Here is a 108,012-nt window from a genome sequence, read left to right on the forward strand (position 1 = left end):
ATCGAAAGATAATCTTTCTCTCTCCATTGACTTCAATACATCATTTTTTCGAAATAAGGTCCCATGGAGGTCCACCGGAAGGGGAGGGACTTCACCACTCTATAAAATAATATCCAGGGGATGCATGCAGAGCTGTCATTGGCTGAGATAAGTCCGGCCGTGCGTCACAAGGTCACGACTCTATTCTCGAGACTTAGTCCCGCCCCCAGGAGATACGAGCGGAGGACTGAGGAGGGGAACCGAGGAGAGAAAGCAGCAGGCGGTTAGAGAAATGAGAACTCCTCTCCTCTGAGCGGTCATATTAAAGAGACGTTCATTAATGATGACAGGAGGCACAGCAGCACTCTAGAGGTTTCTCAATACTCTAATTTCCCCTCCTCGTTCCTCCGGTAGTGCCCCGGAAATGGATCTCAACGCGCCATGTTGAAGGACATCTCATTTCTCTAAATGCACATCGAGGACCGAGGATGTACATTTGTGAATAATGTTTGGTATTTTCTTATGATCCATTATTACCTGAAGGTTTTCTTCCCATACAGTATTTTGTTACACATGGGTTCATGTGTAAAAAGGGGGAGTGTGACGAAGGGAACTTCGTCACTATGGACTGACGGCTTCAGGCCGGGTAATACGGCACTTTATTAGCGTGATTGCACAGTATATGTTGTCTGTGGCTGATGATTGTGTGCACCTGGTGTCCTGTGTTGTCTCCTCCCCTCTCACCTGTGTCTTGTTGTGCTGATTAGAGTGGGTGTATTTAGGCTCTGTTTCTCTGTCTGTTGAGAGGGCTGGGTGTCTGTGTGAGATCCTTGTGGCTGCAGGATTTGTGAAAGGAGAACCGCAGGATTGAGGCGGTGAACTTTGTGCCCATGATTTTAATAAATGCCCAAGTCGGGTTATATTTTTGGACGTTCTGCCTCTGCCTCCTTGCTTGGTCTCGGCCACTCAACGGTCAGCGTCACAAATGGTGTCAGAAGTGGGATTCGACCAAGTAAGGAGGTGAAAATTACGAGAGGAAAGAAGAGGGACCAAAGAGAGGAACCGCGGCTGGGGGTGGCTATGCCTGGAACGGACCAGGGGGCCACGGCTGTTGAGGCAGCAGGAGACGAGAGACAAGCAGCAGGAGCAGCGTTTGCAGGCCGAGGAGGCGGACCCAGACCCACGAGGAGACAACGGCTTCACTGGCCCCGCTGGAGGTGGCGGCGTTGAAAGCGGGTGGCTGACTGGTTGTCCCGAAGCCGAGATGGTAAAGACACTGTGCTTCCTGGGGAGAGGGGGAAGGAAATGTGACGAAGGGAACTTCGTCACTATGGACTGACGGCTTCAGGCCGGGTAATAGGGCACTTTATTAGCGTGATTGCACAGTATATGTTGTCTGTGGCTGGTGATTGTGTGCACCTGGTGTCCTGTGTTGTCTCCTCCCCCCTCACCTGTGTCTTGTTGTGCTGATTAGAGTGTGTGTATTTAGGCTCTGTTTCTCTGTCTGTTGAGAGGGCTGGGTGTGTGTGTGAGATCCTTGTGGCTGCAGGATGTGGACAAGGAGAACCGCAGGATTGAGGTGGTGAACTTTGTGCCCATGATTTTAATAAATGCCCACGTCGGGTTATATTTTTGGACGTTGGTCTGGGCCGGTCAACGGTCAGCGTCACAGGGAGTGTGGGTTTAATGTGTTATATCAACATGACTGTCAAATTCACAGTCTACATTTTTCATTTAGGGACTGAAAGAAACCTGCCGCCCCAACTCGGATGTTCAATCTGACCATTGATTGACAGTTTTAGAATGAACCTGCTCCATATCTGGGGATAAGATACTGTTTGGTGAATGTTGACATGTTTCTAATATTGATTGAGTTATAACAGGTAACGCAGATGCAGAATCAGTGGCCAAGGGGCTACCGTGAGAGATGTAATTCCAGAATGGAATACTGAAGAAGTTGACCTGTGATGATGAAACAATTTTGTAATATTTCAACAGGTATTAAAGTAACTGATGTTTGAAATGTAGAAGGAACATATTACAGTTAAGCTAAAACATAGTAATGTAATGAGACAGAAATTAATTTAGACAACATCATGTAACTAGCCTGGTAAAGAATTAAAAGCCATAGACTTTATTGTTTAGGTCATTATGGGGATATACATTTCATCTAAATTCATAATAGAAAGACATTTGATGACAGTTTGTTGGAATTCTGTATTCATTTTCTCAGCTTGATAATATCTAAGCACTGACAGGTAGAAGCAGTATCACCAGGAAATCATTCACTTTGTCAGTATCATGATTTTGGTTGTTTTTGAGTCCGAAACATTAGCAGTTCATAATATATTTAGATTTTTAAATAGGATCTCAAGAATTTCATTTAAGAATAACACAGATGCTTGTCAGAAATTCAGAGCTATTGAAATATGTTATTTAGTTCACCTAAAGATGTTGGGGTTTTATTTTGTTGGCACAGGCCAAGTATTAAGATTCTGAGGCTGCACTGGCAGATAGGAGGTCTACAATTAATTTAGAAAACCTGTTCACAGACGGCTGTTGTTTTAAGACACCCCACCAACAGGCTCCAAGCGGCCTACGCAGTAGTGGGTCAAACAGCTGAGGGTCCAGGAGCCCTGAGCGTAGGCTTAAGGGATTGGTATCAGATTTCTCCACACAGGTTGCTGACACCAAAGGGGGACCCAGGAGACTCAGAGCCCCCGCCAGAGTGTGACTCCTGCCCCAATAAGCCTTAATGTGGAGAATAATTTGAGTCTTGGTAGAATAATAAAATCTGTCAAGAAATAAATAACACAATCAACAACAGGGAGGAAAAATGTATATGGAAACACAACTGTTTATTTACTTAAAATATTGGTATGAACTAACAGGACAGCAGTACTTCCCTACACATACATTCTAGCTTTAAATGCTTATTTTTTTTGCATTAAATTCTTTTATATATAAAAGTATCCAAACTAACAAAGACATCCTCTTTGACCCGTTCACGTGAAACTGACGCCCCCTTTTTCCCCTTCCCGTCCCACATCCCCATAAAAACGTAATAAAACATCCCAAAAAGCTTCCTCATCATGGCTCACATGCAGCCACTTCAAGTTCACACACCCTCTGTGACCTTTGACCTCTGACTAAACTATTATCCAATCAGAGGCCACAAACAGAACAACTTTGTCCCTCATTATAGCACAGCCCCACGGTTAATGTGTGTACATGAGCCTCAAAATTCAGTACAGGTAGAGTAAAAGGGCTGATAAAACGGCTGAATCATTGATTTAAAATGTCTCCTAAAAGTATTATTTAGGTTATATCCAAGTGGGAATACACCAACTGATGTTTACAAACCAGTGACTTGCTTTTAAGGCATTTATGACATTATTAGAGGATGTACATTATTACTAACAAGAGTATGGTAACCAGCAGTAATGAATCAACGCTTTAACTTTGACAAATTCCATAAATACAGGTAATGTGCATGATCTGATGATAATGGGGCGATAGCAAAATAACTTCAATGGGAAACAAAACACCTCCATGCATCATCTTATTAAAAACTTCAACCACAAAATGACCATTTATTAATGAAATATTAACCCTGTGTTAGCTAGAATTATCAACGAAAACTTTTTTCATGCATGACTCCACAGCGAAAGAAAATAATCAAAGAATGGAGAAAAGTCTTCATGAGTTAAAGGGGCCCTATTATGCTCACTTACAGGTTCATGTTTGTATGTTGTGCCTCTACTGTGACATGTTTCCATGCTTTAATGTTCAAAAAGCTCTTTCATTTTCTCATTCAGTCTATGCGGCACCTCTTATCACCTGAAACCAGAGCACAGTCTGCTCTGATTGGTTAGCGGTTGTGATTGGTGAACCATTTATAGATGTCCGTCCCTTAGACAATCACGTACAATGTGTTGGCGAACCAGCAAATAGAAGCGCTAGTGTAACATAGTGATGTCACTATGTTACTAAAGTAAACAAAGGAGTCCAATGGAGTCACCAAAAATGATACTACACACTACAGGAAAGGAAAACCACCAAAAGAAACTAGGGCCCCTTTAAAGCAAATAGTTTAACAACAACAAAAGTGAGGCTGTTATGCAGAAGTGCATTACATATAACAGTTTAGCAGTTATGTGTGTTTGGGTAGTAGTGAGCATAAGACTGGATAGATAGTTTTATACTGCACAATTTGCGAGTGTTTGTAGGCTGATGTTTCTAATGTCATTTAATTTTGTTAAAGCCGGCTTCAATTTACTTCAGAGAAATCGAGACATTTCTCCATATTAGATTGTTTTGTTGGAGGCATGCAAGGAAAACCATTTTTCAACAAGAATTCAAGGTAACACAGGGTGAGAGTCTGATATATAAAAAGTCATTTTGGGGGTGAAGTACTCCTTTAACTGGGCTGCTATGTACGGGCAAGATAAGCGAATCAATTGTTCTGGTTTCAAAATGTGAACATCTAAGCAAAATACAGAAAACAACTTGAATTCAGTTGAGTTTTTTTAAGTTGGCTTGTGTATGTTTGAGCTCATCCCTAATGTTTGAGAAGCCTGGGTCTAAAATCTTGTTTCCACAATCTGCTAATAATAATCTGTGCATATATGTAAATATGATTATATTGATATTGAGATCCAAAACCTTTATGTGCCCACAAAGAGTTTATTTTCCCACAAACTATATATTTTCCTGGGTATAGATCATTAGCTTTCTATCTTAAATGCACACCCCCAACAATAGTATTTATGCTCATGCCAATAATCGTTAGTTAAGAAAGATGTTTTAGGCTTCTCTATCTGGAATAAAACTCTTCATATACACAATATAAACAAATCTTTTGTGAAGTAAATATAAGCCAGACTGAGTGAAAAATGGTTAATTGTATAATTGACAGTAACCATTCTAACTCGAATGAATGGTGGTCCTGACCGACAGAAAACACACTATATGTAAAAGACAGAAAATAAAACACATTCAAAAGCCATGTACTAAAACCTCAGTGCCCAAAAACACAGAATTTGGCATCCATAACAAAAAAACAACGATAAACAGATGAGATATACGTTCAATATTATGTGACAAAAAGAGTAATGAAATACCACACCAGTAGCTGATTTGAGCTTTCTGTACTGCGTATGCCGCCATCTTCACAAATTCAGTCCATCGAGCGACCCAATATGTTTGTCTCCAGTCTTTTCTCTTTCATTATACACACCTGTCAGGTGAAGGAGCAGAATCAGCAAGTCAAAAGAAAAGACAGAAAAAAGGCCCGAAAGCAGAAACCGAGTATTAAATATGCCAGAGTAGCGAAGGCACACAATCAGAAAGATGAAAATACGACTTTCTCTCGGCTTTCCGATCCAGTTTGACCTGGCTCAATCCTGTTTGCTCCAGGCCTGACAAAGTGCTAGAACATGCGAGACAGAATTGTGTGTGGATGTGTGTGCGCATGTGTGTGGTCACCATTAAAACATATCAACATTTAAAAAGTTCCATATGTAAATATTTTAAAATACACAGGGTCACTCCCTCCCGCCGACTGCATTGATAACCGCTCCGTGGTAAGTGCATCTCAAAGCTAAGTCCCCCCAAAGCCCCCCCCCTGGCCGTACCTTCGGTATAAACGTGTTGGTTATAGGATAATATATTGACATGGATAATGGTTTTACAACAACAGTAAAGTCTTTTTTTAACTGCTATAAATACATTTCTTTGAGAGGTTTCACAACGATCAAACTGTATGCCACTGTTTGCACGCTGAAAGTGAATGACGCGCTCAGTTGTGTCATAAAAACACACACTCCGATTTCACAAACACGCATAGTCACAACTTGTTCGTACACATACAGGCACATGTACTTTGCAGGGCAGAGGCCAAGCACGCATATACACACATGCACACGCACGCACACATACACACCAAAGACATAAAGGCACAAGGTATTGCTAATGTTGAGGACTCTTTAAAACGTGATCTAACGAGACATATAATATAAATGACCCCTTACATCCCTTTTCTCCTCCTCGCAGTAAAAACTGCTTTTAGGAGAGAAAAAAAGAGATGCTTTTTCTTTCTAAATAACATGCAAAAAATGAACACCCCCACACACACAGGCACACACATGACCAGTAAACAAAACCTACAGATCTACAGTACCAACAGAGGTACACCATTTGGTATTTTAGCGCAGACGGACACGCTCACCGGTGTGTAAGACTTCCGAAACCGAGAGCCGATCATCACGTACAAATCTTAGAAAAAGCAGAAAGGGGAAGGGTCGTATAAAAGAAAAAGCGAGAACAAAGAAGAAGGGGGGGGGGGCGGGGGTGGAGGAAAGACATTGTCGGGCCAGCTGTCTGTAATCTGTCACCAACAATTTCATCTTGGTTGGCATATGACCATCCCACCAGAGAAACTCAGGAAATAGTAAGATACATCCAGCTCTCCTCGTGATTATTTTTCAAGTACTAAAACCGTTCCACTACTGTTTAGCCCGGTCTGACACCAACAGTGTTTAAGGGCAGACGGAGGTGAATAGTGGTTCACTGGACAGGAACGAGACCACCAGCAGGGGAGTCAGTGGGCTCCTGTGGGATCCAACATGGACCAATAATGCAGGACGAGTTGGAACAGGATGAACATGCGTTGTCAAAAAGCCATCGTTTCAGTGGAGCGATGTGCTCACTGGGCCCAGAGCTAGGAGTGGACAGATAAGTGCGCTGTTCTTCATCGCCACGGTTATGAATAGCAGCAGCTGGACGAGCAGCTCTCCAGACGCACACACACAGATGCATTTCTCAATCATGACTCCATCTACTCAACCTCCTCTGATGCGAGAAATCTACTGCAGATTCCTCCTCCTGACTTCCTGTGTATCTGCTCTGTTACCAGCCAATGAGATTGGCTTTGGCCTTCTCCGTCAGCTTTCGGACACGCCCCTTTGAGGATGTGCCAAATGTGATTGACGAGTCCTCAAACAGCAGCTGCCTCTGCTCCTCCTCTGAGTCCTCCTCCACGTACCAGGCGGACCGTCGCCCCTGGTTACGTGTGCGCATGGACCCCCCCGCCTCGTCCCCTTCCCCTTCCTCGTCCCCTTCCCCTTCCCCTTCCTCTTCCCCTTCCTCTCCCTGTGAAGACTCTCTCCGATTGGGTCGCTGAGTGGCCGCCTGCGAAGGAGGCGTGACCTCCTCGTTGGCTCTCCTGCTGCTCCTCCTCAGCATAGAGGGCTCAGGGGACCCGGTCCTCTCCTCAGGGGGCGGGGCTTCATCAGTTCTTAACGCTCTGGGCCGACCGCGCCGCCTAGGCGTTGACGGCATGCCAGAGTCCGACAGCACGGATGTTTCCTGAGCTGAAGACGCCCCGCCTTCATCCCCGGTTGATTGGTCAGGATCATCATTAGGGGTGGAGCTTCTGCGGTTCTTTCTCCTCCCCCCTTCCTCCGGGTCCTGCTTGCTCTTCCTGCCTTTCTTCTTGCCGGGAGGGCGGCCCCGGGGTCTGGAGGGGCTCTCTGGAGTCGTGACTTCTGGAGGACTCACTGGTGGCTCCACTCTGGATCTACGCCCCCGCCTCCCCACTCCCAGGGTCACATGACTACTGTGGCCATTCAGGTGGACTGTGCTCTGGGTTGGAGGGCCAGCAGGAGAGCCTTTATTTACAGGGCAAAATCAAATAAAAGAAGGCATGTGAGATTACATGTGTATCTTATGACTTTCATATTTAACCTAAGCACTACATGGTCACTTATCTTACCAGCTGTAAGTCGTATAGGAGTCCTGAGTTTCCTCCGGGTGCTTCCTCCTCTGCTATCCTCCGCTGCCGGAGAGGGCTTCTCAGGAGCCGGTGGCGTTGCTGACACGGAGGTGTGAGCCCTCAAGGAGCGAGTAGACTCTATATGCAAAAAAAAGTATATTGTCTAACATCTTACATGTGTTCAATTCTTGATAATAAACATTGTTTTTTTTGTCAAGAGTTGGAGGGGAAATGGATGGCCAACTCATGCCTGTACGGTAAATATGAAGCCAGCAGCTGGTTAGCTTAGAAAAACTTGCCTGGCTTTTTTAGAATGTAACAAATACTGCGTACCAGCACCCTTTACGCTTACTGTTTAACATAACATAACATCCGTCAAATTTGGACTCCACTTCCACTGCTATGCTGATGATACCCAAATATATCTCAGCACTACTCCATCCTCCCAGCTCCCCCCTCAGCCTCTTGTAAACTCCCTGCACGACATAAAAACCCGGATGTCGTCCAATTTCCTGAAACTCAACAGCAGGAAACCATGGTTGTGGCACCCAAGGCGCTGCTCCAGAAGGTTGGTGACTTCGTCCTTGAGGTTGACGGCTGCTCCATCTCCCCATCTCCTGAAGTCCGCAACCTGGTCATCTTTGACTCCACCCTTTCCTTCCACTCCCACATCAAGCAGTGGCGGCGCCAAAAAAAGACGGTACCACGGTTTAATACCGGGGCTCGGTACCCATCCCTACATCACTCCCACCCTAATCCACCTCCACTGCCTGCCGGTCAAGTCCCGCATAACCTACAAAGTCCTCCTCCTTACCTACAAGTCCCTCCATGCCTATGCCCCCCAGTACCTATCGGACCTCCTCCGCCCACATGCCCCACCCCGGAACCTGTGGTCTTCAGACTCTGGCCTGCTCACCACCGTCCGGACCAACCTGCGAACCTTCGGGGACCGAGTCTTCAGTGTGGCAGCCCCCACCCTCTGGAACGCTCTCCCTGCGGAGATCCGCAACATCCCCACGCTTGACGCCTTCAAAAGGGCCCTCAAGTCCCATCTGTTTGCTAAGGCCTTTGGCCTCTAATTTATTTGTTGTTTTGTCTGTCTGACTAATTGTCTTGACTGCCTTTTGTTTTGTTTGTTTGTTTTTACTGCTGTTTTTCCTTGTAAAGCGACCTTGGGTCCCATAAAAGGGCGCTATTTAAATCTTATAACAAATTCAAATCATGTATAAGAATAACACATAGTTGTCTTACAGGGCACTACTTGCCGGACTATTTATTTGCTATTTTCAAGAGTCTTGTTGTCACTGTTAGTTTGCCAGGCGACAGTAGCTATAGCAGAGAGTTGTACATCTGATTTTAGCAAGGAAGCAATGAAATGTATTTTCCAAAACGACTACATTTACGTGTCTTTAGGGATCTCACCTGCTGCGCTCTGAGTGCTGCTCGTGGCATTATGTGATGAAGATGAGGAGGGTGGAGAGTGTGTAGAATGGCGTGCCGCACTCCGTGTTCGTCCTGCTGCTGGACTGTCTGCCTTCCCGTTGACCAGCTGAGGGGGCTGTTTGGCGGGGACGATCTGTCTCAGAGAGGGAGGCCGTGAAGGGGGCGGCGACGGCTCCCTTCTCGCGGTCACCCTGGATGATACACGTCTCTTCCTCTCCGGACTAGAGGTAGGATGGAAGGAAAGAATAATTAAAAAAACAGATCTACACAAAGCAAGAGCCTCAAATGAGATGTCCCGTGTTCTACCTGGATGCCGTGCTGCTTGCTGGAGATTCACTCCTCCTCCTCCTGCGCTTCATTGCATGCCGTGTCTGTCTGTCCGTGGTGTGTCTCGTCTGTCTGTCGGTGCTCTGCCTGGTCATTTTATCTGTCAGACCATGGATGGCCTTGTAGTCGGCCAGGATGGAGCTGACGTGCTCCTCAAACAGAGCCGAGAGCCTCAGACTCATGCTGTAGATCTGGTGAATAAATAAAGGACAAGTTATTTAATTTATGTTTTCATGGTACATTTTGCTTAAAGCACTGGATGTAAGGATTGTGTGTGTGTTTGTGTGTGCGTGTCTCACCCGGGACTTCTTACTGGGCGTGTAAGCTTTGGAGTTGCTGAAAATGAGCCGGACGTCTTTGCAGAGCTTAATGGGAGATTGGTACTTTCCTTCTTTGAGCGTTTTGAGGACGGTGCTGAAGTCTATTGGCGAGTCAACGATTTGAAGGTAGTCCTGAGAACGAAAGAGAGAAGTTTGGATATTTCAATTACAGGTTTAAAAGACGAGAACCAAATAAGCCGGGGAGAAGAAGCGGGGGAAAGGAATTAGAGATCTGGGGTTTCACTTTGAAATGGGCCGGGGGAAAAGACTGAACCAAAAGCAAAACGGATTTCCAGATGCCGACTGAATAGCTAGATTCAAGGACCAAAAGAAGGTAATAGAAAATGCAAATGAACCCGAGCCCAATGGAAATGTACATTGAGCTAAACTGAGATCACATAAAGAAAAACAAAAAGAGCACGTACGGGGTATTCCTGTAGGTCCACAGGTTCTCTGAAGGGCTCCGAGTCTTCACACTGAAAGATGAGATCCAGCAGCTCCTTACAGCGGCCCTTCCACGCATGAGGGTCGTATGAAGGGGGGCGCGTTCGCAGTTGCCGCTGCGTAGGCCGACGACCCTGCAAAAAAAGAGAAAAGAAGATGAGTGAATAGAAGAGATTTCACTAGCAAATACAAGCAGACTAGGGACAACTACTAATGTAAACAATTGAGAACACACAATGTTGTCAGATGTTACCTTATGGTTTCTCGTGGATGTTCCAGGAGTATTGGCATCTTCATCCTCCTCCTCATCATCCTAGATAGATACAAAGAGGGAATGATACAAAGGTTACCTACAGCACATTGTAATCTCCCTCCAAGCTTCCAACTTGTCATTTCATTTGCGTGTAATCATGCAGATACACAAACGCACCTCGTCCTCGGAGTCAGAGAAGGTGGCCTTCTTCATAGTTTTATAATGGGGCATGATGTCTGTCATGCTTTGGTCCCTGAAGAAGAAAAAAAGTAGAAGTGTTAATATAGGTGTTAATACAAGCAACCACTGGACATATTGTTGTATTCACATTTGTATTTATGTTGTCTATTGTAATAACATCTGTCTATTCCTTCTTATATTTAATAGAAATATTTGGATTTGACTATAACTTCTTGTGTTTATATACAGCACATATTCCTTTTAATGGAGCAACTATCCCAAAACCACATCCGGCCACCCCAGGATGAGTTGAGTATACTCACTTAATGAAATGCAGGATGAGGTCAGAGACAAACTTGGCGGTGGTGACGATGAACGCTCCGGGCTCGTTGAATGCTTGAGCGTTGTGTTCGATGTAACGCACCTCCCACATCAGGGAAGACAGGCGTCTGCAAAGGAAACGCAAACATGTTGAGTGTGTATTTAGTTCTCTCCCGTACACACACACTGTTCATGTATCTTATTTGACTCAAGAACCAGATGATGTGAGGTACCTGTAGAAGCGGTTCACCAGCCTCTCTCTCATGGTGCTGAGATCAGTGACGTAAGCCACCACCGTGCAGTAGGTGGGGTAAGCTTGGAGGTCCACGGGGAAGGCGAATGGTGCTGCCACATCTGAGGGGGGGAGAATTAGTTAGTGGGTGAAAGATAAGAGAAAGCACAAGAACGTGAAGATGTTTACTGAAACAAATATGCTGTAAGAGACAAGCACTGACAGGCTTCGTCCAGCTTTTAAAGAGTAGGATTTAAGCATTTTAAAGGTAACTTAAACCAACATTTTACACTCTAGAAACATTTATCATCACATTTTTACTAATTAAATAAACGGTTACAAGAAAGGATTTTCCTTCATACACACTCAGTCACTGCTCATTTTGACTTAAATTATACGTTTTAAACATGCTTATTTAATACTTAGCTAGCTCTGGTCTGTTCTGTGGCCGGTGGGGGACACCACGAGACAACAAATATATTTTTTCATTTTTGGAGTGATTGTGTAATGAAATACAACTAAGCATTGTTCAAGGAGTAGACTTGAATTCAAGCGTTTTCCTTATCTTGTAAATATAACAGTTAACACTAAGCATCTTCCAAACATTCAAAACCTTGTGAGAATGCTTTTAGTAAACACTTAAAAAGGTGGATTTCTTATCTTTTTTATATATGGAATTGCAACTTACTACATAAATATCCCCAGGAAACTTAGGACTGCTTTTACTGTTATTTATTTGTAACTTTATAACATCTGTTTACATTCATCTATGGTACCTGTGCTAATGTTAGTAAGTTGACTTGTCTTAAGAGCAATACTGGCCTCACACATCTATCCCCTATTCTTAAGATGTTCCTACTTATTCTGAGCATTATTTCCTAAATATAGCTGGACCTAAAGAGTTATATAAAGCCTGTCCTGTAAACCGACTGCAGCACGGAGCGTAGGAGTAACAGGGAGAGATCAAGAAGGATTTATTGAGCTTCTCTTGTGTTTAATCCCCAGACTGTCACTAGAGGGAGCCCTCACACCAGTTTGAGAGGATTGCAGTAATACAATCCCTTTATATGGCATTACAGCATTTAAGAGGAATTCTAGCAGGCAGCTCAATTTGTGGCTCGACTTGTTAGCGGCTCGTTCCTTTTAACATACGAGCTGTGTTTCTGCTGATGAACTCAGAGCGGTGACTCATGTAGTGTGGAGTCATGCTGCCCTGCTTTACGAGAAGTGAGCCCTCGTGGCCTTGCTTCACATCCCTGCCTATGACATACGGGCTTTTTGTTTTCACAGGGGTTTAAAGGGACAGTACACCGCCGAAAAAACAAAACATATTTTTCATATGATTTTTATTATTCTAGATTGTTTTAGTGTTGGATAGTATGCCATAGAGATGTCTGAAATACATTTGAAAAAATTGTTAAAATGCGACGTGTAAACATTAATGACGTCTTCTTCAGCTGAGTTGTAAAGTTATCTATCTCAATAAATGCACCGGCACTGGCGCAGGGACACAGTTGTAGTTCATTGAAAAAAGAAAATAGGTCCTGCGTAAAATTGCTCACAATAACACCTTTTGATTATCTTGAGTAACCGGGTCCTGGTTTCTGAAAAGAGACACTAATGTCTATCAAATGTTTGTTTTTTTCACTCTGAGCAACACAAGACCAGAGACCCATTTACTTCCATTATTTTCAGAGAAGCCTGACATGTCTAGGGCTGATTTCACCAAGATTCAGCTACATACACAAAATCCAATCAATTAAAAGTTCAACAGGAGAGAGGACAATTATGTATTTTAGATTTTTCATCTCACCGAGTGTGCAGAGCTGGTCGATGGCTTTGATGATGCGTTCACACTCCTCTGCGCGCGTGTGGCAGCCCCACTCCCCCTCCAGAGGGACGTACAGCAGCTCCTTCTGCTCCTGTTCCACCAGCGGGACGCTCATGCCCAATTCTTCAGGGAACGTGGCTTCACAGGAAAGAAAAAGAAACCCCAAAAACCAACAACATCAGAGTTGTAAAATGTTGAATTAATAAAATAAATGACTATTGAATATTTTTTAAATGTGTGTTCACTGAAGTGTGGGAGTATTACAGTGACCTACCATCATCAGGGATGGGCTCCATGTCCCACGGACTCATCTTCTCTGTGTCTCCATTATCCCAGCTGGATGGGAAACAGTTGATATGATTTATTAACATAATCACATTGTAGGCTTTTTATTTGATAGATGACGTGTTGCCAGCACTGACGTCCCTCTGCCACAGCCGAAAGTGGGTGTCATTCTCTAACGAGGCTTTTCAAATATCGTGTGATCTTCAGCACTCCATGTTGATAAGGAAAACTAACACAAGCAGACAATATGCTCATTAATGTTTACAATTGGAATGTCACTGACAATGAAAATAGAGCGTTGCAAAACAAAGGGCAGTGTTAGATGGCCTGCTATTAATGTCAAATTCAATCCGTCATCGATTTCTTCAATGATTCAATCCATGAGGTGTTTGTGCAGAAAATCAGTGTTGTGTCAGCGTTGGCATCGCAAGGAGCTATCTCTCTACATTTGCTTGAAATATTTCCAAATACACACATTCCTGTTACATGTAAACCTTTTTAATGAAATTGGTTCTCACATTTTTCATTATTACAAATGGGATCTAAAGACTCATTCAATTCCAGGACACTTTTGCTGTTGCCAACTTGAGTGATTGATAAAGTCAAACTTAAAAAAAGAAATTGTTCTCAACCCTGTGCATTAATCTCCTTTCCATCCACATGTATTCTTTAACTTCCTCGTAACTGAGTGCTTGTTGATTATGCACCATACAGAGTACATTATATAGGGTTTGGTTCATGGTAGGGTAGCATATAACATTCATTTAACATATATATCAGGGGTGCCCAACCAGTCGATCGCGGGGAGATTCCCAGTCGATCGCGAGATGTGTCTAAAAATAGAACAACAATATTCTGTTTTATCGTTAATGTCCTATAACATAATCTTCCTGTACCAGAATAATGCACTTGAACGCATCAAAGCTTTGTGATTGGCCGGCGTGACCCCATGTGTCGGGGCATGGCTGGTGGGCACTATTTCGCTGACGTTGTCCGTGTCAACAGGAGTGACAGTCCGCACACACACAAGATCGCAATTATGGCAGAAGCAAAAAAGCCCAAAATATATAATTTTCACTCCGAGGGGGAGGATGATTATTTTTGTATCTATTCCAATTCAAAGTCCATCTGTCTCGTCTGCAATGCGGGCGTGGCTTTATCGAAGAAGGGTCATTTAGGAGCGGCATTTCAAAACAGTGCACAAACGCTACGAGACGGAATTCCCTCCTAATTCTGCCCTATGCTCATACTTGCCAACCTTGAGACCTCAGAAATCGGGAGCATTTCAAAACCATCGCGGGGGGAGGGGTGCTAGTGGATCGCCGGAGCTGTATTAGCTTAACATTAACATGCTTATTGTAGTTGTAAGTGCACTGTCTTGATGGAGCATATGTGTCGGCTGGACCTGTGTTATAGAGGAAAGGAGTGAGCAGAGGGGAGTTTTGTCGATTTTTGTTCTGTTTTTTGTGACTATCTTCCTCACCCTGTCAGACTTTCAGTTGCGCGCACTACTAAAGAGACCATGGAAACCAAACAATGGTGTAGCTGTATTAAAGTTCGAGTGGAAACAGTCGTGACGGAGTAAATCCGATTTTGTCAGAAATCGGGAGAAATATGACCCCGGGAGGAAACCGGGAGAGGGCAATGAAATCGGGAGTCTCCCGCGAAAATCGGGAGGGTTGGCAAGTATGCCTACGCTCCCAAAAGGTGAGGGGCCTGAAAGGACAGCTAAATGCACAGCAGCCCATTTTCACCAGGCCCAACAACAAGAGCAAGACTGCTACCAGAGCATCTTATCGTGTCAGTCACGTTCTTGCGAAACACATGAAGTCTTTCAAAGACGGCGAAGTTGTGAAAGAAGCTTTCCTGGAGACTGCAGACGCGCTTTTGGGGGACAGTAAAAATAACAGTAGCATTTCAACAGGTTTTTGATATAATAAAAACTCAAGTTAGATACCGTTATTAATCAGCTGTAAGTTTTAGTTTGTTTGAACTTATTCATTATAATTATTGTACAAAATAGTATAAGAATGTTTAAATTGATTATAGTCTATTGTCAATTCAGGTTAAGAAACTAGTGTTGCTTGCATCCTATTTTAAAAGGCATTTATTTTTATACTCTACTAAAATGCAACAAAAAAAGGGTTTGATTCTATTAATTTTGTCTTTTTTTATTGCACTTTGGCTGCAGATTCCTGTGTAGCTTCAGATCTGAGTTGTCTTATTAGTAAGCCTAATTTATACTTTTTTAGCAACACTATTTTTATATAATGGCACAAAATATATATTAATCGTACAAAGATCAGTTTTATACAAGTAGAAGTGTGTATTTACCTGGTAGTAGGCTGTCAGTAATGGCTACACCTCTCTATTTGGACTGGTAGATCTCGGCAGACTGGCAACTTTAAAAGTAGCTCTCGGTTCAAAAAAGGTTGGGCACCCCTGATATATATCATAATACATCAATGGAATTGGCTTGTTGTGCTAACCAGAGCACTTGTTGCTAGCTGCATCAGTATGGCTTAGGAATTCTTTGTTTTAGGAGGGAATCTCCTTGCTGATGCAAATAAATAGAATGATTACATACAATTCCATTTTGCAGTGCTTTCAACTGCAGCCTGAAACAGAGTAACATACCAGACGTTGTAGCACTGAAACAGGCTGTCAGGATACTGAGACTGGAAGGGCTCCTGGCTCTCAATGGTCCCAAACCACCAGGCATCGTCAATGACCGACCTAAACCTGTCCCCTACACACACACACACACACACACACACACACACACACACACACACACACACACACACACACACACACACACACACACACACACACACACACACACACACACACACACACACACACACACACACACACACACACACACACACACACACACACACACACACACACACACACACACACACACACACACACACACACCAAGTTTAGATGATCACAACAGAACACTGAGAAACTTGACCTAGAAACTACACAGGCAACATCTGGCTGACCTATACTCCACTGCCTCTTTCTGGCGTTGTCAAACTGTTGTCGCAGAATCAGGAAGTCGATGACATCAGGCATGTCGTGGTATCTGCAGCAAGACAAACACATCACATACACAATAAGTCAAGATCTGCAACAAAGCATTTTAAGAATAGATAAATAAGAATCATTAAGACAGTGTAAAATAGATGAGACAGACACTTTGTAGTAACGACTTACCATTCCCATAACAGCATTTACTTTATAATGTCAGTCAGGATTAATAAATAACATTTCTAATAGCTATTGTCTTGAGTTCATTAGGAATATAAATATGACATTCAAACCGAGCTCATAGATTACTATGGAGAATAGTTTCAGCAGCGCTGTGATGCTTCAGAAGCAAGCAACATTTTTCAAACACTAGTTCATCTTGTAACACCTGATCTTGACAATTTCTTCTAGCTTTTTAGACAGGGTGGGGTCTTACTTCATGGAGAAGGATCCTCCGGTCAGTCTGCCGCTGTCGGGGTCCAGGAAGGAAAGCTTCAGACAGCACAGAGTGGGCAGACCCACCTCATACTTAATGCCCACTATCTTCACCAACTCCTGCTCCTGTAGACCACAAGAAGATGAAAGAAGAAATGATGCAAATGAATACAAATCATTTCCTCTCAGGTAAAGAAATCACATCATTGGAACATAGTCCAAAGCACTTTACTGATAGAATCTCTTTAAGTAGTTGTGTAGTATGTATGCTTGAGGCTGAAGAGAATAATGCTTTATTGTCGCCATTTCTGTTTGTTCAAATAAAAGTAGAAGATACAGAAGAGAAACCTGCATTACAAACTACAGCAATATATTCTGAAGATGCACACTGCGCCCTGCAATGCATTATGGTCCGCCTCCTGCAAAGGAATTTCTATTTATGTCTCCACACATGGCAACAGAAATATACCAAATGTAACTGCAATCCCTTAAGCTGTTACTTTAATGTTTTTTTTTATAAATCTTTTTCATTTACAGGGATCAAAAGATGTTCTCTGCAGACATTTCTCTTTTAGTAGTATATTTTTAGTTTGGGAAAAAAGGGATTTAAGTTTAAAGGAAAGTAGTGAAGGAATAATATTGCTAAGTTGTTAGCACTCTAATACTTTGTGTGGATTTTACACCGTTGTAGCTTGCAACTGTGCTTCAATTCCTGCTATTTATTCCCATGGAGAATGTGTGTCATTCTATTTTTAGCTCCACTACCCTGACCTTTAAACATGTTAAGCCCTGAGCCTGTTTTTCAGGTCTCAGGCTCGAAAATGACATTCCCGGAACAAATGACCATATCTTCCCTTCTAAAATGGTTAAATGAATAATCTTTTTTCTCAAAGTAATGATAAACCTGTGAGTTGGATGTAGAAAAGTCAGAATCAATATAGATGTTTTTTATTTTAAAGAAAGTTCAGATTGAACATGGTAAATAACTGTAAATTATAGTGTCTGTCCAAAACATATGTTGTACCTATAGTGAAAACTAACCTTGGATGATGGGTTAGTAGACTAAAAGCTTTAGGAATCCAAAGTACAACATATAATAAGTACCTTGTATCAAGATTGATGCAAAACAAGTGATATTTGACCTTTTTAGACAGATTTAGCAAAGAAAAACCTCTTCTGGGGCCATTTGGGTGGATTTTCCTTATCCATGTCCATGTGACATCTCTTTCTGACCATTAGAGCCAATAGAATCGAAGGGGAATCTCCACGCACACACACATGGTAAAACAAAAAGGTGGGGGCTTCGCGCACTCAGTTTTGCTCCAGAGTGAAGCTGTCTCTAGGTCTGACATCTCAAAACCGAAAAGCAGATTTATTGCTCATGGATTAGAAATGGACAGAAATCATTCAAAGTGACACAGACGCATTGGATTAACCTATGGATTAACTTCAGCCTCGTTTTTATTGTTTTAATGCCATTGAAGACCACTTTTGACCAGACAACCACACAGGTGAGCCATTTTGCCGTTTTTAGCTAACTAGCTCCATATGTGTTGTTATTATCTCCAAGAGTTCGTATGATTGAGTGATAATGAGGATAACCATCGATTCTGTGTCCCCTCACGATGTGAAACGAAGGGTTGAGATCAAGCGGCAAACTCTGGGGAAGAGCCGGGACGCCAATACGGAAGTGCCACACACTGCAGTTCATATATTGGCCGATAGGGACTGGCTGCAGAAAGGAGCAATTTCCATAGACCCCCATGTTAAAATGCCCAACTTTACAGCAGAAAAAAACATGTTTCTATCCCTGGCTCCATACATTTTTATTATCGATATAGTTAGATTCCACCTTCATGATTATGGATCTGTGAGTGAATTGTTTTCTAACACGACCCTTTTATTTATATTAGGTCTTAAAGTTTTTGCATAAATTAGGGCGTGGTCACATTGAGTGACGGCTCTGTCAAGTGACTGCTGCTGCTAGCTTCTCGTGTCTCTGCTAGCTGCTCCGTGAAGCTACTGGGACTCTGCCTGCTCAGCTCATCCAGGGAAAACAACTTGACCCCGGCCGTGGTTGTTTGTTCTTCATGCTTATATATCGGACTATTGTGACTCGCTCTGCGGTTAAAACAGACGGTGCATGCATGCGGTAAGTGAAAATCGAGTACTTATTTATGTGTTAATGATTTTAATCGGCTACGTAATGAATGTTAAGGCTTGGTTTAGTGTGTAAGCGAGTGGTAGCTACATCAGTGCTAACGATGCTAATCGTAGCCTACAAGTTAAAAACATAGACTGTATAAAGGTTAAAACGAAATAGACAAGTGTTAAGCGTTAAGTGGGATAATACTGTTGAACAAACGGCTTCTGTTTGAGGTTGATAAAATAAGGTCATCCTTGTAACTTAGAGAGATATTTTATTATGTAGGTAGGAACTATATGCATCACTAAGGTTAATTTAAATTGGCTATGCTCAAGTATGTAGACCAGCTAACGTTGAAGTAGTGTATGTGAAATCAACCTCACAATAAGATGTGTGTATATTACAATTATTAATGTCATATTTCAAGATGATTACTTAGATATTACAATATGGTTGGTTGAGCTGGAGTTCATTATTGAGCTTACACGTTAACGTCACAGTCATCTGAAGAACGAACCCAAACCTTGTTGTTTTTATTAATTGCATTACCAAATGGGTATCAAATAAACAGTAAGCATTGGTAACACAACTTCCAAAGTTACAATAAAATAAAAAGGACCCTGACTCGGACAATACACAATCCAACATGTTCAACAGAAGAGAATCAGTTATATTGTTTGTATACATGGTACTTTATATTTATATATATATATATATATATATCTGCTTGTTTAAGGTGTCCAGGTGATGCAGACAGGCTGGACCAGAGAGTGAGAGACAGAACTGGACTCCTCACAGCAGTAAACTTCAGCACAGGTACAAAGACTCTTTATTTCATACTGTACAAAGAATCAAGAAACATATTGGTTTAAATAAATGAAGTATTGACTTTAATACACTCATATACATTCCATTAAACAATACTAAATACTAGATCACCTACACATCAGTTAAGTTGAGGGGTTTTTCCCATGCAAAAAGTTACATTTAGATGTTAACAAGCACTATGACTTTGTCAGCTTTCTAATTTAATGTATTGAAGGCAAAGATATTCAACACATAGTGAGAACTGCTACTATTTATCTCTCAATATTGTCTGTAAAAACGTGGTAAAAGTGATTCTTTCAGTGAGACAACAGAGCAAGCTTCTACAGTTGCACTACGTTTTGATAACAGTTAAATATTATTTTGATAATAACATATATTTCAATGTTGATGAACTTCATACTGTTCATTCATAATCTGATTGTCTTTGTAGCTCTGTTGAAATAAAAAAAAAAAACATTACAATTACAAAATAATTATATCTACAGCCCCTAAACACACAAACACACTGCTTTCATAAATAACACACTTGTTCTGCAATAATATGTTTTATGTTTCCTGTCATTTTTGTTAGGAAAGGACATGCCTGAAAGACGCGACTCAGCATCTCCTCTTTCTCCGAGGGTCAAGAAGAACATCCAAGAGGAACATTAAAAGCTGATGTTATGAGATTTTAAGACCAGTACAGGACATTCACTAAGAAACTACTTTTATTGTGAAAACACAGTCAGCTGATCGAATGCAGCTATTTCCACATCTACACTCCATCAGATGATTATTTCTATTTGCCTCACTTTATGAGCTTCACATCGCTTGTGCCTTGTACCGCAGAGTTTGCAACGTCACAAATAAATGGGGCCAATCTTCAGTCAGATGTGAATGTGTAATCTAACATTTTCAGTAAGAATAATGGACGAAAGGAGTGCAAATACAAATATAATTTATTGAAATGTGAACCAAAACTTCATCAAATGTTTTAAATAAAAAGCACATATGGACAGAAGGTGTAAACCTATTAAATGTATAAGTGAACACATTTAGTCAAATAAAGTGACAGACTAGGCCTGTGCAGTTGGTATCAGCTTTGCCCAGCATGGGCTCCTCCATCAGGCCTGGTCCTCCTCCATCAGGCCTGGTCCTCCTCGCAGAGGAAAGACCCTCGGTCCTCTCCAAACCAACAGACAGGACGTCCATCACACAGAGGTTTCTCCCTGAAGTCTCTGCAGCTCTCTGGACACCAGGCTGTCTCAATCCGTCCACACTGAATATGAGAGGGGGGAAATGAAAATAATAAATGCTTTAGACAATAAGAAATATAATGTTGAATGTTAAGTTGCTCAGTTTTTTTAGATTGTCAATACTATTACTGTATAATTAATATATCAGGTTAAGAGGCACATTCAAATAAAGATTGGTCTTTTGAATTGTTTCTCTAAAATCAAGGATCTAGAACTGGTACTTAGTTTTAATGATACAGTCTGGTTATTATGCTGTTTGGAGGAGGCATCACAGGTAAGAGCACTAACTAGCTAACATCACATGTATTAAACCTATAATTAAGTGATATCAAAATATAAATAACTAATGTCATGCAAACATATTAATATTTGCTTGATTCCAGTGTTGAATTTAGCACAATTGCATACAAACGTTAAGGGATTTTAAGATTCTGAAGTATTATGCTAAAAACTCAATAACTTAGATTATTATTTATAGTTTTGCTGAATAGTTTCATGTCCGCTTACCTTAGAAACGTAAAATGCCACGGCAGTGTGCAGATGGGGAGCATGTTAGCTTAGCTTGGTAGCTTCAGCTAGCTCTGGAACTTCCAGCTCGGTGGCAGCAGGTCACGCCTCCGCCTCTTTGCCCTTATTTGGAGCAGGCGGGAGTTGAACTCTGACGTCACTGTCGAGCCGTTAGTGGCCGACTCCGCCTACTAAGGGCTTCTTGGCAACTCTGCAGAATCCTATGGGTGACGTCACGGACCCTACGTCCATTTATATATACTGTCTATGGTTGAGATGTGCAGCAAAGATAAATAATAAGGTTTTGTGAGTGAATTTCGGTGCAGTCATCTGTTAGCATTTTTCGCTCGTTGCTAATTCAGAAGCTCAGCGTTAGCATTGTGGGGTTTTTAAAAAAATAGTTTTTTAAAATGATCAGTTAGATGAGTTTCTTCCCGTTACATGGATATAAAACATTCAGTTTATTAAATGAACATGCCCTCAGACACTGTTTTCTGCAAGATACAGACACTGTTTTCTGCAAGATATTGCAGGAGGCCCCCGTTACCAGGGTCTCTCGGGCTCTTACTTTGAAAACATCATCAAAAAAAAGACGTGTCTGAACATATTTATTTCATGTTTTTAATGATTTGCTATTAATTCAACTGTAGAAAATGTATTCCTATGTGTCAAGTGTACTGTATTGATTTCTGGCTCTTCTCTGATATTTTTAAATGGTTTTTCCTAGTGTATGGTGTGAGTGCACACATAAAGAGACAATATGAGTCTCTAGATACTTCAGGGTTTTTAATGTGACAATGTCAACCTGTTCCTTACCCAGATATTAGACTTTATTAGCAGAAAGGGTAATATGAACATGTACCAAGACCGAACCTCCAACAAACAGCCAAATATAAGGTCTCTGTTTTTATGTTTTTTTGTTTATTATGGGGATTATTTTACTTGTTATTGGTGGTGGAGCTGGAGCTTAGGGCAAATGTAGTGGTGGTTTAACCTGGCTACATTCACCTGCTCACTTTGGTTCACACACTTCCACTTGCACTCGCCATTGCACTCACACTTACTGGTATTGGAATGTATTGTAACTTTGCCTGTTTTGTGGAAGAACAAATGGTCAAACGCACGCAAGTAATGGAGGAGATTTGTATGTGCACTTCAATGTGTGTAGTCCCGTATTAAGCCCCTTACAGCTTTTTTCTTGGACTGCCTACAACCGTAATACACTGACTGGAGATATGGAGAGTATGGAGATAAATACTTTCGCGTTAAAGAAACATGTTGATAAATGAGTATTGCATCGTTTGTTTTTGACCCTTTTACTGATTGTTACTGTGTTACCTGACATGTATTTCCATCTTTATAACATGTGTAAGGCAAGGCAAGTTTATTTATATAGCACCTTTTAACACAAGGCAATTCAAAGTGCTTTACAAAAATGAAAGACATTAAGAAAATGGCATTTAAAAACAGTCCTTAAAAAGCAAAGATAATAAAATAAACATTAAAAGAAAAAATACATGGATAAAAGTTATTTTATCCATGTAACAGTGCAGTTTAAAAGTGGGGTAGGTAATTTTGGAGAAACCAGCTCGAGTGTGCTAGAATTTGAAAATACACAACGGAAAAAATCTGCCACTTCCTCACAGAGCCCCTCCTCCAACACACACGAACGCGCACATGACCAATGAGGGCACGAGATAAGTTTGTGCACAGATGGAAGGCTGACAGGCAGGTAGGCCATCCAGTTACTTTAGCCAGGCCGGCTCAGATGATTGGTCGTGCTTTTTACAGCGCCACGGCTTCCACAGATGACATTTTTTTTAGTGCTGTCAAAATTATCGCGTTAACGGCGGTAATTAATTTTTTGAATTAATTGCGTTAAAATATTTAACGCATTTAACGCATGTGCAGAATGGCCCGCCCCATACGTGCCACCAGTGGCAGCGCCAGGGTATGGCTGGGGTAGGCTACACCCATACCAATAAATGGCTTAGCCCCTCCATGAAAAATGATGTTAAAGTAAGCAAAATAAAGTCTGCCAACTCGCGGAGTAAATTGCACAAACAGCAGTTAGTAAGATTGATTTCAGTAGCCACGGTTTTGAAAACTTTTGTCACGTAGTGATCATCTTCTCAATAGAACATCTTTGATAACGGCGTGGTGTTGTTGCAGGAAGTCCCGACGGAGAATACTTTTGCTGTAGTACAGGGGTGCACATAACTGGTACACAGATTATGTGCGTAATGCGTACCGTCACTTGTGTCACACAGCGCATTTGCGTACCGACGTACTTGTGAAGCTTTTCCAGAAGACGGTTAGATCACCGGACGACAGAGTCGGTGCACACGGAGTGCACCGACTCTGTGCACACGGAGTGCACAGACAGGGAGCTGTTAACGTCGGTCTGTACAACGGACTTGTGCCAAAACTACGCCAACCGGCTGCGGAGGGAGACTCCCCCCTTCACTGGAGAACTGCGCTAAAACAGCTGATCACAACGTTCACACTCTGTGGTCACGAAGTACTCCACTAGCTGCCGCCGCCCCCCTCTCTGTCGACTTTCCTGAAGTACTCCACTAGCCGCCGCCGCCCCCCCCCTCTGTCGACTTTCCTGAAGTACTCCCCCGTTGATAGAAATCAACACGTAATGAATTAAGACCCCACGGTTTGATGATTGATAGGTATGTGGGTTGTCTTTCATTTTGGCACGCAGACATTTTTTATAATAAACATAGATACTGTATGTTAAATGGGTATATCTGCCTTCTTTCATTTATCTTTCCATTCCCACAACAATATACATAAATAAATGGCATATTTTGGACATAGTTCGAATGGTGATTAATCATGATTAATTAATTTTTAAGCTGTGATTAATCTGATTAAAAATTGTAATCGTTTGACAGCCCTAATTTTTTTATGTATTTTTTGTCAAAGCACTTAAGATATTCATTGCTATCGGGACGTTAAGAGCATTCCATGGAATATAACAAAAAGTGTATCTCGAGCCGGTTTCTCAAACTTACCTACCCCACCTTTAAGATATGAATAGTTCATATGAATGGATAGGTGACCAGCCATGTGGTCTATTATGTTTTGCTTCTTCAAACAATACTAAAGTTTAAAATAATCAGTTCCTTACCCGTAGCTCCATCTTTTGCCAGGGCTGCTTCTTAGGGTTGATGCTGTAAATCTTTTTTTGTCTGGCCATCTCCACGTAGGCCTCGTGGCCCTGTCTGAAGTAGTATAACTGCAAACAAACATACATCATTTTCATCGTGTCTTATTCATATTTCTGGACATTATGCACATTTTTTCTGGAATTGAGTATCTGCTTCGGATAGCAATGTCAATGTGCCCCTTTTTTTGTGTGTGTATGTAATGGCAGATGCAGCTTCGGGGGGACGCTAACTTCGGTGCAGACTATTCTTGTTGCTATGTTAAACATGAGCCAGTGTTTTGGTATTAGTAGACATGTGGTAAGGTTAGTGTAACAGAAGCAGGTGGCGTGTACCTCGTCTCCCATCTGGGGTATGTAAGGACATCTGCGGGGGACCGTGTCCGTGATCCAGGCGGAGGGAAGCCACTCCTCCAGAGTTAGCCCTTGCTCCTGGAGATCTGACCTCTGAATGACACACAAGGAAACACATATTCAGGTACAGATCTTTGATAGATTTGAGGTGGAATATTCAGCTTTTTCATTTGTGTGATTTATGAATTGCTTTTAAAATACTGTCTCATTGTATTAGTGCAAATGGATGATAGGTCCAAAAAAAAAGAATGATTTAATAAATGGAAAGCTACCATCTGAAACACACTGGATACAATGTTTTTTATTGAAGTTAAAGATCAGATTTTCCCAGAACAGCTGTTCAAATGCATTTGGGAAAACATGGGGCCCATTTTCCCAATTTACTAAGAGGATACATTTCCTCATCATTCCTGATTAAAGTTTTGCAACATTGGGATTGTCGTTGGGAGGAGGAAGTGCTGCAGTTTTTTTATTTATAATTAGTAGTAGTATTTGTGTCAGTTGTTTCCTTTAATTAGTTTATGGCCTTTGGTGTTCAGCAATATTTCAATTGTTGATTTTTATATTTACAGTGAAAATTGTTCCTCCTACATGTTTGTTCTGATATAACAATTGTATGCTATTGCAAAACCCACTAAACAAAGTTTAAAAAACAACAACTCTGAATAAGCCACAAGTAGAGAATAATGATTATAACTATTGACTAACCTTCCTCTTCTCCTTTGGCTGCTTCTTCTTTGGTACTTCGTCGTCTTTGTCGACCTTGTCCTTCTTTCTATCCTTCTTCCCGTCCCTCTTCTTCTCTCCGTCTTCCTCTGAGCTGCTGCTTTTCTTTTTCACTCTCACACTCTTCTTAGGCGGCTCAAGGTTGATCCCTGCGTCGGCTGTCCAGTCGGAGTAATCACTGGAGTAGTCACTGTGAACACATCAACAGAGAAGATGAAATGCACAGATGTATGTGATAGTGTTTCTGTTTCTATGTGGTGTGTGCATGTATCTGTAGGAGATATGATTCATGTGTTTGATAAACAGGACTGTGTCTTACCTTGAACTACTGTGGTCTTCCGGCCAGGGCTCTTTTTGTTGCTCCTCCTTCTCCTCATCGGAGGAATGCCCATTGATTTGATGAACATCCAGCTCTGCCTGGGAACCCATATTGTTTTATGTTAGAACCCCCAACAACAACAACAATAATTTCCTTAAACTACATGTGTCAAACTCAAGGCCCGGGGGCCAAATCAGGCCCTTGGTGGATTTAATTTCGGTCCACAGGATAATTTTTAATTCCTATTAGATCTGGCCCGCCGGTATATTGCAGGCACACCTTCACTCCATCCTGAGGATTTCCTCTGCTCAGAGCCTGACCCCAAACATTGATGAACTTGCACCCAAGATGAGATGCCAAGTATCTGGCTTGAACTAGCATCACAGTGCAGCACCCTGAGTTTACATGGATGTTTCCTTCTGCACTTTGTTTCTCACGACAACAGAGCATGTTTGGTTTTTTCTTTGAGGGAAATGGTTTTTTTGAAGCTGTTGTTGGCCTGTGGGAAAATGTAATCATAAGAAATGACTCAGATAGAGCCATAAGAAATGAATGCAACTGATTATTTAATATTTAATGTTGGCAATAATTTAAGCTTTGTTAGTTCCAGGTTTAATATGTGCAATAAGTTCATTTCAATACGTTTTGCAATAAACATTGAACCAGTCCGGCCCTCGACTAGTACCCATTTTTTTTATTTTGGCCCACTGTGTATTTGAGTTTGACACCCCTGGTATAGACTAAAGCGATGAAAACATTGGATTCTTTACCACTGGAAATTACCAAATCAACCAAAGAATCTATAAGCTTACATCTTGGAAGTTAGTGTAAGTCATCAGTGTAAGATTTAATTCATTCATACATGTAAACTCACGTTTACACACATAGAGATATCAGTTTTTATCTGAACTTTATAAAGAATTTTCTTTAAGAATGTTTTTTCTTTTTTTTCTATCTAACTACGTTTTACATTTAAATGTACTAGTATTCCATAATAGTTCTAAGTGCTAAAGTACCAAGGGGCATCTAAAGGTTAACATGCTAGCAAAGTCTGAACAGAGGGTTGTGGAGAAATCTGCTAATCTGAAATTGGGCTAGAAGTGTAAAATGACCAAATCAGAAGAGCCAACAAAATGAATCAAAATAAAGAAAAGATCTTACTGCCTGACTAAAAGTCCCTGCAATGGACCTGTATAACACAGATCTATTATTCAGAGTCACCTGTGTTTTAGAAAAGGGCTTACTACAGCTCCATGAAATATGAAACTGAATTCAAAAGAAAATAGTAACCATTTTTTTCTACCTCTGAGGCGCTGTCATCGTCATCAGCAGCCTCTGCGCTCTGTCGGCTCGTCTCCTCCATAGCGGCGCGCGTGTGGTATCCGTGGTTACCCTGGCTCTTCCTTCCCTCATCCACTGACTCTGATGTCGGATGAACCTGAAGAACAATTCAACAAGAATCTCTAAATAAATTAAAGAGTCATGAATGAAAAAAAGTGATATCAATATTGTGTTCCTGTACCAAAGTAATGTGTGTAAGTTCACTCACCCTGCTCTCCTTAGGGAGGGAGTGGATGGTGCGTCTCCTCCTTTCTGACTGATAAATATTGATCTCCTCCTCTCCTTTAGCCTCACGCCAGGTAATCTGCCTCCTACACAAGAAGCAGACACAAACACACGCCATGGCTTGCTTTAATATGATCACCTCCGGAAACTCTTCCTCTCTGTGAGCGTGTGTTACCTGACGGAGGCGTTCTCCAGCTCGGGCACCAGCACCCTGCGGCTCCAGGCCACCAGGTCTCCCTCTGTGGCCATCTGGCTGCGCGGGGCGTTGCTGTGCATCTGGCGCACGCCCTCGATCTGCCCGCTGCGCCGCAGACCCACGTTGGGCGGGGAGTGCACCTCTGTGGGAGAACCCACGGATCCTGAGGGGAGAGAGGAGAGAAAGACAGAGAACATAAAACAGAGCTTTCAATTTGTCAGCAGCATGTAAGGATTAAATTGTCAGGAACTCAAGATTGTTGATAAACGATTAATATGCCAATTAGTGTGAGCATCACTACACCAATTGTTTTATCGCTTAAGTGTCAGAATAATGTGAAGTATTTCCATTGCAAAATACATTCTGCCTCTTTCACCTATGACAAAGAAAGCCCTGGGAACCTGGAACCAACAAATATTTGATTTGTTTACTGGAAACTTTAACCATTAATAATTTAAAGAGATAGTTGCCAAATTGTGTTGATAGACAAATCAATGATTTACATTTTTAGCACTTTTGCAAATAATGAGTGTTGCAAATTCCATTTGAACAAATCAAACTCCAAATTTCCAAAAAAATGTGTTAATTTAATCAATTAAATATTATTCTAATTGTTTTGCTAGTTGTAGTTTTCACACAGTACATTATACAATTTGGTGTGAGTTTTATGATTTATTTATTATATATATTTTGTAGCTTTTTATTTTATTTTTAGTTCTAATTTTTTCTACCACTTTCTCTCCTGTAGTTACATGTTGGGGGAGGTACAATTATAGTTGGTAATGCTGACAGCATATATGAATATAACATTAAAAAAGATATATCTATAACTGGATTCAAATGGTGTTATATATATTTCTCAGCTTGTTTAAACCTGCTTTAAAGATGAAGTTAGCAACACACAAGGCCCCATTGTTTAGAAGTAATTTTGATAATGTCCTTGCTGCTCTACCCATACAGGTGGAAACAAAGGCTGCTTTTGAGACGCTGCCCACACTCCAGCAGAATGAGCTTCCTGTCATGATGCAGTCTTACCTCTGTTGGACCTGGTGTCATTGCCTCCCAGTCTCTGGTCCTGCTCCTGCTGCAGCCTCTGAATCATGGAATCCAGAGGACTGGGCCCTTCCGCCGCCTGCTCACTCACCACTTGGTTCAGGCCTGGAGTTAAGAGAGAAGAGAACCAGAAAGATAGATGAGACCATCAACCGCAAATGTCTCATAACAACTGGATGTACACATTTCCCCATTGCATTCATTTTTATTTCTAGTCGAGGCTATTTAATTGCCGACAGCAGGGCAGTATTCTGTAACTGGGAAACATGGAGAGTCATTTTGTCTCAAAATAAAATCATCTTTCCCCTCTTGCATCTTCACCTGCCTCCACGGTGCGCTTCAATGCATTTCATAAACAATTGCTCCCGTTTGCCTCCCCGCCAAGACTTTAAACTGTCTTATTATTCAGGTTTTAATTGCCAATTCGGTGTTGTTTCAGTTAAAGCGTCTCATTAAGCACATTTGAGAAGAGATCAAAACTCTTGTCAGGCTATAAGAGCGGTGTGATCTGCTAGACAAAAGAGCCTTTGATCAGCTGACAGAAGGCCCCCAGGTAAAGATGTGATCTGAGGGAAAGCGTAGAAGTACAACTGAGTTCTTGCCCTCAGATCACACTGAGAGGAGATACTCCCGAGGGTCTGATTTCTTCTTTAAGCCTCTGTACCTGAGGAAGTGACCCCCATCTGTGGGATGAGCTGCTCGCTCCTGCAGCCCTCCCTGCCTGGCACCAGCCGTTGGTATCTGGGGGGGTGGGGGTTTCCGTCCACATCCACCAGGAAGGGAGGGGGCATGAGGTGGGGCGCCTGCTGGGTCTGCTCGTCCAGCACGTAATTGTTGGCGTCTCTGATCAGCGGCCGGTAGTCGGTGTGGAAGAACATCTGGTCGGCAATCTGAAGCACGGGAGAATAAACATGGAGCATTCACTCAACAGGATTCTAATGAGGAGAGAAGTATTAATTATTTCATTTACAATTATGTTAGTAAATTACAGGTGTATGTATGTTTATAAATATGAAATAGGTTTACATTTGAAGCTTTTCTAGTGTAATTTAATTTATTTTAAACCTGGTGAGTTTTCCTCACTTTATGATTTGTGATTATTATCAATTAAAAAAATGATTTCAATGATTATGGTGTGACTTCTTTTAAGAAAGTCCTTACCCAACAACATATTCTGCCTCTTTTAATTGGAATAAAACACTAGTCCATATTGCTTTTTCAATCACATTTTGGATCTAGCATCAGGACATGATATACATTCATTATTACCATTTGATTTGATATCCCCCTGCTCCTAATGTATTCTTTATATGAGGCTCACCATCCCCCCCATGGGCTTTAACAGTGATGCCTAGATTCAACACAATGGGTATAACAGTGTTTTCTTTTATGTATTTATATATATTTATTTTCTTTGTCTTGAGAAAACCATGAGAAAAACTGTTGCCTGTATTTTTTTAATTTCTTTCTCAATTAGTTTTTATTTTGAATGTTTTGTATCTGCTTCTCTTATTGTTTCTCTGTTCACCTTTTGAAGTTTAGGAGACAGGTTGAAGGGAAAAGACAAAGCGAAAAGCCTGCTGCATTACCTTGTCATATCTGCTACTGGAGCCGAAGCCAAAGATGAGCAGGTGTCCGTGGGAGTCTGTCGCTGCGAAATGTTGCCCATCTGGACTACATTTGCAGTCAAACAGCGCTCCGTGCCCTTGGCCCTCGATCTACACACAGAGGGGGGGGGGAGAGATAGGGAGATAGGGAAATGGAGGCACACGGTAAATCATAGTAGGATTTTCAAGGGGAATTCCAAGCAACCTTAACAATGGTAAAAACAGGACACATTTGACTCAACATGTCAGTAATGTCAAAGCAGCGCCTGCAGAAACTGAAACTTCCTCGACATAAAAGAAAACTGGGGCCTTTAGTTTGTGCTGTAGGTACTTCTTCACTCTTATAAAAGCTTCATTCAATCACAGAAAGAGATCGTTTTATAAGAATGAGCATCTTTTCCCCCTTTTCAATCAAAAAAGGAAGTACTGATCTGAAACAACTTGTAATAGTTTTGCTGCAGACTGAGCAGTGAGAGTTGGTTTCAACACATCGTCATGTTCGTTACATGATGCAGTGAGAAGACAGGCAACTCGGCTTGAACTGGCTTCAATGCTCGGCTCCATTTACCAGTTTTTGCCCAAATATCATATTGAGTGTTGTGTGTACTGTGTAGGTTTTAAATGTTAAAATCAAATAAAAAATACTTTCATTAATGGTCAAAGTCCATATTTTTTTAACTGGATGAATTCTCCTTGCATACTTTATTTACTCTTTGGGAACATGGGACTACTCTCTTTTCCTTTAGCGGCCAAAGACAAAATATAGTATGACAAGAACAGAGGTGGGAAGTAACATAGTACATTTACTCTAGAACTGTACAATTTTGAGGTACTTGTACTTTACTGGAGTATTTCCATGTTATGCTACTTTACTTTGTACTTCTACTTCACTACAATTCAGAGGTACATGGTGTACTTTTACTCCACTACATGTATTTAATACCTTTAGTTACTTTACAGATCTGGATTAATGATGAAATATAATCAACTCTTAAATCAGACTTTAGTTCCACTTGGAGTAAATTCACAAGCTACCCTGCAGTATACAAAGTCATTCAAACTAGCTGCACCTCTACCAGCTTTGAGAACACTTTAATGATCAATCATTATAAGAATAATTCTTCTTTAAAGTGGACCTATTATGCTTTATTTGAAAAATATATTGTAGGGCCATGCCTATACAAAACATGTCTGTGAAGTTTTTTTTTCAAAATACCAAACAGATCACCCATTGTAGCCATGCCTCATACGGCTCATACCCCTGTTTTGAAGCCCTGTCATGCGGCTTTCACACCAGCGCTTTTCAGTTTCTAGCTCCGAGCGGGAGCTTTTCTGGTTCAGCTCCGGTTTCTCTTTTCAGCTCCCGCTCTGTACACACCGCCCACTGGCGCCCCAGAGCTGCCCTTGCTGCGTCATGACGTCACCGTTTACATCGCTGATTTGCCCCCCAAGGGCAGCTCACAACAACAACAACAACAACTGCGTCGGGTCGATGATCGTGTTGCTTTTAATCACACGAAGCCAGAATAAATTGAATAACGACTTCTCCAACCTTATACTTTGCTCCAGAGTGCCGTGGTTCATTGTTTATTAATGTGTTTCTGCAGCATGTACCGACCGCTGCAGTGCTGCTCTTCCACAGGAGTTTATTCTCCCGTTAGCTCCCGGTTAGCTCACACTGCAGCGGCCGCTCTAAAGTATTCACTGTCCGACTCACACAAGCAGCTGATGCATATCCCCAGTTCCCCTTAGCCTAAGTGAATGTGTGTCAGTCTGAATTGACGCTGTTTGGTATCACAACGCTGTTATGAAAGTTTCTCTGGTATAAAACGGGTGATGTTAGCATAGCAACCGAAGCTAAACTGACTACTTGCATCCGATAGCTGCAATAATACAAAACAACACGTCTGCCTCTCTCCACAATGATCGATAACAGTGAACGGATGGTCAAAGTAAGGTACAAATAAACAGAATCACACGAAGCCTGGTTAGTGTTGCCTGACTTTATAAAGTGTGTTTATAGGCACTACTGCTTGTAGGCAGGCATAACAGTCGACCCATGGGAGGTGGGTTTAGTTTCCTGCACGCCTCGACGTAAGAGAGACGTAAGCGACGTCACCTCTTAGCTCCAAAGCTCTTGCCTCTGGACCGACAATTTTTTGGAGCTGGAAATGAGGCGGATTCCGGAGCTAAGAGCCGGCGCAGCTCCGGTGTGAACTGGAAAACCCAGCGCTTTTCAGGCTCTAGCTCCGAGCCGGAGCTGAAAAGGTGCTGGTGTGAAAGGGGCATTAGAGAAACACAGATTTTGGGTCCTTAGCTTGAAAAAATAAAAGAAGAGGAGGCGGAGCTAATGCCTGATCAGAATTCTACCGGAGATAAAGTTAAATTCTGCTGTGATACAACGCCATCCTGTTTAAACCACGTCAAGGATTATTTCTGAAACAGTACAGAGCTCAAATGCTTTTTCTCTTGCAGGTTTATCACAAGGTGAGTTCTTTTTTCCCCCCCTGCTTTTTAAACATGTGCTCTACAGTACAGGTTAGCTCTGAGTGTTAGCGAGGCTCGCTAATGTAAACAAAGACGAGATTACGTCCAAAACACGTCAGGCATTGTTTCTGATAGCAACTTTCTGTGGGTCCGCTGCCGAGTTGACGTCAGTTCGGATGGAATCTGTATCCGCTCGCTGTACCCCTGTTTTTAAAAGATTTGGGTACGGAGGAAAAGAGAGAGGGTTTTATTTTCTGACACTGCGTGAGTTCTCCGACACACCGGGGACACATATTTAATCGTGATTACGATTATGGCTTGCAACGATTACGAAAACAACGTAATCGAAATAAAACGATTATTTTTTTTATTATTATTATTACTTTTTTTTTTTTTTTAATGTATTTCTTTTTTGTATGTTTATATGTTTTTCAGTTGAATTATAGTTAAAGTTCAGGGTAATCAACTGTTCAAAACATACTGCTAAAAAAAAAATTAATAATCGCAATTACAATTATTGACCCAAATAATCGAGATTATGATTTTTGCCATAATCGAGCAGCCCTAATTCTTCCTCATGTAAATGAAAACTAATTACAGTCAATTAAATAAACTCAACGGACGTTGTGCTGTATCTCATGGTGGCTAATTTTAGAGTCGGGTAGTTAACTCTTATGATTCCTTTCTACCTGTGCTGCTCTTACAATACATTAATTAACACTACATGTATTGATATTTAGCTTTCACCCTAATCCTATAATAATCCCTTATGTCCTCAACAGGGGCCGCTATATAGCAAACGTTTCATTATTAGTTTTAAATGTGTGCCATTTCCCATTACACTTTGTGTCATCAAACAACACAATCCACTATGATCAACACCAAGATTTGGCCGACTAAACAGCACACAGAGAGAGTCACTTGTTCCCGGACTGTGATTAATACCTCACTTGGTAACCATAGATACACAGGAAATACAGCAGTGTCTGCAATGATTAAACCCCTAGGTGAATATGTACACTGTGCTTCAGTGTGGTGTCAAGATTTAGCTCTACCCTGCACTCATGCCACACATAGTGTATTCAATGGAAGAGGAAATGCCAGCGTGGAAGTGAGAGAGGTACGAAAGCTAAGAGAAGAGAAAGTGAAAGCAATGATGGAGGAGGGTAACAGTGAGAGGGAAATAATGAGAGAAAGACTGACACTGAGAAAGGAAAGGAAAACAAATGTGTTGTGGGAAAAGGAGGTAAAGACTTATTTTGAAAGCTTATCCGTCTATGTTTTTGCTGACTGCATTAGAAAACCTCTGTTTCACATGTGAGGAGGACCAAATCAGGATGTCGTGACTTTAGTGTGAATTCAGTCAGAGATAACGCAGAGAGTGAGCGGCAATGAGACACACAGGGTGGCCGAGGGTCTCACCATGTTGAAATAAGAGCGGATCTTCACTCCTCTGGCCAGGTCCCACACAATGCAGTTCCCATCATGCCCCGCTGAGAACAGGATCCTGGGATCAAAGGGGTGTGGCTCCAGGACAAACACCTCATCCTCATGACCCTGTCATTAAAAAACATCTCGATTAAGAGTCACAAACAGCCTCAGTGGTTTTTCTCAAATCTTGTGGTTTTGTGCATTTTTACCTAGTTATAAATCAGGCATCCTTTATGTCTGGTTTTAAACACATTGTGATAGATGATGTGTCTGAAGTAAGAACAAGTCAAGTGTAAGTTACACTGACAAAGAACCATTACAATTACATTGGTCATTTCTATTCAAACTTATAGATTTTAGAATTCTCTATAAAAAGATTTAAAGGCCCAGGGTGATAAAATATATATTTGTTCAGTTCAAGAAAAGACAATATTTTCCTAATTCATGTTTAAGGCTTTTAAATAAGGCCTTATTTTCAATGTTAATGTAATTATTGGTTGGTAAGGAACTCTTATTTCCCATCTATTTCTATTGTTTATGTTCCGAGTAAGGTGAAAGCAAAATGACAGGAACAAATACAAACAAAAATGTAAATGCTGTATTACTTTTGTATTGCATTGTTCTATATGTTACATGCTCTGTGTTGGCATGTGCATGTGTTGAATCACCACATACCATGAGTACGTGCACGAGGCTCCCGGTGGTGGAGTTCCACACCTTCAGTGTCAGGTTGTTAGCTGCTGTGATCACGGTGCCGTCATGGCGATCCCATGCTACCATGGTAACCTTCAGCTTGGTCACTTTGTCTTCCAGCGGAGGAGGGTTGTACTTCCTGAAGAGAGGATGTGATACACGGATGTCATGTTTGAGCCAAAAGTGTTTTACTTTATAACTAAAATAAATACATAAAGGCGCAACTACACAACATATTTTGAAATGGTTGAAATGTTATAAAAATCAAGAAACAATTCCTCAACAGTCCATTCCTGCTAATAAAGTCATATTTTATCTTCAGTCCATTTATTTTACTAAATGAATGTTTAAGCTCCTTGTTCACAACATGTGCTGTTTCTGTTTGAATAGCGCATCAAGAACATTATAACATTTATTTGTAACCTAAATATTTAAGTTCATTCAACTCTCTCCCAGTGTGTTTTTCTTTTCATGATATCCAAGCTTCAATTCCAGTATTATAAATATATATTACATTTTTTTTAAGATAACCAGGTTATCTCTGAATCTGCAATTATTGCTGTTTGTTGGGTTAATCCAGACTCTAAGTACTTAAATAGCTCATCAGTGTCACCTCCAATAATTCACTTATGCGTGCTATAAATCAATATTCTGCCTGGGAGCAGTAATCAATCATTTTGACACATTAATGCAACAGCTGTGAAAGTGTTATTTTTTTCAACTTCATTATTTATATCATATATATTGTGTTAAAAAATATTGCAAGAAAAGCATTTTGCAGCTGGTAAAAAGGACAATAAATAAATGTTTTTACTTCCTAATGGTGCATAGTCTACAATGGGAGTATTCACACTCAATATGTCTGGGACTTGAGTATGCAGCATCATTGATTTTTGTCAAATTTAGAGTGACATCCCAACCCACGACTCTGAGCTGTGAGTACAGCAGTGCTGGTAAAAAGAAGAAGAAAAAAAGCCAGACTTTGACAGCCGAGCACACACAATCATACCCGGGTAATTTGGTCTGCATGTCCAGCAGAATGCTCCTCCACCCCTGAGGATGCAGCTGCCATATCCGCGCTGTACCGTCCCTGCTGCCGCTCACAAACCTACCACACACACACACACACACACACACACACATTAGGAAACACGGATTCATGAACTGTAAATAAAACACTTCTATAGAAGCGCTTTGCAACAAAATAAGCGCTTTTATCTATCTGCATGTACTAATTGTTCCCCCCCCCCCGTTTCTTCTACATCTCCTCCACCCCTCCTTCTCTGCTTAGACACTCCTTCGCTGCTGAGATTACAGCAACCCAGGGGAATTAGCTGAGCTTGTTTTTCTGCAAACTCCACACAGGCACAGGCAATTTAACACGCATGATATGTGCAAGTGTGTGTGTGTGTGTGTGGGTGGGGGGGGGGTGTAATAAAGTGTGTATCAGAGAGTAAGTAAAGGTGGTGTTTCTGCTGATGGCACCATTCACATAACAACACCCCCAGGTTCCATATCCACAAACAGCGGAGCACACACAAAAATGTACCTCACTTATTATGTGGCTAATACACACACGCGCGCACACACACACACACACACACACACACACACACACACACACACACACACACACACACACACACACACACACACACACACACACACACACACACACACACACACACACACACACACACACACCACACACACACACACACACACACACACACACACACACACACACACACACACACACAGTTTGAACCTACCTGTCACTGCAATGTGAGAACTGGATGCTGTCGACTTTGTCCTGGTTAAGGAAAATATAGGAGTCAAAACAACGCAATAAGCAACAAGCATTACCTCTGCTAGGTTTGCAAATCATGACAACTTCTTTGTGTATTACTAGCTATATCATAGACATCAATACTAAAGTAAAACTATTGGTGCTAAGATTTATTTTAATAAAAGAACATTTTTAAATAGACAATTCAACTAAATATGTCCTATGCCTTTGCAATACGTTTGGTGATCCTTTCCATCCCTATGTACAGAATAACCTAATGGATCATTTCTTTCATTCAAAGATTTTCTTTAACTCAAAGTCGTCTTACTAGCTCTCTCTCTAGCTGCATCTTACCATCTTCTTCAGTTGATGGAGTTTGCTTAGCTGTCATGGAGAACGTTGAAACACTCTCAAAGACAACCGAGGAAACTCCATCTGCTGAAGAAGTCCATGAAATACTGTAAACAGCTGGGATAAAAGCAAGTAAGTGGGCCTTGAGTTATTTATATTATAACTACTATTCCCAAGTTGGACTATAACCATGTTAATTGTCAATATCTAAGCACTGTACTGTGACATACTGTATAGTTAATAAAACACATTTTAATCAATACAAAGCATTATGTTGACTTACAGTATGGGACTCAAGTTCAGAGATCTTCTCTGGTTGGCCTAAGCCAAAGTAGTACACTCTGATGATGTGATCTGTGCTTCCTGTGGCCAGGAACATACCACCTGCACAAAAAACACAACGGGTCAGAATTAACAACACTCAATACCCGATACTTCCATTAAAACAATTATAATATACACTTCAAAGATCAAGCTATGGTGAAACAAACGCTTTTTCTTGTATTAGTGAGGGCAAACTTTGTGCAAAAAGAAACGTTGAAGTCATTCATCATTCATGGTCAATTTAACCTCAATAAGCAGAGTCATTCCACATTTATGGAAAAGCAGAAGGCCCATTTGTGTGTGGCTGTGTTGCTCTTCAGTTATTCTGCACATTTTTTCAGCTGCTGTTTGCCTTTAGGTGGTCTCAAAGCATGCATGAAAATCAAAAGTAGTTGCCGCCCACCTGCACTGAATGAGGAGCAGATCATCTGGACGCCAGGCCTGGAACGCTCCGTGAATTTACTGGGCCTCTGACTGCACACACACACAAGCAGATACAAAATGAAACGGACAGAAATGGAATGAAAAGAGTGTGTATGTTTTTAGTAGAACATGTTTTACAGGTGGGTATGTCAGCAGATGTTCGCTTCCTTCTTATGTTGTCTTGTACATAACTATATTTAATTTTCGGGATAACAAAAAAATCCCATTTAACTAGTGTTTTCATCATTTGTGTTTCTCACCAAAACTTCAGCGTGCGTGCATCCCACTGCCAGAAGCAGATGGTGCCGTCAGCTCCAGTGGAGGAGAGGTAGCGCTTTGAGCCGCAGCAGAGAGGGGAAAACTGCAAAGACAACCAATTAGGGGTTACAACTAAGTGTCATGGGCAGTCAACAGGAGATGCTAACACTGCAGCCAAAAAAAGAAAGGATAATTAACCCACAACTGTGTCGGGAGAGGAGAGCGATTAGCATACAACCTTAAAACACATAGCTACACAGATACATAGAATATCAAAGCAAAACTTAAAGCTCAATAGCAAATATTAAATTGATAGTAATCTTAGAAACAAATGAAGCTAATATTTATGTATTATTTGTATCATGTTTTCAGCAGGAACAAAGAGCATGAGGCTCTATGCCAAGGACAGAGCAGGGAAAGTGAAAACAGACAACATTAAATAACACCTGCATCATCCATAAACAACTGGAGCCATTATGCACATTCCTGTTTGTAAATGTGGATAATAGTCTGTCATGCCATCGTTTGCCCACACGTTAGAGTGTTCTCTTTATATAAGACTCATTATCAGGTTCATACTGTATTTGAATGTTGTGCCTCTCCTGTGACATGTTTCCATGCTTTAATGTTCAAAAGCTCTTTATTTTCCTCAAACTGCCTGTGCTGCAGCACCTCTTTCCACCCTCTGTCTGAAACCAGAGCCCAGTCTGCTCTGAATGGTTATCTGGCCGGCTCTGTTGTGATTGGTCAACCGCTTAGAGATGTCCCGCCACTTAGTCTGTCACATACAATGTGTTGGAGCGCTAGCCAATAGAAGCTTGAGTGTTACACAGTGATGTCATTATGTTACTGAAGTAAACAAAGGAATTCAATGGAGGCATTTCAGTAAGGGGGGGAGAGTGTGAGTACACAGGGATTATAGCCTTTGCAAACCATTTACATGCACAAAAACCTATATAACACACTACAGAAAAGGGATAACCCTAACAATCATAATAGGCAGGGGTGCACATAACTGGTACACAGATCTGAATTGCGTAATGTCACTTGTGTCACTACGCACCTTTGCGTACCTCAAAACAAAACATACATTTCGTCTACACGTGTTTCTTGTCAACACTCAATGGAGTAAACTACGAGACTTGTAAAAACCAACAAAGACATTAAGCAGCTACGTTGCCGTTTCGCTCCCTGCAAAAACTCTTCGGACTTTCTATGACTGATTGAACTGGAGCTGGGCGAGCCGCCTCCATAAAAGACGGACCTGTGAAGCTTACAGGAGGCAGAGGCTTAGATCACCTGACGACAGAGTTGTTCACCGTGTGCACAGACGGGGTTAACGTCGGTATGAACAACAGAATTGTGCCAAAACTCCGCCAACTGGCTGCAGTGGGAGACTCCCTGAGCACACTCTGTTCCCCGCGCACACACTGGAGAACTGCGCAAAATCAGCTGATCACAACGTTCACGCCCTGTGGTCAAGCTGCTGCTGTTTTATTTACAACAAAGTGGAGTGATACACACAGTTGCAAACTTCCTCAGGGTGTTATGGAAGAGTTTGAAAAAAGACAGAGGTGGAAGAAGTACTCAGATCTTGTGTAGGAATACTCTGTTACAGTAATAAATCCTGCACTCAAAATGTTACTCAAGTAAAATTAGAAAAGTATTATCAAAATATAGTGAAAGTTCCAAAAGTAAAAGTAGTCATTGTGCAGATTGGTCCATTTCAGAATAATATATATGATATGTTTTATAATGATTGATCATTAAAGTGTTATCAAAGCTGGTAAAGGTGCAGCTAGTTTTTTGTTTTTTTTATATATATTTTTTTCTATTGACATTTGGCAGCAAACAATTACACATTGTTTTTTCAAGACATAGTAATTGTACATATTAAGTTTGTTTGTCCGAAATGCCTTTTTCTTTTTTTTACACAAAGATAAAATAAAGACAGTAAAAAGTACGAACAATACGAACATTAGGGAGCGATCAGGAATTCACAGTAAAATCATACGTTTGTAAAAATAAAATCTGGCCTATGAGGTTTTATGAAATCAGTCCAGTTTCTCCATCGTGACACAAATAGTTCCAGTTTGTGATTGACAGATGATGTTATCCTCTCCATTTTGTAAATGTCCATTGTAATATCCATCCATGCGTTTAAAGTTGGGCTATCTGGTGATAACCACTTGTTTGTAAGAGATTTTTTACTCGCCACCAGCAACAGATTTAATAAATATTTGTCTTTTTTAGTCCATTCTTGAGGTATTAGTCCAAAGAACAAAGTCTTACTGTCCATGGGCACATGACATTTGAAAATATCTTTTAAGGCTTTATGTATGTCTCTCCAAAAGACCTCAATAACAGGGCAGGCCCAGAAAACCTGATAATGACTTGCATTTGAATTTCCACATGTTCTCCAGCAGTCTGTGGAGTTAGCACCATAGTGAGACTTCTGAGTGTTGTAAAATATCTTATCAGGCTTTTCCAACCAAACTCCCTCCAGTTATGTGAACTGCTACATTTCCACTGACATTTCCATATTGTTGTCCATTCCTCCTCAGATATGATAACCCCTCCTTCATACACTTTTTCACCAATGATTTTCAATGACTTATCCATGACCTTTACCTCATTTTCCATGACCAAAAAAAAATTACCACTGAAAATTGTTTATTTTAACATGGAACAGGAAAATAAGGTCTGCATATGAAACATGTTGTGCCTATCTAAAACAAATCAAATAGTAGGCTTACTAGCTTCTACACGCTAAAGCAACTGTAGTCAGGGATGCAAACTCATGAGGTATGAAAAAGGTGACAAGGATCCGAGCCCCCCGACCCCACGGAATATCGGCTTTAAAATGAGGAATAACAGGATGTTAGCAGTCAGAGCAACTAAAGCAGCAGGTAATAATAACAGAAACGCCAAAGAGTCACATCTAGTAGAAATATATAAAAGCATTTCTTTTAATTGTGTAGCAGTCAGTTTATAATTTTGGCAGCACTGTTGGGCATTTTGAAAATGTCTTTCTATCTGTATTAGCCACTGGTGTAAAGTAACTAAGTTCATAAACTCAACAAGTACTATACTTGGGTACAATTTTGAGATACTTGTACTTTATTTAAGTATTTCAATGTTTTGCTACTTTGTACTTCTACTCCTCTACAGTTCAGAGGTACATGGTGTACTTCTACTCCTCTACAGTTCAGAGGTACATGGTGTACTTTTCCTCCAGTACATGTATTTAATACCTTTAGTTACTTTACAGATGTGGATTAATGATGTGAAATATAATCAAGTGTTAAATCAGACTTGAGTTCCACCTGGAGTAAATCCACAAGCTACCCTGCAGTATACAAAGTCATTCAAACTAGCTGCACCTTTACCAGCTTTGAGAACACTTTCATGATCAATCATTAGAAAACATATCATATATATTATTCTGAAATGGACCAATCTGCAATGACTACTTTTACTGTCGCTACTTTAACTATATTTTGATGATAATACTTTTGTACTTTTACTTGAGTAATTTTGAATGCAGGACTTTTACTGTAACAGAGTATTCCTACACTCTGGTACTTCTACTTTTACTCAAGTACAAGATCTGAGTACTTCTACTTTTACTACAAGATCAGAGTACTCCCACTTCTACTAAAGTACAAGATCTGAGTACTTCTACTAAAGTACAAGATCTGAGTATTTCTACTAAAGTACAAGATCTGAGTACTTCTACTCGAGTACAAGATCTGAGTACTTTTACTTTTACTTATCTGAGTACTTCTACTTTAACTCAAGTACAAGATCTGAGTACTTCTACTTTTACTCAAGTACAAGATCTGAGTACTTCTACTTTTACTCAAGTACAACATCTGAGTACTATACTTTTATTAAGTACAAGAACTGAGTACTTCCACTTCTACTAAAGTACAAGATCTGAGTACTTCTACTAAAGTACAAGATCTGAGTATTTCTACTAAAGTACAAGATCTGAGTACTTCTACTCGAGTACAAGATCTGAGTACTTTTACTTATCTGAGTACTTCTACTTTAACTCAAGTACAAGATCTGAGTACTTCTACTTTTACTCAAGTACAAGATCTGAGTACTTCTACTTTTACTCAAGTACAAGACCTGAGTACTTCTACTTTTACTCAAGTACAAGATCTGAGTACTTCTACTTTTAAGAACAACATCTGAGTACTTCTACTAAAGTACAAGATCTGAGTACTTCTACTTTTACTCTAGCATAATATCTATACTTATACCACCTCCGTTTATAGCCTATGAAAAGAACTCTTAGAAAACGAAGGCTAAAGCTAACGTTAGCAGATAGTGACAATGTATGCTAGCTTGCTAGCTAGCTCAACGATTCCTTAAATGATATTGCGACGTTTCAGTTCACATCACGCTCTGCCGCTCTGAACACCCCGTTCTAACAGCTGTTCACCAGCGGTGCAGTCTGTGCCACAGTGCACAGTTAACGAACGCACCGTAGCTAATGTATCTGACCCTCATCCCGGAGCAGCAGAGTTCAGCCGACAGGCAGGAAGACTCCAGCACACATATATTAAAAAATAACACCATGCGCGTCATGATGGCACATAACAAATCGCGACCGCAGATTATTTCGGCGATTAGATAAAATGTAAATTATATTTGACGCAACTTTAGTTACATTTCCATGACTTTTCCAAAACTTTGGGAAAAATATTGTTTTCCATAACTTTTCCAGGGCCTGGAATTTGCATTTTTAATTTCCATGACTTTTACAGGTTTTCAATGACCGTACGAACCCTGCTCCTTCCTTTTTGGATTTCACATATGGTTGAGTGTATTTTAAGATTCAACAGCCCTTTTTACATACATGAAATAACTTTGCTATCTGTTTTTGAATCGTATTTTTTTTTTTAATAGTTCTATCACACCTGTACTTGACTCTGTTATAGTTTGAACCTTTTTGTTGGTGCAGCTAGTTTGAATGACTTTGTATACTGCAGGGTAGCTTGTGAATTTACTCCAGGTGGAACTAAAGTCGGATTTAAGACTTGATTATATTTCACATCATTCATCCACATCTGTAAAGTAACTAAAGGTATTAAAATACATGTAGCGGAGTAAAAGTACACCATGTACCTCTGAACTGTAGTGGAGTAGAAGTACAAAGTAGCATCAAAGTCAAGTAAAAATATCTCAACATTTTACTTAAGTACAGTACTTGAAGAAGTGTACTTAGTAACTTCCCACATCTGAAATCAGATATGACTTCAAGTCATGTGATCGTTTCTTAGTATTTGATCCTTGAACTTGGCCTCAGGAAATGCAAGGACTTCACAGTTTTGGCAACAAGTTTTGGAGAAAGCAAATCGGAGGCTTAAAAAGAGACAGGGAGGTGCATCTTCATCATCGTCATCTAGCATGCAAGAAGTGTAAATAGAGGACAGTGAAGGAGACAGTGAGGAGGACCACACTTTGTGTGGGGTGAGTACCAAACGCTGTCTCCTGGTAACTCACTAAAAGAGTGATGTGCACACCTGATAATAGGGCCGTTTTACATTTCAAACTAACTGCAGTAGAATTTCAGTTTGTCATAATCTAAATATTGTTTTAGTGGCTTTTCTCGTTGCAGGCATAATTCCTAGAATAACAACAGCTAGGGTACTACTTTAGTCTAAACTGAGCAGTTTGTTACAGACAGACATAAATGGTGGCAGGAATACAAAAATATTATAAGTGGCTTTTAAATTCTCTTTTCAGCTAAATAACTACACACGCACAAACATGAAGTGCTGAGTGTCCTCGTACCTGCAGAGAGGTGATGGAGGCTGCATGTCCCTCCAGGACGGCTAGAGGGGCGCAGGTCTGTAAGCACCACACCCTGATGGTCTTGTCACATGACCCGGCAGCGATCATGGTGTTCTCGTAGCTCACAGCCATGTCTGAGATCTCAGCGGCGTGTCCGCGCAACGTGGCCAGCAGACGCCCGTCATCTGTTCCCCAGATCTTCACCAGGCAGTCGTCTGAGCCCTGAGGAAGAGAAGAAGGCAATCAGACTCCAGTGAGGACTAGTATTTTAGTTTGAGAAGTGGCGTGTCTGCCCTCGGATTCACTTCTAGTAGGACTAATTGTCTCTAACATGACTAACATGTCAAGTTTTTAAATACTTTAAATAAATCTGGGCACGCTGCAGGCTTCAGACTGTCAGCAGACTGACACACGTGGAATGCAAACAGAAGAGGGAATGAGGGGCTTCAGAAAAAAGAGGTGATTAATCTTCCGTGAGTTAACAAGTGACAACGAACAGTTATAGGCACATGATTGTCAGCAGCTCAACTTCTGTTTGTGTATTTCCATCCACTTCTAATTTGAGTATTTAATATATGGTAGACATCGCCAAATGAGCATGTTACTGTGGTGTCTTGGGATATTTGGGTCGGATATAGTTTAGTTACCTATAAAGGATATTTGTTGTTGTTGCCTAAACAATTGTATTGATTTTCATTTATTTATTTTCCTTAATAATGTAGCTGTTCTTAATGCAATCCAGGAAATGTAAATGTAACCCTGGTTGGGATGTTAGGATAAAATAAGCCAATGTTTACATTTTCCCAAACCAATCTTATAATGTATTGTGAAATCAAGGAAATATCAATAAAAGTAGTTTCTATTTTTGCAAATGAACTCTTCATATTTTTTATTAATGGAAAATAATAAATACATTACCTTTAGTAATGCAAGAACAATTACAGAACGCAAATATAGTGCAAGTACAATAAGTTCCAAAATCCTTTTTGTTATTTTATTTTTTAAACTACACCGTGTTCATTATAGAACACATCATGTAAATGTGCTTTATTTATGAAATCAGGTCTCTGCAATCACGCAAATGTTTCCTCACACTCTACTTTGCATTTGGGTATTCACAATGATGTGGTCACAGTGTGCCGGTAGGCATAATTAATGACATCCAACTTGCTATTTACAGACAAGTAACAGGTCAAAGAAACACATTGATTCAGATAGCTCAACTTGTATTTTAAAGGGGCCATCTTTTTGATCTTTTTCAGCTTGTCATTTGTATGTTGTGCCTCTACTATGACATGTCTCCATGCTTTAATGTTCGAAAAGGTCTTTATTTTCCTCATACTGTCTGTACTGCAGCACCTCTTTTCACCCTCTGTCTGAAACCAGAGCCTAGTCTGCTCTGATTGGTTAGCTGGACGGCTCTGTTGTGATTGGTCAACTCCAAGTACAATCGCGGAATTTCTGGGGCGGGGGTAACTCCCTCTGGAGGGAACTTAAGGATCATAGCCTTTGCAAACCATTCAGATGCACACAAACACATATCTGAAACACTATAGGGAATTAAGACCCAGAAATGTACAATACGGCCTCTTTAATATTATACACTGTGGGATAGGCGTGTCTCTCTGTGTGTTCTAGCAGTAAGTAGAAGTAAAGTCCTCTCAGTAATATATTTATTGTCAGTATTAAGTGGAAGCAAGCTAAGAGAGGTACAATTTCTTTGGGAAAAAAGGCAATAATTATAAATAATCCATCATCCATAAAGTCAAGTGTATAATACATCTGGTAGCATAGAGGCAGCTTCTAGCACAGCCTTTAGTCTGGATTGAAAAAGCATGACCCTTAATGAAGACATTGATACAGCCTATAGGGACTTTAACTTCTGGCTGTAATCCAGATTGTAAGGGGTTAAAGAGATTGTGATCCAACATGGAGCCAGAGCCATCTGTGCCTTGATTAGGAACCAGTGTAAAGGTGTATAATGCACAGTGTGACAATATGTTATATCTTTATTTTTGAAAAAGATTAGTGGCTGGAAATAAATAAGAAACGTGTAAGGAAAGTGTTATAAATAGAACATTTTAAAAGTGTGATGGCACATTTTCTTAACTGAATGATCAAATATGCATTTCAGGTGTGATCACATTGAGTGAGTTAGAGAACATGCCAAGAACACATCCTTTTATATCTTCAGAGCTTTTGTTTCTACAATAACAGCAGCGGAATGGATCTTTTGGAGAAAATGTTAGATGAAAACTCCAACCCCCTTCTTTGAATAAATCATAATCAGCAGAGTCGGACTGAAGCTGTTATTTTATGTGATCAAAACAGGGAACACTCCCTTAGCGAGTTAGAAAAAAGATCTCAAGGACGAATTACCAGACGGACGAAAACCAGATCTGCCCAGGCCTGAATGCAGCAGCGTCAGAAAAAGACTTTCCTTGTTGCTGTAGATGTGAAGTTAAGCTAGTATGAACAATGCATATTAGCTGCTCCAATGCTGCAGGTCTCCCTTGAAAAAGAGATCTATGATCTCAATGGGACCAATCTGGTTAAATAAAGGTTTGAAATGAAATGAAAAATGTGTCCTTCCCAATGTCTGTGATAAGGAGCTTGCAGCCATTTCTAAAACGATATTACACAAATCAATGTGGCCAATCGATGGTTAGCTAAACCTTTATTTACTTATGCATTGATCGAGAAATCATCACAGTAAATGTTTACACTGGATATCAATCAATGTGTGTTCCGCTGCAGCACGGTGGAGAGGAAAAATACTTCCAGAAATAAGAAAAGATATAAATAAAAAGGATCTTGTGATGGAAGGAGACAGTGAGAGAGAAAAGGGAAAGGGGAAAAGTGAGAGAAACCAAGAGTGAATTTGAATTCTGGCACTTAGCCAACGCCTCAGAGGAAATATTTTCTCCAGTTATGATGAGAAATGGCAAGACGAGGGAGGGAGAGAGGAACAAAGGAGGGGCAGCGCAGGATGAGGGACTGGGGAGAGAAATAGAGAGTGTAAGAAAGAGAGACAACAGGAAACAGAGACATATCTACCCCCCCCTCCTCCACTCCGCTCCCTTCGTCTCACTGTCAGCAGCCAGCCATTTTTAGAGATGTAAGAAGAAATGGTGTACAGCAGCAGGCAGTGTTTGACTCAAGGATCCAAACAGAAAGCAACATTAAACTTACATTATCTCATTGTTCCTTCAATGTCTAACATTCTGCTGTAGCGCTAAACCGACCACATGGAAATAAAGAACACAGCACAAGGATACTAGTGGCACCGGGAGGGCAAAGGTCAACTTCCTCCTTTAAAGACTCCACAGGTTTTGTTTTGTGATTTTTCTTCCATTCAGGGTGAATTCGGCTAAAGCTGTGAGTCATTTGGTAAAAGCGTCCCACGGCTGTAAGGTAAACAGTAATTACCTCCTACCAGAACTGTAACAACAGCGAAAACACAGAGCCTTTGTCATACTGGTGAGAAAACACAGCTTGTAACACTCATACATACAGCATGAGGGGACTGAACGACCACTAGCGCACATTAAAGTAACCGATCCTTTAGAGCTCTTCAAAATGCACCTGGGCTGCACAGTTCATCTCAAAATGGCAAACTTAATTGATGCAATATCCACAACGCAGGAAGTGAAGTGTTTGTTAAATGAGGGCCTATAAAAGATATTTTACAGACTTAACTAAATATCCCTGTTTGGTACAATTACAATATGATCATTGACATTATTAATGACGCGAGTAATGTTTAAAAAATGATTATTCCCTCCAACATAAAGCAAGATATATTGATTTAAACGTGTATCCACACTGGTAGCAGGATGTATCAAAATGTAGGTATTTTTCATGATGAAAAATGATTTTGAAATCGAATCCACAAACTCAGATTACTATGCAGAAACAGATACAGCCGCCCTTTGAATTGTAAGAAAATGATAGTTGAGAAAGTATTTTGAACAGTCTCTGCTGATTTGAACCCCTCAACTCTCAGATTAAAACAGAGAAGAAATGACACTCGCCATTGTGTTCTTTATTCTTTTATAGGTCATAAAATACTGGCAACAGAGAGACATACAAATCTAAAATCAAGTTGATCTGCAAATAAATCCAAAATATAGTCTACGGTTGCATTTTTTGCAGATTTTAAGTTTATTTCTCCACAACTGTCAACCATCACTTTGCCTTTGGGACATTAGTTTTTTAAGAAGCAGAGAGTTGTCTTGCGGCTCTATGTTGTTTGAGCCAGAGGTTCTCTTCTTTCCATACCGTTCCCTAGGTTAGTGTTTTTCAAAGTGGGGGCCCCGACCAGGGATCGACCGATATGGCTTTTGCAAGGCCGATACCGATACCGATTATTAGTAATCAAGGAGACCGATAACCGATATTTGGAACCGATATACATTTGCAGTAAAATCAGAAAATCTAGTGTCAAAATGTAGAATAACACAAACTCCAACACAACTCAACACAACTTCTTTGAAATGCATTTAAGCATATATTATGTTTAATGAACTTTTAAACATCTTACAACTGGTTTCCTCTCTGTGCCCTTTTCTTTAGTGCAGCCATCTACTATGAGTTAGAGAGAGACAAGAATTGGGGCAGCAGGCTGACATGCTTAACTAACAATAATGCTTAATTTATTATATCAAACCAATGCCTGTCTGTCTAGCATAAAATCCCAATAAGCTGCTAGCAACTGCAAAACACTAGTGCTTGCTAATGTTTTGCAAACTATTAAAAGTGAGGCTATTACAGTAGACCTAACGTTAGACTAGTAGCCTCACTTCTAAACATTTGCTAAATACATTAGCTAATGAGCTTCACATATCAACCTGAAAAACTTCGAGGCTCCACTCGCAGCCCCCCCTCCGCACCACAGTTCCGCTGCGAGACGCTGCACGCTGACTGACTTCCCGCGTCCCTGTGTAACTGGGAAGCTGATAGAATTGGATCAATAGATCGTGCTGTTTTTGCAGCTTCAGCATAGGGGATTGGGATGTTTATTGAACTTCGGCTTTCAACTGATTTACCTTCGAAACACATGTGGCTCTGCCGCTCAGCGCTGCTGCTCGCCTCTGTCTGTGTCTGCGTTTTTCGCACCTGCCTGTAATCTGAGAAGGTCCCGCCTCGATGGCTGGCTCCCGCCCGGAAAATCTTGTTGATTGACACTTCAGTAATAGCCTATCAGATAGCGCTGTGGGCGGGACATTGCTCGTGTGACTGCAGACAGAGAAACGGCCGCATCAGAGCCAAAGTGTTATCGGCAATTTTATAAAAAAAAGGCTGATACCGATAATCGGTCAAATGAGGAATATCGGTCCCGATAATCGGCCTGGCCGATAATCGGTCGACCCCTAGTCCTAATAGTCGGACTATAAAAAAAAAACACTGGCGAGAAATAAAAAAAGGTTATAATTAGATGTATCAAGCGTCTGCTGGCAAACAGGTTTGTTCTCTGGCTGCAGTGCATTTATTTATCTCTTGAGCACACACACCAAAATGTATTATCAGCAAAACAAGGACACGCAGAAAACAAGGTCACTACCCAGAACGCCTTTTGGTTTGCTGAGAAGTAAATGTGCCCTTTTCAGAAATTAATTACTATTCTCTGGAGGTTTAAAAGCACTCATATGTTGATAAGAGTATTAAAAACTTGAAAAATATTCCTCTAAGGTACATTTAGAACAGATAAAAAATGTGCGATTAATTTGCGATTAATCGCGATTAACTATGGACAATCATGCGATTAATCGCGATTAAATATTTTAATTGACTGACAGCCCTAATTATTTTGCAAAGCACTGGAAGGTAGGACCACATGAAGAGACATTTTCCAAGTTTTAGATGAGTACATCATCTCAAATGGACTTGACTGGTCTCGTTGTGTGTGTGGGTGTGTGTTCAGATGGAATAACATGACTTTCAATAGGCTACCAAAACACTATAACACACGCTTTACAAGCAGCAAGAGGAAGCCAAGCTGAGTTCAACCAAGGCCCCAGGAAGTGAGCCGGGTGTTGAAACAAATGTTCATAGTGGCTAAATGGTGGTACTACAACTTCTGTGACCGTGAGTTCAACTTCCAACACACCATGAACACAACACGCACAGACAGCAGCCTTACCGTGAAGATGCGTCGTCCGGTCCTGTCGAAGGTGACGCAGTAAACGGACGAAAGATGTCCCAGAATCCTCTTGTGCATCTTCATGTGCAGGTACACCACCGTGGGCACTAGCTGCTTAAGTCTGTAGGAGCCGTTCAGTCGACGGCCGAAGTTTGTCTCCACTGGGAAACAGAAATGACACAGACACCAGTGAGGAATGTGCAGGAATACACATTGATTCTGAAGCAAAACATAATATCACCACTGCTAAATATAACATCAGCTAAAGGACCATGGCAGCTAATAAGATAGTACGGAAGATCTGACTCCTAGACTGAATACCAAAAGCATGACGAAGACTGAAAATTGTGTTTTGTTTTGCAAAGTGTTCTCTTTACCAATATTAGGTGGGCTCCCATAGATAATAGGTGGCTCCGGTGGTCTTCCACAGTGCAGAGCAGCCAGCGCAGAGCCCTTCCACACAACATGCTTGCAGCCTGGAGGAGGATGAACACAAACAGAGATGCATAAAGATATACAGACACACATTTTATACACATGGTTTCTGCAGGTTTCAACAAATTAAATGGAAGGATTTTGAAGACCATATAAAGTGAAATTGAATTCCCATTCTTTTTGGTCGTAATACTGGCACAAGAAGTCCTAGAATTACTTGAAGTAAATTGATTGATTTATCAAATTGGTTATATTATACAATAGTCATATTTAACAGCAATCTAAGTCTAAATCTAGCTACATCTAAGATCTTAAATGAAAGAAGCTGGTAGGGTAGAATGACAGTCACCATGGAGATAAAGAAGCACTTAATGAATGTGCTAAATTAGATTATGATACGAGTTAAACACCTTTATTTTGATTGCGGTTTTGTTCTCCCGCCAACCAGGACACATTCACTTTGACAACTCTCTTCATTGTTTGCAGTTACCATGACATTCAAGTCATATTTAACATTTATTTATTTATTCTAAATTTCAGACAATTTAATTTAAGACTTTTTAATGACACATGAAAACATGAAGACAGTATTTATTATGGATTGTCCATATTGTATTCATCTATTATATTTACATAAGTACAAGGGAACGAAATGTAGTGAAAAGAGGTTTGTTGTAAGGACATGCAGAGAGCTGTAGTTGTGTGTTTGCATATTAAAGTAAATATTTAGAATGTATGCACTCACTCTTGCTGGTGCGGAGGAGATTCTGCCGGCCGGCCCCCAGCAGGCTGGTGAGTCCCGGCACGCTGGCGGGGACCTCGGTCTCCAGGAGAGGACACACTCTGGAGCAGACCTGCAGCAGGTGTTCGGGACTGATGTGCCGGTATAGCTTCACCTGAACACACACACACACACACAATGTATACATCACTTCAGGGGACATTACATTGACTTACATGCATTTCCTGGAGACTTATCCTAACCTTAACCATAACCAGCACATGCCTAACCCTTACCCTTACCCTAATTCTAAACCTAACCAAGTCTTCACCCTAAAATTAATGATTCCCCTCATGGGTACCTCCAATTTGTCCCCATAAGGGAGGCGAGTCCCCACACGTGACTGTGTAAACAGATGTAGGTCCCCACAAGTATAGTAAGGCTAGGCCACACACACACACACACACACACACACACACACACACACACACACACACACACACACACACACACACACACACACACACACACACACACACACACACACACACACACACACACACACACACAGATTGAATAGCAAAACTGGAAACTGACTGAAATGTGTTCAATTGTTGCACAAATGTGATTCCAGACATCAAACAAGCTCTCTCAAAAAAGATGAACTATATTAGTACACCAAAAACAAAGGAATAACATAAAAGAAGCAGTTTTCAGTAGTCCTAATAGTCGGACTATAAAAAAAAAACACTGGCGAGAAATAAAAAAAGGTTATAATTAGATGTATCAAGCGTCTGCTGGCAAACAGGTTTGTTCTCTGGTTGCAGTGCATTTATTTTCTCTTGAGCACACACACCAAAATGTATTATCAGCAAAACAAGGACACGCAGAAAACAAGGTCACTACCCAGAACGCCTTTTGGTTTGCTGAGAAATGTAAGAGTAAATGTGCCCTTTTCAGAAATTAATTACTATTCTCTGGAGGTTTAAAAGCAATAAACTGAGTACGGCTAACAAGGACTACAACAATATGTTATTCAATTATGTTTTCTTTTCAGATTAAAACAAATTCCATAAACTAAATGAATGCTTGGATTGCCCACAGTATTGAGTATGTAAGTTGCTTTGGATAAAAGCGTCTAACAAGTAACATGTAATGTAGTTAGGATGCTTGTCTTTTAGAAGGATGTGTGTGCCGTTCACATGCAATGTAGTGCATCAGCAGGGGAGGGGGGTGTGGCATGCAACACTGCACTGATATAAACACAGTGGGTCTCTGATTGCACATGGCGACTCTCCTGCATGACCTACGTCTGAAGATACACACGCCTGAGTGACTGGAATAGCAGCGATACACCAGCGGAGTTAATTATGCAGCATGCAGCCGCACTGTGTTTCATTCAGGGTGTGTTCAGGGTTTCAGGGTGTGGGGTTATTTCAAATGTATCCATTTAAAATGAGCTTTGTTTCAGACACATCTCATTTAAATATCTGAACGGGGTCAAATAGGCCTGAAATCATACAATTACACTGACACACACATTTTACCTCCATTCCTTTATCTGACAGTAACACTTATTATCTGTGGCACACACACCTATACACACACAGAATTAATGACCCCTTAATTGCTTTCAACAGCCTTGCAGGTTCAAATACGTGATCAGTAATTCTAAGCACATATCGGCACACTACCAGGCAAATGCAGCGCTGTTAAACACACACACACACACACACACACACACACTGAAAAGATAACAATTTGCTCCATTTTACTTGCTTCTTAATGGTACTGCATAACACTCCCCTTGTCATAACAGCAATACCAGAAAGCACATGGCCCCCTTACACATGACAATCCCCACCTTACATTTGAATACACTGTTCTAAAATCAATAATGTATTCAAAACATAATTATCTTCAACATATGGTTCTCATAACTGAAAAATCCAATCATTGTTGAGATCCACTAGTTATTTGAGGTCAAAATTAAAATGACACATGTGTGTAAATATGGTTACAAATAATTACGGGTGCTATTTTAATTAAAAAATAGCTCAAATGTAATGTTTTCGGGATCAATTCCATATGCACAATTAAATAATCACATCTCTAATTAATCCGCCCTAATTAATTAGATGCAATTAATATCGTTAATTAATACGTTATCAATGAAGCCAACGTTGATTTCTCATTGTTGCCCAACCCCCTTCTGTACAGACCCAGACATATACACCTAACAGCCTCCGATCAAACACATCCAACCGTGATCCCCTATATAACACCATGTGTATATTCAGTCTAATAATTAAAAACCATCCGCAGTATGTTTTTGTTTTTTTCTAATAGAAGACAATTATGCACAATAGACAGGAGGCAGGCTGATCGGCAGGGAATGGGAGGGGGGGGGGGGCAGCAGAGCCAAGCAGGAAGAGAGGGGGAGAAAAAACACATGCAGGCAGAAAGACAGTCAATAATCTCTAAAACGTGTAAATGTACACCCGGGTGAATGTGCACTTCATGCGATATCGTCTCGCATATCCATGTGTCTGTGTATGAGAGAGAACGAATCGAGAAAATCCAGCAAATTAAATAGGTCATAAACCAATATTTTTATATTAATATTCAAATCAAACTTCAATTAAATAAAATAGCAAAACAAGTGGGGGTTCACACCTCACCACAATGGCGAAGAAATAAATATGTACGCGATGATTAATTCTCTCCACGCCCCCATGCGTAAACGGCGCTTTCAGACGAGCCCTGATTGTTTACATGACAATTAGCACTTCATAATAGAGCGATTATAAGGTATCCTCTCATCGTTACCTCTCATCTTCAACATAAACTCATCTCTTCTCCTCCATCCGAGTTTGCAACCACAAAAAATGCTCTCCAGAAAATGCCTCCACAACAGCCCTGCACAGAAGCCTCCTCTCAACTGGCTCGCTGTAACTCCAGCTTTGCTAAATATACTGTTTATATTCTCCTTCAAAAACTCCAGTTTTCTAACTCTTGCCCCCTGTGTATTTTCAAACCCATGCACACACATTATGCAGGACAAGAGCGCCTCCATCTCTCTCTGGCTTGTGGCGCAGGGAGTCCCTCCTCCGGATCCTGGCGCTCCTACACCACAACACTCATGACGTATCAACATTTCACACACATTTTTCCAACAACTATTACAACCTTTTGCACATGCATGGCACCCAACTCGCACACCACGGTGCACAGGAGGCTGGGACCCGAGCCCTTGGTGCCCCACATCGGCCCCAACTTGCAGCCAGCTAGCCCTGCAAAGTCCTTTACAGCTTTTTCTTTACCACCTGATTTAAAAATTGCGGGAAATTCAATTTTTATTTTGCTCTCTAAAAACTTTTCCCTCAGTTATAGAGCTCCCTTACCAAATTTCTGTACGTCCCGGGGTGCTCCTGCCCTGTCCAGTCCAGCCTTATGGGTAGCAGCTAAGATGGAAAAATAATGTCGTCGTTATCATTCAGGTTATAAATGTAGCAGGTGATTTTTTTAAAGAGTACATGATAAATCAGAGTGAAAGCAACATGACAAAGTACAGTGCAGAGAGAAGCATCTCTCTCGTAGTGCTGACTGCTTACCTCCTTCTCCTCCACCTCCCTTATCAGGGTCTGAAAATAGGATACAAATACAAAATTACACCCCATGACGATTTCGGACATATTATAAATTATCCTAAAATGCATAAACACCAACCTCGGCTGCTTTTTGACACGGTCCAGCTTCTAGAAATCGGGCTATTAGAAAGTACAGTTCTGGTATGGTTGGAGGGGGAGAAGAGGACGGGAGCTGCGTTAGAAGAGGGCACCGAGGAAATTGGGGGGATATTACAACAACCATGACACATTTTCCGTTCTCCTTTACTCACCAGAAGTCAACTGCGCGATGTGTGAACTGTCTGAAGCCATTTTGGTGTTGTTTGCCAGGGCAGCGCCAGAGCCTGTGTGCTGGGTCTAGGTGGCTGCCCTGTAGCTGTCACTGTTTATCCACCAGGAAGAGGCTCCATTCAGCTCCGCTCAAACCGAGTCCCGGCTGCGTCGAGTATATCTCCGCCGAGCAACAAATAGTGCGCGCTGAACGGTTTACCCCGCAAAACACCGTCTTCCTCCAGCAAAAAACCCAGCACAGGATATGTTCCAGGGTTGGGAATCCCTTAGGGTGAATTTTAGTGGCGGTTGGTCTGTTGTGCAGGCATGTTTGTTTAAATCCCCCTCCCCCTCAAAAGCAAAAGCGCAAGCCCTCTGCGGAAGAAGACGAGTGGTGTGTTTGTTTCACGCACGCCACTGTAGAGGGGAGGTAGAAATGGCAGCCTGATGTAGGAGAGGACATTGCTGCAGAATGGCTGTGACTTCGTAGCTAGATTACATTTATCACGGTTTAATAATTACATGCCTATATATTCATAGTTTACATTTTGTTGCGTGTTAATACAATGCAACTCTCGGTTCTATTTTTCTGTGTTCGTAGCTGCGGATGTAGAATGTGGCCACCGTGTTTGAGGGGGATTTCACAGCCGACTTCTTTAGTCAGGTTTTCTCAAATAATACAGATAGTTGTAGTAATTGTGTGTGTTCTCGTCGACTTCGTGTGTTATCACACTGTCGTTAATGTGTAACAAAATGTCTAGCTAACACACCCACTCTCTGGGAGCCGTTTGGTGGGGAAGTCGTCCATTTCTCTTCCAAATACTGCGAGGCAGTAAAATGGGGGAAGGGTTGGAGAAGAAGGGGGATGCATGCAGCTTAATGAATGAAACCTCGTGAGTTACAGGAATTTAATGGCAATGAGACATGTATGCCTGCTACATAATCAGGGAAGATTGTCAAGGAAATACATCACACAGCAACTTCCTCTATGGTTCACTGCAAGGTTATGAGAAAAAGGAACAACACTCAGGTGTTATTTCCTGTTAATAAATAGTATAAGACGTCCCGTACACCATTAGTAATTTTGTGTTAAGTATGTGTTTTATATCTTTATTAAATATGCTCTACATGCTTTAACAGCAGGTGGCCAAAAGTACACGCTATTCTCTAATTGACCTTTACTCTTTTTTTTTAATTTGAAAACATCAATGAAAGCATACATAATTAAATTACCGAATTCTAACTGCATTCTGTTCAAAATTCCCATAGACTCTCTTATAAATTGCGAAACAAAATGTACAGCAATCCAGGGAACCAACTAACTAATTCACAGTGAGAGATATTTACACACCCAAGTGGAACCAGACTATTTAAAAGTGACAAGGAATGTTATAGTTTATTTGTTCCCCTTATTTTTGTCTTTTCATAGTCTAAACTCTGTTTGGAATTAGGTGATTAAATTGTGTTATCTACCTAAATAAAGAATTATTCAAAGCACTTTTCTCATGTGTTATGTGTATTGTTTTAACTGAATAGCATTATCTAAAAAAAAAAGAGAGAGGCATAGCCACTGGTATAGAAACTCATCTCCTATTTATATAACACTTGTCTCACTTAAATCCCTGGCAGACACACCAGGGAACAGACAGTCTGTTGCTGGGAAGATGCTGATGATATGGAAACTTGAACAGATGACAAACTAATTCTCTGCTTCTGTTACTTTCTGAAAATGTGTTTTGTTTTTTATATCCAGTTGATACTTTATTTTGGTGCCAAATGTTTTCTTGGTAAGCTTTTTTACGAAACAAGCAAGCAGTAAGCCTATTCTGCCATTTCAGCATCCTATGGTGACCCTCCTGTGATAGAGTTAGGTCAGCTGCGTCTAATGTCATGTCAGGCTGAATTTTTTAACTTACTCCCCTGGATTTGGATAGAGTATAATCACAAGTACAGTTTGCTGTTTTACAGAACTGTTCTCCAGGCCAATAATAATAAAGGAATGGTGATTAATGACTGCTTACTCGCCTCTTGCAAGAAAGGAATTCAGAGGGAAAGTTCAACAGCTGTGAGAGCCAACTCATATTATTTTTTGTTCAAGCAAAGAGAGTAATCATTTAAGAAAATGTTTTTACATTGTGTACGAAATGTTAGACACCCAAAATAATGAGGATACATTCCCTATTTTAGAGATAGTCATACATAAAAAGAAACAGGACAGAGTGAGATAAGCAAATATTTGAAAAAGCATTGATAGAAATGCAAATGTTACCTTAAGTTGTTTTTCATTTAAAATGCGTCACAATAAAATCCAAAGCGTTATAACTAATTGAAGACCTTTTCAGATGTGTTTTTTTTATTACGATAGATGTTGATTGCATTGATGGAAGTAGAGTTGTATATTTATTAAAGGGAAGTCCGACAATATATAAGATATAAGTCTTGAGTATAGAATATAGTCCTGTGGAGTGAATGTCTGAAGAAGACTTAAAAAAGTTCTGCAGAATTCTAGGAAAGTCAAGAGCTAGGTCTACATATTTATGAAAGTCTTTTAAATCTTCGTATTAAAACATTATAGCAGGATATCTTTTTTTCTGACAAGTAGATGAGAAGAATGATTGAGCAAAGCAATACTCAAAAATGTATTCAGGATAGGAACATGTGATCCCTAATGCATTATTTCAGAACATAATACCAGGATAAATCAATAATCTGTAATAAATATGTAAAATACAAGACATGAACAAACTCTAATTTGAATACCAATTTTTTTTCATCAATTACGACATCAATGAGTTCAATGTTTGAAATATTTTACATTTTTCTTGGTTTAAAAAATGTCATAGTTTTGCTCCTTGAATTAGTGTGCTAAAAAGTTCACGTTAAAGAGCAACACATGGCATCAGTAAAAAAAACAAGTGGAATTTGATTTTAAGTGTCAACCACCTTAAGAATGGTTTATTTAACCACTAAACTAGACCACCCTGCAATCTGTACTTGACAGCCCTCAGGGCATGTTAAAGCACAAAGGCATGGAGGCCTTTGTCAGTCACTTTATGTCACCTGTCATCCGGACCCCTCAGGTGTTGTTGTTGTTGTGCTGGCTGCAGTGGCCACAAGGAGGCAACCTCACTCTGCAGCACCTGTCTGCACAGCGGGCCACAGAGGAGGAACAATGAGGAAATGTGATCATTTACAATTTCCTGTAACTAAGAACATTTTACTGATCATAAGTGACCAGACTTCTTCAACCCTTTTCACTTATTTCCTAATTTTGAACCAAACAATTCTCCTTATACTGTAACAAGTACTAGATATTTGATGACATTAGATTAAACTCATGAATCCAGGAAGCTAATCACTTTTAGTTATTGCTTCTATGAAATTCCATGAGCTTTAATGGTGGTCTGAGTGGTGTGATTACTGTGGTATCACACCACTCAGACACCGCCTGCCCAGCACTACATGTAGATGTTGTGTTAGAATTGTTAAAAAAATGTGTAAGGGTTTAGAATAATTTTAAATAATGGTTCAGGTTATCATTCATGATAAAACCATACCCTCTCTAGGTTTTATGAACCAGTCACTTCTGTGATCCTCAGCTTCACTGGAGGGACTTCAGCTTTTTCTTCCATCATTTAAGTTGAAATGAACCTTAACCTGTTAAGCCCCAAGGTCACGACACTGTGTCTCAGGGGATCTTAATATTTAAGAACCTATTAATGTGTTATACCAGATTAACGGGAATAATCTCAGCTAACTGACGATACAAACCATTTTTACCAAAACAAAACACAAGTCTCATAAGAAGCATCTAAATGACCCCTGAGTTAAAAATGCTAATGCACTTTGGCACAGAACTCAAGATAAAAGATACCCTTATTACTTATCGTAGCTGCACATACAAGATATCCGATTAAAGCTGAGGTTCCACAGATTATTTAGGTATAGTATCATCACAGAGTGATCCGAACTCGCGACAGGGGAAGCAAACGCAGACATCACAACATGTACCTTTACGTAGCTTTTACGGGAGATCGTCTCACTTTAGCTGTCAATCTGATCAAAAGACTGGTTCAATGGCATTAAAACGAGAAAAAACGTGGCTGAATCGGTTAATCCATAGGTTGATAATGTTTCTGTGGAATACTTTTTTTTATTTATAATCCATAATTCCATTTGTATGTAAAAATCGGAGAGTAAAAGTTAGCTGCTAATGGTAGCCACCAGAGTTATCACAGCTTGCGGTTTTGGCTATGCGTCAGTCTCACACACACACATTACCAAATAAGGAGTATGTGGGAGTTCCCCTCGATTCCATTGGTTCTGACGGTTAGAAAGAGATGTCAATCAGCAAAATTGAGCAAGGGGGGCCAGAGATAGGTCAAATCCATCCAAATGACCCCAGAAGTTTTTTTGTTGTTGCTAAATCTCTCTAAAAAGGTCAAATTTCACTTGTTTTGCATCAATCTTGATACAGGGTACTTACTATATGTTGTAGTTTGTATTCCTAAAGCTTTTAGTCTACCATCCCATCATTCAAGGGTGGTTTTCACTATAAGTACTTTTTTTAAACTGTGTTCAATCTGAATTTACTTTAAAATAAAAACATCTATATTGATTCTGACACTTCTACATCCAACTCACACGTGTAACCTTGCTTTGGGAAAAAAGATTATTAATTGAACCCTTTTAGAAGGGAAGATATGGTCATTTGTTCTGGGAATGTCATTTTCGAGCCTGATACCTGGAAAACAGGCTCGGGGCTTAACAGGTTGGGCACAAAGTGTTGTTAAAAAAAGCAGTTAATTTACGAAATGCCTACAATGTACCCACAATAATGAGCTTCAAATATATCGGGCTCCAGGATATCCAGGTCTATTTGAGAAGATGCTGAATATTTTAGTCTTTCTTGGGGTTTAGTGCAAAACTGTGTGTTATAGTGGCTTCTTAGAACTGAAATCTGTTCCAGAGAGGGAAAACATCGGGGAAATAATATATCACTGTCAGGTTATGTAGCTTCTGAGGATGTGTATAGCCGTACTCTTAAATTAAGTGGTTTGGTTTAAATGGTCATCCTAGTAAAAAAAACCTAACTGTCAAAATAAATGTTTTGTGTAATCTGCACACATTCCTAGCTGTTATACGTTCCAGTTAAAAAGGCTCCATATTGCTGACCAAGACTCCTGATAATACATTTTTGGATTGGTCTCTGCAGTATGTGTGATATTTAAACATCAATCCACACCTCTACATGATACATTTTTTTAATTGAATTGGTGCACATCATCGGCCCACTATCGTGAGTGACAGTTTGTCCCTAAATTAAGGGAGTGTACGGTTTCGTCAGTCCCGGCAAATGCTGACCTTTCACTTCCTGACACAGCAGTTGTATTTAACACAGCCACGTGCCCCTGTCAACCTCACACACACACACACACACACACACACACACACACACACACACACACACACACACACACACACACACACACACACACACACACACACACACACACACACACACACACACACACACACACACACACACACACACACACACACACACACACACACACACACACACAGCGTTGGCTTTGTGTCAGTTTAAAAAATCATTCTAACCATGAACAGAATGAAAATGTGCTGTGGCACACAGGTAGAACACATGCATACATGTGTTTGTCTTATGGATCTTTACACAGATTACCAGAGTGTTCCAAACTACAAAAGCCAGCATAGATGAAGGCAACCAACTACAGTATACTAGAAACTACAACAAAAAGATGGCATTGCGGTCCAACAAGAGAAAATATAAAGACAAAGAGACACAGAAAAACACAAAAACTGCCATGTGACATCAAATTTAAATTTTATTTTCAAAATAGTCTCCCAACAGGATGAAACTCAGAAGAGCCCAGAGGGTCCAAAGCCAATAGAGCCGTCTAGAACAGAAGCACCACTCATTATTGCTATGTCACTCTGCTGCAGGACAAGGCCATCAGGAGAGGGGCGAAAAAAAAGATAAAGAAAAGGAGGGGTGGGGGGGGTAAAACACAGAGACCTACAAACACATTCACTCTATCAGAAATACAAAAGGAGCTATGTGAAACATAGTGGAGGTGATTCTAAAAACTAACATTTCTTTTTTTTTTAAAGCTGCAGATGTTCTACGTAGGGATTATGGACATAGTTTCTTGTAGCTCTGTATCCAAAATAGATCCAAAAACCCTCACCTTGACCATCAGGGGGAGTGCCAATAATAATGATCCTTTGTAGAGTCTACAAATATAGGCAGAGCTGGTTTACAGATCATAACAGTCGTGTTTACAGCCCCCTTCAGGTAAGATGAAGAACATCAGCAGCCGTCTGATAAAAACACTTCATTCCGTTTCTGAGACAGCGATTCAGAACGCAATAGGGAGGAGAATCGAGCAAAAACATAGTGTAAGGTAAGGGGAGCTGAAAGGAGTGTGAACATTATGCTGCTGGTTGTCCATCTCTATACTAACAAGTCTAAAAAAAAAAATCAGCATGGTACAAAAATCGTCAGTAAAAAAAGATGCTTTGCTGCCATGTTATCAGAAGGGACGAGTCGGTGGATGCGTCCGTGTGTTTATGCCTTCTCCTCAGTCGCCTCCTCCGCTGCCTCAGATACCTGAAGAAGAGAGGAAAGAGTCACATGATGAAGGTGTGTCCAAGCCCTCGCCACAGGTAGGTTCCCATGGGGACTGGATTTAACTTGCCTCAATGGGCACCTCTCTCATGTCTGTAAACTCAGCCTGGCCCCCTATAAATGGCTTTCCATACTACAAACTGCATTGCCAGGAAAACGTATTGTTTCCTGAATAGCTTCAGTGTTTTTTTAAGTATCTTAAATACGTTTTGAATCAAAGTCCGTGTGAGTAGGAGGTCAGGGTTGAACGAGAAGAGGACTATTATCCAGGAGACCATTGTCTGTGACTTTTTTTTTACCCATCATAAATGACAAAATAACTAATTTTAAGCTAAACCAAGATATGTTGCTAAAGCTAGCCAAGTTGTTTTGTTGCAATTTTGTTTTGTTTTCTTACCCAACTTTAACCGCATGTTTCAAACGGTTACGTAATTCAGGAGGTACATTTCCCTAAATACATTATAGAGAATGCAGTTTAGCTGTATGGGAACTTAACATGTAGGAGACAGGGTTGCTAAGCTACATGTAAAGCTAGGGCCAGGAGGTGGCTGCCTATCGTAAGACTGGGAACAGGTTGAAGCAGCCTGGCTCTGTACTAACATTAAATTAAAAAGTTGACCTACAAGCATCTCTAAAGCTCACGTATTCAAAAATATATCTGGTTTGTTTAATGTGTACAAACACTAAAACAGAAGGCTAGCTTTTTCAACTGGTTTCCAGTCTTTATGCTAAGCTAATTTCCCTGGCTTCAAGTTTTGTAGCCCACAGCCAAGAGAGAAGCATCCATTAGGGCTGCAAGATATATTGTTTCAGCATCAACATTGCAATGTCTAAGCGCAATATAATATAAAATGAAATCTTGCACGACTCTCTTTTTCTGCGACTAATCTACAAGAGTAGTTTGTCTGATTTCTCAGTTTTAAGTTTTATTAGATCATGTATTACTACTGAGATAGCAAACCACCAATCACAATAATTCCTGATCAAACAACAAAAGTGCTGACCACAACCTTAACTTGAGCGAGAAACATGAGAAATATGTAAAAAAGGAAGATTTGTTTGCAAAAATAAGGCAACATCAGCTGTATGGAAATATTTCAGCTATACAAAATATGCAGTGCGGTATTTTAGTAGTAAGACATGGGCTTTGTTCCAAGAAGCAAGTTTATCAAGTTATCAGGATAACGCAACACCTTTATATCTGGCGCATTTACTGCTTGTTGTGGCAGGGAGTTTAGTTTTTATTTCCAACTTTAGTGTTCAAATCAATGTCTCAATAGTTGTTGGGACTGTTTCTCTTGTAGAAAGGAGTTCCAATGGCACCTCTTTAAAGTGATATCTGTTGATTATAGTGTGTAACTGGAACTTCTATCTGAAAAAACTGAATTATTCAATTTAATTCTGTGAGCACTGCAGCACAAACACATTTCCATTCACCTTCATTGTTTTTGGGTGTACATATAGATATTTTCAAACCTCAGGGTTATGAAAGGTAAATCTGGCCCCAAGCTGCTGGCTCAAATGATTTGCAGCGTTTTTACCCCGATAGCTTAGATTATTTGTTACTAAATTGCTGGGAAAAGCTACTCACTGAAACGCATAACTCCTTTAGTATATGCAGGTATCATCTCCTCTTATTTCTTCTGCCTCTTCTGGTAGAGCCGGCTGTCTATGAACACAGTGAGCCAATAATATTTCACATCACAGCTGTATGAGCGGCAAACCTTCCTGCTCGTATAAAAAGAAAGTCATCCTTGGCCTACTTCACTGCACACAGCAACGAAAATGTCGGACATACTTACTTCTTCACTATCCCACTCACTTCTGTCTCTTTCATTTGCTCCGTCAGACACGCCACAGCACTCAGAAAACACTCTTGTTGATGTAAATGTTTGCTCAATAACACACAATTTCTTGGTAAGTAATAAGTTAGTGTCCAAACACGCACTTCAAAGACGGAGTTAGAAACACTCGTGCATACCCTTAACTCTGACTGTCTCATTCTGCCCTCTCACTGACATCAAGGAGGGAGCCGTGCTTCTGATGAAAGACACACTGACGGACGGACGAGACACGTAGATCTGTATGTGTGTGTGGGTGTGTGTGTGTGTTTATGTAGTGAAGGAATATAGGTGCGGTTAATATGCATGTGCGTGTTCGTGTTTTTACACAAATTGACAACATAGGGGAATAAAGATAGTTAATTTTCTTGTCGGTCTCTGACTGAAACTTCTCTTTCTTCTATAACATTTTCTTTCCTATTTTCCCTCCTCATACCTCGTTGGTCTTGCGCTCTCCGTTCTGGGCCGGTCCGTCATCCCTCTTACCCTTAGCGCCGACTTTCTTTGCCTTTGAACCCTTATCGTCCGCAACTTTCTGCACGGAGGAAATGGAAAATAAGAAATTCTGGTATATATGGAGTAGTAGTAGTATGTTTTTTCTGCACTTAATAAACAATTTTATGAAAAGAATGCAGAAGAAAGTAAATAACAATAAGCAATTTAATAAAGGTGGAAAAATATTGATGAAAAGCTGTAGGATTAAGTTCAAGACTATTATACCTACCGTTTTTAACCATTTTACTGTACATTTACTATTGGCAAAAGACTACATCGTTTAGGTTATATCAACAAAAAAAATTAAAACATTTCATAACCTTCTATATACTTAGCAAACATCTCCAGTGTGACCAGGTAGTGAGGTTACTTTGCTAATACATAGGTAATTGTATTTAATATAATATGCTTGCATGTGAGGATTTCTGTGTGCGTGCTTTTGTGTTTTCCACACCTAGTGGCCTTGGTCACGCACATAGACCAGTAGTGAGGGGCAACCGAGGGCATCAGACTGTTGCAAATTCATGGGGATATAAATAAATCATTGTAGTTAGTGTGTGTTTGTGTGTACTTTACCTTCACAATGGCCTTCTTGGGCTTGGTCTCAGGCTTGGCTGGACCAGGTTTCTGTACATTTAGAAAAAGTCAGTCAGGACCGAATATTTTTAGTAATAAGATCTTCCATATATGAATCTATTTTATTATTATTATTATTATAACGTTTCATCTCTTGGCTACACTTACAGAGACATATCTGTGCTGTTTAAGCCACAAGAGCTGCTTAGTAAATCCAGTAGGACTAAAACAGAACACATGGAGGCGATACCATTGTAGATGTTATGAATATTAAAGTACCATATTCCTTACAAATGGGATCTGACAGAGTTCCCGTGCTAATATCTTCCTTTTCTCACAGGGAACTGACCTCAGACCACTGTACAACGACTATAACACATGAGATTTCAAATTCTGGTCACTCAGTGTGAGAACGTTTGCTGCAGAGCTTTTTCCAGGCCGCTGAGTGCAGACCATGTTACCCTGAAGCCACATCGCTGTGACACATTTAAATCATGTGAATCTTTCTCAAAATGTCTCTGTTTTTCTTTAGATATCACTTACAGTCTGCACATGAGAAGCAGCAGAAAGCGGGGCTTGACATTAAATTATTTAATGTCATGTTTCGTATTATAATGTAGAATTTTAATCATGCAGTCCAAATATAGACGGCAGCAGAGCTGGTTTACTGGCAAAAAAGTAGCATTTTATTAAATAAGCTGACTGCTGAAAACATTCAGAAGACAAGGAAATATCAGATCGAAAACATGCAAAAATGTACAGGTTTAAATAGGCACATCAAAAACTTAAAAGGAGTAGTTTGACAATTTTGGGAACACAACTCTTGGTTTACTTCTTCCAACCACTGTCATGTATGTCTGTTAAACAGGAAGCTACAGGCAATAGGTACATGGTAAGCTTAGCATAAAAACTGTGAGCAAAGTGACTTTTTGGTGTTTAAAGTTGTATGGCAAATACATTTTATTTTTTAGTACAGATTAACCAAATACAATGTGTCACTTGCTGAGCTTTTGAGGAACTAGTTATTGTCGTACATTTTGTGTACCTTTTTTCCAATCTTTATGCTAAGCTAAGCTTACTGGCTGCTAGCTGCATTGTCCGCACATTTCCCAAAATTGTCATCAATTCCTTTAAGGTACACATGCAAATGTACAAAGGCATGCAGAGGCTCAACACAGATGGGTTCAACATGCAAAGTACAACACAGATAAAAACGCATGGTCTGTTTAGCAAGGCTGCATGATCACAAATAAATAATAACCAAATGATTCCTTGATAAATATTATGATTACTATCATTAGTTTAACAAGGATTGAAGTGATTCTTTGATCAATTAACATTTTCCATGAATAGTTTTGGTAACTTCTTAGTCAACTTTGGGATGGAATATCACTTGTGTTACCTTTTAATCATGCAGCCCTACACTTCAACAAGGTGTTGCAACAGACCGGACCAAGAATGGACAAAGACAACAGAAAAAAAACAGCAGGCCTTGAGGAGCATGTATATGAAATTTGTTAAATTGCCTCCATCAAATCCATTAATTGGGTGAGGACTTTGCTCTGAGCCTTGGTAACATGTGACATTTACAAGGAGAGGAAGAAGAGAGGTGAAGACAGGAGGGAGGGGAGAACGAAACTTACCGATTGCAATCTCTCTGACCTTCTGGGGGGCTGCAGGAGGAAGGGATGATCAATGAGGGAAAGAGAGAAAGTGACAGAGAGAGAAAGATATCAGTTGTACCTTTGTGGGCTGATGTTGAGTGTCTGGTGATTTCTACAAGCGTCAATCATTAACCTGTTATGTGTCTATTTCCCCGCTCACACACACTCTTTCTCTTTGTACAAAAAACAACAACAACCAAAACACAGCACGCCAACACACGCCTCACAGCACCAGAACATGCCTGAAACATTTACCTCTTGCTTTGTGACTTTGGAGGCCTCCTTGCCCTCAGAAGTCTCTGGAATCTGTAGGAAATGCAATGAAGATTATATATTTGTAATTCCAAGTTTGTTTTATCATTTTTAATTCTTAAACAATAAACATCAGATATGGTACACTCGAGTTTTCTATCTTTTATAATCCATACATCTATCATAATTTTATTAGCAGAAATGCCAAAAATGTAGTAGTTTCACAATATTTCCTGGATCAAGAAAATAGTGTAAGGTTTTATTCATCATCAAAGTTATCGTACAACACTAGTTATATTTAACATAACACAGTTACAACTTCCTGTGCATAAAGTAAAACCAAATGAAATGTAATGTTAAAAAAAAAATCCATTATAGCTATAGAACACAACAACAACTATTTCGGAACTAATTTACTATAGGCAACCTATTAGAATAATTGATTAATGTATTGATTTCCTGAATTTATTTATAATTTTTCAAAAAAATACTGTGATGTTTAACATAAAGTAATCAAGCCCTAATTGTATTTGTACTCATTTGATTTTATGTGTGATCTCTATGCGGAATTACATTTTAAATGAGGCACCTTGCTTACATACCAGGCTCAGCTCCCCAGAGATGAATGGAGAGTAAACATTAATATTGACTTACAACACACCGTGCTGTCAGCATCATGAAGAACATCATATTATAAACATGGAATACACTCAGGCTGCGCTGCGGACAGGTGAGGACAGCCCCCCCTCCAATTCCACCGTTAAAAAAAATGAGCAAATGTTGGTGAAGCCTGCAGGTTGGTAATCGCATCATTTGCATGTGGGCGACCCTGGAGGCCCCCCATTCTCTGCCCTCAAAGGCGAATCGGTGCAGACAATGGCAGTTTTTTTTTAAATGGCAGAAAAGCGCATTTCCATGTATGCACTGATACAATGCACTGGAGCTCGTCGAGCACTGCTGTTTGGATAGTGTCACGGCCTCTTTTAACGCAGCGGCAATTGTCCCTGATCCCCTCTTTCTTTAGTCCTTTCTCTGCATCTGGATTTGGGTCTGTTCACTCCGGCTACCATTCATCCCGATAGGAGAGCCAACATGAGACAGGGAGGTGGTGATCTACACTGTTATATTACACATTCAGAATCAATCGATCTTAAATATGCTTGAAACGCGCCTATAAAAAATCATATAATATCCCGCACGTCTCCTTCGGGATTTACGCATCTATCCACCCGACAGGTCCGCCTGACATTCACCAGCGCGCGCAGCGGACAGGGAAGTGGCACATAACACGACCACAAGAACGGCCATTGAGATGGAGGCATGGACATTAATAGTGTAAATAGTCATAACAAGATCATAACAGCATAGGTCATTTACACACAAGCGTTAAAAACTATTGAAAAGGTTGCGGGCGAAAAAACTCTTCCTCAAACTTTGGCATCACCTCACCTGCCTCCATGTCGCCACTGAAATCGCGCACTGCAATTTTTCTCAAATGCAAGAGCAGGAAAACTACAGTGAAGTGAGCAGGAATACACAGCCGACACTCACCTTTCTCTTCGGCATTTTACGCGTGAATTATTCTCCAACAAGCACGGGGGAAAAAAGGTCAAACTCTAAGGTCCAGTAGAGGCGAATTTGAACTACCTCGGAATACAGGATCAATATCTAAGCACCTTCGATAATATGTTGATTATATGCACTCCCCAAAACTCTGAACCTCCCACAGCCATTGGGCAGAGGAGTCCAAATCCGCTCCTGCACTGACTCCTGATTGGCTCTTCTCGTGTCTATGTAAATAAGAGCCTTTCGGACATTGGTCGACTTTTATCAGAGGGTGTCTGTGATTGGCTGCGCGCTCATTGTGGAAAGTGAGGACAGGCCATTGACAGCGGGGTGGACTCTCGGTGGATCTGGGTAATGTAGGATGAGAGATGGAGACAGAATGATGTTAATAAAACACAAAGGGCCAGAAAAATAGGCACAATGGAACAATGTCGGCCATACAGGAGCTCCAGAAAATCGTAGCCCACGTTTTTGCACAACGAAAGCACATCACTGCAGAGGCACCTGTACCTGTATGATCGTGATTCCAGTCACACAATATAATGAATAAGGTCACTATAAATTCACAATTGCTGACAAATTAGACAATTAGACAGGTCTACATTGTGCAACAAGTGCATTTCATACGCAGCTCTGCTTCATCATTGTTGGTCTTTCTAGGACCAGCATTATCCAGCAAATTTGGAATAAAATTAACCTTAAATGAAGAACACTATAAAAGAGTCAAAGCTCTTAAACCAAGCTATTGTCTTAACAATGTGTTTTGCTACACATTACACTTGTCCCTCACAACACTTCAAAATGATAAATCTATTCAAAAAAGCGGAATATGTTATGTCTTTGAAACCAAACTCTCATGTGTAAATACTACAATACTGTTTTGTTTTTTATCTTGATACCAATTTTGACACATTATCCCAGGGCATCTGATGGCGAGTGACACAAGACACTGCTTTTAATGCTTATCAACGCATCATGGTTAATGTTCAGTCCACTAATAAGCCTACATGGATTGTATGAATTGTAACAAATATTGTAAATCACTTTCCTTTACGACTCAGTGGACAACACTTATAGGTATAGACATAAAAGCCAAGATTCTAACAGGCAACCCAGAAACAAGTGATGGTTACTAACTCCACCAAGGAGGTTATGTTTGTCTGTTTGTCAACAGGATTATGGATAAACTAATGACCTTATTTTCATGAAACTTGATAGAAGGGTGGAACATGGGCCAAGAAAGAACCCATTACATTTTGGAGGGGATCCGAATCGCTGGGAGGTTACAATATCTCAATTTTCATTGTCAGTAAATATACGTGTCACTTCTAATGGGACACTTCCAAACTATGTTTTTTAACTAATGTTACAGAACAAATTCCGATAGTCCGTTGCGCCACTTTGGTGTCCAGATAAAGTCTAAAACCTGGGCACACATGCAGATCTGTTTAAAATACATTATGTACCTGCTTACAGAGAAATGTTCACACTATTCACTGCGCGACCTTCCATGTAGTCACACACTTTTGGGAACTCCACATTGACAGTCCACATTCATTCTCATAGAAATGGAAGATTATTAAATTAAATCTCACAGATACTCACAACCAGACGGTTTTCAACCAGAAGCTATGAATTGGACTTTGGTCAGACCAAGTGCAAAGGGGTATTACTGTATGATTTGGAAGGTGCCCTCTGGTTTTAGCTGCATGGTCATCTTAGCTGACCAAGCTAAGATTGGCCCCTGAGTCCTAAAGGTAGGGTAGGAAACCCTATTTACCTATTTATTTATATTACCCTATTTTCCTATCCTCTATGTAGGAAAAGTGACTTTCCCAGCACTACTGTCTGTCGCTTGTGACTTTAGGGCAAAACCCCTAACATAATGCTAACCCTATAGTAGTGTGTTGCAGATGCACATTTATTTATCTTGTAGTCATACACAACTCAAGCACAGGTTACAAAATCTCTCTGAGACTGTAAAATGATATTTTCAAGAATAGGGAGGATTCAGAATGGCCCTAATAAAGGAAATAGAGTTGTGTTAACCCCCTGATGAAAACATTTGAAACCTTTTGATGCACAACATGAGTCAAAAATGACCGAAAAAGGCCTTCCTTATTATTCAGAGCCCATGGTGATGTATTTTGTTCAATTAATGTTCCAATGTAGGCTACTATCATATGTGACCAAGAACGATTTACAAAGCTGGAACAAGAGAATGCTTGGTCATTTTTGCAGACAATTGATGATTCAATTAGATACCTTAACAGTTTCCGATTCATTCTTATTCAAATGCCATCGATTACTCGACTAATAGTTTCAGCTCTATCTGAATGTCAAACAGGCCATTGTTTTCCACCTCGGTATGGTATTTTACAGTCTACAAAATCAGAAGATCAAGATACTTCTTGTCAATTAATAGATAACTGCTGCAACAACATTTTCTATTTTAAATCTAAAAGTTTAAAAACAATGCTCACTGTAACTAGAATATTTGAATTGAATCAATTAATAATATTTTTTTGGGCATTTGCATGGAAACTCAGGCAACTTTACAACTGTTATAATCTAGTAGCTCTACTTAAAATCAATGGATACCTTAAGCACACCATGTTAAACATAGAAGGCAAAAACATACTAAATCAACAAAGAAATTAACAAAAGATACCTCAACATTCCAGTTAAGCTATAGACACACGCACACACACGTCCACAGCTACAAATATCACAATAGACAAAGCTTTCCTGCCCAAACAAACAAAACCCTTCATGTTAGAAGTGAACACAGAACACACAGGAGCCACTGTCCCCAAAGATGCACACTGTCAGCTAAATGGAAGGGAAAACACAATGAGGAACATTTAAAACACATACATATATAAAAGAAAGGCACAAAATGAATCAAAACTCAAAATAAATAACCTCCAAAATGTTAAGGTTTGATTCATATTGACGACTTTTCTTTGGTAAAACTGACTTGTACTACTTATTTATGAATTACTTTTCTGTTCTTTCATGTACCCTTTTTTCAGTAATAAGAGGCATCATTTGCCTTTTTCCCAAACATGCTTTCATTTAGCATTGTATCACATTTGAGATTTGTCTTTAAAGCCTTGGGAACTGTGCACATCAAAGACATATTTACTTGAACAGGTGTACAACCATGCCAACAGCTCTGTGAGGCTACTAATTATGCACAGTGAGGCTTTGAGCTAAAGGCTAAGACCAGCATGCTAACAGGCTCACAATAACAAAGCTACAGGCTGATGACTAGCATGTATAATATAAACCATGTTTACCATCTTAGCTTAGCATTTTAGCTTGCTAACATTTGCTAATTATATATATATTATATATATGTATACACATAGCAGAGACCAATAGGAAAGCATTCGTTTAGCAGGTATTTGGTCATACACCAACGTAACAGACACACATTTTTACCTGATAATAACACTATGGGATAACTTGAGTAATTTCAAATCATACTGTGTGGAAATTAGTTTTCTACATCTTGTGACAATCATTTCAGTAGTGAGAAATATCGCTTAAAATTCAAAACGATAAACCTGCAGGTGGTGCTATGCGAAAAGTCAGAAAAACACAAATGACTGTTTCTTCCAATCCATCCCGTGGTTGTTATGACATCATATTGTGTACTGACTTAAAGCTAAGTTGTTTGCTTTGCTATACAAAATAAATATGTACATGTGTGCATGAGAGGAGCATTGTTCAATTTTATTTAGTTCAGCTATCCTACATTTTTACAACAATGATACTCGTTTGTTATCATATTGCAGTTAAAGTAATATTACACATTTCACTTTTTATTGGCCAAATGCCAAAAACAGTTTTTGGTGAAAATGTATTTTCAGTGATATCTCAGATCTTTTTTCTGGGTCAGTAAGTGGGTAAATAAAACATTTCATTACATTTATTTTTTATTTATTTTAAATAATGATTCAACTTTATTTAAATGTATTATTATTCAATTAAACTACAGCAATGCCCTATTGTTTAGCAATCTAAGTGACTGGCATTTAGGCAGTATTGATTGGTGTTGAAAGACAAAATAGAGAATTTGATCCCAATCCAAAGGTCCCAAGGGGTTGAATGTGAGGGTTTTAGATATTTTTTATTAAGATTGTTATCATTTTGACATAGGCTAATAATGGCCTTGTTTCAGACCATTAGATATGGGTTAAGTTTTGGTGCCTGGAGGCCACATCATCCCTATGCTTATCAAGCCATTCAGTGACTCCATGCAACTGCATTTGTTATGTTTTCTCACTGACTCATTCAGATTTTCACTTTAATTATTAATATATCCCTATGTATATTATAATATTAATAAGCTAATATATATAATAAGGAACACGAGACATAAAATCAGGGATAGAATGCCATAATTAATGAGAAATAAACAACACAAATTAGAAATAAATAAGAACTAAGATGTAATGGTGGAGATGAGATTCATTTGTAAAGATAAAAACCTAATGTCGTTCTGTTTTAGTCTATTTACCACTTTTAACCTCTGATTAACAAAATGTCTTTAGAGCTTTAAAGTTAAAGTCAGTTTTTAAGCAGTAATAGACAAAACATTGCATATCCTCCTGGGACCCGAGGAAAAAAGTGTCTTCCAATTTCCTTTTTTTTGTGATTTCCTACCTATTTAGGGTTAAAAAAATATCTTGCAATTTAGACTTTTTTTATTTTATTTTATTTTAAAAATGTTACAGTATGTCTGTAGAGGACATCGGGACCATATTAGTTTGAAAAGACAGCCAAAATTAACAGATGGACTATATAACGTATTATGGTTATAGAGTGATATTAATACAATAATACATTCACCTTTATTTAAAACATGAATAAGTAATTGATCTGAACATTGCTGTTTATTTGGTCAATACAAAACTAGCTTGTTTTTTGGTGAATCTTTCCAGATCTTCAAAGACTTTGTAGTCAATGTAGTGGAAAATTACCTCATTGACTCCAATCAGCACGGGCTGTAGGGTCATCTTGACTAGTTTTATGGATGTGGTCTCCATTTGACCATGCTCATAGAAACAAAGCTTGCATTCCTGAGGCAATTCTCATTTGTCATGGCTCCACTTAAAATAAAAACAACAATAAGACATACGTGCTACTCTTGGCCCACAGGGGGCCATGTCTTTCCAGCTCGTCCCTATCTGTCTCTATGTATCTATCTGTGCGCTCATGGAGCATCCTGCATCTTTCCCCCCCTTCTTCTTGACCCTCTTCTATCCCAGGTGTGAAAGCCTCATCTCTCTCATCATCTGAGAGCTCAACATCTTAATCTGAACTATCTGGTTCAGAAAATGTCTGCTTCAGTTCCGTCTCCTGCAACAATATTGAGTCATAAAGTCCATGAAGATGGTCCTGACGTCCACTAGAATGGACATTTATAAAAGGGCTGTTTAATTGCTTTCAGAACTAATTATATAGTTCCTCACATGTTAATAAACAAGAATATATATGATTTTCATGGTAAAAATGACAATTATTCAACAATATTTGACTTCTTCTCCTGCTTCTATACAATTTTGTTTTTCGTATGCCAGCCATTTTGGATGAAAAGAAAGAGGAACTTCCCAGCATGCAATTTTAACCAATGACATATCACTGGAAAGACCAGGATGTCCTCTGTACAGTACATCAGGAATTAGAATTGGTCCCAGGAGGATATCTAGGTCCATTTAAAAGCTGTTAGAGCATTCAAGCATAATAGTTATAATCAAAATGCTTGCGTTAGAACATCCATTATAATGTAATTAATTCGAAAATGAAGAACGTATAATGCTTAATCAGAGTATCTCTTTCTGTACAGACATGATGGACCTTGTCGTGTTTCACTCAGACTTGCAGCGTCATGATTTAGATGCCATCTTTCTTTTAACAGAATGTGAAGAAAGCCAGACCTGAATACTTCAGACAGGACTTGTCTGGCACCTTGTGGACAGTGTTTGTCATTATTATTGCAGCCCATGTGCCAGCATTATCATCGCCTGACAGAATTAGAGCAACAATGTCTTTGGTAACTATTTTTAGTCAGGAGTATTTTTTGGAGCAAATTGCTACTGCCTTTACTCCCTCGAAACACATTGTCACATTTCAGCACATTAATTAAATGTTTCATACTGGTATTTTATGACAGAAGAATTCCTGCAACAATACAATCACAGAAAACTGCAATTAGACATCTCGTAATGTCAAAAGTCTTTGATACCAGATCCAATCACAAATGTATTATATAATGTTCCTCATGGTCTTGGTGTTTTATGGGATTTTTTACAATTTAAATTTGTTCTGTTATCAAATCTGCTAGTGAAGTAGACACACAATGGTTGCATTTAGCACCCCATCTGTAAAAAAGGATATTCATGCGAAATTACATATGAGACATAATAGAGCCTGCAGATGGCCATTATATACTTCCATCATAATGTGTTAAGCTCTTGTACATGTACACAATGTATTAATTTATATTACAGATTAATGATTAACAACTTCACATGCAATAAGGAGCACACATTGATGCTTTCAGTTGATCTCATACGTTTGATCTCCTGAACATCCCCTGCCCCCCAACTCTCTAATAAAAATGAGGGTGGATGAGGGGGGCGGAGGGGCAACATGTAAGAGCAAAATACTTATAACCTGGATGACACCAAAAGATGTCTATTTATAATAACATTCCCCCCTCCACATATCTATCTCCCCTTGCCTCCTCCCACCTTCCTCCTACATTACGTCATCAGGACCGGTGCGTTCGCAGTGAATTTGGGGGATGCAGCTCTGCATGATACAAAGCATGCACTTGCAGGAAACACCGCAGAGCCTTTTGTATTCTCATCATCTAGTTTGGTCTAATATCTGTAAATAAAAGCGACACAAAAAACACTCGGCAGGTTAATAGGCGGGACTTACTTCCGGCTGTTTATCACGGTGTGCAGCGCAAGGCCAGCCAGTGCAGGATCAGATACCAAGGTAAGCTTGTTGACATCACAATCTGTGGCGTTATGAATGTGTGTGTTAATCTGCCCTGATCCGCGCATGCAAATCATTGCTGCTTTGTGTAGTTGTTTTATTGCTGCATTCAGTACTGCGTGTTGGAGCTGTTAGCTCTGCGGCTCTAATGCTACAACACGGAGCTTATTATTTTCACATTAATGTGGTTGCCTATCAGCACAATGGCTGTCATTTAAATGTATTTAAGTAGCACTTAAAGATGCATTACAGTCATTGTATTCTCAGCCTGCCATATGACATCATTGCTTTCCTGCTTTTCACCAGTATTACCCGTTCGTTTAATGTTGCTGCTGTTTAACTCCCAAAAAAACATTAGCAATATCGAGATATGGCTTGTTATTGAATATCGTGATCGAGCTTTAAAGTTTGAAGACACTGATACACTTCACTTCCATAATAATGGTCATAGTTATTGTATGTCCAATAATCACAAATTGGTGTAACATTCAGGGGTCAATAATGTTGGCCATTTAGCCTACTTCCTTGTCAACATACACAGCTCTTGGTAAACACCATTTCAGCTCTTGCATAAGAAGTAATTATTTTTTCTTACACTAGGGCTGACATTTTATTTTCCTTAAATCCTTAATCTATAAATGTTCTGAGAAACATCTAGTATTTCAATCTATACATCCCACAGGTTGCCAGTGACATCTTTAAATTACAACCAACCGTTCCAATCACATTCTAAATCTAATCTAATCTAAAGCTAGGCTAAATGAAATGCTTGCTGATACAATGGGCACTTGTAAATGTCTATAACTATGTATCCTGTAAATATAATGTATGATGTCCTTTATTGTTTTATGTTTCATGTGGAACCTATATGCTGCAGGTCTCCCTTGTAAAAGAGATCTATGATCTCAATGGGACCAATCTGGTTAAATAAAGGTTTGAAATGAAATGAAAAATGACATTGGTATTCATAATTCTATGTAATTCTATGTTCTGATTTGAGAGACGCTGGAACCAGCCATTTTAATGGTTACATGACAGTAGTTGTTGCATGTTTGTTGATCGACTAATCGATTATTTGCCTTAACCCTAATCGCCAATAATGTTCACATTATTGATAAAAAGCCTCAACTGTTAAAATGTAGGTCATTATCAATATTGCCAAATCTCTCACTGCCAAAAGTTGTGTGTTTCGCTTGTATGTTGACAAAGAGGTAAACAAAAATGATATTGCATCTGAACAAACTAGGTCTGCGCCTAGACCAATTTTAAATTGTTTGTCATCTAAGGACAAATATGGCCATTATATTGAGGAAGTGCTTTCGGTCGGCCATTGATGTTTGTAGTGATGTAGCTTTATGATTTCTCTTAAATGTAACTAAGGGACCTGGCACTGAGTTCTTCCATTTTCTATGTTTGTAAGTTGTCTCTTCACAAACCTGACTATGCTGAGCTGCTTGCTGCGAGGAGGCTGCAGTCCTCTCCTCTGCCTGTGGGCCCTGCTGCTGCCTCTGGTCTCCCTCCATAGCATGAACCAACATGGGCGCAGGAGCCACAGTGCCAAGGAGCGGCCCAAGTTGCTGCTTGTGTCCTTTGACGGCTTCCGATGGGATTACATCGACCGAGTCCCGACGCTTAACTTCCACAACATCATTGATAACGGCGTGATGGTGGAGCACGTGGAGAACGTTTACATCACCAAGACCTATCCCAACCACTACAGCTTGGTGACAGGGCTGTACGCTGAGACGCATGGCATTGTGGCCAACGAGATGTATGACCCTGTTCTCAACCGCTCCTTCTCCATGGAGACGGACAGTGTTTATGAGTCGCGGTGGTGGGAAGCAGCGGTGCCACTATGGGTCAGCATCCAGAAAGCTGGAGGTCGAAGCGGGGCGGCGATGTGGCCGGGGTCTGACGTCAAGATCCACGGCATGTTCCCCAATCGGTACCTCTTGTACAATGCCTCAGTGTCCTTTGAAACCAGAGTGGAGCGGCTTATCGAGTGGTTCTCTGCACCCAAAGAGGCAGCAGTGGATTTTGGAGTTCTGTACTGGGAGGAGCCGGATGAGAGCGGGCACAAACTCGGACCCGAGAGTCCCCTCATGGATGTAGTCATCGCCGGAATCGACGAGAAGCTCGGCTTCCTCATGAACGAGCTAAAGAAGGCCGGGCTGTATGAGAAAGTGAACCTGATCGTGACCAGCGACCACGGCATGACACAGCTGTCCTCTGATAAGATCATAGAATTGGATGAGTATGTGAGCAGAGACCTGTACACCTGGGTGGACAAGAGTCCGGTGGTGGCATTGCTTCCCAAAGAAGGTAATCCTTTAAACATCCGTCACATATACCACTGTAAAAAACTTTTGGAATGAAATTTTTGTTTGATGAGAAAAAATATAAATGTTTTTACAATACACAATTCAGCTACAGCTAGGTGACAGACTATGTCACCTGTTCTGGCTAAAGATAACGCAGCTTACAGAAACATTGTAGTGCATTACAATTTCGAGGTCCAACTACAAACATAATGTTGTCATCTGGGTTTCAGGGAAGCTTGACGAGATTTACGACAAGCTGGTGGATGTCAACCCTAACATGGTGGTTTACAAGAAGGAAGACATTCCCGAGCTCTTCCATTATCAACACAACGTCAGGATCATGCCGATCCTCATCGCGGCCAAGGAGGGCTGGACCGTGATGCAGAATAGGACCGGGCCCTTCATGCGTATGTATTCAAAACTCATATAAAGCTGTGTCAGGAGGGACACAACTCAGCTTGAGGCTGTACACATGGAAGAGGCGTTTTTGCAGTTGTTTCATAAAGCTGCTTCAGTCTGCTCTAATAATAGCTTCACAGGGGCATTGAACCGCAGTGACGCGTCCTAAAACCCGGATGTAAACTCCTTCCGATTCCTTCGTCAAAAACGCAATGCAATTTCTCCATAGGATTTTGGAAAATAGCTCGAAAATAAGGTCTGTGGTTGACACACATTTTAGAGAGGGATCACGTTTTGTTCAGCCAGATAATCTCCACATGTCAACCCTACTTTTATAATTTTTGAATCATAAATCTAGTCGCAAGAAGCAAAATGCTAACGTTATGCTATAAACAAACTAGTACAGCAGTAGGGTCGCACGACTTCAACGTCACGCCAACTTAAGATCGTTTCAACTGACTTGCACTGAAACTGCACTTTGAACACTTTAAATATATTATTAACATTTTAAACTGTATACCCCGGTTATCTAGGCCCTTTTTTTGTTTGTTTAATGTATACCACGTTTATCTAGGCCCGTTTTGTTTTATGTATACATGTCACACTGTGGGAAACGATATTTCTGGATGTATAACACATGTAGAATTTTTGACAATAAAGCTGACTTTGACTTTCGCGCGCTTGCATATTTTAACAAAGCTTTTCATTTGAGCCATACTGAATTTAACTAGAAGTCATGGCTGTCAATTACCAGTCTGATATCGTTTTACAAAGATGACAAGAAGAGTGTAGAGAGAGGAGAGAACCACTACAAGTCAGGACACGTAAAACAGTGCAGCCTACAGTAGATGAAGGTGTGCTTACCGGTGTTGTCAGGGCTAGCATGAGGGAGAAGGTTTATAGTGCCAGTGAGTAGTGATAGCAAGAGTACCGTTAACCTAGAGTTAATTTATTCACATTCGTGACATTAATTCCCATCAACAATCCATTTTATGTGTCACATGAAATCTTTATTACAAATATTACACACCAGAAAACACAGAAATATCCAATATACATTATAGGCTATAAACAATTAAAGGGATAATTGGGAAGGCATTACAAATGTAAATATGTTTTAAATAATAAAACAATCCCACCACCACAGGTATCTACAGGAGAAGAGGGAATTCTCTCCACAAAATGTGAATGCCCATGTAGAGAATGGAAATGCAGTCATGCGGCTGCATTAGCCATCTTTGCCATCCACAATTTCAGCTGCTCTGACACCCCCTGTCAGTGGAAGAAGCCAAAGGCAGCTAAACGTACGCATTCAGTGGAGGAGCTATTTCCTCCAACCAATAACTCATTCAACCCGCTGACAAGAGAGTCCACCTCCGAAGATCGTGACTGGCTGAGGGACAGACTCGGGGGCAGGTTCTCAGGAATTTCTTGGCTTCTCTCCCCTGAGCCAGAAGAGGAACACTACAGCTTGGAAACACTTACTGTTCCTGAAATTCTCAAATCTGTTGGGCATCAGGGACCTGAGGCAATTGTGGCAAGCATGGCATTGTCTGAGGAGCAACAGAGGGCAATTCAGGTGGCTACCACTGGTCAGCGAACCAACCCAAACTGGCATTTGTTCAGGAAAGGAAGGTTGACTGCCAGCAACTTTGGAGCTGTCCTGAGGTCAAAGCGTGTGACTACTTCCCTTATTGCCAGGGTGCTAGGGCAACAACAGGCCCTTGATGGTGTTTTGTCTGTACAGTGGGGGACTATGAATGAATGTGAGGGTGTCAGGGCAATCACCACTGCAACCCAGATGCAGGTCCATGAGTCAGGTTTGTGGCTCTCCCAATCAGGAGTGTTGGGAGCATCTCCAGATGGTCTGGTAGGGTCTTCCGCTGTGCTGGAGGTAAAGTGTCCCTACGGAGCCAGGGAAATGACAATTAGTGAAGCATTGCAAATCAAGGGCTTCTGTGTCAGTAAGGAGGGAGAAACATTCAGCCTGCGTGAGGAGCATCCTTACTGGCACCAAGTGCAAGGTCAGCTTCACCTCACTGCAAGAAAGAAGAAGAAATAAAAAAAATTGTGAATCGTTTTTAATTTACATTTACTCGCCTTTGCAATGTTGTGGTTGTTAGAGTGTTAGGCTTCCTGTCAGCTCGTCTGTTGGGAAGATATAAAATATTAGTTTCATGGAAGTCACACCGTCACATATGAGCATTAAGACATACAGTACATAGGCTAAAACAAAAACATCTAAAGATATAACCTTGCACTTTGATAAGTCTCGTGAACATTTTCACTATTTTGACATTTTATAGATCAAAATTGAACTAAAGAAATAAAGGTAGATTAATCCATATTGAAAATAGGTGTCAGCTGCTACACTAATTATAATAGTTATATTTCTTAATTAATTAAGATATTACTGTATTGATCCCAATTTGGGAAATGTTTGTGTTGCAGCAGCACAACAAGAAAAACAAAATATAAGTTATTATATATACAAAAGTATGTGAGGGATGGAATATTACATTGAATATAAATGTAAAATGTACATGTGATTTTACGTCCAAGAGAAGCTATGGAGCAGAGAGTTCTCTGCCAGCCAGAGGTGATTTGTTATTAGTTCAATATGTCAAACTGATTTCCCTGACTACAATCTTTAGTTATATGGTGAAACGTTATGCTGCTTGTACTAATTAGACTTATCATATAAGCCACACAGGTTTTAATAGGATGTATTCATTATCTTTACTTATGTTGCAGTCTTTTCAGCAGTGCCATCTCTAAAACGGCGATACAGTCACTACCCATCATTTAAATGTCACCGTGACATGGACAAAAATGTAACGTCAGCTTACCTCATAGCACGAATCCAGACTCTCCTTTGGAAAACATTGGCCGGGAAACGATAGAACGAGCACGTTTCATGCGAAGACCTGTGGCTGCAACCCGGAGCAAAGCAACAAACCATCGCGTAGCTAACTAGTAGCGCTAGCTTTAGCTAACGTTAGCCAACTAAACGAACTGCCGAGTAAAATTGGTTCTATAATTTGTAAAACTACGGTATTAAAAACGACAATTTCAAAAATACAGATTCTAATGGTCAGATATAGATATACAGATACTAAAGATACTACAGATACTAAAGATAGGCAGGTACTTGCTTTCAAGGGGGAAAACAAATTTAGCGGGAGTGTTTACGTGTTCGGTGTAATGATGTACAACGGCCTCGACAATTTCTGTAGTCCTATTCAGCCACTCGGTAACAACCATCGTTTTTCAGACACGTAAACTCTTCAAAAATCACCAGTGGGGTCACTGCTGATGTATTTAATGTCGTAGAACAAAACGTGATTTGTCTCTTAAATGTGTGTCAACCACAGACCTTATTTCGAGCTATTTTCCAAAACCCTATGGAGAAAATGCATTGCTTTTTGACGAAGGAACCGGAAGTGCTAAAAATGCTAACTTACTTCCGGGTTTGAGGATGCATCACTGCGGTTCTCTATACCAGCTGTAATTAACAAAGAAAGTCTGATTTATATTCCCTTAAAAAGATTTCAAACTGTGTATGTAGGTTTTCTTTCATTGTAGCTGCAGACTACACAAGCTAATTTTCCTCCTCTACTGTTAAAGGCTTGTTAATCAGTAAAATGACCCGGTGGAGTCAGTGGTTGGAAATAAAACCTGCTGACTCCTCAATGACAACATGGTGTGAGACAACTTAGCCAAATATGTTTAGTATGATAAAAAGCTGCACATTAAAAGTTGTTTGTATTGTATAGCCGTGTAATTTATGAGATTTAGATTGATAGGCCTGCATGCTAAAACGATCTAGCAGTTGCAACTTCTGCTTCTCATGGCATTACAGGGAAGTCACTTAGATACATTAATGTTTTCATAAATGCATGCACAAGTTAACCACTACTCGCCTATCAATGATCATTATCGATGTATGTGGACTGGATGTGCACTTCCTGTTTACTGTACTATAATATTACAGTTCTGCCCTGTGAATATACAATTTCTCAGTCATTAACTTCAATTAATGACTATGAATTCAAGTATGGGTTTAACATCCGGTGTATTAATGTATTCTCTATTAGGTGTTGCATTATTGTAAAGTGTGAGAATGTTGACAAGACAGCGTTTTTGCTGTAAACATTGCCTTAGTATTGGGGGGGGGGGGGGGGGTGCATTAAACTGAATCAGCACACTAAGGGAATCCTGTCTTTTGCTCAGGAATGTAATTGCCCTGATACATTTAGGGGAGCAGTAGTTAGCCAGTCTAAGCTTGCATCAAAGGTCTGTGTGCTTGTGTGTTTGGATTTCATTTTCAATTTGGCTTGTGCTCGCTGTGACTTGATTCAGCAGTAACCGTTCAGCTGGGGAAGCAGTGATGGTGGTAATTCATCTGAGAGAGGAGCACTGCCAGATTCCATAAATCTCTCTGCCTGTAAATCATGGGATGTGGAAACTGGAGCTCTACAGATGCACAAATAATGAACATCAAAGCATGGTGCCTCTTTATGCAATAATATATTTCTTGTGTTTCTATCACCAGTTGGAAATCACGGTTTTGACAACACCCTACGTAGCATGCAGCCTGTGTTCGTCGCCCGCGGACCGGCCTTTCGCCAGAATTACATCAAGACCTCCATGCGATCCGTTGACCTCTACCCTCTCATGTGCCACATCCTGTCCACCCCCCCTCTACCAAACAACGGATCCCTCTTAAACGTGCAGGACCTGCTGTACCCAGAGCCAACGGCAGTCACGCCCAGCCCCTCTCCCGGGGTCCACGAGCACTCCTACGCCCCTATCGTGGGTTCTTTTCTCGGTGTGGCAATGGTGCTGGGCTTTCTGTTTTTCTACATCAGACAAGTGACCCTCAAACAGCTGCCCTCTCTAAAACACAGAAGCAGGGAGATGTCCCAGCCTTTACTGCAAGAAGACTTGCACCTGTAGCGGGAGGAAGAGAAAAGATGGCAGGTGTAAAAGAAGAGGAGGTGTAGCTCCCCAAAGGTAGTCCGCTCTCTCCAGAAGCATCGCCTAACGCCTCCCTTATACCACTAAATGCCAACGTGCTGCTCTTTTTATTAGTCGGAGATCAAGGGAATATAATCTAATCTTGTTTAGAGGTACATCTCCCTCGTTTGAGTGGAAGGGGAATGTCTGGGGTGTGCTTCTGGTGCAGGCTTAATCAAGATAATAAACCTTTACATGGTCTTTCTAGTGGCTTTGCTTTGATTGTGAATTGTTACCTTATATCATCTTGTCATTTTCATTGTTATTTAATAAGTAAAGATTCAAAGCTAGAGAGAAATTGTAGCCTGTGATTCTGGCGAGTAAGAACGTTGTTGGCCAAAAGTGTGGCTTGGATAATGTTACGGTGTCAGTATGTTAAAACCTTGTCTGAAGGTAAAAGTGATTATAGCTGAGCGGCCACAGTGGAAAGCAGGGATAAAAAGCTTTCCACGGTAAAGAGGGGCAAGCAGTCTACCTGCCCAGACTCGGAGACAATCTTTACTCAATGGCATTCCTACTGTTGCACTTTAGCACAAGGGAAACCCAAGTAACTAGAAGGCAATCGGAGAGTGCCAAACTCCTCAAGTAAATAAAAGGTACAAAATAGTGAGTGTATCCAGTCCACCTCGTTATTCAAACTCTTGGGCAGTGTTAAAACATAACCTCCTTAACAAAGGCAGGGTTAAAAGGGATGATTTTCTCATTTTTTAGGTATCCTATACCACTGATCCAAATGTACTTTGTTTGAAGCATACTGACACCTTTACTTCCCGATAGTAACATAGTAGGAACAGCAGTAGATTGGGTTTATTCAGCATTTTCAAATCCATGCGAAACGGATGCGATTTATGCCACCAATTGTTCAACTAAGGGTCTAAGCACTGAATGAGAAGATACTTTCAGTGTTATTTTTTTAATGTTACTTGGAATCAGATGTTCCACTAGAGACTCACTCCATGTGCCAGGCTACTGATCATAAGTGTAGGATATCCCATGAGCCGATCACTTCACAAACTTGCTCTTTAGTAGTCCGTTGACTTTTGCCTTTTAACTTAACTGTGAACATCTGTCCGAGCTGTGTGTGCAATAGTCTTTTGTGTGAGTCTGCGGTTATTTTTGCGTATAGTTTGTGTTTGAAGGGCATTTTTCTGTGTAGATGACTGTGTACTTCCCTCCTGTTCATATGTCATAACCATGGCCATTTGTTGGTGAAATGTGAAGCGCAATTGCTATAGGTCAGTATTTCTTCATAGGGATTTTTAAGGGTTTTGTTGTTGCTAAGTTGAGAAGACTATTTGGGCATGACTTGCAGGAACTGTTCCCCCGATTTGCTCTATACAGGAAAGAAATGAAAAAGTATGAAGGGACAGTGTTTGACGCTTTCTAAGCCATGTATAATTTGCACTTCTTGTTCGCAATTGCTATTTAAAATGACTAAGTGAGGTGCCTCTTGCCAAAAAGCTTTTATAATTAGCACAATTATAAGTAGAGTCCAAATCTGCAAATATATTCTAAAGTTCTAATATTTTTTCAGCATCTTTTAAGAAACAATAATTGTGCCCAAAACTTTACAGACATCACTGTGATATAATACCTTTTACTAAATTAAAATTCATAAATTGAAAGGATTGATATGGAATTTGTTAATTTTATGATAATTGTCTAGGTTGTCTGCTAATTTCCGCCTGACTTGTTGATGGAGAAATGAAATATATCCAGAATATAATTGAATAGGTCATTTGAAATCGTTAGTAAATTATAAATATTTAATATGATTTACAAATTGCCATGTTGATGCAATGACAGTCTTCTGAAATTAAAAATAACTTATGTGAATCTGAGCCATTTCTTTTGTTTGTATTCTTTGTCAGTGTACAGTTAAAGTACGATGCCTTTAACCCTTTTCTTAGTCCAGACCAGCGCCATATAGACTGATAGTTACGACATCTCCGTTCACTCCAATGGACCACTTTTTTACAGCAATGGCGGATCGTGGAGCCTCTCAATCGTTCCCCGGAAGTTAGCACCAAGGCTAGCAGAGCTGTGGAGTTGCAGCACAATAGACCGTTCGTGACGGACTTTTAAAGGTAAGAAGAAGTTTAAAGATTTATATTGCGGATATTATCAGTACATCTGATTCAAATTAACATGTGTATTAAAGGATGTCAGTGGATTATCCCTACATTATTAGATTTAGGGAACGTTTACAGATAACAGATTAAGCTAGCATACCGAAGCAAGTTAGCAACACACGTTGAACAGCCTTTTAATTGTAAATTCCGTTCTCTTAATGTCATTTCGTCCAACATGTTGAATTAGAGAAGAGGGGCTTCTAAACGGGATTGTATGCGGGGGTGGAGGGAGTTAAATATTAGATAAATATAACTTTGGTGCGTGTAAGAGTGAGTGTTTTTAGCAGAGCCATATTTGTGTCCTTGTGATTATGTTGATTATTACCTGTCTGTATAATGTTGCAGCTCAGCTGATTTTGGATTGATGGCAAAGGGAGAGGGACTTAAGTGAGAGTGAAAACACAAGGTAAGTTTAATACTACTGTTTTATATAAGTAAGCATACTAATCATGTATTATATCACTGTATTATATAAGTAATCTTGTTAGTAACCTACTGTATGGCAGGTGGAGGGACAGTGATGTTACAGGTGGAGGAGCAAGACTGCAAACTCACAAGACAGAGAAATCAAAGTTTGTTCTCCAGAGAAGAGGTTGATTTCACTTCAATTTTTTATTTCATATTTTCTAAAGATGTGGAAATGGCAAAAAAATTAAACTTGAGAGCTGTAACCAAGACAACTGTAACAACATGAGTAGAGAGCCACCAAGGTTTTTCAAGTCCCTCTCTCTCTCCATTTTGCCAACCCAAACTTCCAGGTACATGACGGGACACCTTGCTTGTTTTTGTTGTTTTCGTGGCATCTGCAGGCAGTGGCAAGTCCTTCCGGCATATGCCACAGAGGCCGCTACTCTGTGGTAGCTGTGGCAACGGGAGTTGCCACAAGATGCCAGAGTAAGAGAAGGTTTACTGTAGCTGCCACTCACCTTCCGTGGAAAATGCAGCTATTTAAACCCGTATTTATCGTGTAAAATGTCGCTGTTTAGGCATGACTTTATCGAACTGATCTGTACACAGGACTGATGTGCGATCTCTATTTTTCAAAAAGATTTTCATCATTTCTATTCAATTTTACTTGAAGCATGGTTTGCTAAAATAAACAAACGTGCTATATTTATGATGAAATATTGGCGAGTGATGGTTGCAACGCCCTTGGCAATTGTCGCTTCTTGAGGGGAGTTTCCACTGCTTGCTACGATAAACCAGGTATATGACTAGTAAAGACAAATAATTAACAAATAAATATCTGTATGGACACAGCAACTTGTACACTGGTGTTATTAGACTTGGCTACAGACTTAGGGCAGCTGTAACTGATTGCAGTTGCCACTGCTAGTGAGATGCTAAGGTTAGTATGAAGGAAGTCCTTGATATATTTCCATTAGGCAAAGGACTTATATTTGCCCCCATGCCTTCAGCAGCAGCAGGCCATTCACTTTGATTTGATCCAGTTATGAAATGTCATCATTTCGACAATAAAGAAATGCTACATAAACGTTATCTTGCATGTTTTATCGAACTATCTCCGTTTCTAACTTTCAATATTTAAAAAGAGATCTCTCTCTCATCTGCGTGCGGGGGCGGGGCCTCACAGACATGCTGCTGCGCTGTGCACACAGTTCTGCCGGTAATGAATATTAGGATACATTTTGTGAGGAAACTTTTCCCCCAATAATTCCAATAAGTATTCCAAAATGTATTCAATTCAGGTTTACGAAAGCAACTGTATTCGGATTAGTTGTTTTTCAAATGTAACGCGAGCTGAATACAGTTAGGCTACTTGGTATTTGTATTCTGATTACGTAACGCCGTTACATGTATTCCGTTACAACCCAACCCTGTGTACAGATCATCAGTCCTGTGTACAGATCAGTTCGATAAAGTCATGCCAAAACAGCGACATTTTACACGATAAATACGGGTTTAAATAGCTGCATTTGCCACGGAAGGCGAGTGGCAGCTACCGTAAACGTTCTCTTACTCTGGCATCTTGTGGCAACTCCCGTTGAGCAGCGGCAGATGCCTCTGCAAGTTGTGGCACCTGTGGCATATGCCGGAAGGACTTGCCACTGCCTGCAGATGCCACGAAATGAGCCAGGCCCTACTGCCTCTGGCTGGGTGCTGGCAGGTGGAGGGCACTGATCCCTTCCCTTCTTCCCTCAATCTTTGAGACTAATGTAAGTAGAAGACATGGCACTGTACATTTTCGAACATTTAAAATATTATACCACTTAAAAATAAGAAATATTACTTTTGTTACTAAGAGTTCATACTTATTATACCTGTGTCACCTTTCACACTATCGCTGTTGTAGAGGCTAAGCCAACGCTTTAAGCCTCTGAGGATCCACTTGGTGGGTGTAATTGACGCACACAAGTTTTCTGCCGAATAAAGGTCAGAAACAAAGTTTCCAGTTTGAAACAGTCCATTTATTTCCATTTTACTGGTTTCCATTTACTTGCTTCTTTCCATATTCACCACACGATATTACTGTTTACACAATACCTTTGCTTTGCTTGTAATCCAGTGTTTGTGTGTGTGTTCTCCGTGTGTGTGCTCCTTGTGTGTGTGTTCAAAAACTGTATGGGCCTTCTGGCGGAACCTCTCCCCAACACACATAGGTTCCTACCTTTATACCCACAGTTAATTGGCTCCTACAGCTGTGATCATGAGCTATGGGCTTTGTAGATACGGGTCCCGGGGTGAATCGTGGTGCAGGGGCCCTTCTCTTTTTGACCACAGGGCGATGCACGAAGATGGTGGGTATAGCCTCTGCTCTCAGCCTAGTCTTGCCCTTTTTCTCTCTTGACAAACTGGTCTGTATCAACATGTGCCTGCGGAGTGACTTGAGGTTACTTCACACACAGAACAACTCAGTTTTGTCTGCCCACATACATATTCCATAGTGGTTGAATACACAGTATTAGGAAACACTTTATACTTACTGGACATGTTATACTCATTACATACTGTATATAAAATATGACCAAGAATGTGAGACAACTTTATATAAATTCATATCACATCTGTTACTGATGCCATTTGTCATACTCACAAATAATAAAGTTCCATAACTTCAGTTGGGAACAAAGACCACACCTTATCTCCCCAAGGCAATAGGTGTGCTATATAGGTCGTATAACCCTTTCTCCTGTCTGTTACTCCCTCTTTCAGCACAAGAACCAGAGGGGGATTCAATGGAGCCTGAATACCTGCACTGAGACCCTCACCCTGCACCCTGAGTCTCAACTCTGTGTTTTTCAAGCCTTTCCCTGTTTTTTTGTATTAAACAAAACATTAAGCTTTCCCAATGGTGTGGTTTTCGTTTGGTGAAAAAGTGCAAATGCAGTGTTTGTATATAATTACATCACATATTTTTTTGCTGTTGGTCGTGAAATTGCTCCTGCTGACTTGAGCCAGCCATTTTTTCCTCCGCTCTGTGTCAGTGGGGAAGCCGTACATTCGTACTCCTTTCTCGGAGCGATTGGAGCATCCCCAGGCAGCACAGCAAACCATGGTGGCGACTAGGAGGCAGCACAGCAAACCAGGACAACACGGAGGAAAAGGCACCGACAAACTGCATGATATGCTATTCAATGTTTATTGAATCCCATGTATTTGCAATGGATGTTCCTAAAGCAACACATTTAACATCATCATTATCATCATATGCTGCTGCTGCTAGTCCTTTGATAGTCACCTGTCCTTTCTGAAAGCCATAAAGATGACATTAGTCATTTAGATAACTTGTGTCCTCAATTACCATGGGATTACTGAAACTACCATGAATTTAAGAAAATGGTAGAAATGAATCTAATCTGAATTTTAAAGCATTACTTTAGATCCCCTCAGTGATGCTCCTGACTACCATACAAGTTTAAGAAGATAATATTGGTTTGAAAGAATTCAAAGCTATAAATAAACAGCAACAGGCTATTTAACCAAGGCACTGTTAGCCTAACATGTAAACTAGTTGTTCACACTAATCCTAATATTATCACTTAATATTAACAAATTCTATTTTATTTTTTAAAACATATTGATGTAAATACATACACATATCGATTTGTTGTATAAATATTGCAAATCAAAACCTTTATTCACTAATGATTACCAAAAATCGTAGTTCTATCTCCTGTTATCAATGCATTCACATTGCCCGCCATGAACTTCCGGGGAACGATCCTCGTCTACATGAACCACGTGACGATAACCGTTTTTGGACTTCCGTTGTCGTAACTCTTCTATTATATGGCTCTGGTCCAGACCATTAATGGTTTCACTTTCCTCACATGGATGCTGATAAGAAAGATGACAAACTTCAAGGCTGTCAAAATCTATGTTATCTAGCAGATAATTATTTGGTTTGTATTATTTTTTAAATACAGTGCAAGTAAGCATAAAAAAGAGGAAAAGAGAATATCATTATAATATGTACTTGGGAGATGTTAATACATTGCCGAGTTCGTTAATGAACAACATCATTCTGAATTTGTTCTGCAGTTACTTTAAGAGCTTCTTATTAATTGTATTTTTGTATATATTCACTGAGTTATTTAAAAGTAAAAATATGCACATATAACAAAAAAACGCCCCCTCCCTTGCCTAAAGAATTATGTTGTGACAGTAAACTAAGCTCATCTGTTGTTTCAAGGAAACTAGTCCTGACAAATATTTGATAGATTGCAGAGAAACTTGTGTTAAAAAAACTGGAAAATTCTAAATTGGAAAATAATAATATACTCCAACAATTAAAAAGTTGGACAAATTAAAAGACAAGAATTATACTGCATTAAAAAAGTATTGCATTTAAAAGGGTATTTCCCTAATATGTCCTTGAAAGCACAGAGGCCTCAGGTTTTGCATAAATCACTTGTTAACTTCCAGGATCAAAGGTCTGCTATGAGTTATCGCTGGAATTTGCCCAGACGCTCAGAGGCAGGCTCACTGTGTGCCACCAGTTAGACCACTTCAGCACTCCTCCACGCTACAGCAGGTGTGCCAACACTAATCCAGCAAACATGGACAACATCTACGAAACAATAGATGAGGGACGTGTGCAGAAACAGCCCCGCGATGGAGCAAACAGCCCCGACCGAGAGCCCAAATATGAGAGCCCCGCAGAGCCGCTGTACAGCGAGGTGCAGGTCCACGTCTCCACGAAGGGAGAGGGGCGCAGCTCCCCGGACTACATGGCCGTCAGAGACGAGGACAAACACAGCAGCTCGTCCTCTTCATCCAGCGATGATGAAGAAGAGGCGAAAGCAAAGGTCGAGGTTAAAGAAGAAGTTAAAGCTGAGAAAGGGCCAGAGGTGTGCGTAATGCCCGAGCTAGTTGTGTGTCCAATGCCGGAGCCAGAGGTGTGCGTAATGCCGGAGCCAGTTGTGTGTCCAATGCCGGAGCCAGAGGTGTGCATAATGCCGGAGCCAGTTGTGTGTCCAATGCCGGAGCCAGTTGTGTGTCCAATGCCGGAGCCAGAGGTGTGCATAATTCCGGAGCCAGTTGTGTGTCCAATGCCGGAGCCAGAAGTCACGGTGCAGGTGGAGGAAGTGAACGGCGGATCCAGGCGCTCTTCGGCCTCCTCAGCATCCTCTGCCTCCCCCAGGGACCCGTGCGACGACCCGCCGATCCAGCTGCGGGTGGAGGACGAGGAGACCGCGGAGAATGGTAGATCGGACTCTCCCTCCAGCCCCGACAGCACCCCGGAGCCGTCTGTAGACTTAGGCGTGCAAACTCTGGAGAGTGTCAGTCTGGACGACAGCAGCGCAGCACCGGAGGACCCCAGCCAGCCGGACATCTCTCTGTTCGTCAAGGTAAGACTCCTTTCAGGCCGACAGGTGGGCAGAGAGCCAGCCAGGCAGGATCTGATCCACTGCTCAGCATGAGGAATAAAACGTTGCTGCATTAAAGTTTGTTTTTTACTATCTTTAGTGATGGACTCAGCAATATGATTTACCAAAAGGATCCTTGCTTGAAGCCATCTCACCTTGTATTCTTCACTGTGCAGGACATGTTGCTTTTTATTAAATGCAAGAAAAACTCTTTGCTGTCTTGTTTTAAACACAGTGGTGCAAGGAAGTACTCCTTGTAAAAAAGAGCAATACCCCAGTTTAAAAATAGTGTATTACCAGTAAAGTAAAAGATAAAAATATAAGCGTCAACAAAAAAATACACTTATTGGAAGTGTATAGACTATTTTAAATGATATTATAGTACTCTAATTATAGCTGATTAATGTCTAACTAGGCTAAGCTGCAGAAGGAGGAGCTAATTGAATTTATACTTTATATGCTGCTGGGTAGGTTGTGAATTTACACCCTGCAGAAATTAATTATTATCGTGCCCTACAATAAGGCATCATGAATGATCTGTCGTATTGCAGGGTATGAACTTAAATTACCCTTCGGTACACGTATCAGCCAATGTACATGCTGTGCATTTTGTAGACAGAACATGGATTATTGTGTTGCAATATCTGGCATGTAGATTGCATATCAATAGGTTACTGCATTTAATCCAAAAGGTGCAAAATCGACCACTTTTTGCCACTTCTGAGCCATAAACATGACAAATCAACACATTAGCCTATGATAAGTCTCATGTTAAATAATCTGAAGCCATTACTGATTATTTTTAAGGCATTTCACAATCAAATCTGTTTAATAAGTTTAATTTGCCAGGTACGTTTTAACAATCAAGAAATATGATTTCCATTTGCAAGTTTATTTATATAGCACTTTTCAACACAAGGCAATTCAAAGTGCTTTACAAAAAATGAAAGACATTAAGAAAATGGCATTTAAAATCAGTTATTAAAAATAAAAGCTAATAAAATAAACATAAAAAGAAAAAGTACATGGATAAAAGTTACAGTGCAGTCTAAGATGTGAATAGTTCAATTAAAAGCAGCGACAAAAAGAAAAGTCTTCAGCCTGGATTTAAAAGTACTCAGAGTTGCAGCGGACCTGCAGGTTTCTGGGAGTTTGTTCCAGATATTTGGAGCATAATAACTGAACGCTGCTTCTCCATGTTTAGTTCTGACTCTGGGGACAGAAAGCTGACCAGTCCCTGAAGACCTGAGAGATCTGGATGGTTCATAGTTTAGCAGGAGGTCAGAAATGTATTTTGGGCCTAAACCATTCAGTGCTTTATAAACCAGCAGCAGTATTTTGAAATCTATTCTTTGACACACAGGAAGCCAGTGTAAAGACTTCAGAACTGGAGTGATGTGATCCACTTTCTTAGTGTTAGTGAGGACTCGAGCAGCGGCGTTCTGAATCAGCTGCAGCTTTCTAATAGATTTTTTAGTGAGACCTGTGAAGACACCATTGCAGTAGTCCAGTCTACTGAAGATAAAGGCATGGACAAGTTTTTCCAAATCCTGCTGTGACATTAGTCTTTTAATCCTAGATATATTCTTTATGTGATAGTAGGCTGATTTAGTATCTGTTTTAATGTGACTGTTGAAACTCAGGTCAGAGTCCATGACTACACAGAGCGAAAATGTGACGCAGAAACATGTACAACAGGTTCAAACTATAATGATGTTAGAATGCGAGACACTAGTCACAATAAATCATTCTATTTCCCCCATTCAAAATATATAAAACACATTTAAAAGATTAAAAATAGAAACCCTATTTTAAAGCCAGTCTACACATGGTTGAAGCCTATCTGTAGAGCGCATTTAAGTAGACTGAATTACACTTTTTGGAGTCAGTAATTAGAGGCAAATACTAGAACAACAGTTGTAGGAATAATAAATAAATAATAATAAACTGAAGTAGAATTATACATGACAAAGCGTAGTTATCAGTAAGAAATGTCACAGAAGCATGGATCTCTTAGTTTCAGTGGCTTTGTCAGTGAGTTTAATCTGGATGTAATAATTAACCAGTTTACTGTACAGCCATAGAAACCAGGGGTGAACTCCATGCCTGAGTAAATCCCACTGTGTGTTTTATGATAGAGCCGCTCTATGAGCTGTGCTATCAGCACATGCAGGGGTAACTTTGCTGATTGAGCAACAGAGATTGAGTCAGTGGGCCGGGCTCAAGAATCTCTGTTTTAGCTCCAAAAGAGGCCTTGTATCGAGGAATGACAGCAGTGGTTTGTGTTCAATCCGAAAAGTGTCTTTGTATTTGTAACAGCAAAAGCCATTGTCAGTTGCAATCAACACAGATGGCTTGCAAACAAACGAAGTAATTGCTACAATCTGACCTGGATGAGGATTTCTTGATCCTAACTTTCGACTATGCATGTGACAGGGACTGTGGCATACTCCAGAAACAGTTTAAGCTTTGCTAAATCCCACATTTCATGAACATATCAAAATAACATATTGAAAGCCCATTGTTTTGACTTTAACAAGAAAACATTCCCGTAAAAGAGGATTTTATGTTATTTAGCCATAAAGAAACCTTCTGTCCTTTTTTTGCTGATTTTCACCCGTGTTCAGAAACAACATCCAAGAAATTGTGATTAGAGATACTATCTTTTCACAATTATGATAAGCAACGACCATAGTTCTCCAGGGTTGTGACAACATATTTGTCTCTTTTCCGCATACCACTCAATCCTCGATTTCCCACCTCTTTAATGTTCAACACCAATCGCCATAAACCCAACTAAGCAACGCTATAAAAATAGGGAGGGGAGTAAAGAGATAGGCTCTCCAGGTTAAAAGCCCTAATGGCTTCTCCTCTGCTGTCAGTGATAAACTGATTACCGCAGAACAGGCTATCACTAATATAACTAAGCGTGTTTTTTAGATTCTCATACGATAACAAGCTGTACGAATTCTTAAGCAGTTCTTCTTAAGTAGGCAACATGTGGAAGGACATATAATCCTGTTCAAATTATTTTTTGTCACTGATTGTCTATCAAGACAATGCTTATATTGACAATGTTGTCACATTTGGCAAGTGTGTTGACTCCCCGCTCCACCTTGGGTCCAGACAGATACAAAATGTCTGTTACTGTTTGATGTACAAGTGAATGATTAGCACCAATAAGCCAGGGATTGTACCTTTTGTCTCCAAAAGACACACAAACCAAGGCCATATCTTCTAAACCCTTAATGGTTTTATGATCATCCACTATTTAGACATCCTTAAAAATGAATAGTTAAGACATATTGGGACATATGCTCGTCTGAAGTTTTGCAATGAGTTAGGTGAGAAAATGGATACCATTGAATTCAGAGTTAGCTTAGCATAGAAAACACAAAGAGGGGGAAACTGCTAGCTTGCTTGTCCAAAGTTCGAAGAAATCCAATACCCCTCTCGTCTCAAGTTATCTTATTAACAGATATCCATGAGTTGTTAAACCAAACTTTAAAATAAATCTGTGAGGGGAAGGCTAAGCTAAGTGGCTGGTGGTAGTATTCATATGTACCGAACAGATATGAGAGTGCTAACGATGTTCTCGTCACACTATCGGCAAGAGAGCAACATTAGAGATCTTAATGAAAAGGTTCAACCATACCATACATATTTACAAGATGTAATTTAAGAGAAAAACGTTTTTCAATAAAAGAAAAAACCAGACAATGACAAAACTGATATATATATATATATATGTATAAAGATAGATGATTTTAAATGCAGGAAAAGGCAGTTGCTCCCATTTGGAATGAGCGTTTCTATTTACTGATGCAAAGGACTTTGACTACAATGTAAATCTCAAAATAAAGTCAGTTTAGCTCATTATCATGTGTTGTTTTCATCATTAGGGGGCTGTCAAGAATATGGAAACATTGATTAAGGCCTATACAAATAAAACCTAAAATAACACATTGTGAAAGTACTCAATGTGTTCCCTCATAAACATATAATGACTCTTCCACAGTAGCACAGTAATTGGCTCTTGCTGCATGTTGGCATGTCAGCCACGAGAGGGGGCTGCTCTATAAATAGAAACTGTTTACTTTAAATTAGTTCTAGCTTCTCTGTTTTCCTGCTTTTATCTGACTTATAAATTCATAGGTTAAGCCACTCATTTTCTCCAGTGTGTGCTGATGAAGATGTTTTTAGTCAGACCTGCTTATATTTTGGTTGCCCTACTTAGGTTCTCTGTAAATGAACGCCAATTCTTGCCATAAAACCAAATCCAAGCATCAATAATTCACAGAGGAATCGTCTCCTGCTGGTGATCAAATATAACCTGCCTCATTCTGCCAGAGCTGGAACATGTGAACACCCATTAAATATGTATGCTGCTGCTCACTGACAAAAACTGTCAAAAATAGTCATACCACTTTTTTTGCAGGTTATATTCGATATTTGGGGACTACTTGCAAGGTATTTTTTTTGCTGATTGCAAAATGGATGGTAAAGTCAACCTGATCTGAAACCAAAAACCAAATAGAAAATTAAGAAAGTGAGTTGAAATGTTTAAGAGAGATGACACAGATAAGGAAGGAGGTGATGTTAGTCCTGTGTGTTTTTTACAGGGGAGTTTGGTTGCAGTGGTCGGAAGAGAGGGATGGGGCTCCACCCCCTGGTTATAGACTGACACCTGTTTCCCACTCGTGTGTCAGTGAGAGCTAGCTCTGCTCTCCATCTGTGTCTAAATCAGAGTCAGGGCTCCACTTGCCACCTGGACTGGACACCAGCAAGGGAGAAGAAAGCCATTGCAAGGACCAAAGGGGGTGGAGATCTCAAATCAAGGCCTGAAAACCAAAACGTTTTTAAGGTGTAAGGGATCGCTGTCAGCGCAGAGAGGATAGCTGGTTTCTTTTTCAATCATCTCTTTCTGGAGGATGTAGACCTCAGAGGATAAGCAAAGGACTGTAGTTTTAAAAAAAGAATCAAGGTGACAGCCAGAAGGAGGCATCATGTCCACTGACAGCCAAGACAGAGACCCTGATATTGAGCTTTTTGTCAAGGTAAGACAGAGTCAGAATATATGCTTAAAGTATTGTCTTAACTTAAGCTTTGCTGGAAGATAGAAGCAGCATATGTGCAGGATATTGTGCTGTGGAAAGCTTGTGTAACTCAATAGTAGAGGTAGAGTTACATACGCACTGGCATTGTTGGGACAGTGATACGGAGGCTGCTAGTGGATGGTAGGAATCTAGCATTGGGGTACTGTTGCAGTACTTCATATGACTCCACATTAAAGCCTTGTTTAAAGAAAGGACTGCATTCACTCATTCTCTCCACAATCCATTAAATGAGCCACTCTGCTCTTTTGTTTACAAGCAGCGCTGACATTTCTCCCAATCAATAGATGTCCCAGACTATCTCCTGAAAGAGAGCAAACATGTTGGTAGGCAAGCTTCAGTAGACACAGCTGTGTTGTTTTGCGCTCCACAAATGGGTGCACTTGAGGCCCTGTGGGAAATGTTAGAGGCAGATGAATATACCTGAGGCAGGTGAGGTGGATGTCGATGTGCTGCCTGGATGCTGACCCAATTAGCTGGAGTGGAGGCTGACCTCAGACACACCAGCTCCCTGGAAACTGGCTTGGTAACATGAAGTTCAAGACTTGTCGGTTTGCATTGCCCTCCTGATCTTTGACATGTTCCTGTTGTCTAAGTATGACATACTTCGTTCTAAAGAGCAACATATTGCAGCTAAACTTACATTAAGCTAGGTATTTTAAGATGTCACTCACATGTTTATGAAATGGTGTTCCTCAATAGTCACTATTGCCTTCTATTGAGGTTTTCTTAAAGGGAAAGTTCCAATCCACAGTCAGATACTGAGTAATACCTACAGTAGATGATGGTTGGCATGCCCCCAGTTTGGAAATTGGGTACGAAAGCTAAGAAATGTACTATATTGCACATATTTTCACCATTTTAGCTTGCCGTCGGACATTCATTTCTTATGGGGAACTGAAGCCGTTATCTCTCGTCAACAAAAACATTGATTTGACCTCAATTGTTGGTATTAATGGGTGACTTTAGGGAACTGTAACTTAATAACAACAAAATAAGACAAACTAACTAACCAATTGAGGAAACTGTAAATCATCAACAAAATGTGTCATGCATGCTAAAGTCATAGTTGTTGTCAATGGTGTCTGGTGGCTTTGAAGATAGTAGAAAACGTCTTCACTATAACTTTGCACTATATTTAGAACAATTTCACCACTTACCTTGCTGTCAGAAAGAGCTGTTTGAGAGCAAGGCTAAGTGGTAAAACACATTCTAATTATTGCCTACACTAAAAGTGGAGACGGTCTATAATGTATTTTATTGGATTTTAAGGATGTGTTGCTGTTACAGCCATGCATGGCTTCATCATAGACTACCATCAACTGTAGGTGACACACCAGCTATGGATAAGGACCTTGCTTTATATGGCGTGGTTTCCATATTGCTAATATTAGCCCTAATATTAGTTATTTCCATGATGCTGCCAACGGAGAGGTACCTGATGGACATATAACTATCTTACATGGCTGCACCTCCTTTACCTATATTTTGAAATGGCTTAATACTTATTGGTTCAATAGAGTGAACAAAGTGTTTAACAGCCTTTACAAAGTGCTTGACAGACAGAAAGGCACGCTGGAGATACAAGATGCTACATTTAATTTACTAAAATGATTTCTCTGATCCTAGATATTTGATCTTTCTCGAGAATTTAATTGCAATATTAACTCATCACATACACAAGATAACATGAAGACATGAGCATGTGCTTCCTCAACCAAGCCCAGGTAATGCTACAGTATAATTAATGCTCAATACAAATGAGTGTTTAGACTAACAAAGAACAGCAAAACCCAGTTATAGTAAAGTATACATGTGTGCTGGATCCCCCCCCTGCATCGTTAGATCTCTCGGCGTTCCTTGCGCCCACAGGCCTAGTTGTGTGGGACAGCTTTTGTCCTCCGTTTTCTAGATGTTGATTGACTATTATCAGCGGCTGTGTATTGTGTTACCTCTGTGCTGCTGAGCCGAGCCACAACAATGCACGGACAGAAGCATCACATGCGCTCAGGCAGCATGACAGCATGGCATCAATGGCTGGACTACATACAGTTGGCTCAGCTACTTTCAGACCGACAGCTCTGTTTCTGGTCTTTGCTAGGAGCGGTGCTACTGTCAGGCACATGAGCCGAAAGGCAATATGTTTTCCACGTAGGTGTAGAATAGGTATTTGTGAAGTGACTCATGGTCATCCAAATACAAATGATTTATTTTTAATTGTAATGATAGTGGTGTTAAAGACTTAAAGGTCCCATGTCATGCTTTTCCGGTTATACCCGTCCCCTTGTTTGTTATGAAGGTTTTTCTGCATGTAAACGGTCTGCAGAGTCACAACCCTCAAAGTACAGCCTGTAGCGAGTAAAACTCTAACACAGAGAAGACCTGTCTCTGCTGCCCCAGAACGCCTCGTTGGAGATTTCTCTTTTTCTTCCTGGGTACAGTGACGTGCCCGTACCCAAATGGACCCATTTGTCCAAATGGACCCATCCGTGGAGCCGTTACGTGACTTCCTCACACACACACACACACACACACACACACACACACACACACACACACACACACACACACACACACACACACACACACACCACACACACACACACACACACACACACACACACACACACACACACACACACACACACACACACACACACACACACACACACACACACACACACACACACACTAAATCCTTTCTCAGCTGCAGCCCCGCCGATTTCTCCTCCCTGAGACGGCGGGACGCGAGGCTGTGAGTCGGTGTGTGAGCACACACACACAAACTCCCAGCCAGGCTGCGGGTGTTCGGGCTGGTTTCAGGCTAACAATAATAAAAAACCTTAATAACAAAATTATAATAATAATTTATTATAATATATATAATAATAATAATAAAACCATTTTTAAACACCTTGAATTTCAGGGGGATGTCTTGGCCCCGCCAAGACAATGGTAGGGGAAACACTGCTTTACTGTTATTAGTCCAAACACAGAAGAGAAAACTATTGCATTTTTTTTTCTCTCAATTGCTACTCTGAGCTTCAGCAAGCCATCGTAATGAAAGAAAATGTGTACATAATGAAATAAATGTATTGCTTTCTTAATGCTTTGGAGTACAGTACCCAAATCACCAACATATAATATAGTCTCCCCTGTCAAATCTCTGCTCACCTTGAGGTCAGTGCACTTCTTTTTCTGTGTTGTGTTTCTGTGACGCGGGCCTGCAGGTCTGACCCGGCCCCCTGCGCCCCAGCGGCCAGTGAACCAGGGGATGAAAGCACCATGTATAATTCAGTCGGGCCAGTGCGTATGGTGTCACTCCTGAGGCTCTGCTGTGTATCCATACATGCCGACACATGATCTCTCTGCATGTCCACAAGTATACGATGGAGGGGATGTGATAATATCACAAGTGTTAGAACAAGGAGGAACACTTTGACTCTTATTTGGTTATTTGTATGCTTTATTTGTCGTATGAAAGACCATTAAGACATTTAAAACTGATAACAAATTAGACAATTCAAAGCTTTAACAGGAAGGCAAGATTATGCTGCCATTTTACATGCCCACGTTTATATAGACAACATTTAGTACAGGTATAATATATAACTGACCCAGAGTGTACTTGGTTGGACTTCTCCCTATCGTACATTTGAATCAGGGATTTCAGGGTGACGTATTCATGCGTGTTCACATAGTGTTTACATTTATACAGCTTATTAAAACCTTTCTATTCAAACAAAGTAAAAGATAACAGTCAGCTTAATCCAATATGTATTTTATTGATAGTAGCAAGGTTTGTTTTCAGAGAGACAACCTTGTGACCAAGGATTTTCCCAACTGTAAAAACATGGTAAAGGAGATAGGAGGATTAAGTGGGGAGTTCTTGAAGTGGGGTTGAATGAGGTACTTGTTAACAGTCAGTGAATTACCTACACTAGATGGTGCCTGCCCACTTACAGGGTGGAGATGCATTCGGATGTACCAGTCTAGGAAATGTGCTGCTTGTTTGGCACCAGCAAAACATATTATAGCCATCTAAAGAAAAGCCTACCACTAGTGAACTGTCAACGGGGGGAGCCTCGCTGCGGGGATACGGTGGACCTCTGTCGCCTGTCAGCGCAACTTCGATGATGCCGTTTAAAAACATAACAAATGAAGGGCGGGGCCGGCCATCAGCGAACCGAGCCGGCCGTCAACGGCCCTTGACGACCGGCCGTTCTCCAGATTCTACAGATGGCCAGTCTGCCCCTGGGTGGAGGTGAAGGGAATGAGCACTTTTACAGCCTTTTTGGCGAGGTGGGGGAACTCAGTCTCCACAGACAGCCAAAAGTGTGCAAGTGACACACGTTTTCTGCCAGACGCTGTCTCCTCTCTCACTTAATGTAATTTCACAAAAAGTTGATCCATGTTGCCGCTCGCATAAAGTTAGCTGAAGTTAGCTAGCTAGATTTCACTGTTCCTCGTTACCTCCCCTGAAGCTCTCTGGCGCCCCCCAGGGAGGCGCGCCTCACACTTTGAAATCCGCTGGTATATAGCATTGATAGTTGCCCACCAGAAAGGGATGTCTGAAAGCTAGATTAATGGGTTAAAAAATTATAAATATAATGTTCAACATTATATACGTGAATTATTTAAAGATTGCTAAAATACGTTTGGTAGCTGTACCATCCGGCTGTCATCTAATGTCAAATACATTGCCAAGGGATCAGTCCTCAGGATACCGCAATGAAAAAATACTGACTTTTCTTTAACTACTGTAGTCCATCCATTGTACATGCGATTTGCCTGTACGTTATATTTCAACTCTTTTTTTCTGTCATTTAGGCCGGAAATGATGGAGAAAGCATCGGCAACTGCCCCTTCTCTCAGCGCCTCTTCATGATCCTCTGGCTCAAAGGAGTCGTGTTCAACGTCACCACTGTTGACCTCAAAAGGCGAGGAACCGTAAAATGCTAGCTTCCAATGCACAAACACACCTGTGCCTTTCCTCACGACACACTGCTATCTTTATGTCCTCTGCAGAAAGCCAGCAGATTTGCACAACCTGGCCCCGGGGACGCACCCTCCTTTCCTGACCTTCAACGGAGAAGTCAAGACCGATATCAACAAGATCGAGGAGTTTCTGGAGGAAACGCTCGGTCCTCCAAAGTAATTCAACTGGAAGGTTTTACAACGCATGGTTTACAGTATCGCTGACTGCACACATGCTGCTCTTGGCTAGATTTACTTCACTTCAGCGACACTGCTGAAAGGGCAGGAAACATTTTAGTCCAATAAAAGCGAATACGTGCTGTATTTGATGAAGGCTGATGTAAACTGATACATCTGTTTGTTGTTTATGGCTGCTATAAATCTTTTTGTGAATAAGTGTATATATATATATATATTTATATATATCTCAGGCACACAGACAATATGTGCTAAATTGAGCCATAGCTTTTGTGTAATTCGGGAAAAATCAAGACAGGTTTACTGTTTTGTGTTATTGTCACTACTAAGAAGAAACCAGAGCCTGTGTGTGAGCAGTTGCATAGAAAAATGTCAGTTTAACTTAATCTTTCTTTTATTGCCTGTAAAGTTTTTGCATTATAAATGGACCTTAGTGTGGGAGAGCTTTAAGAGGCGGGCGGCCAACTCGGTGTGTGAGCGTGTAACATGTTTTTAGTCAGAGCTGAGCGCCAGTCCCAGGTGTTAATGCTATCCAGATGGTTAGGTCTGCCTGCGTCTCTGACTCTGTCTCCTACCTCTGTCCCCCCGTCTGCTCAGTATCCCAAATTGGCAGCCAGGCAGAGAGAGTCAACACAGCTGGAAATGACATCTTCGCTAAGTTCTCAGCCTTCATCAAGAACACCAAACCAGAGGCCAACGCCGGTGGGCTGCTCATTTTGTGCCTTTCACACTCACAGACACACACACAAAGAATGCAATACTCTCTTCCTCCACTAGGTAGAAGCAGAGTCCAGTGTTTGAGGCTTTTATATATTCTGCTGTGCTGCCACCTAGTGAGGTTAACACCACACACGTTCACCTTGTACTTAATGCATAGTGCGTTTCTGTGTGTTTAGTTCTAGAGAAAGGTTTGAACAGGGCCCTGAAGAAGCTGGATGACTACCTGAACAGCACCCTGCCAGATGAGATCGATGCAGACAGCATGGAGGAGGAGAAGGGCTCCAACAGAGGCTTCCTCGACGGAAATGAGCTCACTCTCGCAGACTGCAACCTGCTGCCTAAACTGCACATAGTCAAGGTGAAGAGTTAGTGGTTCATTCAAAAACACATTAGGAGTACTTGATATGTTATCTCTGATGTATTCATGTGTGAGGCCTTTTTTAAGTTTTCAATGCAAATACAATTTAGTATTTAAACACACACGGAGCAAAAAGGACAAGATAACACATAATAATAATAATAAGAATTAAACAAAAAAATTGTAAACAATAATATTCAAATGGTGTAATTAAGGCATTTTAAAAGAGATTTGTAGTATACATTGTTATCAATAAAACGTTTTGGGGTAAATTTGAAAAAAAAGAGAAATAGTTTCGTGTTTTCCGCCAAACAGGAAAAAAACATAATGTGATTACTCAGAAGTAATGAGTACACCGACAACACATAAGTATTGGCCTGTTGCTCCAAACCAAAACAACTCAACAACTTGGGGATGGATTTCATGAAATATGGTACAGGGGATCCCATGAGTTTATCGCCACCTACAGGTATAGATAACTCTTCAACTAGTAACATTCCAATCAGGCGCGGCGGCTGTGTTTAAGGCTCATTGGCAAGCGTCAGCATGTAGAGACCCTAAAAAAGCATCGCCTGAAAAGGTCCTTATTATGTTACGAGTGCCTAATTAGTTGAACATATCCAGCACAGAAAACACCCACGCATTTGTTGAATTTGTCTCACATATATTGAGTGGAAAGCAGGGTACGCTACTAACAATTAGAAATCTTAAAATACCTCTTTACTTGAACTGCATACACATTGATGGTACAGTTAATATACCTCCCAAGGATGGATTTAAATGTGCTAAAATAAATCAAGTTTGTCTTCACTTCTCAAAGTTACAGCTTTGCTTTCTCTCACAGGTTGTCGCTAAGAAGTACCGCAACTACGACATGCCCTCAGAAATGAAGGGGGTTTGGCGCTACTTGAAGAACGCTTACACACGCGACGAGTTCACCAACACCTGTGCTGCTGACTCCGAGATCGAGACCGCCTACAAAGACGTGGCGAGGAGACTGGCCAAGTAATTCGCCAAGCAACCCGAGCTCAGACAAAATAAACTAGTAACACCCCATCACTTTTCAACATAAATGTGACTGTCCTTTTGAGTCTTCTTCAGTGGTATTTTCAGGAAACAGACCTTTTCTGTCTGTCATAGTCAGATATTGCAGGGTGGCGTACGGGCCCACTGCTTTAGTTATGTGGTGTTGCAATTGCAAAAACAGACATGGCAAAAGAGAAGTGGAGCGGACGGCAAATCAAGCACATTTAACTTAATTCACGGGTTTCAAACCACGTTCAAATCTTGCTGCTATGAAACTTCTGACATAACACTTTTCAAACATGATTGTGTCCCGTCCTGTATTTATTTCTCATAACACAAAGCTCTCTTTCATACAAACTCCAGCGGTCCGCACGGCCAAACATTTTGCTAGCTGCTGATGTCAGGGTCGTTCACTTTATTTATTCCTAAACCCACAAAAGTCTAGTCTGACTCCAGTGTTTATTATCAAGCTTCTGGCTCCAGGGGAGACACCTTGATTCATCTATGACTGATGATTGGCGCTATACATGTTTTGCTGAATATGACTGTTGCGATCTGCAGATTTATTTTGATTGTCGGTGTTGCTGTTTGTTTACTCGAGCTTGTACGTATCTTGAAAGTTCACTCCTGCTTTTGAACGATTGATTTTAAGAAAGTTTGATTCAAACCAATTATTTGACATGCTTGATGATGTTAGTTGCAAAGGATTTAGCTGACATTGATAACTCAGAACAAAGCTTGTTTATGATTTTTTTTTTTGCATGAATCTCATTTAAAATGTCATATTTAAAAGCTGCTTTCCAAGATGTGAAAAATCCACTACTATGTGCCTTTATTTGGAAGTGTTCAAAATCCATGCCAATGTCACTGATGGACTCAAAATATGTATTGCAGCCAGAGAGGAGACATTTGTTCTGCCTCTAGCTATTAATGTTCAGTGTCGGTAATGATTTTGTCTTCAGTTACACATGATATTATGAATGGAGAGTATTTATTTAGCAGCACCAATCAGGCCTGATTAGGTAGAGCCATTAAGGCTTTGATGGAAAGCGTCTTCCAGGCCAGGTCCGCGATGGTCAGAAGAAGCCTGCCCTCCAGCCCTTCATCAAAGACACATTTCCTCTGCTTAGCCCATCAACATCCACAGGTTAAAGTTCAAATGTTTCATTGTCCAAGCCGAGAGAGGATGGAAATGTGTCTTGGGGGGCTTATCGTCTTTGGCTTGATGTCAGGCTGCAACTATAGCGAGACTTCCTTGCAGAACCATACGGCTCTTGTGTGGTTTGGACAAACATATGATATGAAATTGGAGCATGATGACTGAAAGCCTTGCTCATTGCGAAGCTCTACAAATAAAATAATATTTTCACAGATCTGCTTCTGCCTTTTCTTTTCTTTTCCAGCGAGGTGATCAATCAACACTGATACGTCGGAGGGTTGTCATGAAGGGAGGGGTGTTTGGTGTGTGTCGGTGATAGCAAAGGTGCCGCGAGAGCAGGGATCCGCGCTCTGAAAAGGGTTAGTGTGCTTGACTGAGTTGATCAAATGCAGTGGTCCAGGTCTTTTTCTCCATCCACGAGAGAGAGAAAGAAGGAGAGAGAGTGATGACCGTTGACAGGCTTAAATAGAGGCTTCCATGCCAGGGATCAAACGCCATCCCTCTTCTCCACTCTCTCATTAAGATGGAAAACCCGAGCGCCGCCATCCGATCCGTCTCCATTTTTCCTCAAAGGAGTCTAACTTGAAAGATCTGCGCCTGTCGGATTTACAATGGTGGGCGAGTGGTGTTTACTGAGACTCGACCGTGCCAGAAACAACAGTCAAAGAAAATAAATGGAGCCTGCCTAGTGTTTCCACAGGAGTAAGGAAATATGGAGCGAGACTTGTGCCTTGCTGTTTGGTAATTAGTACCTAAACATCCCTGTCCTTGGATCCCATCGCTCACGTCCAACATTTCTGCAAGCTGGATAATATACAGTGGAGCATTAACGTCAAACACGTCTGGTCATGGGGTCTGGCACGCCACATCCATCTGTTTTTACACTCCCAGTGGATCTAACAGTCGCTGGCCTTGGCCACCTTAGCACGGGGAGTCCACACAGGCGGACAGGGACTCGCACACGGCACACTTTTATCGCCAGGTTTACTCAACCTTTTCAGCTCAGGCATAAATTGTCTAAATTGAGCCCCGCTCTGAGACTTGAGCTGATTAAAACAAACTGGCGTGTTTGACGTGTGAGGACCCACCAGGAACAGACCTGTGATCCAATTAAGGGCCAGTTAAGAAATACTGCACACATACAGACCTCAGTGGTGCTTACCAAAAATATTGTACCCAGGAGACGGGCCCATATGTTTCAGCCTGAGGTGAAGTTGACTTTTACCTCATACTGTAGAAACCCTATATTATCCATGTACTTTAACGGCTGGATGTTGGTTCATCTCGTACAATATCCTCGCTGCTCTTTCAGTTTGGTCACCGTCATTAGTTTGACGTGAAACAACATCTAAATGTTATTTATTGGCTACAATTCTCAAAATTAATGCTTTTATATTTGTCTTGTGTCATACCAAGCGGTAAAAGGACGTGTCAAATACCCGAATGGAATGATAACAAGGCTGTTTCCATTAGTGAAAAAATAACACTCATATTCGCTACTTAATCCAGATCATCTTTAGATACTGGGCGTGTCTCTGGCACATCTAACACTTATTTATCACATTTTAGAAAAGTCCGGCTTGTATTTCCTTTCATAATGGCAAACAGACAAAAAGAAAAAATTGACAACTGCCTCCTTAAATAAAGTGATAATAAGTGAGAGGTGTAGAAGTGAGCAGAAGTGTACCCCCTTCTCCAGTGACAAACCCCTATATTGAGAAATGAATGACATGTGACATCGGCATCAACCTATTGAGAAGGTGGCGGCTGAGAACCTGCATGCCTGAGAAGGAAGTGTCTAATCACCGCACGGCCGGCAAACGGCAGAAACCATGTCATAACAGTAGATCATGTTTAAAGAGCTGCGGAAGACGAGTCCTCATCCCCTTCCACTCGGAGACAGAGAGCGATCTAAGAGAGTATCAAATTCCCTGCAGGTCCCCCAGCCCTCCTCCGCTCGCCTGCCCTCGGAGGCTTGAGTGACTTGTGGTGAGTCTTGATGGGGATTATTGATCTGCCTGGCGCGCGCCTGCGGTTTCGGCGCAAGACTGACGACCTCGCCAGAGAGAGTTCTTGGCAAACGTCGGCCCCTGTCTAAGATCAGCGGTAGAGCCTCGTAGACGCATGGACAGGCCTGTCCTGAAATGTGGGCTTTATGAGCTCGGAGCCAGGTGATCAAGAAATGTTTCTGTGTATTTAAATAATCAGGCCCAAGTTTCAGCAGAAGATAACAACAAACATATCTGATTGGCTTGTTGGACAGGAGTAGTTGGAATGGGTAACCATGTCTGCAGACAGCAAAGCCCCGAGGTATTTATGCTCTCCGTTAGACTTACTGGTTAGAGTTTCTGTTCCAGTCGTGGACCACATGAAATAATCCATGGTCACTGGAGAAGGATGTGGACACTGTGCTAATTATGTGAGATGATGATGTCAGGTATTGATACCTACTGTACTAGTGAGCCAGAATATTTCCCACTATGCCGTGTTCCAATGTATATAACCGCGCTGTGGCGACCACACTCGCTATACGACCACACTCACATCCACATGTCGGACATGTCTGGATCCTCAGCAGCCCTCACACATCCGCACTGTCAGGCGGGCTCTCACTTTATCATTCATAGTTTGTAAATCATCGCTCCACCTGCAGGAAACACGCAGCATTTTATTTTTCCAGTCATAAACCATAAAACTAGCCTCTAACACGAGTTATGATCCTTGGAGACAGAGAGAATGAATGTTTAAGCAGAACCAGACACGATGGCGGGCATCTTTCTTCCCCCTCTTCGCCTGGCATCCCCTCATGGCTATGGTCGTGTGGTGGATTTTCCAAAAAGCCCCATCATGATCTAAATGTCACCATGGTTGCATGTCATTAGCAGCGAGCTGGATCTCAGTGCTCCGAGTTACCAGTCCATTGGTTCTCAATGAACACTCGCCTGATAGCATTTGAACGGCCCTTCATCTGACAGGAAGAACACATAGGGCTACTTCATGTTTAAGTTTAAGGCAAAGATGGGACCCCTGCCCACATTTTTGACATTTTATTGCCTAGCTGAAACCTATGGAAAAAAGCTGTTTCGCATGAATATTTGGCACCGATCGGACGTTCATGCTGTCTAATGTTCTGTACACCTCGCTCGTGCTGCAACAGCTTGACAGCCGAGATGGTGTATAATTTGAAAACACTGACATGAAGCGGAGGCCTTGGACAAAGAGGTCTTTTGTTTGTGTGTTTGGTCGCTGTCCATGGTCCTGACACTCGCATTTTCACAGTAATTCCTTCTTCTTTTTTTCAGGCAGTGGGGCCATGTATCAGATTGCATAAT

At 40.6% G+C, this 108,012-nt stretch overlaps 4 protein-coding genes and 1 long non-coding RNA gene across 8 annotated transcripts; 3 read left to right on the plus strand and 2 right to left on the minus strand.

Moving 5' to 3' along the window:
* Positions 1-2,810: 2,810 nt before the first annotated feature.
* On the minus strand, positions 2,811-55,724 carry phip (pleckstrin homology domain interacting protein). 2 transcript variants are annotated; one of them, XM_034076552.2, is made up of 40 exons: positions 55,345-55,724; positions 55,173-55,231; positions 55,058-55,087; positions 54,848-54,907; positions 51,468-51,618; positions 50,665-50,763; positions 50,288-50,448; positions 44,146-44,367; positions 38,340-38,440; positions 38,060-38,130; positions 37,616-37,716; positions 36,965-37,005; positions 36,202-36,300; positions 35,175-35,331; positions 34,491-34,625; positions 30,564-30,692; positions 29,639-29,864; positions 28,957-29,079; positions 27,901-28,084; positions 27,709-27,811; positions 27,463-27,597; positions 26,160-26,257; positions 25,823-26,030; positions 25,097-25,207; positions 24,725-24,832; positions 16,868-16,992; positions 16,404-16,486; positions 16,027-16,138; positions 13,379-13,440; positions 13,087-13,227; positions 11,275-11,395; positions 11,044-11,169; positions 10,718-10,793; positions 10,541-10,600; positions 10,269-10,421; positions 9,823-9,975; positions 9,503-9,714; positions 9,176-9,417; positions 7,754-7,891; positions 2,811-7,649 (listed from the first exon to the last, which is right to left on the minus strand). In XM_034076552.2, exons 1-40 carry the CDS (start codon positions 55,382-55,384, stop codon positions 6,889-6,891), a joined length of 5,517 nt encoding a protein of 1,838 aa, XP_033932443.1. In that variant the 5' UTR covers positions 55,385-55,724; the 3' UTR covers positions 2,811-6,888. The 2 variants fall into 2 exon arrangements, with proteins under 2 accessions (XP_033932443.1, XP_033932442.1); XM_034076551.2 differs by having other exon boundaries at positions 13,087-13,242.
* A 5,470-nt stretch (positions 55,725-61,194) lies between these two features.
* Positions 61,195-68,564, minus strand: hmgn3 (high mobility group nucleosomal binding domain 3). Of its 3 annotated transcripts, none has more exons than XM_034076241.1 (7): positions 68,395-68,564; positions 66,847-66,897; positions 66,571-66,600; positions 64,928-64,978; positions 64,343-64,391; positions 63,607-63,684; positions 61,195-61,997 (listed from the first exon to the last, which is right to left on the minus strand). In XM_034076241.1, the coding sequence occupies exons 1-6, from the start codon at positions 68,407-68,409 to the stop codon at positions 63,650-63,652; spliced, it is 231 nt and encodes a 76-aa protein (XP_033932132.1). In that variant the 5' UTR covers positions 68,410-68,564; the 3' UTR covers positions 61,195-61,997; positions 63,607-63,649. The 3 variants fall into 3 exon arrangements, with proteins under 3 accessions (XP_033932132.1, XP_033932130.1, XP_033932131.1); XM_034076239.2 differs by having other exon boundaries at positions 64,293-64,391; XM_034076240.2 differs by lacking the exon at positions 63,607-63,684 and having other exon boundaries at positions 64,293-64,391.
* A 6,633-nt stretch (positions 68,565-75,197) lies between these two features.
* Positions 75,198-85,006, plus strand: enpp5 (ectonucleotide pyrophosphatase/phosphodiesterase 5). The gene is made up of 4 exons (XM_034075859.1): positions 75,198-75,426; positions 76,847-77,748; positions 77,978-78,154; positions 82,702-85,006. Exons 2-4 carry the CDS (start codon positions 76,869-76,871, stop codon positions 83,103-83,105), a joined length of 1,461 nt encoding a protein of 486 aa, XP_033931750.1. The 5' UTR covers positions 75,198-75,426; positions 76,847-76,868; the 3' UTR covers positions 83,106-85,006.
* Positions 85,007-87,293: 2,287 nt separating this feature from the next.
* On the plus strand, positions 87,294-88,603 carry LOC139433017 (uncharacterized). The gene is made up of 2 exons (XR_011642580.1): positions 87,294-88,056; positions 88,472-88,603. It is a non-coding gene; the product is annotated as an uncharacterized lncRNA (long non-coding RNA).
* Positions 88,604-90,207: 1,604 nt separating this feature from the next.
* Positions 90,208-104,892, plus strand: clic5b (chloride intracellular channel 5b). The gene is given in 7 exon segments (XM_034076593.2): positions 90,208-91,110; positions 101,073-101,182; positions 101,271-101,412; positions 102,015-102,042; positions 102,045-102,119; positions 102,314-102,495; positions 103,340-104,892. Coding segments are annotated over 7 exon segments (1,494 nt in total). The 5' UTR covers positions 90,208-90,318; the 3' UTR covers positions 103,505-104,892.
* The last annotated feature ends 3,120 nt before the right edge of the window (positions 104,893-108,012 follow it).

The sequence above is a fragment of the Pseudochaenichthys georgianus genome, chromosome 24, assembly GCF_902827115.2.
Source record: "Pseudochaenichthys georgianus chromosome 24, fPseGeo1.2, whole genome shotgun sequence".
In the NCBI taxonomy this organism is placed as follows: Eukaryota; Metazoa; Chordata; class Actinopteri; order Perciformes; family Channichthyidae; genus Pseudochaenichthys; species Pseudochaenichthys georgianus.

Excerpts from the sequence above, each read along its gene's own strand:
- phip (XM_034076551.2), bottom strand. The coding sequence starts at position 55,384 with ATGGCTTCAGACAGTTCACACATCGCGCAGTTGACTTCTG. Across the intron at positions 50,449-50,664 it reads TGGGAGCCCACCTAATATTG|TGGAGACAAACTTCGGCCGT; the intron begins GTAAAGAGAACA and ends TCTGTTTCCCAG. Across the intron at positions 38,131-38,339 it reads GCACGCACGCTGAAGTTTTG|TCAGAGGCCCAGTAAATTCA; the intron begins GTGAGAAACACA and ends GTGTGTGTGCAG.
- enpp5 (XM_034075859.1), top strand. The coding sequence starts at position 76,869 with ATGCTGAGCTGCTTGCTGCGAGGAGGCTGCAGTCCTCTCCTCTGCCTG. Across the intron at positions 77,749-77,977 it reads GGCATTGCTTCCCAAAGAAG|GGAAGCTTGACGAGATTTAC; the intron begins GTAATCCTTTAA and ends TCTGGGTTTCAG. Across the intron at positions 78,155-82,701 it reads TAGGACCGGGCCCTTCATGC|TTGGAAATCACGGTTTTGAC; the intron begins GTATGTATTCAA and ends TTCTATCACCAG.
- hmgn3 (XM_034076239.2), bottom strand. Across the intron at positions 66,601-66,846 it reads CCAAAGTCACAAAGCAAGAG|CCCCCCAGAAGGTCAGAGAG; the intron begins GTAAATGTTTCA and ends TTCCTCCTGCAG. Across the intron at positions 63,685-64,292 it reads GAGAGCGCAAGACCAACGAG|ACAGCCGGCTCTACCAGAAG; the intron begins GTATGAGGAGGG and ends CTGTGTTCATAG.